Raw genomic sequence first — 144,179 nt, forward strand, 5'->3', positions numbered from 1 at the left:
TTTAGTGCCTTCCAAGGTTCTGCGTAGATAGCTAGGGTCTGGAGTAAAGGTTTTGTGGGTACACCTCTGGTAAACCCTCTGGAGACAACACTCCGCCGCTAGGGCTAACTAGCGGTTTAACGGATTGCTGCACGTGCTAAGTGTAGTCATTTTATTTTCTAGATTAGATTTGCTCGAGGACTAGAAAATAATAAGTTTGAGGGTATTTGATAAACACATTTACGTGGCTAATTTGTCCTCAATGTTATGTATTGTTAGTACTCGATTTCGTACTTATTATGGTGTTTTGTGTATTTGTAGGTATTTTTTAGAAATAAATATTGTTGGAAAATTCGGCTCGAAAAGTTGCTCGGAGCACCTCCGGAGGACAATTGCTATACGGACCCCACTTTTGCTAAGGAGCACCCACGGCTATGTATAGCCCAAATTCATTCTTAGCACCCACTGGTTATTCGGCATCCACGGATTTGGATAAGGGGCACCTTATTCTTCTTTTCAAATAATCAGTTTTGGCGGGAATTCTTTGCAGTCAACTGAAGATTTCTGGTTCGAGATTTGGGGATGATTCACCGAGACTAAATAGCCCGAATTGCGTGGAATCATTGATTGAGATAATACAGGGCTGGTAACGTGTTTAGTTTCGATAAAAATGGAAGGGAACGTGCAATTACACGGAATGAAAGTATGGAAGATACTCGGGATTGTGTCGATGCTGTTATGGAAAGTTTGCATGCGTTTTCAGCGTGTTGAATCATTTCTTGATGATCTGGAAGAATTTTGGGAGCGTGTAAACACTGGATTACAGCGTAAGAAGAGAATAAAGGGAAGAAAATATTCCCAAGAATATATTATTTACTGTCTAGCAAAGGGGAGAATTATAGGCAGTTATTCCGTTAGATTTCGAGGTTGTTGGGTTATAAATAGTTGTTGGGATATCAGAAAGTGGGTACGGAGAGTTTGGGAGAGTTTAGAAGACCACGGTGCAAAGAAAAATCGAGTTGCAGAGCTACCATTTCTGCTGCTGCATAGCTGAAGAACACGAAGAACAGATCAACCAAGACAATCGTTTATCAACAGGGTTAACGACACGGAGGTGTGGATCTTAGAAGCTACAGTAACAGCGACAGTTTCCTTTTATCGTTCTCTGTAACAGTGTTTTGCAACAATTAAAAACGTTGCAAACACCCGATTTTCATCATTTTCTCTCCATTTCATCTTTGTAAACAATTTTTGAAGCAATGAACAAATATTTCGAGCGTTTTTACACAATGATGAGCTAAACCCATCCTCTGGGGCGAAGGAGGAAGCTATTTCACCAATGAAAAGTGGTAATCTCTAACTTATGCAATTATTATATGATTATTTGCCTAGATAAATAAATTGATAAAATGGTTTTTGTTAAACAATTGTCATTTCAATTGATGGAGCATGCTAGCCTAGGGTTTTGATGTCCCATACTTTCGATCTACAATTGTTATTTCTAAAAAAATCAACTATTGCAATATTAAGAATCAATTTGAATGCATGATTTACATGATTATAATTAGAGAATATAAATCACTTTGATATTGGTAAATAGTGGATTCCATAGCCCCAATTTTCTCCATATTTTTCATATCATTTTTATTTAAATTTGCTATATTTTTAGTCTTAAAATTAAATATATAATCTTTTGCTTTCACAGGTCTCGACGAACCTATTTCTATAACAATTCAATTGAAAATCACATCATGCTGTTGTGTATGTTCAACGGACCTTTATTTGGGAGTATTATTTTTTGATCGTGAAAGTGAATACAACCGATAAAAATACCCAATGGCCTGTTATGCACGAATGGATTTTTCTAAAAGCATTGATATCAGTGCCCGACAACTTTAATAAATCAAATTGTTTTTCAGGCTACAACTGCACATTAGGCTCTATTGATAATTGTAATAAGGAATTTGGAGTGTTGCGTGTTTTTGAATACTAAACTAAAATTAATGGTGCAATTACTCTTGATATCTTCTGGAACGATAATGTACCAGTGGATACAACAAAGAATTTCACTCTCTATTCCGTCAGTTTTCCTCATATGAAGAAGTTGTTTAGAAAACAAGTTTTGATGCATGCAGAGATTGCTATTCAAGGTGTTATTGTGTTGACCTCTTGGATTTTTCTATCCAGTCCGTTAAAGAAGTTAGTGCAATATACTTCCGAAGGATTTATATTAATTCTCTAAGATGTGATGACATTCTTATGGAATTGTACCCAAAAGAAGCTTATGCAGTAATATATGTGGGTATTTTGCATTCTTATCTTATGTCTACTGATAGTTGTGGAGCAATTTGTTCGGTATACAGAGAGGTTTTAATTATTAATCCAGGGTGCGAGTACGAATGCCGTACAAAATTTAAGAAAATTCCCACCATGTTGCCGTCGAAGTTTCTGGTTTTTAATAATTTTCCTATGATTCTTTTCATGGTCTCGCAATTGTTCCAAAATACAGTTCACGTGCTACACTTATAGCACATGAAAACACCATGCATTGTAATAGAGAAGATCATTGGTCTTTTGGTTATACAACAATGGCAAAAACTAAAATGATTTGAATCAATCGTGAACGGTTAAATGTCATTTTCCCTCCAGGAGATAACAGTGGTCATATGAATTTGTTTCATTTTAAAACAAATTCACTGTTTGTGGGAAATTGTTGCTTTGGTCAAGGAAGTGCAGTTATTCAATCTGTTGGAAGCATGAAGCATTACTATGACACAGTTTACAAGTTTTTGGAACTCTCGTCTCATGATGTAATTCCAATGCACGGTAAACTCAACATCTTTCCAAAATACATGCTTTATGGAAATCTCAAAAATCTTTGTCCGCATATGGTAGCATTTCGGTTATTGACACCAAGTGAAAAATACATCGTCATTACCAAGTTGGATATGGAAAACTTTAGCTACGAGAAACTTGTTTTTCTTAATGAATGTGAGGAAATAAACCCGGTGGAAGTACTCAAATTTCCAAGGAAGCATACAAAAGTAGTTTATCCATGGACAACTAGTTTTGTTGATCTCTTGGATTTTCTTATCCAGTCTGTTAATGAAGTTAACACATTATACACCCGAAGGGTTAAACTTAGTGCTCTAAGAAGTGATGAAATTGTGATGATTTTTGTTGGAAAACCAATTTTTCCCGTCCTGCTTCATCATGTGAAAGTCATTTCTTTTCTCCACGAACGTATAATAGGTTCGAGAATCTTGGATAGTCTATCAGGTAAAGGTTCGTTGTATACACAAGAACGGTAGTTGCTGCACATTGTAAGGAATGCAAAAACCAAAGGATGTTTATAGATCCTTTAAGCGTAGTCTATCCTACACATGATAAAGGTGTTAATAAGGTCACTTGGGAGAATTACTGCGAAAGGGGCAAATAAATCTCAACGGAATAACTAATTCGTCTTTCCAAGTACAAAGACAACTCACAGTTGCTTCAAGAGGACATAATGATATGTGTTTGGGAACACATATGGGTCGAAGCATTGAAACTCGTATAGTTTCGAAAATTACTGTTGGGATACTGGATAACAAAATTAATCCTAGACGTTACGTCGAAGTTAGAAGACTTGGTTGGTGGATTCCGTTAGAAAGCAGAAATATAGATACTGAACTCAAGGGGATACTCTAATTAGAACAACGAAGGAATGAAACAACTGAATGCGCTTTTGAAGGTGTAGCTCAGAACTTGGAAGATACACGTGATGTACTCGTGGTGGACGTTTCTGGCATGGTTTTGATTACCAACATTAGTGCCGTGATTTTTGTCTTTGATCATGGGAAATTTAAGCACAACTCTTATAATGCTTTGAGACACATTTCTTGGATACTTCATTTTATGAACTATAGAGCTATGACTTTTGTGTTCGATCGTGGAAAGTCGTTGGGAGTGAATTTAGAATTTCATGGAGGAAATGAACTTATACTCTATGATGACAACTCGAGGTCGAGTTTTTGCAATTCAAAAAATGGTTCATATGCAGGTACTAAATGGTTAGTCAAATGGATGACTCGCCAAAAGAAGAGGCGACTTGGAAGATGCGGATGAGTTACTTTTTCGTTTTCAAAAATTTGAGGCTTGAGGACAAGCCATTTTTCAAGCAGTGTGGGATGTTGCGACATCAACCCAATATCTCTTATTTCCTTAAGTATATTTACCTTGTTTAGTTTGCATGGTTTCCTAGTTTACGTAAAATTCTTATTATTAGCATTGCTTGCGTAACAAGCAATTCAGTTAGCTTTAAATACTCAGCTTGAGATTGTATCGAGACAACTTAATCAATACAACCCAGTTTATTTATTTCTTCTTATCTTAATCTTCTAAGTAGAAGTGGCTAACCCCCAACTCAATGGGTTTATCTAGGGTTCTTTACCTATTTAACGTTTTATAACTAGTGTTTTGGTCAAGGACCCTAACATTGAGGTTTATGTTCCTCAATGCTTCAATTTCTTCTTCTACATCTACTTCTTCGCCTTCCTTTGGTTACAGAAATTAAACCTAAACGCAAAAAAGGAGAAATCGATATCCATGTTTTTTAGACAGAAGAAGTGTAGAGAGAGAGTGTTTTGAGAGTTCTAGTTCTGTACTGAGAAGTTTAATCTTTGTACGACAAAACATTAACCGATGGCCACACGACACCCCCGAGCACCAGCCTCCCTTATTTCATTCACCCACATACCGACCACGTAACATTACTGAAATTTCCTGGCCATCTAATCACAAAACATGATCCGGATGAAAGGGACCGCCGGATGACCCTCCGTGATAGATCCTGACCGTTTAATGACTCTTAAATTTCAAAGTCAAAGTGCATCTCTTTTTATAACATTGATTTTTTAAAGCTATTTTAGATTTTTTTGTTGTTATAAATGACGTCATCAACCCCAATTATTCCAAAATCCTGAATAATAGCTAGGCTCAAAATAAATTCTGACTTCTCAAGTTCATGGCCATGAGAGTAAGAGAGAGGGCCAAACACTCCTTAAGGTCTTTCAAGAATGTCCCATTTGGATCGGCTATACAGGTTATATATAAGACCCATTCCGGTAGGGGTGTGCAACGGACGGACGGTTGCGGATTAGGGGTCACCCGCAACCAAACCGTCAAAGTTGTGGATTTGGAAAATTGAACCATAACCAACCCAATCACCCGCGGATTTGACATTCACAATTAGCGGGTGATGCGGACCGGATGCGGATTAACCGCGGATTTAGAATTTTTTTTTTAAAAAAAAGTCTGCCTATATGTGAAAATCCCTTTGTATGGGTAATTGATCTCTCTATTTATGTTAACTCACTGTCTCACTCCCATGATAATAAATTAATAACAATGAAGCAAATGCCAAAATTTTGTTGCACAACATTATGAGTACAATATATACTTACTAGGTAGTAATCTTAATTAACACTGCAACTGATAAGTGTAATGATCTTTAATCATTTGATGTAGCACCTTGTTTTTGAAAACGAATTTAATTTCCTCTATGAATTGATAAACAACAGGATAAATTTCCTGGATTAGTACTTTAGCAGGATTCTTGTCCACATTAGACCACATTTAGCGATAATTAACTGCTACCTTGTTTTGTGTTTATATTCAGTATCAAGAGGAGGGCACAACTTATTTTTCCAGCAGTGCTCACAACGCACAGAGTGGATCACATGCAAGCATCGAGAAGTTTCAAAACCTTCAGTTTCTTCAAGAAGATTATGCAGATCTTGAAATGTTCTCTGAAGAGGACGAACCTCTTATTCCCAGTAAATTAAATTAGAGATATCTAATCTAATCTAAAATCTAAAACTCAATTTTTGCGGGTGCGGGGTGAATCCGCGGATTTCAAAGTTTAACCGCAACCAAACCGCTAAACCTTACGGATTTGAAAACCCAACCGTATCCGATCCATTGACTATTGCGGATTGGTTTTCACCCGCAATTTTGCGGAGGGTAGCGGGTGAAAACCGCGGTTTCCGTTTTTCTTCACGCCCCTGCATTCCGGACATTACTTCCAGTTTTCCACTTGTGTTTTAAAATACTATCAAGATTCAACAGCCTGAGAAAGGTAAAGTCGCGTCCTACCGCGTCGTAGAAAATTCAGTGCTGTCGTAACATTTCTTTCATCTCTCTCTCTTCGGTTCTCTCCCATCTCAACTGAACATTAATTGAGATCTCACTTCCTTTTCAAATTCACCTCCCACTCATACAACAACTCTTCACATTTCTTTGTATCAAGGAGCCAAGTACTGGCGCGGGAACTGCGAATTCGTAAATCGATATACAACAACTCTACTCGTAAGATAAATCTCTACCTGCTTTGATTTCTTCTCAGATGATTTATTAATAAGTTTTATCTTTTTCACTCATGAAAATCAGTATCGGGTTTTCATTTCCTTCCAGTTTTTGTTATTTCTAGGGTTTTACAGTTCGGTCTACAATTCAAATCGCTTAACTTCATCGTTAAGTTTTTGAATTCATTTCTTCGTCTAAGATGACTTTTAGCTGGCTAATTGACTTATTCCTTCAATTTCAGACTTTTGCTAAGGCTTGTTTCTAGCCATTGAGTTGTTAAAATTTAGTCAAAACCTAGGTTTTCATTTTCTACTTTCCTTTTTCTTTTCCTGCTTTTTTTAGGAGATGTCTCGAGTAGAAGAAAACTGGGAGAGATTGGTGCGTGCTGCATTACGGAGGGAACGTACAGGTGGTGATGCATTTGGTCGACCGGTTACTGGAATTGCTGGTAACGTACCGTCTTCTTTGGAGAACAATAGGGATATAGATGCAATTCTGAGGGCTGCTGATGAAATACAAGATCAAGACCCAAATATCTCAAGAATTCGTAAGCTTATGTTGTAATTTGATGTCATTTACTTTATAGTAATTTTATCTGAACATTTGTACTGTTGCTACTTTTGTGCTAGCACGATTTTACCAATAGTTAGCTTTTTGCATTTTTGCATTTCACTATACAAGCGGTTTGAAATAACAGATCAACCTGTCATGGATAGTTAACGATTTAGTATCTCATTCTCAGAGTCTCATTAACATAGTTTACATTGCAATGGGGGTTCAAATACTAAGAAATGCAATAATATGCTGCATAGGTCGAAATAGCCTGTTCGGATTGGTATAAGGAGCAATGAGAGACCTTCTAAAGTCCATTAGGGTTGAGGGATTCAATCTTGCTATTGATTTCAGTATTATGGCCCCTTCCAAGACTTGGTTCTTGAATGGAAGAAATCTTGAAAGGGTACATTATATATGGCAGACAAGTCACACCTATCTTCGAAGAGTTACTGATTGTTCTTGGAATAAAAATACTCTTGAAAAATAATTTACAACAGCCATGGAAGTTCTCTGTAGTAAGGTTGTAGTGGATAAGGATAAGGAAACTACATACTAGTGAAGTACGTGTGTACTTGGAATGACTTTTTACTTACCAATTAAATGGTCTCTACTATAAACTTGACAAATGTTAATGTTCCTGGTTTCTGTGTACTACATTTAGATAAATATTGTAGTCAAAAACACGTTGGTAAAGTGTTGTGAGTAGTCAAGTCTTTAAGCTGGGATTCACTTTGAAGAAAATCATGATTCTTCACTGGATCTATACTCCCATTTTTAATTGAATGAGTTCAGGGCTCTAAGTGGGCCTTTTTTTCCTTAAAGGGCTTTAACGGATTTTAGTCTGTCCTTGTTAAAATCCCTTTTGTTTGCTCAGTCTTACTTCGGGACCGAACCAAAGGCTTGTTGCTTCATGCTCAGGGTTGGCACAGAATGAAGCCTATAATTCTTCCTGGTTATAACTAGTAACTTATTCCTTCTTTTGATTATGAGGGGAAAGAAACTGATATCTGAATTATTGTTTGGTTAATGAGTGGGATTTCAACAATAAACAAGATGCATTATTTATGGTATCTGGTCAATTTCCAGGGAATCATCTTTTGTGCATTTATCTTTTTACTGGCACAAGGTTGTAGGTAGGCTGTGGATGCTAACCACTTGGAATGACCAACCTAGGGGTCTCACATCACCACACCTAAAATGTTAGGGCCTACTGATATATGGTGTGCTTGCTCATTGCATTTTCAAATACTGGATCTTTCAGTTTTTTGACATGATATATGGTCCTGTGTTGCAGTTTGTGAGCATGCTTACGCATTGGCACAAAACTTGGACCCCAACAGTGAAGGTAGAGGTGTGCTACAATTCAAGACCGGTTTGAATTCTGTGATCAAGGTATATTATTGCTTGTGAAATGTTGAGTGGTAAATTTTTAATATTTGCAATTTATAGAAAAAGCCAGAACCAAAAGAAGTGAATTATGGAATTTGTGGCAGCTACATATGTTCTGTGTTTTAACCTAATGTTTTGTTTCCGAAGAAAATAGCATAAATCAGATGACAAATAGTTTCGAAACTCGAAAGGAGTTGTTACAAGTTCACTAGTTCAGTAGTGATAATATTTTAAACCTTGTTGCATTCTTTGTGCTAATTTTCAGCAAAAACTTCTTAAGAGGGAAGGTCTAAGCATAGACAGAAGCCAGGACATTGCTCGCTTACGGGAATTTTACAAGCTTTACAGAGAAAATAACAAAGTAGATGAGCTACGTGAAGATGAAATGAAATTAAGGGAGTCTGGTGCTTTCAGTGGTAACCTTGGAGAGTACGTGCTATACGACTATATATTGTTATATTTTTGTATGGCTAGAGTATGGAACTTTGTGTCTTTTTTCTTGCTTGATCGGAGAGTACATGCTTTTATAAAGTTTTTGTTTTGTTGTTCCCTTTCTTGTATATGTGGTATCTGTTTGTGGATCATGATAAGGGGTTGGAGAGTTAGGTATCCAATCGTAAGAATATTTATAGTTACTGAAACTACGTTACGAACTCATTCCTATATTTCATTAGCTTTCTGATTGAATGCATACTGTTTCTTTGTTCCCTTTCGTGCGATGTCTTACTCTTCCTCATGCCTGTTGCCACTTCAGTATCTTTAAATGATTTGTTTCTTGATAGTAAATTGATTTTTATTCTTAGTTTCAATATTATAGTTATTGAAAAATCTGTTAATAAAAATAAGGTTGGAGCGGAAAACTGTCAAAAGGAAAAGGGTGTTTGCAACTCTGAAGGTTTTAGGTGCAGTGCTGGAGAAGCTAAGTGAAGAGGATACAGATGGATTGATCTCTGAAGAGGTTAGATTTCTGGTCCTTGTTATTTACTTTAATGGAGAAAGTGGAAAGTGCACATGTATAGATGTATTATGGCGTGCATCCATTTGTTCTTTCCCATATATATAAAGTAATCCTGTGATATCTTACTCAGTTAATTTTGCTTAATTGTTCAGCTGAAGCGAGTGATAGAATCTGATGCAGCGATGACAGAGGATTTAATCGCTTTCAATATAGTTCCACTGGATGCAGCCCTGACTACAACAAATGCAATTGTGTCTTTACCTGAGGTAAATTGATTTTCCTAGATAGGTCTCATGTTTCTGATTGTATTGACTTACTTGTGGACTTACTGTTGGTTACTGCAGGTACGGGCTGCAGTTTCAGCTCTAGGGTACTTTAGAGGTTTGCCCAAGTTGCCAGAAGATTATTCTACTCCTGAGACGAGGAATGCAGATATGCTTGATTTTCTGAATTACGTTTTTGGATTCCAGGTTTGTTAAATGATTGATTCTTGAAGTATTACTGTTAAAGGATATTTTCATTGCTTGAGTCAAGGTACAAAATGTTGAGGTATTCGATCAAAATTATTCAAACATGTTGTTCTTGGTCAAGTCCGGTAGCTACAATTTGGCGCTATGGTAACGACCAAAATTCTAAATATGTCTGCAATTTCGAAATTATTTAATAGTAACTTAAAATTTCGTCTGAAGTTTTTACTATTCAGTTTTATAAAATCAGCTATGGGTCTCATAGTAGGGGGTATATAGATAATGTTCCCTTCTTATAAAGATCAATTTTGTATGTGTATAAATCTTAATTTAGACAAACCCCTAAATTGTATGCTACAATTGTTTGGGACTTTTGTTCACAACCTTTTGACACATCACATATGCTTACACCTTATTTTAAGAGATCAAGTCCCTATTGACGCACATGTGCTAACACCAAGTTATTAGCTTGTTATGGAGAAATACACTACAGAACTCTCATGTCTAACATCAGCTTGTCATGAAAAAGATACCAGTTTTCAGTTTTGTACCAAAGAAATTGGTTAGAACGCAGGGCAAGTGCTTTTTCGGGTTCTTTAGTTTATACGTTCAACTAGTGAATGTGATATTGAACTATAAGTTATAGTTTTCCAACCATGGTCTTAAAGGAACAGGTATACAGATTGAATATGCTCTAACATCATTACATTTTAAATTTTTGCAGAAGGACAATGCTGGTAACCAGAGGGAACATATTGTTCTCCTCCTTGCCAATGAGCAATCTCGACTTGGCATTACAGAGGAAATTGATCCAGTATGTGTCTTCAGTCTAAGTCTTTTCCTTTACTCATAAACTTGTTTACACTGGCACAACAGTTTCTTATCTCTTGTTCTTTCTAGGTAAATTATTTAGCTTATTAGCTTCTTGCTTTTAGTACGCAAGTTAATATGGACCTAAACAGATAACAGCCTTAGAGGATTGCCTATTTCCATGTTCTCTTTTTCTTTTGATCGGTCAGTAGTTTTACTTGCTTATCTAATAGATCAATCCTCTGTTTTTGTATATTCACAAGCTCGGTTGCTATTTTTACGTGTCATCAGATATGCTTTTATCTTATGTTGTTCTTTTCTTTTCTTTTTCCCTGATTGGTCAGTACGAGAAAGCTGTTGTAAAAACTACTGTGCTATTGTCAGTGTAGATCGTGTTAGACAAAGAGCAGGCGGGGTTTCAGTAGTCACTCACCAATCTTAAGTTTACTAATTCCATCCCTGCAAAGTATTAAATGATGTTTTTGGTAGACCATTAGTCTTATTCTGAATAGACACTTATATAATCTAACTTATAGCATATCACATGTTACTGATTATGTTTTTTTTTTTAATCAACAATGTAATGTAATCATGATTTGAAGTTCTTACCAGTTAATTGTCTATTATCCTTCTATCATTACCTTGTGCATTTTCCTGCTTCAGAAATTGGATGAAGCTGCTGTACAGAAAGTGTTTTTGAAGTCACTTGATAACTACATCAAGTGGTGCAATTACTTGGGTATTCAGCCAGCTTGGGGCAGGTATGTTTTATCTTGTTTAAGGAAGATGTATCTTAGTACTATCCCGGAGTAGTGTTTATTGTTTGACAATCTTTATTTTATATTTTTTGGATATATCCTTTTCCAATATTTTGTTTTGTGCAGCTTGGACACTGTGAATAAGGAAAAGAAATTACTGTTTGTTTCTTTGTACTTTCTCATATGGGGAGAAGCTGCCAACATTCGGTTTCTTCCAGAGTGTCTGTGCTACATATTTCATCATGTAAGTAGACCCTTCAATACATATCTTAACTTCATGATGTTTTCTTATTTACTTGTTCATTAGCAGTTCATGTCAATGGCAGCATTTAATTATTTTCACTAGTAACATGTGCGATGCACATGCTTGAATTTTACTTATCCAATTCCAAAATAAAATTTTTGGATTTGAAAGTCATGAAATTTTTTTCCTAAAATAAAAATTTACTATTCTAATTTGTACTCGCTACGTAGATAATTGAAAGAGCTTTTCAAATGTATAAATTTTACAAAAATCCGGTATATATTTTGAAAGATATTAAGTTTCTAAAATTTTTGATCTATTTTTAAAACAATGGTATTTATGTAAATATGTAAAAAATGGGGACAACTAAGTAATTTAGGGGGTCTCCTACCAAAAAGAGCTCTTTTCTTTATATTAGTAAGATTAGAAATTCACTCTTCATGGAATTCAGTAAAAACCCTTTAAAGTGTCATTTGGTGTGTGGAATTATGCAATTCGTTGTAGGAATGTAGCTAGCAGTACAAAGTTCAACTTTGCTCTATGTTGTCGTTATTAGTTACTTATCGAGTCATGTGCCTTTTTTTGGGCATCAGTGGTTGCTTTCTTGCTGTCTCCGTTCACTTTGTTTGAAGAAGATCTGTTCTAAAGATCAGCTGAAGACACAAAAACTTGCAATAAAAGCTTAACACATGTCATGGGATCGTGTACCTAATTATACAAACCGAGTAACTTTGGAAGAGGGCTTAGTTCTTTCACAAACTAATATGCACCTGAAGTACAATTGTTTATAGCCTTGTAGGTGTTCAAATTATTTGATTTAATTAGGTGGGAAATCATATTGGATGCCCATGTTTTCTATTTTTATGGTCTTAATATATTTGTTTTCGTTTTTTTTTCGTTAATATAGTGTCCCGTGAGAGTTATCTATAAATATTAAAGTACACTTAATTTTGAAAATACGCACCGTAAGCATACTGTAGCTTCAATTCACAACATAACGTATATGCATATTTAAGGTTGGTGATTGCTTCCTTTTCTCGGTTGCTTTTCTTACTGGTGCTTTTTCTCTAATTGGACATTCAGATGGTTAGAGAAATGGATGTGATTTTACGGCAGTCAAGTGCAGTGCAAGCTGATAGTTGCAAGTTACAGACTGGTGGCCGTGCATCATTTCTTGATCAAGTTATTTCTCCTTTGTATGATGTCGTGGCTGCGGTAAGTTTTGTGTGGTCTTAGTAACTCGAGGTTCTAAATTCTAATATTCATATAGCTTACATTCTTTAAAGCTTACATTCTTTAAACTTGCAGGAATCTAAAAACAATAATAATGGCAAAGCAGCTCATTCAGCATGGAGGAATTATGACGATTTCAATGAGTACTTTTGGTAAGGGTATATGCTCAGAGTTCTTCTTTCACGAATACAAGCGTTTGCTAATTGTTCATTATTTTTTTCTTTTTCTCGCCTCCTCTTTTTTCTTCCAGGTCACTACATTGTTTCGAACTTAGTTGGCCGTGGCGCATAAATTCACCCTTTTTTATGAAGCCCGTACCGAAGTCTAAGGTTTGTGGTTACATAGGCTGATCAGTTTACTAAAATTTTCTTGACCTTTCACTCTTTCAGGTTGTTTTTTATCTATGAATTTTCCTGTGTTTCTTAGCTATGACCCATATTTTATCTTGATTTTCTTACTTTCTTATTGGTCTTCGAGTTATGCAATTTCACTCCTGTTATTTGTTTATCTGCAGGATTTTCTGGCATGTACTGGAGGTCAGCACCAAGGGAAGACTTCTTTTGTAGAGCACCGGACATTTCTCCATCTTTATCATAGTTTCCACCGATTGTGGATATTTCTATTTATGATGTTTCAGGTTTGACAAAATAGTTTCTGTTTATTATTTACACTAGTAGATTAGTATGTCTGAGTGGGACTAATTGATAACATGGTAAGTTCATATCTTATATTAGTAGGTACTGGCTAAATTTTGCTAGCATTCTTTGTTAGCAATGCGAGGCAGCGCCTTCAGGGGCAAGGCAATGCCTTCCCTGAAATTGGGTGAGCTGGTGCGCAGTTCATGTCTTGCCATGACAACGGGGCTTTTTTGTCCATGTAAACCTGTCCCATCAATGGCTTGCCCTGCTAACTATATCAATATAACGTTGAATTAAGAATCTTTGTATATTTCTGGATGCGTAAATTTTGTTTGTGGTGTGATCAATAAATGCAGGATAGCCTGAAATCATGATAAATATTGTTTACTCAATATTTGCATAGATCTTGTCGGCTTTTTGCTTCTATTAATTTCCCTATAGTTCAAAACCTCATGTCTCTGTTGGCATTCACTCAGATAATTTAAATGTTTGCTAGTACATTTGGAATTATTGCTAGTATCAGTGGCATAGCATTCATATATTGCTAGATTATTTGTGAAGAAGATGCATTATATAATTGATGCTGTATCTTGTAACAAGTTACAGTATATCTGGAATTCAAGGAAATGCATAACATAATTTACTTCTTGGATACATTTTTCTTGAGTGGAAACTCTTAATTTTATTTCTGATTTCTATCTTTTCCTATCCTTAACACAGTTTTGGTGCTTTTGATCAACGATGCTGTTGTTGTTTGTTGTCTTTTGCTTGTTACTTAATCTCCAGTTACTCGTCATCATCGCTTTCAACCAAGGGAAGTTTAACGATAAGACGATAAGAGAGGTTCTTAGTCTTGGCCCGACGTTTGTCATCTTGAAGTTTTTTGAGAGTACGTTTCTACTACCCTGCAATTCAGTCTTGGCACTATATAAAATCTGCTATACACCTTATTGTGTTGTTTTTTTCCCCCTTAAAATTATTTTTTTTGGAAACTTTGTTTCTTGTTGACACCCACTTGTGCATGCCGCTTCTCGTACTTCACTGTAGACACTGTGTAAGAGAAAGAATGTTTCACCTCTTATGTATGTTGAGGAGTGTAATGTGGTGGGGGTATATTTTAGAAGGAAACGCATAGCAAGGAATGGAAGCTTGATTGAATGACCTCTTCACCTCCTATTCTTCTCTGTCCATCAGTGTGCTAATCCTAATGTGGTACAGGTGTGCTGGACATTCTCATGATGTATGGAGCCTATACTACATCACGACACATAGCAGTTTCTCGAATTTTTCTTAGGTTTCTATGGTTTACCGGTGCTTCAGTCGTCATATCCTATCTTTACGTGTAAGTTACTTTCAGTATTCACCAAATGGTTCCGGATTTCATGGTTGGTTTCAAGCTTCTATTTGCTCGACTCAAACCGTGGACCAAGAGATGAGGATGCAATGTTTCTGTCAATTTCAGGAAAGCTCTTCAGGAGCAAAGAAAACCAAATTCAAGTTCTGTTATATTTCGGATGTACGTCTTTGTCATAGGAATATACGCTGGTGTCCAACTGCTTTTTAGTCTCCTCATGCGTATACCTGCATGCCATAGCTTGACTAATTCATGTGATCGCTGGGCTGTAATTCGCTTCTTTAAGTGGATGCACCAGGTTTGTTTCTTATGTTGCACATTGCTTTATAATCTGCGCATACCTTTACTTAGCGGCATGCAATTTTGATATTTTTGTATCGTTGCTGTGTGAAGGAGCGCTACTACCTTGGGCGTGGGATGTATGAGAGGACTAGTGACTATATCAAGTAATCTTTTTACTTTTGCTTCATAAAATTTCTTGTAGTTATTACTACTGTGTGCCTTGTGTCTTAATGAATTGTCGGCCACTTTTTGATGGCTATTGTCTGTAATGTAATTATGTATGCTGAACATTTGCAGAGTGTCAGTTACTGATGTTATTTGCAGGTTGTGCCCTCACTTGTAAATTGCATTTATCACCGTGCTAGACAGTAGATAAATGCATGTTTTATTATTCATGATGCTATTTGGAGTGTCAGAATGTTTCTAATTTATATATGACCTTGGTTAATGCCTTAACCCACATGACTACTGAAGTGTGTTTTTAATGTGTTTTTTATCATCCCGCAGGTATATGCTTTTTTGGGTAGTCGTTCTAGGCTGCAAATTTGCATTTGCTTATTTTCTCCAGGCAAGTTGCATTTTGACATATTTCTTCGCATTGGACCTTAGACACGTACTTCCTTACGAATATGTGTATTATTCCTTCCTGGATGATTTATGCAGATTGAGCCCCTCGTAGAACCCACAAGAATTATTGCAAATCTTCCCGTTTTAGAATATTCGTGGCATGATTTCGTATCTAAAAGTAAGTCAGAAGTTTTTGATTTCACTTACTTTTAGAGTCTAATTTGTTATGTCGCAACCTGCACCCAGGTGTTATTGCCTTTCTAAGTACGTCTATGTTCTGATGTGTGTTTCCTAATGCTCATTTGGAGACGTTATATGATAAATCTGCTGTGTGTCTACAGATAACCACAATGCTTTGGCAATTGGGAGCTTATGGGCACCAGTGATTGCTGTAAGTTTTACTCTCAAATATTGTTTTTATATGCAGCATATGCATTATGCAGTGATCTTTAGTTTAAAACAGGGTTAGATGGTCATTTCATATGTTGGGAATTCTCTGTTCATGGGAACATAAAGTTGTTTCTCTGATACATGGTGGATCAATATACCTTCATGAATAACAAAATTTTCAAACACTGCTTTTTAGTTCTCATTCTGAAGAAAAGTCAGACATCACGTCAAATCCAATTGATTGATAAATTTGATGTTTTCTAGCAAATTAATATGCTAGAAATCTACTTTCAAGGGATAGTTTAAAAGGTGGAGTGGAAAGACCATTGTGTCTGTTATTATGTTTGCTGATTTCTTGATTACCTTTCCTGAGTTCTTTTAAATTGTTTGCGCTTTCTGCAGATCTATCTCTTAGATATCTATGTGTTTTACACAATTATATCGGCCATTGTTGGGTTTCTTCTTGGGGCTAGGGATCGTCTTGGGGAGGTGAGTCGTTGTTTGATTCTGAGTTCGAACATTGCATGCATTGTAAACTGGAAGAAATAGTTTGGTTGAAAAGTAAAATGTTCAATTGAGTTGCGCTAAGTTCCTGTCCTTGGGCGTACTTGTCACTATGCTCTTGTAGCATGTTATTTAGGTTCTTTAAGAGAAGCAAGTACTTCCCATTTAACACTGCAGAACACTTTACCGATATAGTTAGCTTTTCTTCTCTATTTCAGATTAGATCATTGGAAGCTGTCCATAAACTTTTTGAAAAGTTTCCTGGGGCTTTTATGGAGACTCTTCATGTTCCTCTTTCTAGAAGGTTGTTGTTTTCGCCGCTGTATTTTTTGTTATTATATGTGTTTTCTGTTTTGCTTCTCCTCTCCCTTCCATTATCTTATATATATAGGCATCTGAATGCAATGTGTGTGTTGCAGGTCCTTCCTCCAAACCTCCAATCAGGTGAGACCGAAGTTTGCTTCGTAGAGGGATGCGCCCATTATTTTCTGATTAAGAATAAGAAATTTCTTGATATAACTTAATCTAAAGCTTCCCAAGAACCTTTAACCTAAGAAGATAAAGTAAACAGGGTTCAAAAAGAACTTGTTTTTACTATGTTTATTTCGGAAACAATTACTAGGGAGCTTCCCAAGCCTGCAATGCCACGATTTTCCTGACGACTATATTGCCGATTGAATGGTCCGCTGTGCTTTTTGTATGGTAATGGAAATTACATTAAGAACAAAATACTTATATAAAAAAACAGTAGGTAGCCGTGAATCACATTACTTTAGAACTTGGGATGAAATATTCATGGTGTCATACATATACATGCACGAGGGTGCTGAAGAATGAAATAACTTGTTTTCCACAAATATTCATGTTATCGACCGTTAGCCGTCCAAGGATGATAGCAGTCTCCCTATTAAGATAAGTATTATTAATCTTCAAGCCTTTTCATATTTAAACTCATATATCCTGTGGTATACCCAGTTACATCCAAAAATATATTCCCAGTTACATCCAAAAATATATTCCCAATTCAAGAGAATGTCGTCTAGTACAACATGGTTCAAGAGATGTCAGAGAGGAAGTTGAAATAAGCGTAGTTCTCCAGAACTGAAGTGTCAAATTAAATTTAGGCGCTGGTGTGTTCCCTGTGAATTTATTTGCTGCTTTATTATTGTGCAAGCATTTCCTTGAGACCCAATGTGTCTGTCAGATACAATTTGATTTCTGTTATCTGGTAATGAAAAACCAATTCGAGGGATATCTCACACAAGGACCCAATTAATTCAGACTTAGTATTGGATTGTACCCGGGTTCAACTCTTAACTGACTGTTGATATTTTTGATAGCGGGGAATATTAATTCAGTTATTTGTTTAGCCTGCTTTCTAGCCACTATATGAACTTCTTGTAATGCTATTTATCTGTGCAAGTCAAGGTTTTTGAGAAGAACAAAGCAGATGCTGCTCAGTTTTCCCCCTTTTGGAATGAGATTATAAAGAACTTGCGAGAAGAAGATTATCTTACTAGCTTGTGAGTATCATCAGTTTTCTGCCTTTTGTCCTTTTGTTGGTTTCAAGCTTCAACTTCTGTAAATCTCTTTCACATTCCTACTCTTCATAAATATTGTGTGCTTTTCATATGCAGAGAGATGGAGTTACTTCTCATGCCCCAAAATTCTGGAAATATGCCCTTAGTTCAGTGGCCCCTATTTCTTCTTGCTAGCAAGGTACGGTATATTTATGTTTGCTGCCAGATCAGTCTTGTTTTTTTTAGCAGGAAAATATTTTTCAATGAAAATACAAAGGAAAAAGAGGAGGAGGGGGTTGGGGGGGTATGACAACCTTAGCCTTCATGGTAGAAACAACATCGTTTAAAACTATAGATAGGTAAACCTACATAATCGTGGCAACTAGGCTTAAAAGACCTGAACCAGAATCAGAGACCATATTTTCCATACAATGTGATTAGTGTCTTCATAGTCGTTGATTTTTTCCTTTCTTTCCTCTTCTGCAGTTATTTATGGCTAAGGATATTGCTGGTGAGGTCAAGGACTCGCAAGATGAACTATGGGAAAGGATTTCAAGAGATGACTACATGAAGTATGCAGTCGAGGAGTGCTATCACACTATTAGATATATTTTGACAGAGATACTTGATGATGAAGGAAAGATGTGGTACGTACACTTCATCTGGTTATTAATGCTTTCTTGTGTGGAAGTTTTGTCTACATGTTTCTTCTTTAAACTCTGACAGTATGGCAGTAGTATGGAAGCTAGCTTCGAGACTGTTCCAACAGCTTTTCAAAAATGATTTGTTTTGAAGAACTGCACTGTTTGTTCCGTCTTTAATATATTCCTTCGGTGGACTCGTTAGCCATTCAAGTCACAATTTGATTATCTCCAACCCACCACCAATACCCTGAACCCTGCAACCAATTCTAAAACTTCATTACGGGAAAACCACTCCCGTTATACCACGGCACAACCAGTTAGCCATCATACCTATTGCAACTGACATCCCGGTCATGGCTCCCTCTCGATGTTTATGCTCACACCACTTCTACTTCCATAAACTTCTCTCCCGCCAGTAACTCGATTACTGTTATCTGCTACCATTGCATGTCACAAATCCACCCCACATTGGTGCCGTATCCAGTAACCAATTGGTAAATACTTACTTTGTCCCACCATGTTGCACTACCGTTGCTATACAACCTCTGTTACTTTACTGCATCACCAAATCAGCCATCACATTTTCGCTATGTCTCTACGGTCGCTACAGTTTCTTCATTTTTTTATTTTTATCTTTTGTTTTTGAGTTCATCTTCTCCGCGGATATTTTTTGCCTTCGAAATGCTTCTTTAAGAAGCATACTGCTACTTTCAGTTCCTGGACACCCTCTTTTTCATGACTTGTAACTAATAACTCATCTTTTTAATCTTATGGTACTGGGTAGGGTGGAGAGGATTTATGAAGATATTCATGGGAGTATAATGAAGAAGGAGATCCATTTTGACCTTCAGCTAGTTAAACTGCCTCTCGTCATATCCAGAATTACTGCTCTGACTGGAATTCTGGTAGGTTCTCGTTCTATTCTTCCTGTTAGTGGTCTTCATAGGTCCTCCAAGTTATACTATTGAACATGGTTTCTTGTCTTCCTCTCATTAAATCAACGGAATGATTATTGAGATAACTACTCTATCGTTTAAAAAAACACAAGTGTAGGACCGCACATTCTACTCATGTTTAGATTGTCAATAATGAAGTTTCTTTACATCCACAGAAGGGAACAGAATCACCTGAATTGCAAAAGGGTGCTGTGAAAGCAGTGCAAGATCTATACGATGTGATCCAGCATGATATTCTTTCTGTTAATATGAGGTATCATAATCTACAGTGGTGATTATAGTGGAATGTTTTTTTTTTTTTTCTTTATAGATATTTTGTGCCTTTGTGGTTCTTACTTATCAATTTCATTGTAGAGGAAACTATGAAACATGGAGTATTTTAATAAATGCAAGGAGTGAAGGTCGCCTTTTCTCTGATTTGAAGTGGCCCAAGGATGCTGAGTTGGTATATCTTTAAACTTTATTCCTTTTCCTTCCAGGCTAGCTTGCTTTGTAGCTCTTTTTTGTTTCTACCTTTTGAAACTATGTAATTTATAACAAACCCAGAGAGCACAAATTAAGAGATTGCACGCACTCTTAACCATCAAAGACTCAGCTGCAAACATTCCAAAAAATCTGGAAGCCAGGAGGAGGCTGCAGTTCTTCACGAATTCCCTTTTCATGGAGATGCCTGCTGCTATGCCAGTCCGCAAAATGGTGCCTTTCAGGTTTTGCTTTTCCCGATGCATTTTTTGCTTCATTGGTTTCTATTTATGAGTTCTGTATTGCTATAGTTGTATATATATAATGCTGATGGACATTAATCTTGTTTGCATGTGTATATAAATTGCAGTGTGTTCACTCCGTATTATTCTGAGATTGTACTTTATAATATGGCTGATTTGCGAAAGAGAAATGAGGATGGGATATCTCTATTGTTTTATCTGCAAAAGATATTTCCAGGTTTATTTTCTTCTCAAAACAAAATGCTGCATATCTCCTTTTATCTTTACAGACTCGTTGCAGTTTTCTCCTTTGTTTTCTGTCTACATCCATCTACTTTTTCGAGCTGGACATTTGGATGCTCATAATCTGTATGCTTTACAATCCTCATAATATGGAATCGGTTTTATGGGCAAAGGAAAGCAATTCAACTTATGTATTGCTTCTGAGTTGGCATACCTTCGTAAATGCTTGTGCCAAGTTTCAGTCGAATAAGTCCACCAGCTCCAGCTGGCACTATAAAACATATTCTTTCATTTTTCTATGCTGTGATATGTCCACAGTTCTAAATTTCTAATGGCCGTTGTCATTATGAAGTACTGTACGCGACCTTACTAATTGATATACAAGTGGCTGGCTGGTACAGGCAGTTGATTGTAGATCGAATAGAAATTTCATTTCTCTTTTGGACATCTACTGTTTTCATACTTCTTTATATACTCAAGAATCTAATCATACTTAATTATCTGTTTGGTATGATACATATGGTCCTGTTATTTTAACTCATAATTTTGAATTAACCTGTTGATTGCAGATGAGTGGAAGAACTTTCTGGCTCGAATAGGTCGAGACGAGAATACTTTAGACTCTGAACTTTTTGAAAATCCTAGCGATGTCCTGGAGCTTAGGTTTTGGGCTTCTTACCGCGGACAAACATTAGCTAGGACTGGTAATTTCTTAAAAGTTTTCACTAGGTCTCCTATATCTTGATCTTTTTATGTTAGTTGAGAAAGCTCCATAATTTTGATATTTTTTAGTACTTGGTGTTGGTTGCATTGATTTCTGAATGAAGATTTTCCGTCGTACTCCTGATGTTTAAATTGATTGTCTAATATTTTCTTACAAATTTTACGACACCTTTCAAGATAGTGACAGCATAATTTTTGGGGTTTCTTTTGTATCCTCGATGTTTAAATTGATTGCTTAAATATAAAGTGACAGCATGTAGTTGAAGTAATAGATTCTTTGAGGGTTTACAATTTTTTGTGTTTGCTTTTTTTTCTTTCTCATTCTCGTACTGTTTGTTTCTTTATCAAATTAAATTAACCATATGAAGGACTAAGCAACATCATTATTAAAGTTGAGTTAGTACAAGAATTTTAGTTTCTTGAAGAAACAGTTATAAATTTCTTCCTGGTAATTCTGTGTGATCTTTTCGATATTGCTAAGATCTACGCAAGATTGGTCCTCATTTTTTACTGAAATTGTTGTCCCTTTTATAACTAAACTTGCTGTATGTCTTCTCTTAGCCTTTTAGCTCTTGTAGTTTGTAGTTTTTATGCCTTCTTTAACTTGCTGGAGTTGATGCAGTACGGGGGATGATGTACTACAGGAAGGCAATTATGCTCCAGAGCTATTTGGAAAGGATTTCTCCCGGAGGTTTGCATTTTTGATTCCATATATTATATTCTTGTTTGCGTCATATTAGGAGATGCTCTAACATTGGAAATTACAGATACGGAAGCCATACTCTCAGCAAAGGAGGCCTTTGACACTCAAGGTTTTGAGCTGTCTCCTGAAGCTCGAGCGCAGGCAGATCTTAAGTTTACGTATGTTGTAACATGCCAAATCTATGGGAAACAGAAAGAACAACAAAAGCCAGAGGCTGCGGACATTGCAATGCTGATGCAACGGTATTATGGAACTCACTCCGATCTCGTGTTTGTGCATGGATGTTTTATAAACTGTTTTATTTGTTTCTTAACTATTGATGATTGCTTTTGCTAATAGACACGAGGCTCTTAGAGTTGCTTTCATTGATGTTGTTGAAACTCTGAAGGAGGGTAGAGTTCATACAGAGTACTACTCAAAGCTTGTTAAGGCTGACGACAATGGGAAAGATAAGGTTTGAATCTAACCGACCCTCTTATTTTAGGTCCTCCTATCGTTACATATTATGACATCTTTCTCTCATTACATGTTATGTATCTTTTTTCAATTATTCCCGTTAACTTTACTATGACATCATTTAGCAAATTAGGTTGAAACGTATATAATTTGAATGATACGTCATGTGTGGCTTTTTCAAATTTTAAATGTTTGGATAAGAATGTCTTGCCTCCATGTTTCTATCTCTTCATTTGCTATATTCGAGTGAAAAGAGTCTACTCATAGGGAGCCTAAGATTTCTGACTTCACGAGAACACAAGATGTCTATCTTAATCAATCCACTAATGCTACTCCTTGATCAATTCACAGAGTTGAAGCAATTATTCACTACCGTATGCGGTTAATTCTTCCTATAAATGATTAGTCATGAAAACTTGCTATATTGGGACTGAAAACTGTAATAGAGTATCTACATTGTCTACTGATCACCGTCATGTGCCATTGCACATGAACCCGAAACCAGTGCTATAGATTTTGAAACATATCAGCAGAACAAGACTTTATGTGTAACTTTCTTAAATTTCCAAAATTCTGGAATCCCTTCTCTTCCCCACGGTTCTTGCTCTTGTGAAGGCTCTTGTGAGTGCCATAAGACCTAGTCTTAGGGAGCCTAAGATTTTCCATTCCACAAGAATACATGCTGTTTATGCTAATCGATCCACGGTTGCACTATTCTTTGATCCATCCAGAGTTGGAACAATGATCCACCGCCGTAGTGCTAAATTTTTCTAAAACTCATTAGTCAGTAAAGCTAGCTAGCTAGCAGAAAACAAAAACAGTAATGGAGTGTCAACATCGTGTAGTAATCAGCTAATGTCATTGCTAAAGATTGCGACCTGAGGCAATTCTTGAAGCTGTAGCTACAGACTTTGAAACATATCATTTGATAATACATTATGTGAGCTTTCCAAAACATTAGTGTTTGAATAAGAACGCCTTGCCTTAGTTTCTATTTTGTCATCTTAAATTAGTGCGAAAAGATTTTACTTGTAGTGAGCCTAGGATTTTCCACTTCCCTTTCAAAAAATAGATAAAAGAAAGTCATCTTTATCTTCTCATCCTATATTAGTGCAAAAGGATTCTACTCAGAGAGCATAGGACTTTTCACTTCACAAGAACACAAGCTATCTACCTTAATCACTCTCTTCTAAAACTCGTTGGTCATTAAAACTAGCTACACAAAAGAAACAAAAACCCGTAATTGGAGTATCAACATTTAGTAATCAGCCATTTATGTGCCATTGTTAAGATTGCAATCAGAGGCAATGCTTGAATGCGAAACTGGTGCGATGGACTACCGGCTGACTAACTGCTATAATAAAGATGACATTTGTGCATACACAAGCATGTATAGGCCTAACACAATTTTTTTTGCTTCATATTCAAAGTTCCTCTCATGCTAATCCAGTTTGCATGGCCGACTCTTCTTGTGTTGCAGGAAATATACTCCATAAAATTACCAGGAGATCCAAAACTTGGTGAAGGGAAGCCTGAAAACCAGAACCATGCTATCATTTTTACACGTGGTAGTGCAGTTCAGACAATTGATATGAATCAGGTTACCATGACTCTTACTTTTACTGGATAAACATTATGTGAAGTATCTATAGCCCGTCTTTCTCTTTGAATATCTCGCCTTTTTTGTTTACATCAGATTCGTATATCTGAGATTTTCTTAGAGTCAATTCTACAAAATCTAGTGCATAAGAAGTGTGTGGTTTTCCTGTGCCTGGTTTACAGTTTGTAGAATGATTTGCTTTCTAAACTATTGTTTGTATACGGAAAATCACTGTCCTTTCTTGGATACAGTTCTTTAGTGTAAAGATAGCAAGAGCTGGTTGTGATATTGGCATAATTATCTGGAGAAAATATGTAGTTGTACTTTTGTTTCCTCTCTTGTTGGCAAAATAGTGTGATGGTTTGCTTTCATTAAATCTCTCTTTAAAAGAGATAAAGAGATAAATACTCTCTTTTAAATCTGTAGTTTGCTGATTACATGTCCCTATCACTTCTTTTCGGGCAACCTTATTCTTCTGAGGAATTCTTTTTGTTAGGATAATTACTTCGAGGAAGCCTTGAAGATGAGAAATCTGCTGGAGGAGTTCTATCATGATCATGGTATTCGTCCTCCAACTATTCTTGGTGTAAGAGAGCATGTCTTCACAGGGAGGTATACCTCTTCTTTCTTTCCTTCATTTGAAAATGGTGTATGTACTATAACTGCTTCACTGTTTTCTTTTGTATCTATAATTATGAAGATCGCTTCTCTGTAATGATTCACAGTGTCTCATCCTTGGCGTCATTCATGTCCAACCAAGAGACAAGTTTTGTTACTTTAGGCCAACGTGTTTTAGCGAATCCTCTAAAGTAAGTCTACCTATCATATGCATAATGTTTGTTTTAAATTTTTCCACACATGTTCAGAGGTAACACATTTTACATCTTTTCGAATTATATAGGGTGCGCATGCATTATGGACATCCAGATGTGTTTGATCGGGTTTTCCACATAACAAGAGGCGGTATCAGCAAAGCGTCACGCGTTATTAACATTAGCGAAGATATATATGCTGGTAACTCCAATTTATTGCTGTTAGGCAACTATTCATAGTTTCTCTTAGTAAACGAATTTTCTGCTGAGGAAACAGCCAATAAAGAATATCAGTGTGCTTAGTGTCTCAAAATAATGCTTTCAAAAAAACAAAAAAAAAAAGGTGTCTCAAGATTATTAGTTTTTGTGCAGGGTTCAATTCAACATTGCGTCAAGGCAATATTACTCACCATGAGTACATTCAGGTATGACTGCACGGTTGCTCAAAGAACGTCTCGTATTTGACATTATATTAGGTTATTGCAGTTCTCTTATTATGTACCTACAGGTTGGAAAAGGTCGAGATGTTGGTCTGAATCAGATTGCAGTATTTGAAGGGAAAGTGGCTAGTGGTAATGGTGAACAGGTTCTTAGTAGGGACATTTACAGACTCGGTCAACTCTTTGATTTCTTCCGCATGCTGTCGTTCTACTTCACCACCGTTGGATTTTATTTTTGTACTATGGTATGCTACTTAACTGCTGCTATTATGCCATTCCCAGTCCTGTAATTTTTTTTTTTGAACTTTAGACAAGATTTAGGGCCTGGCTTCACTTTCATATACACATTAGGATTAGGTGAATATGTTCTGAATTTCGTTTTCTCATGTTGAGTAGATTAACTTGCAGTTTAAAGTTCTCCGGTGATTGAGTATAACATCTTTCGTGTTTATGCAGTTAACAGTGCTGACTGTGTATATTTTTCTGTACGGGAAGATATATTTGGTGAGTTGGCATCTCTGCTTCTATATGTATGCAATCATATGATACTGATAGATTCTTAAAACTCTTATGTTGGAGTTCTATATAGAACTCTGAAGGGGTGAAAAATACGTGTTTCATTTATCCTGTTTTGCTTTTGAAGTTGGATATTTCTCTTGAGTTACTTGAATAGCTGCTCCACTTGCCATCTTGAAAAACTTATTCTGAGATTTGATCTAGGCACTCTCTGGAGCCGGTGAATCTATTATGGAAAAAGCCAATGTGTTGCAGAACACTGCATTGACTGCTGCTCTCAATACACAGTTTCTTTTCCAGATCGGTGTTTTTACTGCTATACCGATGATTTTGGGATTCATTTTGGAGCAAGGTTTTTTGAGGGTATGTAGTCTCTAAAACTTATGTCCTTTGCTATCTTTTACTTAAACCTTCTTTGGGTGATTGCTTAATGAATAGTCCTACAGCTACTTGCCATGTCACGCTAATTATTAAATCTTGTTTTTTAATGACATTTTCTTTGTGGTCATTGATGTGAAGCACATACTGCTTCAGATAAGGGGGATGGATAATCTTTTACTTTACCTGGAGATACATATATCTAATGTCCCATAGCCTTGGGAGGTTGGTTTTTCCCTATGTTAAGCTTGCACTCATGTCAAGGCCATTTAAGAGAGTTAGTCTTGGTCCTGGGCACTAGCCAAAAACAAAAATGACTAAACTATATGAGGACCCTATGTTGCTCCTTTCTGCATTCTCGTAGAGAGTCATATCTCATGGCTTCCTTATGAAGATGTTATCTCATGTTAGTGTTGCTATTTACTCTTTTGATTTTGTTGGCAAGTTGGCACCTTCCATATGGTGTGATCTGGCTAGATCTATTTGTTGTCTTCGCCATTCACTTTATTCACCTGTATAGACATTTTTACCCCTTCAAAAGTGAAAGATTTTTGATCTCGAGGAAACTTCTTTATCTCTGCATATATCTTCTGGATTCCTGTAGGCAGTTGTCAGTTTTATCACAATGCAAATCCAGCTTTGTTCTGTCTTCTTCACATTTTCTCTTGGCACAAGAACGCATTATTTTGGTAGGACAATTCTCCATGGGGGTGCAAAGGTATATTTTTGCTGATCTTTCTTGGTATCTTTATTCTTTCATTTTCTTTTAGAAAATATCTAAAATTAGTTTCTCTCAACAGTATCAAGCAACAGGCAGGGGGTTTGTGGTGCAACATATAAAATTTTCAGCAAATTATAGACTATACTCGCGAAGCCACTTTGTTAAAGGGTATGTGATCTGTTCTTTTGGATTTGGTGACTGTTTCTAATTAAGTTGGAGCTGTTTTTAATTTCTTGTCATCCAAAACTGTATAGATTAGAAGTTGCACTTCTGCTGGTGGTGTACGCTGCTTATAGATATGATGATGGTGGTGCTTTAGGCTATATTCTTCTTTCTGTTAGCAGTTGGTTCATGGCACTCTCTTGGCTATTCGCACCCTATGTGTTCAATCCTTCTGGGTTTGAATGGCAGAAGTAAGTAACTTTCTCATTTTTGATTCATTAGACGGGGACAAGTAGAATGACAAGTGTGTTCTGCTTCTCTTCAGGACTGTAGAGGACTTCAGAGACTGGACAAATTGGCTCCTGTATAGAGGTGGTATCGGAGTAAAGGGAGAGGAGAGTTGGGAAGCTTGGTGGGATGGGGAATTGGTATTTTGTCTTGCTACCTTGGCTTGACGCTTTCTTTTTTGACAAACTCCCAGAGGAAGATTTTATTGACAATTGAAATAGGAGGCGAATGTTAGTCTCAAACCTCTAAATAAAAGAAAATATCACAAATATGTAGGTAGTCAACAGAGATCCTTCACTGTGACATCCATTACTCCCCATAGCACGTTATGGAACATCAGGTGGTTAATGCCACCACTAGGATTTTCCCTGTAAATGTGAAAGAGCGCCTAAACTGAGTCGTCTTTTAGTGTGCCAAACAATTTTCCCAATGTACGTGGAACCTCTGTGGTACAATAGGTTTGACACTATAAAAGAAACAACACAAAAGAGACTCTAAATCCACAGTTGATAATTCAGTAGCAATCAGTTATGGTGTGATGGCCAGAAAGCATCTTGTCCATTAACTACTAAGTTGCTGTGGCAGATGTTTTTGGTAAGAAATATGGTACTACTGTCTCATGTATGGAAAGCTCTATAGAAGTATTACATGTCACAGTTGTTTTAGATAGAAGAACAGATGTGTTATTTTTTCAGATGCGAAGAGCACACTTGTTAGCTTAGATTATCCCAAGTGTGCAGTTATATACAATACATAGCACAAGTGTCTTAAACCTACTGGCAACTGCCAAATTCATTCTTAGAATATAAAAAAACTCAGCTTTAACCTTCGGAGGCACGATCCATACCACCAAGTTTGAGATTTTGAGTGATCCTTTCTGCTGTTAGATCGGGATTGACCTCAGAAACAAATTATTTGTATGGAGCCATTTGGTGATGGACAAAACCTTGCACATATTACGGATGCAACTTATTATGTGTGACCACACTTTTTCTTAAAGTCTGGTTTCTGTTAACACATAGTGTCTCATAACATTTTTATTTTATCACTAGCTTGTGTTTTTGCTAGCTTATTTTTAATGCCAAATCTTGTCTTGTAATATCTGTAGGAACATATTCGAACATTTGGAGGGAGGTTAATGGAGATCTTACTGAGCTTTAGATTTTTCATTTTCCAGTACGGCATTGTTTACAAGCTGCATGCATCAGGGGATGATACCTCTTTGACGGTAGACACTCTTGAGAAACAATTTCTTTTGGTTACCTTCTTAAGCATGTATTATTATTTGTCAAATTTTGTAGGTTTTTTTTTTTGGTATGGGCCCTTTTAATTTCATCTGAAACATTTTTCCTTGGAAGAAATATGCATGACGCAAGTACTTTCCGGTAGGAAAACGTAACTATCTCTAATCACAAGCTAGTGTTTTTTATTGCCAATTGTGGTTATGCTTTACCCAGTCTCCATATTCACCTTCTCGCTAAACTTTCTACACATGCCTATATGGTCTTTCAGTTCTTGATTCGGTTACCTAGATTTGCGTACTCATTGGAGGATTCCAAAGATAGAGAACCTCTGCACTCTTCTTTTTCAATGCTGATCCAATTATAGATTAAGACAAGGATGATGATGACTAAACTAGGCGTGTATTAGCAAAATGTAGCGTTGTCAAGAGGTTTTATATATACTCATTTATAGATATGAACCATGGATGCCTGTCATACCTTAATCACCGATGACGAATTTGAAAATTCTGACCGATGCCCCACTCAAATGTAATCTCACTCTCGTTTGATTGATTTTACTGTTCGGTTACTATATCATTTTTTAGTTTATTTGTTTTGTTTAAAGAGAACACCAAGATGGTCACCTCTATGTTGCTAATCTGTTATGCACCCATTTACTTATCCGTGGCATCTGTGGATCAATTTATATATCGAGCATTTGAGTTTCAGAGTACATTTATTATACAAGAACTCTGCAACCTGTTGGATAGACCCTTAGTATGGTTCTCTCCGGATAATATCTTAGATGTATGAAGGCGACTCGTTGGATGATGCACCTTTACTTACTGGTTTTTGTGCAAGAAGAAAATTGTCTAAGTGTTAATTTTAATGTAATGACGTGTTGTAAATTTCAACAGTGTATGTCCTTAAGTTTTGAGCTATATAGGCTCCAGTAGATGTCAATTCTTGAGCATCCAAACATTCATCTTGGTCAAACTAGTTTATGATAGGGCAATGAATTTGTTTAGGCCATTCTTATTATTAGTATGGCTGGTGATAATATTTTAATAACTCAGTTTGCACAACTGGTATTACGGTATGTCATAGGGAAAGTGTATTTGCGTATCAAAAGAATTTCATTGCTACTAAAGAAATATTTCTATTGTTGCATATGCTTGAACTCAAGTTTTTATTTATTTTGCAGGTCTACGGGTTATCGTGGATCGTACTTGCTGTTCTCATTATTCTTTTCAAGGTAAAAACTACCTGAATCAAATAGTATCCCGTTTTTTGGAAGAAAACTTTTAGTATCATGTTATGAACATTCATTCATCCTCACATGGTGGGTTTTTCAGGTGTTTACCTTTAGCCAGAAGATATCTGTTAATTTCCAGCTGGTGCTGCGCTTTGTCCAAGGCGTGTCATTCATGCTAGCAATGGCTGGTTTAGCTGTTGCAGTGGTACTGACTAATCTATCCGTGCCAGATATCTTTGCCTGCATCTTGGCATTTGTACCCACTGGATGGGGTATTATTTCGGTAATACTCCTGGCCTGCTAGTGGTTCTTTTTCACACTTGCTGTTTTTCTTTTTCCCTTCTCTATATTGAGCTGACTGAATGAAGTGGCATTTTGATGCCGTAGAGGAAAATTTCGGGTTGTTATATTTATGAATGTTAACTTCAGACTCAAGTGTAGGTATTTAAGAGATGCTACTATAGCTTTTTTGAGGTGAACTTGAGGTGCTCTACTGTGGTACAACTGGTATATGTATACACATAAAGTAACATTGATGGTGAGTGGTACTGTTATAGGAAGTTGCCTTGTCACTTATGTTCTTCCCAGGATGTCATCACATTCAGAATAGCCTTTTGTATGTATATATATATACATAAACATTGATGATGAATGGTACTGGTATAGGAAGCCAGCTTATCACTTATGTTCTCCTCAGCATTCAAGGTAGATTTATTGTAAATCACCAGTCAGCGAGCCTAGAACCTTATATTTAGTTGTTTATTTTGGGGGATTAGAAGTATTACATACTTAACAATGATTATATGTTGTCATGAGATCTCATCACTTAAAGTCGGCACTCTTTTGGCAGTTATTTGTAACATATGTGACAGCGAGTTGAAAATTATGTTGTTTAATGAAATTACAGATAGCTATTGCGTGCAAGCCGTTGATGAAGAAGCTTGGGTTGTGGAAGTCGATACGCTCCATTGCTCGTCTATATGATGCTGGAATGGGAATGATTATTTTCATTCCCATTGCCATTTTCTCCTGGTTCCCCTTTGTTTCGACATTTCAGACACGACTGATGTTCAACCAAGCATTTAGCCGGGGGTTGGAGATTTCTCTCATCCTTGCTGGAAACAACCCGAACTCTGATCTATGATGGCTGTGTTTCATTTTGAACTTTGTATTGTAAAATGTAGGAATGAAATGTTTTTAGGCTTTACTCCATTTTTCAGTCTCAGGATAGCAGGATGTGTAATGACATTTGTATCTCATGAGAAGTTAGAAATACTTTCTGTATAAAGAACGGTGTAATGATATTCTGTATAAAATTATGTTTGCATTTTTATCAGACTTGGGTTACTTTCAGAAGTTGCCAGGAAAGTAGACTTAAGGGTGATAGATACTTTCCAGGAGTCTATGTTTCTCAAACCTGCAAGTGTAATTTTCATATCGATGAAACTAGGGTAATCCAGCAGATGCATAGATTTTAAAAGCATTAATGAGCATATGGCCAGCTGTAAGAAATGTACAACTACGGGCAGGAGCATATATTTTGATTTTCCCTTGCTTGATTTCTTGATAGTTCATTAGTACAACTAGGAGCTATCTTTAACTTTCTCCATTATTTTAGAGATTCCTTCTTTCGTAGTTCATCATAATAAAATGATAAGTTAGCAACTTGTATCATTTAATGATTCTATAACAAATCAAGTGATGCAAAAATGTTACGAAGCACAAGATATATTTATGCAGTTATATAGAAATGAGTGATTCTATAGATGATTCCCTGTGTCTCAACCAAAACCGACAATGGCATGCATTTAATACACATTTTCAAATTAGGAAATTATGACAAAACTATGTCTGGACACTGAAATAGTGAAATGATAAAGTAAAACTGAAGTTTCTTTCTTCTGGACAAGGAACAATATTTCTCTCTTCTTCACCTGCACAACCTGCTTCAAACTTCTAAAAAAATAAAATAAAAATCAGAAGCATTTCCTGTGAACAATAGATGGCCCAGACTCGTCGTACTCCGCCTTCGCAATCCACATCTGCAATCATATCCAAAATTACAGTCAAGTAAGCAATCACTTATCTAACCTATCCCGTTAAAGAAAGTCCACCAAAATCACGATTTGTGTTACTATTCTCATTTTATTTGTGCTTGGCAGAGCAGGTGGAGTATGGGTTCGTTTCACCTCTTTTTCTCATTGGTGGCAAACCCCTATCATGCCCCTTACTAGCCATTTAATTCCCAACCATAAATTCTTAGTTGGTTCTGTTTGCCAATGTCAAACAAAGAGTTGGGACAAGTATGAAAAAAGAAAAGCAGCAAATACCTGCTGGAAAGTACTTAGGGATGCCAAGATGGATCCACCAATCCAGACACTGTATTTCCTCTCGGGAGGAGCCACGACCTTTATCTTCATGCTGCTTGGAGCTAGAGCGGTTATCTCCTTGCTCATCCTGTCAGCAATCCCGGGGAACATAGTGGACCCACCACTGAGGACAATGTTGCCATACAAATCTTTCCTGATATCAACATCACACTTCATGATGGAGTTGTACGTGGTCTCATGAATACCAGCAGCTTCCATACCAATCATTGATGGCTGGAAAAGGACTTCTGGGCATCGGAAACGCTCAGCTCCAATGGTGATCACCTGTCCATCGGGAAGCTCATAGCTCTTCTCCACAGATGAGCTTGTCTTGGCCGTTTCCATCTCCTGCTCATAATCCAGAGCAATGTAAGCAAGCTTTTCCTTCATATCCCTCACAATTTCACGCTCAGCCGTGGTGGTGAATGAGTAACCTCGTTCAGTAAGGATTTTCATCAAAGCATCTGTAAGATCACGTCCAGCCAAGTCAAGACGCAGGATGGCATGAGGGAGTGCATAACCTTCGTAGATGGGAACTGTGTGGCTGACTCCATCACCAGAATCAAGAACAATACCTACACAGTAACAACATAGTTGGTATAACTTCAGTAAGGGTACACTAGAAATATACAAAAAAGACCTGTGCAGAATGTGCTTTTGTTAGCATAAACAACAAGAATCACCATCATTATACCATATTCCTCTTAGAAACCCAGAGAATGTAGAGATGCTTACCAGTTGTTCGACCACTGGCATAAAGGGAGAGAACAGCCTGGATAGCAACATACATAGCAGGAGCATTGAAAGTCTCAAACATAATCTGAGTCATCTTCTCTCGATTAGCTTTAGGGTTCAGGGGTGCTTCAGTAAGCAGAACAGGATGCTCTTCGGGAGCTACACGAAGCTCATTATAGAAGGTATGATGCCAAATCTTCTCCATATCATCCCAGTTGCTCACAATCCCGTGTTCGATTGGATATTTTAGAGTTAAAATACCACGCTTGGACTGAGCCTCATCTCCTACGTAAGCATCTTTCTGACCCATACCAACCATCACACCAGTGTGACGAGGACGTCCTACAATGCTAGGGAACACGGCCCTAGGGGCATCATCTCCAGCGAAACCAGCCTAAAATGGGAAATTTAAATCAGGAAAAAAAACACACAAAAGATTGTAAAAGACACAGGAGAAGTCATCATCAGGAGTGTGTAAATGGTTAATTAAGAAGAATCGTCAAATTTGAGAGCTTCCCATCAATTACCTTAACCATTCCTGTCCCATTGTCACAAACAAGGGGCTGAATATCATCAACGTCAGCCATGATGCACTACCTGCTGGAGAGAGAAAACCAAGCTTCAGATTGCAACTATAATACACAGACACAAAAGAAAGTGCATTCAATCCCACCAGCTTCATTTTCTGAAATAAAACAAGTTCTTTCGTGGTTCATAGATAGCTAACACCAAATATCTTTCAGAGGTAAACAGTCAGCCCTGGCAATTGGTTAAACAAATACACAATACAACCCACTTTACTCAAAGTGCTTGCAATGTACAGTAAAAAGACAATAGCAGGTCTATTTCGAGGTTTGAGTGTTTAATATCATGTCAAGAGGACTGAAAACAAATATCAAAGATACTAAGTTAGGTTCTTGACAAAATGGTATCATGATGTCAGTGAAAAGAAAAATCCATTACATTCATAATTACACAGAAGATTAATGAGTTAAAATATGAAATGCTAATACGTTACTGTGCGCTGAATCTTTTAATATCTTAAAAAGGTCCTTGCAGATTCCAATCATAATCTTCAAAGTAGAACTAGTAGCCTAAACAAAAAAAACCTTTCCTTCCCATTCCCACAAACTCAGTAACTAGTGAGATGAATTTCGCCACATTATAATCTCTATCTAGTATAACAACCCTTGAACTAAAATGTTGAAACTGGTCCAAGATCCTGGTTTAAAATCCCGACATCGAAATCCATATGCAAGAGTTTCAGACCAATTGTGTTTGCGAAATTCAATTTGCCTCATACATCTAATGCTTTCGACAAAATATATTCCTATATCAAAACTGAGAAATACAAATCTAGGAACATCAAAATTCCGCCAAAAATAAAGAGAAGAAACAACAAACCCACGAAACTGAGGTTTAGGATATAGATGCTTCACACATATAAAGCAGATCAATGGATAACAAAATTCAGATCTGATTAATCGATCACCAAATGCAATTATAAAAGAAGAAATGTAGATCAAATATGATTCTTAAATTCAAAACCGATTACCTTATACCCTCCTTAGGATCAGAATTCAAAAATCCTTTCTTCTGGATATCTATCTCCTCGATTAAATGGTTCCTTCCGTCTATCTCCTCGATTAAATGGTTCCTTCCGTCAATTTTTCTTGTTGACGAAAAGACAGATTATTGTTTTTTAGATGGAAAAGTTTCAACCAAATATTAAAATTTTAGTTAAGGTTACCAAAAACAAATCAAATCTCAAACTTAAAAAACTAACTACAAAAATCCAAAGATCCAAACTACAAACTCGGTCCTCAAGGAAATAAATATTTTTAAAGAAAATATCTTGATTGCCCCTCAAAACAAACCGTTTCCAAATAAGTACAAGGCCTATTCCAATGCACATGTCAAATAACATAGTTTGTCATTTTTGCACCAAGTGGGTACGGTAAAGCGGCAAACGTGACAAAATCTCTAGCGAGCGATAGGGACTCCATCGTTCGATGGTCTGAACAACGCTAGTGCTAGTCTTTGTAAACTCGTCCTTTTGATTAACGCTCAGCAGTTTCTCATCCAACAACCAGAAATTCCCTCCTAAAAATACTCAATTTCAAATTCATTTCAACTCACGCCAATTTTTTTATATTTCTCTAGAATTTTTCAATCTCTCACTATTATTCTAATCTAAAACAAAATAAACTAATTTCTCTAGAACTTCTCAGTTTCTTGTAATATGGATTCTTAAGGAAAAAGGTAAAAGTAATAAACGTAATAGAGCCTAGGAGTCAAAATTCAAAGTCTCATAAGATGAATGTGTTAGAGCATTGCTCGGTCGAACTCGCATGCGTTGCTATCTCAAGCATGTTTGTCAATGTTAGTGATCAAAACTATAAGTCTTGATTTCTAGTCTATTATAGCTAAGTCTCGGACTAGGATAGAAAGTGTAGTTGAGCTCAAGGACTTCATGGCGATTCATTATACAAGAAGAAGAACTACTCAAGGAACTGGTGGAACTTCTCGACAAAAAGGCATGTGAAGACTTGAACTTATCTGTCACTCAAAAGTCCATCTACTCTATCTCCTACTCCTTGAGACAAGAAGTTGTATGCTATATATATAGACTTGGATTATACACATTTGGTATTTCGAGCCGAGTATACCTCGCCTATCTATATCTCGAAATATGTGCTGGTAAGCTTTTCGCTTCGATCAAGTTTATCTTTACCATGTGACGAAAGTCAAAATATGTTTCAATCATCTTGAAAATTGCTTTGACGAGAAATGGTGTAACAACTATATAACGTCCTCTAAGAATGTTTCAATGATTGAAATGAGAGTTTAGATTACATAACCAATGGTGGACATAAGCATTGTTGTGGAAACACATTTATGTATAAGTCATATTCCTTGAACCAAAGTTTGCGAACTTTGTTGATCAAGAGAACCGGAAGAATGGCGTAAGCCAAGTCCGTGAACCCAGTCCCCGAACTGCCAAAGTTCTCAAACCCGAGAATTTCAGCTGGAGTTGACAAACTACTTGTGTGAAGATAAGTTCGCGAACTCAGTCCGCGAACCAAGTCCGCGAACCGGCGAAGTTGTCAAACCCGAGAATTTCTACTGGAGTTTGTAAACTCTGCCTGGTAACTTAAGTCCGCGAACCTAGTCCGTGAACTTGAGAAAGTTATATATCTGAAGATGATTTCTGAACTTAAACTTAAAAATACTAAGGAATGCAGTTTGCAAACCGTGGCTATAAAAGTTCATGAACCGATTCAAGTAAATCAAATCATCTTTGCTTCAATTGTGTCTTATATAGTACATGAGATTTCCTTGCAATTGAACAACCCTCTAATAGTTCATTTGAAGTCATTTGAACTAGTTGTGGTGCAGAAGAACATGGTTGATATGAAATGCTTATATGACTAACCTTTTGGTTAACTATTGTTGAACCAACAAGTGCATATGTTTGGGTATGGTTAACAACCCTAGAAGCGTGCATTGTCAAGTGTGTATAACAAGTTAAGTTTTCGATCTAACGGTTGAGAAATATTTTCTTGAATATAAATCAGATTTTCATCTAACGATGAATATTGAATGCTTTGTTACTAAGCTAACATTGATTGCAAACCCTGATTTGAAAGACAATATAAAGGAGACATCTAGTATTGTGCAAAACTAATCCCCACACCTTACGTGTGATACTAGTTTGCGTGCTAGAGTCGATTCTCCTTTAACCTTTGGTTTTCTTCTTCTAAAACCAGGTTAACGACTTAAAGACTTCATTGGGATTGTGAAGCCAGGCCGATACTATTTTTATCGTAGTTGTGTGATCTGATCTTGCATCTTCTATCGTACGAGTACAATCAGATTGATTGGCTTGAGATTGATATCTCCGATAGGCAAGATATAAAAAGTAATCACAAACATCTTCGTCTCATTGTTTGTGATTCCGCAACATCTTGTTTAGCTACCATACAATTAAGATTGTTGTGAGGTGATTGATAACTCTAGGTTGTTTTTCGGGAATATAAGACCGGATTATCAATTGGTTCATGTTCACCTTGATTATTATCAAAAGACGGAACAAAATCTTTAGGGTTTATCTGTGGGAGACAGATTGATCCTTTGATAGACTTGTCTATGGGAGAAGAATTTGTTTATTGTCAAACCCTGCGATTTTGGGTCGTAGCAACTATTAGTTGTGGGTGAGATCAACTAAGGGAATCAAGTGCGCAGTATCCTGCTGGGATCAGAGGCATAGGAGCATAACTGTACCTTGGATCATTGGGATATTGATTGGGGTTCAACTACAGTCCATTCCGAAGTTATCTTGGAGTAGGCTAGTGTCTGTAGCGGCTTAATACAGTGTGTGTTCAATCTGGACTAGGTCCCGGAATTTTTCTGCATTTGCGGTTTCCTCGTTAACAAAATTTCTGGTGTCTGTGTTATTTCTATTTCCGCATTATATTGTTTATCATTATAATTGAAATAATACAGCTTGTGCGTTGTAGATCATCAATTATAATATCCAACCTTTAGTTGTTGATTTAAATTGATTGATCCTTGGATATTAGTCTTTGGTACCATCCAAGTTATTCCTTGTGTTTGATTAAAGACTCCTTGATTTCTATTAGCTCGAGTAAATCAAAACAAGAGAGAGATATTAACTCCTTGAGATACTTTTACCTAGATTGATTCTGACTGTCCAGTTGATTCTCTAGAAAGTATTTCGGAGTTAGTCCATACAGATTGCTAAGCGAAATATTGGGTGTTGTTGTTCGACCCCCGCTTTTCGAATTGGTATCAGAGCATGCAAACACGTTTAAGACCTTACAAGTCTGTGCTTGTAGCGATCTGACTCTATGGACAAGAGTACTATCTCTGATAAACGCGTCACCTGAAATAGAAAATATGTCATGTCTATTTTTATTAAAGAGAAAGATTCTTCAATCTCAAATATAGACGAACCTTGTGTTCAAACAAGACAGACATGCTACGGCATGTGTTACTCCGATTACCCTTCAAAAGAGCCTATCCCTCTAAATGAACGGGAAATAACTAAAGAATGTGAACTGATGTTAAATTATGTTAAAGTTCAAGCCGATCGATTGAAAAAACATGTCAAAATTCTTCTTGGGGAAATAAGAGACTACAATTCCAAAAACTCTGAAGCTTTGCCTTTATCTCTTCTTAAGGCGAGTCTTGAAAGGGATATCTTAGAAATTAAACATCGCTTGAACAAGCTCTCAATTCAAGGATGTTTCAGAAAGTTCTCTAGACCATCTTCATCAACTATTGTGACTGAGAAAGATCCAGAAGAAAAAAACAGTGTCCTTTTCTTGCGGAAAAGATGAGCCTATACCCTCTTGTCAAAAATGGTGCACATAACATGAAAGGAGGAAATCTCCACGGATTGTTAAGACAGTGTTTTCTAACGTTCAGGAGGTATGTCCGTTTTGTGATTCAAAAGGACCGGTCAGAAAAATGAGAGACTCTAGGAAAGTCAGTTCTATGAGTTCCTTAAATGTTCCGACTCAGAACAAATATCCTAACAATCTGAGAGAAGATCATATTCCTTCTATCGTAAAAAGGGGAGCTAATAATACATTTGATGAGAACAATGTATCAGGAAGAAGCCGAGGTCCTTCGGATAAGAATCAATTCTCTGAGTCATATTATTGTAAGGATGAATTGTATGATTATCTTTCTCATCATAATGGTCCTCCTCCAACATTTCGTAAGGAAAAGGATAACCAAAAACAATTTTCATTTAATGAGCTAATAGCTCATACTTGTGTTAAGTAATCACAAGGTTGAAATCTTACTCACAAAAATCCTAGTTGAGTGAGAAATGTTTAGGTATACTCTTTGCCAAAGTGACACTGATTATCTAGCTAATTTCTTATCGTTCTTAGATGGATTATCAGGTAACACTTTTACATGAGTATTTTTTTGATTCCTTCTTGTTTCTTGCTACAACTATGCTCAAAAGTGCTTTTTTGTGCTATAGAGTTTTTCAAAACTTGTTTTTGTAGCAAAAGTTTTGTTTGTGGGCCTTTCTTTTCTGGGTAATGTTGCACTTGAACGGGTATCCATGTTCTGGAACGAGTCAACTGTTTAAACCCTAAAATCCCTTCCTCAAGAAACCCTTATATACTTACCTATTGAGTTGCAAAAGTCACGTACGCATACTCTAGGTTGGTTTATGGGTTGTCAAGAATGTCTTCTTATTCATCTTGCTATGGGGGTTTTGCAAGAGGATTCCTTGACAAAGGTGTTATTGAGTCCAAGAAGTAAAGAACCCTTGTAGATGAAGATCATCCTAATGCTTCATGTTATTTTTGACTGTATTCATGAGGATGCTGAAAAGGATGATATGATTTCTGCTGAAGTTGTTCATGACTTTCTTAAGTACTTTGGGGAAGCAAAACAAGAGCTCATTGCTACTATTAAAAGTGTTGATGCGCTGAAAACTGAGTTGGAAAAGGTTACCTTTGACCTTGGTCTCATAAAATCTCACATCAATGATTTTCGTAAAGAGAATCACCTCTCCGATGATGTAATGGATGCTAATAATCACAAGCTCAAAGACCAGTTGTCTCATGAGGTTTATGAACCGTCCATATGATTTAGTTCGTGTTCAGAATAGCACCGGAGTCTGTTTTCCTTTAGCTTGTTTTATTTGTTTCCTAGTATGTCTTCTTTTTGGTTTAGTTGGAATAATAACTAGTACTTTGAACATCAATTATTGTGACTACACATAGCTATTATTTTTATCTTCTTGTTCTTTTTTAGGTTTATATTAAATTCTAAAAATATTTGGAGGATGATGGTTTTGCAGTATTAATCTTTATGATTTGATATATTGCAATTTGTTATGGGATTGGCGTTTACGTCCATGAATTATATTTGTCCCATACTTTGTCAAAATTAAAGTCGTTCGTGTTCGGTATTCACGTACTGGTAAAAGAGTCAATGGACTTTTAGCAAATACAAAAGTTCAGCCTATATTGTCAATTATTTGATGGAAGATAGGTTAAAATCTTTTGTTTTCAAGGATTATATCTATTATTGTCGTTATGAAAATAGTGATTGAAGATAGAATGAGTCTTGTGTATTCCGCAATATTGATCATCCCTGATCCATATTACTGTAAGGCTCCGAAATGTATCTTATGTTGAGCATTATACAACCAATTTGATTTCTTAGCTTAGTTGTTGTTCCGTGAGATATGTTATGTCGAGCATATTGAACTAAATTAATCATCTTATTTGGTTATTTAGTTATTGCTCCGTAAGTATTCTTATGTCGAGCAAAAAAATTGACAATTAAATTGATTACGTTTGTAATTAGTTTGGTTGTGTATTCCAATTAGATTAATTATGGGTTCTCTTGTAATTAATCTAGTTGAGTATTTTCGTAACTCCATAAGGTTTTCTTGTGTAGAGTATATGAAGGGTTAAGCTAACCATTCTCTTATGGTTAACTTAGTCGTAGCTCCTTAAGTTATCTTATGTTGAGCAATATCAATTGAATTGATCACTTTTTGTGTTTAATTTGGTTGCGTATTCCAATTAAATTAATCATGGGTTTACTTGTGATTAATTTGATTGAGTTTTTGGATATAGAAAATCATTCTCATGGTTTTTGGTGTCTAGTAAAATCCTTCTTTTCTTTTGAAATTAAGGTCGCTCTTGTTGTTCTTTCGGGAATGACATCAAATGGGGGAGAGTTCTTTTGAACTTGTGCTTGATGGTCATATATTGAGGGGTGTGCGGCTGTGGAATTTTAGAGGGGTTATATTGTATCTTTAAACTCCTTGATGAATGCATTTATCTTAGGCTTTATGATTGCATCTAAATTAGTTGGTATGTATTTTTTTTTTAGTCATGAAATGTCTCTTTCGGAAATTTCATTATGATCCCGTTCTTGTACCTTTGCCAATTTTATTGAAAAAAGAGGGAGAATTAATATGTAGTTCACACTATAAATACATATGGTTTTCGAATCATTGTATAAGGGGGAGTGGTTTCCATGTGAGATGGAGTATTGACTAAGGGGGAGTAATACATATCACCATAGTATTATTGTTGAAGTTGTGATACAATTGGACTTTCACACTGTGTAATAATACTATGACACTGTATAACAATGATCGAGACTGATGCTTTCTCATTGTTATAGCTACGGATCTTCAACTACAGTGATGCTAAACTTAGAACCTTTGGGATCATTGGATTACTTGGAAGTGACGAAGATTTCGAGGAATGTTGAAGATTAGACACGTGGAATAGGAGCTACTAAAGTTTCTTTATCTTTTTTGGTATTCCATATGTATTGATAGTTTTGTCACTAAAATTGACAAAGGGGGAGATTTTTAGAGCATTGCTCAGTCGAACTCGCATGATTTGCTATCTCAAGCATGTTTGTCAATGTTAGTGATCAAAACTATAAGTCTTGATTTATAGTCTATTATAGTCAAGTCTCGGACTAGGATAGAATGTGTAGTTGAGATCAAGGACTTCATGGCGATTCATTATACAAGAAGAAGAACTACTCAAGTAACCGGTGGAACTTCTCGACAAAAAGGTATGTGAAGACTTGAACTTATCTGTCACTCAAAAGTCCATCTACTCTATGTCCTACTCCTTGAGACAAGAAGTTGTATGTTATATATATAGACTTGGATTATACAAATTTGGTATTTTGAGCCGAGTATACCTCGCCTATCTATATCTCGAAATATGTGTTGGTAAGCTTTTCGCTTCGATCAAGTTTATCTTTACCATATGACGAAAGTCAAAATATGTTTCAATCATCTTGAAAATTGCTTTGACGAGAAATGGTGTAACAACTATATAACGTCCTCTAAGAATGTTTCAATGATTGAAATGAGAGTTTAGATTACATAACCAATGGTGGACATAAGCATTGTTGTGGAAACACATTTATGTATAAGTCCTATTCCTTGAACCAAAGTTTGCGAACTCTGTTGATCAAGAGAACCGGAAGAATGGCGTGAGCCAAGTCCGCGAACTGCCGAAGTTCTCAAACCCGAGAATTTCAGCTGGAGTTGACAAACTACTTGCGTGAAGCTAAGTTCGCGAACTCAGACCGCGAATCGACGAAGTTCTCAAACCCGAGAATTTCTGTTGGAGTTTGTAAACTCTTCCCGGTAACTTAAGTCTGCGAACCTAGTCTGCGAACTTGAGAAGGTTATATATCTGAAGATGATTTCTGAACTTAAACTTAAAAAGACTAAGGAATACAGTTTGCAAACCGTGGATATAAAAGTTCATGAATCGATTCAAGTGAATCAAATCATCTTTGCTTCAACTGTGTCTTGTGTAGTACATGATATTTCCTTGCAATTGAACAACTCTCTAACTAGTTCATTTGAAGTCATTTGAACTAGTTGTGGTGAAGAAGAACATGGTTGATATGAAATGCTCACATGGATAACCTTTTGGTTAACTATTGTTGAACCAACAAGTGCATACGTTTAGGTACGGTTAACAAACCTAGAAGCGTGCATTGTCAAGTATGTATAACAAGCTAAGTTTTCGATCTAACGGTTGAGAAATATTAGCTTGAATCTCAATCAGGTTTTCATCTAACGGTGAATATTTAATGTTTTTTTACTAAGCTAACATTGATTGCAAACCCTGATTTGAAAGACTATATAAAGGAGACATCTAGTATTGTGCAAAACTAATCCCCACACCTTACGTGTGATACTAGTTTGCATGCTAGAGTCGATTCTCCTTTAACCTTTGGTTTTATTCTTCTAAAACCAGTTTAACGACTTAAAGACTTCATTGGGATTGTGATGCCAGGCCGATACTATTTTTATCGTAGTTGTGTGATCTGATCTTGCATCTTCTATCGTACGAGTACAATCAGATTTATTGGCTTGAGATTCATATCTCCGATAGGCAAGATATAAAAAGTAATCACAAACATCTTCGTCTCATTGTTTGTGATTCCAAAACATCTTGTTTCGCTACCATACGATTAAGATTGTTGTGAGGTGATTGATAACTCTAGGCCGTTCTTCGGGAATATAAGACCAGATTATCAATTGGTTTCTGTTCACCTTGATTATTATCAAAAGACGGAACAAAAACTTTAGGGTTTATTTGTGGGAGACAGATATATCCTTCGATAGACTTGTCTGTGGGAGACAGATTTATTTATTGTCAAAGCCTACGATTTTGGGTCATAGCAACTCTTAGTTGTGGGTGAGATCATTTAAGGGAATCAAATGCGCAGTATCCTGCTGGGATCAGAGGTGTAGGAACATAACTGTACCTTGGATCAGCAGGAGATTGATTGGGTTCAACAACAGTCCAGTCCGAAGTTAGCTTGGAGTACGCTAGTGTCTGTAGCGGCTTAATATAGTGTGTGTTCGATCTGGACTAGGTCCCGGGGTTTTTCTGCATTTGCGGTTTCCTCGTTAACAAAATTTCTGGTGTCTGTGTTATTTATATTTCCGCATTATATTGTTTATCATTATAATTGAAATAATACAGCTTGTGCGTTGGAGATCATCAATTAGATTATCCAACCTTTGGTTGTTGATTTAAATTGATTGATCCTTGGATATTGGTCTTTGGTACCATCAAAGTTATTCCTTGTGTTTGATTAAAGACTCGCTGATTTCTGTTAGCTCGAGTAAATCAAAACAAGAGAGAGATATTAACTCCTTGAGATACTTTTACCTAGATTGATTCTGACTGTCCAGTTGATTCTCTAGAAAGTATTTCGGAGTTAGTCCATACAAATTTCTAAGCGAAATATTGGGTGGTGTTGTTAGACCCCCGCTTTTTCAATTGGTATCAAAGCATCCAAACACGTTTAAGACCTTACAAGTTGTGTTTTTAGCGATCTTACTCTATGGACAAGAGTACTATCTCTGATAAACGCGTCACCAGAAATAGAAAATATGTCTTGTCTATTTCTATTAAAGAGAAAGATTCTTCAATCTCAAATATAGACGAACCTTGTGTTCAAACAAGACAGACAGGCTACGACATGTGTTATTCCGATTACCATTCAAAAGAGCCTATCCCTCTAAATGAACGGGAAACAACTAAAGAATGTGAATTGATGTTAAATTATGTTAAAGTTCAAGCTGATCGATTGAAACAACATGTCAAAATTCTTCTTGAGGAAATAAGAGACTACAATTCCAAAAACTCTGAAGCTTTGCCTTTATCTCTTCTTAAGGCGAGTCTTGAAAGGGATATCTTGGAAATTAAACATCGCTTGAACAAGCTCTCAATTCAAGGATGTTTCAGAAAGTTCTCTAGATCATCTTCATCAACTATTGTGACTGAGAAAGATCCAGAAGAAAAAACAGTGTCCTTTTCTTCCAGACAAGATGAGCCTATACCCTCTTGTAAAAAATGGTGCACATCACATAAAAGGAGGAAACCTCCACGGATTTTTAAGACAGTGTTTTCTAACGTTCAGGAGGTATGTCCGTTTTGCGATTCAAAAGGACCGGTCAGACAAATGAGAGACTCTAGAAAAGTCAGTTCTATGAGTTCCTTAAATGTTCTGACTCAGAACAAATATCCTAACAATCTGAGAGAAGATCATATTCCTTTTATCGTAAAAAGGGGACCTAATAATATATTTGATGAGAACAAGGTACGAGGAAGAAGCCGAGGTCCTTCAGGTAAGAATCAATTCTCTGAGTCATATTATTGTAAGGATGAATTGTATGATTATCTTTCTCATCATAATGGTCCTCCTCCAACATTTCGTAAGGAAAAGGATAACCAAAAACAATTTTCATTTAATGAGCTAATAGCTCATACTTGTGTTAAGTAATCACAAGGTTGAAATCTTACTCACAAAAATCCTAGATGAGTGAGAAATGTTTAGGTATGTTCTTTTCCAAAGTGACACTGATTATCTAGCTAATTTCTTATTGTTCTTAGATGGATTATCAGGTAACACTTTTACATGAGTATTTTTTTGATTCATTCTTGTTTCTTGCTACAACTATGCTCAAAAGTGCTTTTCTGTGCTATAGAGTTTTTCAAACCTTGTTTTTGTAGCGAAAGTTTTGTTTGTGGGCCTTTCTTTTCTGGGTAATGTTGCACTTGAACGGGTATCCATGTTCTGGAACGAGTCAACTGTTTAAACCCTAAAATCCCTTCCTCAGGAAACCCTTATATACTTACCTATTGAGTTGCAAAAGTCACGTACCCATACTCTAGGTTGGTTTCTGGGTTGTCAAGAATGCCTTCTTCTTCATCTTGCTATGGGGGTTTTCCAAGAGGATTCCTTGACAAAGGTGTTGTTGAGTCCAAGAAGAAAAGAACCCTTGTAGATGAAGATCATCCTAATGCTTCATGTTATTTTGCCTATATTCATGAGGATGCTGAAAAGGATGATATGATTTCTGCTGAAGTTGTTCATGACTTTCTTAAGTACTTTGGGGAAGCAAAACAAGAGCTCATTGCTACTATTAAAAGTGTTGATGCGCTGAAAACTGAGTTGTAAAAGGTTACCTTTGACCTTGGTCTCATAAAATCTCACATCAATGATTTTCGTAAAGAGAATCACCTCTCCGATGATGTAATGGATGCTAACAATCACAAGCTCAAAGACCAGTTGTCTCATGAGGTTTCTGAACCGTCCATATGATTTAGTTCGTGTTCAGAATAGCACTGGAGTCTGTTTTCCTTTAGCTTGTTTTATTTGTTGCCTAGTATGTCTTCTTTTTGGTTTAGTTGGAATAATAACTAGTGCTTTGAACAACAATTATTGTGACTACACATAGCTATTATTTTCATCTTCCTGTTCTTTTTTAGGTTTATTGGTATTAAATTCTAAAAATATTTGGAGGATGATGGTTTTGCAGTATTAATCTTTATGATTTGATATATTGCAATTTGTTATGGGATTGGCGTTTACGTCCATGAATTATATTTGTCCCATACTTTGTCAAAAGTAAAGTCGTTCGTGTTCGGTATTCACGTACTGGTAAAAGAGTCAATGGACTTTTAGCAAATACAAAAGTTCAGCCTATATTGTCAATTATTTGATGTAAGATAGGTTAAAATCTTTTGTTTTCAAGGATTATGTCTATTATTGTCGTTATGAAAATAGTGATTGAAGATAGAATGAGTCTTGTGTATTCCGCAATATTGATCATCCCTGATCCATATTACTGTAAGGCTCCGAAATGTATCTTATGTTGAGCATTATACAACCAAGTTGATTTCTTAGCTTAGTTGTTGTTCCGTGAGACATGTTATGTCGAGCATATTGAACTAAATTAATCATCTTGTTTGGTTATTTAGTTATTGCTCCGTAAGTATTCTTATGTCGAGCAAAACAAATGACAATTAAATTGATTACGTTTGTAATTAGTTTGGTTGTGTATTCCAATTAGATTAATTATGGGTTCTCTTGTAATTAATCTAGTTAAGTATTTTCGTAACTCCATAAGGTTTTCTTGTGTAGAGTATATGAACGGTTAAGCTAACCATTATCTTATGGTTAACTTAGTCGTAGCTCCTTAAGTTATCTTATGTTGAGCCCAATCAATTGAATTGATCACTTTTTGTGTTTAATTTGGTTGCGTATTCCGATTAAATTAATCATGGGTTTACTTGTGATTAATTTGATTGAGTTTTTGGATATAGAAAATCATTCTCATGGTTTTTGGTGTCTAATAAAATCCTTCTTTTCTTTTGAAATTAAGGTCGCTCTTGTTGTTCTTTAGGGAATGACATCAAATGAGGGAGAGTTCTTTTGAACTTGTGCTTGATGGTCATATATTGAGGGGTGTGCGGTTGTGGAATTTTAGAGGGTTTATCTTGTATCTTTAAACTCCTTGATGAATGCATTTAGCTTAGGCTTTATGATTTCATCTAAATTAGTTGGTATGTATTTTTTTTAGCCATGAAATGTCTCTTTCGGAAATTTCATTATGATCCCGTTCTTGTACCTTTGCCAATTTTATTGACAAAAAGGGGGAGAATTAATATGTAGTTCACACTACAAATACATATGGTTTTCGGATCATTGTGTAAGGGGGAGTGGTTTCCATGTGAGATGGAGTATTGATTAAGGGGGAGTGATACATATCACCATAGTATAGAAAGTGTCGTTGAGCTCAAGGACTTCATGGCGATTCATTATACAAGAAGAAGAACTACTCAAGGAACCGGTGGAACTTCTTGACAAAAAGGTATGTGAAGACTTGAACTTATTTGTCACTCAAAAGTCCATCTACTCTATCTCCTACTCCTTGAGACAAGAAGTTCTATGATATATTTATATAGACTTGGATTATACACATTTGGTAACACCATGGGAAATATCAACATGATAACACCAACATGATTGCATTTGTCGTAATTATATTATTTTCTTTACCCAAGATTGCATCGATGGTGCACAACAATATGATAACACCATGGGAAATATCAAGAACAGACCATGAACATCAATTATCATGATGCGACTGGGTTGGCACAACGCTTCATTATGATCAATAAGGAAGTTACCTCTTGCGTTGCTGCAATAATGCAAGCCAAGAGAGGTCGGGAGAGTGGTGTTGTGGATGTTACATGGAAAGACTGTATCGTACAAATTAGCAATGTAAGAAATCTAATTCGAAAGTTTTTATCATATTTTGAAAGTGTTGAACAAATATAATCCAAATGTGTTAGCAGCTAATCAACGAGTACCTAAAAGATCACCCTACAATTCTTCTGCCTCAACAACATTTTCACCAAGTGTATCAAATCCAACTTCTTCACCAGATACCACAAGAAACCCAAATGCCAATTTAGTTCTCCATGATGATGCTAATAAAAAAGTTCTAGGAAGAAACTGAGAAAGACTGGCTAATAAATTAGCTCAAGAAGGGGGAGTTCCTATGGTTATAACATGGAGGAGTTTATGGAACATTAGAAAACCGTCGAGAAGCAAAGAGAGGTTGGCCGGAAATACCAAAAACGGGAGACGGAAAATAACCGGCTTTCTCAAAATCTTTTTGTTAATGGCTATGATAAGCATAATATTCTTGGTACGGACACTTCAATTATGAACCCCTAACAAAAACATGTGGGGCAACAAGTCGATTTAATAACAATACAACTGATGATGAGGAGGAGGATGATGAATTCGATGCAGTAGTACCTTTAGATAATTGATGTATTGATTTTAATTTGAAATGTTGTTGCTTTTTAACGAATATTAAATTGAAACGAAAAGTTGCTTATTTTGGAATGTTGTTGCATTCTATTTAATAACTTTTACTTAATTGTAACACCACATTAACATCATTACATCGTATAAAAATCCCGTATGAATAATGAGAAACCGGTGTGGCTATGATGTGGTCGGGCCACATACTTGGAGTATGTGGCCCATCTTTATATATTGATATGTATTGTAAAGTAGAAAATAAAGTCTCATAATGATTTTATTACCAACTGTTTAACTTCCTAATTTTCTCAAAAAGTAATCTTTTTACGGGGAATTAGAGGGGGGCAGGTTTTTAAATTAAATTCTTATGTGTCCTGACCACATCTTAGGAGAAAGAATGAGAAACTCATTGAGGAAGTGAAAATGAGCTTTGTATTCAAAATTCTTTATTTTCCATCTTCGCCATTCATCTCGAAATCGCACAACAATTTCATCATCTCGAGATCGCACAAAAATTTCATCATATCGACTTACAATCCGAACTAAAACAATAAATTCTTTTACTTGTTTTCTTTAAAAAAAATTGACAGAACAGTTGTGCACGATCCCGATTGTGAGGGTTACCTATGTCATTGCAGAAGATATCATGAACTTTTCCCCAATAACTCTGACTGACTAAACCAGCTTGATACTGTTCTTTACTCCTTCTCGAATAGTGTATTACATAATTTTTGCAAAGAGATAAATCTTCGTCTAGAGTTAAGTTAGGATTAGGCATATTGATTGAGATTGGATAGTGAGAATATAATATTTTGTAGAAGTTCTGATTTTGAAATGGGATGAGTGGATAAATATATGTGATATATTGAAAGTCGTTGGCGATAAAGTTTTTATCACTTGATCAACTGAAAACCTCCAAGTGACAATTGAATAACTACAAGTAAATTAACAATTAAATGTTTAAACTAATACATTAAATAAAACTTACTATAATTATGTCTGACGTCTCTTCCATAATCTTCCCAGAGATTCACTCTCAGATCTTCTCTTAAGCTGTCATAAAGATTTTGATTTTGAATGTAATTAGTCATCTGCGCATAGTTTCTTGTAGACAATCCTTTTTCTAGTTGAATCTCAGGCCTCAAATCTTCATCTTAATAGTTAGTCTACTTCTTATCATGACGACTTTCCTGAATTACCAATTATATAGAATTATGAAAGTGGGTATAGTTTTGTGCATTTCACGAGGACTTAAACCACGATATGGGACACAAATGATAGTGAACTTCCTCTTCAAAATTCCAAAAGCCCGTTCCACATCCTTCCTCAACGCCATTTGGTGTTGGTTAAATTTCCGGTATGAGTGACCCAATTGTCGGCAGGGGCCCGACGGTAATATTGAACCAATGTTGACCATTTTGGATAAATCCCATCCGCAAGATAATAATGTGTATAAGACCTGCTTTTAAAAGCTACTTTGCACTAGCTTTTAAAAGCTGGAAATGAAGAAGCTATGGACCCACGTAATTTGATTTAATTGCTTCTCTATTATAACTTTATTATTTTATTATAACAACATATTTTATCCTAGAATATTGTACACTTGACATTATATTTCTAACTTCTATCTAGTTCCTCTATTCTTCATTTTTTTTCTTTTAAAATAATAAATAAAGATTGCAATATTAATATTTTTTCGAGGAAAAGTATAATCATAAAATTCTTTATTTCTTTTGAAATGATAAATAAAGATTGCAATAATAATATTTTTTTTCGAGGCAAACCATAATCATAAAATTCTTTATTAAATGATAAAAATAATTATAAAAAATAAACGAGTAGCTAGCTCAGCTAGTCAACCCATTTCCACAAAGATTTGGTGCGCTCCAGGAGGTCCCAGGTTCGAGTCTCCGATGGCGCAATATTGCAGAGTTTGACTTGGAAGGTAGAGTTAGCTTGCCCCCCCTTGCAACACAATTAGCCCCCCTATCCGCTTCGGCTCCCTTGTCCGGTTCCTCATGAGGCTCGCTGGTAGGCTAGCGCGGCAACCTGTTAAAGTAATGTAGTAGTATGCTGTTGGATCTTAGCTTGTTAGGTTTCAAACTAGTTTTTTTTATGAATAGTCTTTATCCGATAATAAAATATGTGTATGGTTAAAAATAAATAAAATAATAAAATAAATATTACTTATATTTTGTTAAATATATTAGAATTAAAAATATAATATATTATAATTACAGTTATTTTTAAAACATGTCTATTCTCGTCATTAACTACATCATCAACACTTTCAAATACGAATTTACCAAATAAAATTTACAATTTGTTAATTTCACAACGCTTTTTAAATTATAGTTTACTAAATGTCACGTGCCGCTTTATTTTCACAACACAATACAACAACACGCAACAAAAAAGTTTCTAAAACTCACAACAACGCCAAACTGGATAATAGATGGAGACTGTCCTTAACACGCCAGTAGTAGCCATGAGATTTTGGGCAATATCTATGGTGCCAAATAAAAAAGTTCGGACATGGGATAGCTTTTGGTTTAAGAGCAAATTTTGATTTATAAAATATTTTTTGGTCACGGTATCAAGTTATATATTGTTTATAAAATTGCTAGTTGGTCCACAAACTCGTATACCACTTATCCTATAGTCCAGCGGGAGATATTTTTTAACCGCTGGTCCAAAAACCATTTTTTTTACCAATCTACCTATAACCAAAAACACGTGTGCCAGAGTAACATGTGAACACGTAGGTTGCAGTTTCTCTTTTTCAATTTATGTTCTTCAGTTTACGTATTGATATGTCCTGAGTCTCCGAATGGATATGCGTTGTACATATTTATATGTATTGACATGTACTACAGGATAAAAAAGAGTCTCTGACGGGATATGTACTATACATTGATACGTATTGACATGTTGTATGCAGACATGTACCGAGTCTTCGAATGGATATGTGCTATACATTTTTATATGTATTGCCATGTACTGCAGGATGAAAAGGAGCATGATATATGCAATACGTATTGGTATGAAATGTCAGATAAATAACAAAACATTGTAATATATATCAATATGTACTGTGTCTATGAATAAGTATGTTCCATATATTTTGAGAAATATGAACATATCAAAAAAAAGAAAAAGGGATGCTAATGAACTGCAGCTATATAAAAGCAAAAACAAAATTACTACATGATATGTTTAATGAACAACATATCTCAAAAGTACAAAAATCACAATTACTTAAAATCAAACGAAAACTGAGTTGAACAATGTGAATCATAGTAAAAACGATTAGTTGCTAATTGAAGAAATTGAACAATGTACATCATATACAATTATTCTGATCATCATGATTAAAAAAAAAGCAACAAAGAAGAAAGAATGATGATTATAGTAAAGTACCTTGTTAGAATCTGAGATAAATCTAATTCGAAATTGAGATAAACCTAACTGAAAGACACCAGCAGTAGCAGAGAGCGAGAGACAAAAAACGCAGCAGCAGAGAAACGAGAGACTCAGATCTGAAATGAAGAAAATAAAAAAGGAAAGAAATATATCTCGAATTTGATTTCCTCGTTATATATATTTGCAGAAGGGTACGTTTGGTATATGTAAAAAATAGATTCAAATCACTCGCATGTGTGATGGACATCGATTAAATGTTTTTTAGTGCTGGACTACACACTAACAGTTCTCATATACCGGATTAACCAGTAATTTCTAGTATTGTTTTACATGACTTTTTTTGGCCACAAATTACAGATTTGTACAATGGTACAAGATTTTCCTCCTAGACAAGGCTCAAGGGAACTAAGGGAGGATGAGTTGGGAGGGGGAGATCACATAATCCAAAGTGAAAACTACAGCGAAACCCGTATTACATATTTTTTCCACTGTGAAACCCACGCTCAGAAAAGTTCAGGCGCGCACCCATTTTCTGGGAAATTTTTTCTCCCACACCCAGAATTTCTATAATTGTTTCTTCGCTTATTCTTCCTCGTTTTTCTTTCGTTACTTCTTTTATTCTTCTTTCCTAGTATTTTTTTTTTGATTCGAAATCAATTAGAGAAGAAATGGGTTTTGGCTAGGTTTTTGCTATGGTAATCGAATTGAGAAATTGGAGTTCAAGAAGGAATCTGAGAAGGGGATCTGAACCGAGAGAAGTTTTGGCTCGAATACGAGATGGGTTTCCGGTGGTTACTGGTACTATAGAAGAGAAATCTGAGATAGAGAAGTTGGTGTTGTTGTACGTCAGAATTAGGGTTGGATTGAAGGTTAGATCGAGGATTGGAGACAAAATTGCTGCAGTGAAGAAAGTCGATTGAATTGAAATGGGTTCGATTGATTCATGGCTGTGAACGTGTAAGTTTTGCAGCGGATTGGTTTCGAAGCCGAAGGGAAGAAGAAGAGAGAAAGGAGGTACTTTTGTTCCCATGGATTAAATGGGTTTCTGGTTGAATTACTGTTGTTCCCATGGATTAAATGGGTTTCTGGTTGAATCTGCAATGGCAAAGACGACAATAAATTGAAGGGGTTTCTACTGATTGTGAGATTGTGAAGCAGATGCTGGTGGTGCTGCAATTCAAAAGAGATGAATGAGATATTGAATCTGATGTTGTTAATGTGTTGGTGGTTGAAATGGGATTTGTTGCTGGTAGATTTGAGGTGGATTTCGAATTGGTGGATTTGACAGAATAGGCAGAGGAAGCTGTTGTCGTTCGAATTGAGGATGAATGTTAAACTGGGTAAGAAATTATAGATGGGTTTGTGATGATGTGAACCAGGGAAGATGATTGTGATGCTGTTGAGAAAATGGGTTGTCAAATTGAGTACCAGAAGTTGAGTTTGGATGGTGGTCGTTGTTATAAAAATAGGGAAAGAGAAGCACGGATTACTGTTGTGCAATACAGGGAAAGAAAAACACATAATATGTTATGCATTTATAAAAATGGATGCATAACCTATTATGCATCTACAAAATTTTCTTTATAACTTGTTATGCAGTCCAGAAAACGGTTGCATAACACGTTATGCATCAACTTTTTTGTCACTATTAAAACCAACAAAAACAAAGACTGCATAACTTGTCATGCACTTACAAAAAATACGGTTGCATAATGCATTATGCATCGAGAAAATTGTTGCACAATCTTTTATGCATCGGTAAAATTGTTGCACAATCTTTTATGCATCGATAAAATTGTTGCATAATGCATTATGCATCTATCTTTTATGTACGCATTAATACAATGGCTACATAACTTGTTATAGATGCATAACTTTGTTATGCAGTGGAGAAAATGGTTGCATAATTCGTTATGCATCTGCATAATGCGTTATGCATCCTTTTTGGTGGCTGCATAATGGTTATGTATCAAGTTTTCAAAAAATTTGCCTAAAATGATAATCACCTCCAATTTTTTCGTGAAAAACAAAAATTTGATATTGTTGTTTGTACTCGTTGTGTAGCTCTCTTAAAAAGATTTCCAACAATATAGAATTTGTAAAATTCCAAGGCGCAGTTTTTTAAATATGTTATATCCAAGTTACGTTATCAATTATACCCCTGATGCATAACCTATTATGTCAAAATTTCATATAATTATGGATGTCACGAAAATAATTATGGATGTCACGGTACCTAAAATTAATTGTAGACCCGATAATGAGAATATTTTTTTTTTTGGACATGCGCCAAACGTAGCAAACACAAAGTTCTATTAAATTATATTCACAGACTTCAAGAGCACTAAATAAATTATAATCCGGAATGACTTGAAATGTTCCCGGCCAAATATCACGCTATATGAATTTAAATAAGCAATTTTATAGGTTTTTACTTTTTAACAATTAGTTGAACTCAAGTGGAGTCGAATATCACGCAATACCACTTTTCAGATCTGTCAATGCACAGCTGGTAGGGAGAGGACACCCACGTCAAGTAACCTGGGTAGAATCTGGAGAAACAAATAAAGAAACAAAAAGATATTACCAACAGATGTAAGAAAACAGAAACGAAAAGCCTCATGATGCAATTAAGTAGAGATTTATTGTACCTCTCCACATCTTGCAATTATTTTTAAGGGCACAAAGTCATCAGCACGTGTGGGACCAATGTTCACAATCCCAACACTTGCACCAGCCTCATGAGCAGCTCTGCGAAGGATTGAGAGTGAGAAATTAAAATACGCAAGGAACTACTCATTCTGACTTGAAGATACGAAGGCTCCAGTACAGGGAGCTCAGTTAGATTAGTGAAAGGTTATATTGGAGCAATCACGGCATCCAAATAATGAATTTGCTTTGGATTTGAATCTGAAACCCCGTCACATGATTCAGATCACATGGCTTACTGAACTAGAACTCGGATCATTTCTCTTCTCTTACCACAGGTAATAAAGACAAAACCCATGTTAATGGCGCTCTGTACCATACAGGCGGCTTTGCTCAAAAAGTATAATCATAATAACAAAAACAAGTTGCTGACTCTTTTAACTACAGTAGACTTTTCATTCCTCGATGCATCAGATTGCAAGATTATGAAAAATATACTGCAACTTAATCTCAGACCCATCCCTGCAATGGAGCACATAGGTCCCACCAGTTAAAGAGTCTATACTTTGATGCTCCAAAGAAATCTATGGACCTGACAGTACAGATTTAGATACTTCTCAAATTGCAAGTTTTTATTCTTCTTAACAGGACTTTGGTGACTCACCGCTCACTAGAGTGCTTCATTGGCCAACTGCAGACCTTACCTAGATACAGAAAGAAAGATGTTGCACCTCTTAGGGAGCACACTGGAATAAGCATTGTTTCTTTTCACTTTTATCTCTGAGAGGAAAATATAATGGACTGAGTTCTTGCCGGAACATCAGCTGATGTTGCAGATATGGCGAAGTACAAATAGGCAATGAAAAAACTACTATTAACTATTAAGGCAATTCTTATGAATGGACCACTTATAACTACATGGCAGTTCCTCATATAAAGATCACCAGTTTTAATACCTGACAAGTCGGAATGCAGACATGGTCATGAGGGAAGATCCTAGCACAAGAAAGGCATCACACCCTTTTGAAGCTTCCATTGCTTTATTAGCTCTGTCCTTAGGAACGTTGTCACCAAAAAAGACAACCTACAGAGATTCCAATGCACACAAAGACGAACACAATTAGAATTGTAAATAGGTTTACCGTGGCAACGCTCAAATCATGATGGCCGTATTATAACTACAGATGCATGATGTTAATGCCCGCAGACTTGACCAGCTTTTGAAAACTTGCTTACAAGTGAAGGATTACCCAGGGATTCCATTATGGTCTGTCCAAAATCGATTCTGGTCTTTTACCTTGATAGCAATTCTAATATCACCTTGCATGTGGTTCTCCCAAGAAATACTTAGTCTCTCTGCTTTTAGCACCCAAATCATGGTATAGTGCTACTACAAAGATAAAAATATTCTAAGTATTTCTTGAATTCACTTCTCCAATTTTCCCTGGCATTCATTGGAGAAGCTCATCATGAAGTTTAACTCAGATCCAAGGAGACATAAGGGATTTTTTCCTGCTATTTCAACTTATCTGGTTAGATTTTGTATCGAACTTGAAAATGGTTATTTATTTTGCTGGGTGTGAGTAAGAACCCAAGGAAATGCTTCAGTTGATTAAACGGGAGCAAGGTCAGTATGTCTTACATCAGGTTTCAGAATTCCATTGCATTTCTGGCAGTTGGGGATGTCAAAATCTTCCTCCCAAAATTTCTCATCAATCTCAACATCACCATCAGGCCTCTGCTGAATGCCAAAACTCTTTTCTGACCCTGCTGAGGTACTTCCCAAGTTCAAATTTTCAATTGCTGTTGCCCACTGCAGAAGAATAATCAAATACACTTCTTGAGTAGCAAAACTAGGGCATGAAATGTCACAACACACACTCAATTCTATCTCTGTACAAACAGAAAGGGCTAAAACTACGGCAACGATACACAATAGGAATGGACCATGCACAACACGAGGACAAAGTAAAAATATTTAGGTCTGGAAGTAGGAATACGCTCATGGAAAACTAAATTGTTGAATGAGCACAATTTGCCAACTTAAGGGTTCACTGCCTCAACCCTAACTCCACGTACCAACAGACACCCACCACCAATTTTACAAAATTGGTGTCGTCTACCTATTACTGGTCCCATGAGAGATAGATACTCGAAAATCAGGGTATAAGGTTCTGGAAATGGAAACACTTTTCACAAATCCATAGAAAACTGAACCACCGAATAAATAAATCTCGACTCTCACCCACAAAGTTAACCAAAGAAATAAGCCACCACATGCATCATAGTATGTACATCCATTTCCTAAGCTTTAATAAGATTAGTAGTTCACATATAAAATATTTCATACTACTGCTTGGTTTAGATAACAAAATTACCTAGCTAGAATTTTAGATTAGATGGATGCTATGAATAAAACGAACCTTCGGATTCAGAGCCTGGACTTGGTCCTGAAATGAGTTCCGGCAAAATGAGAACCCACAATCCAAGCATGCTACAGTGTACACAGTCCCGTGCAACTCAAGTGGATTACTCCCAGCACGGTGATGCAGCCTTAGACAAGATAATGATAAATAATCAGTAAAGAGATTATATATATATATATATACACGAGCAAGGGAGGGAGAGATTACCTGTCAACATTCTGTGTAATCATAAAGTTTACTCGGCCAACTTTTTCCAAGGATGCAAGAGCTTTATGACCTGGACCAGGTTGTGCCGCATTAAACCTTCTCCATCCAGCATAGCTCCTTGCCCAATACCTCCTGCGAGCTCGGCTTGAACGGACAAATTGCTACCCATGGAAGAAGTTCACCCTGATTAGCACATGTGAGTTTACAGGAAAAAGGTACGAGCTTGCAAAAGGTCAACAAAGAAGGAGAAAAATGATGATTATAAATATTAAGCTACTTCCCACTGAAAGAGTATCTTGCTGCCAGTTGGGAACACATATAATGAGGTCAATAATAAAGAGAATCTAGAATGCACCAGAAGTTTGAATAAGTGTGGCCATTTAAGGGAATACTATCAGTCTAGCACGATGGGACAAGCTGTGAAGCCATGTGTTAAATTAGGATCCATTTTCTACAATTCCTTTACCACCTGGACATAACCCACCTAACTACCACATGTCTTCTTCATTTTTTCATCTCTCCGCGATCCAGGATTGTCGTGCTGACTGATGTTTAAGAGTCCATCATATGTCCTGGTCCCTCACTTCCCCCTCTTTGCACCCTGTAGATCGAGGGTTTCATTGAAATTTCAGATAAGTAAAAACCTCAAACTATCAAATGCCTGTCAAACCGTGCTTACTGTTATCAGGAGGTGCTGGTCCAAGAATGCCCATTACCAACAAAATGGGGTTGCTTGTTGAAGTTTTTAAAATTTTGAAATAGACAATTAGTCTTGATTGACTATCTATGCCGCTGCATATAAATTCAATCAACCCCTCATTTTTCGTGTGGTACCCTGCGACATCATGTATATGTCATGAAGTCTATCAGATCTGTACCTCCCAACTCTTCATTGGACTCCTACATCTAGTAAAATCGTGGCCGAGTGAGATCATTATTTCTCCAATCCTGTAATTAACTAACACTTCCCATCTTCCAATTATCTTCAGTAAGTAGAAGAAATAATTATGTCAACTGCCAACTTGACTAATGGAGATAATTTGGTTCACATAAAAGCAATCTAGGTATTTATACTCTATGCCTAGGCCCCTCCCTAGATTTCCTAATTTACTTCACCATAAGTCCATCACTCGGGGCTCCATTCTGGAACTGCGCTGCTAACAAGATATCAAACTAAAGCTCTCCTCAGGATATTCACCCGAGTTATCAGCCACTGCTACTGAAGAGTTTCCCCACATCAAAACGAGACTGAAGCTCCTAAGTACATACTGAGATAGTTTCAAGATTAGTTTTTGGTTCTACTTCTCAGTCCCGGTCCATTAAAGCCCTAAACAAGGAAAGCAGCAGCGACCAAATTGGGCTTCTCCTATTTGTCCTGCTTAAATTTGTTTATTCCCCACTTCATCTACTAATGTTGCCCAACTAAGAGGACAAAGGTGGCGGCAATAGTAATTGAAGAGTTTTATGAGCTAAGATATTAATACTGTCGATTTGCTCGTTATGTGGAATTATCAGCCAAAGTTCACCTCTGGGCATCAAAATAATGTACGAGCAACAGTAGCTCACCAAATGTCCTCAAATCACCTGATGTGTAATCGGTTTGAAGCCAGTACTATAAGCTCCGTTTGGACTGCACAGGAACAGGAGAAATATCAGTTTTGAATGGAGAAAAGATGTATTGTATCAATTTACAAGAGAATCCAAATTGTTTCAATTTCATCAAAAATATTAATATCCTGAACACACTGCAAATGCAATTGAACATTTACAGTTCTAAATTTACATCTGCCCATACCCCCTCTCTATTTGTATCAAAAAAGTAAAAGGTGTTTACAATGATAACGGAGAAAGAAGGAATAAACAATAGAAGGGATATTTGCATCCAACATCATAAAAACGGTCGTAAGTTACGGCAAAAAATTGAGTACAATATGCTGTTCAGAACATAGGCTAAGATAGTTGCAAAACTGAACACACATTCATCCACAAAACTACAGTAATACACGTCTAAGGATAAATCCTATGGAGAGGAAGATCATCCACACTGTGTGGATATCCTTCTCATTTGGTCCAAAAAGTAACTACTTTGCCAATTTTTAATATCCACATGTGAGAGAAGTCCACATGTGGAGAAATCCATATGAGTCTCCTTAAGGACTCCTCAAGTGGACTTGTCCAGATAGACCTCCAATGTCCGTTCACACTCAAACGGACTTCCTAGGAAAATTAGATTAGATTTTTTTTTTTCCTTTTCGTTTGTTTTTAGTAGAAAGACGTGGATGTTCTTGTGGACTACCCCTAGCAGCACAGTCCATACAAACCTCTCATCCCCTATTGTAAAAGGAGACTCCGTACGTGTGGATAATTTGGAACCACACCTTAGGAGTTCCCCTTAATGGTCGTTTAAGTGGTTCAAAAGATATAATGTTTTGTCAGAGCACAGCATCCACATATCATTTTAAGGAAACCAATTGGAAAGTGATGCAAAAACATAACCTTCTATAATCAGGAATACCACATTCTGTGCTTATTCCTGCTCCAGTTAAAACAATGAGATTGCTACTGCATCATAACCAGCAATGATAAACTGAATCAGTTATCCCCAAGAGAAATTTAATATCCTCATCCATGATTTACTTGCTAAAGCCGCAAACTGATTAAAAGTGAAAACTACGTAACCAAACATAGATAATAATAATAATACTATCTGAAAACATACCTCTTATCGACAAACTCGTATAAAAGGTCAATATCTTTAATGCTCGGAGGCTCTGAATTTGGCACCATTTTCTTATCCCTTAAAAACTCAAGAGAAACTTTATCTTCACTTTTTGATGTCATCCCAGGAACTGAAATGCGGCATGTTGTTCGAATATGCCTAAGACTACCTTGTAAAGATAGGGTATGTCCTCCATTGCGAGGCAATAGACCATGTCTCATATTTAACAGAACCACATCTAGAAAAACACAAGTCTGTAAAACGTCAAAGTGTTTTCATCAAGCAGGTGTGACACACTACTAAACAAGAAAAAGAAATCAACAGAACAATGAGGACAGACCACGTGGTACAATATAATCAATGAAAAAGTAGTAGTTTACCTATGGTTTTGGTCCCTAACACTTGTTTGGCACTAAGAATTAACTGCATAAGTAAAATCAAGAAGATTAGAGCCCCACATTACTCACATACAAATCAAACATTTTCCAAAACATCAGATGGTTTGCGTATCATTTAATTAAAACACACAGAATGTAGATTCAAGTATATAAAGAAACTTATATTAACTTCATCTCATATACAGAAGACTGTCAGTATCAAACAACTACTAAAACCTCAAATTATCAAACTAAATTCAAGAAAAAAAAAAAAAAACAGCTAAAAAGAAGAAGAAATAGTAATGTGCTACAGTATAACAAAAATCAACATCATTCTTACTCCATGAATAGAAAACAATATGATACCGCTAATTAAACTGAAAAAGGAGAATTCAAATACAAATTCAATTTTAATAAATGACATTTTCATCAATCAATTCAATAGCAAAAGTTAGCATAATTAATTATATAAGATGAAATCTAAGTATTGGTTTATTGAATTCCAAACAGGTTAAATGAATTAGGAGAGATGATAGAGGCTTACGGTTTTAAGAGGTTGTGACGACATCATTGTTTCAATCTGTAATCTCTCCTCCGTAAGTCTAATTCTTCTTCAGTTTCTTCGTTTTCTCACTCTCAACGTTAATTTTCTCGGTCCTGTTATTTTGTTAACCACCACAAAAAAAAAATAATAAAAAAATAAATAATTGTGTTTGATGTGTGGGATGTTAATTATACCCACGTTGTTTAACTGCAAGCGGTCTAACTTGCCTTGATCTATTTTCAGCAGCACTTCTACATTATTAGGCCGGTTCCAATGGCAAATGGCTAAACCCTTCATTTGCCATGCCAGCTGGCCGAGCCACTATAGGAAAAAAGATAAACGGTCGAGTCTATACCGGTAGCGGTGTAGTCTCAACCGTTCGGTGGATTTGAAACCCCCAACGGTTTTTTCTGCATCGCTATTAAAAGGGTACAAATTCACACAAACATTACACCAATTTTTTCACGCAAAAATTTTCCATCTTTCTATTTTATTATCTTTCAAAATGGCAAAGTTTGAATCCTAACTTGATTTGGCTACCCAACTTGATTTTTTTGGAGTGGTGCTTGAATCCGCCCTTAATAAGATATGTGAAGGTTATAAAGAAATAGGTAAAAATCAAAGAAGTCTACAAGTTTTGGATATTAACCAAATCAAACCTCCAACTAAGAGAAGACCAAGAAAAATTCAAGGGAAGGAAAATTTGAAGGCAAAAAAGAAGATAAACAAAGGAGACTTCGTTCATGAGCGCATTGATTGGAAGTTTGGTGAAATGAAGAAGATAAACAAGATGAAGAACATTGTCCCAAATTTGTACTTTTAAAGTCTTTATTGTAAGTTATGTCATTATCTAGATGAATGAAAGAGGTACTAATGTAAATTAAAATTCTAAACTTTTAATGAAAGATGCACTAATTTTATATTAATATCTTAAAATTAAAATTTGATACAAATGAAGTTGCATCATACAAACGAAAGATGCATCATATTCAGGCATTTACTCTAAATTGATCATATTTGGGCAACACCCTCAAGATAAGATAACAACCCTCGGAGTGAAAATTTGTTCCAACTCTGTTGCGCCATTCGAGCCGACACATTTGCTCCACATCATTTACGTTTTGGCCATTTTGTCGGTTTCGATAGCCTTCAACAAGTACAACATCCCACAACTTCACATCCTTGTCCACCATCGGCCATATCTTGCATAACAAAAACATAATGCCCGCAAATGGATTCATCTTCAGATATGCTAAATTTGCGAGGTCGAACTCAAACTGACATATTGGATTTGTGGAGTGAAAGAATTGAGATGGAAGAAATGGTGTGAGTTGAAATGAAATTTGATATTGTATTTATAGGCAGATGAAATGATGACCGTTGGATGAGATGATACGAGTGGTCTAGTCTACACCGCTGGCGGTGTACACCTAATGGTGTAAACTAAACCGAGCGGTCGAGACTCTATCGCTCGGTGGAAACTTGACCTGTCTTGGCTAAGTGGAAAATTTTCCACTTAGCCAGACCGGTTTGCCAGTTTGCCACCTCCATAGTGTGTGCATAAATGGAAAACATGAATGTTTTCCACACCCATAGAAAGTGTCCTTAGTATATACCCTACTTAGTAATGCGGGATACGACAAACGTACGGAACAACATACGTACGAGTATTATTCGGATTTGTAAAAATTAAATTCGGTCAAAAATCCGGTCAACGATTCGTCATTTGACAATAATACGGAACGACATACGTACGTGTATAATTCGTTTTAGAGATATGAATTCGGCATACAAAATTCGGCGCGATATAGTAGGCATTTTAAAAGTAATAAGATGGAAAATAACGTATTTAGTTATGGTTTAAACTATATAAATCGCGTGTGCAAATTAAACACCAATCGGCTTGTAGCTCAGTGGCTTGGCTCTTGTTTAGTGAGCACATGAACATTGGTTCGAGTCATACCTCTTACATTTTTTGAGGGAAAAGAAAAAAGAAAAAATGTCACTTGAGTTGGATCAGGCCAAATCAATACTGCTAGGGTGTACCAAAATGCATATAGGACAAAAAAACATTTTTCTTGGGATTATGGTACACCCATTAGCAACCTTGCCAAATAAGGCCACCGAATAATCCGTGAATTATTCGCGCGAATAATTCACGGATTATTCGGTGAGTCCAGAATATTCGCGTATTAGGGTCGGTCTTTCAATGATACGTCAAAAGGTCGTGAATTGGTACGTTCCCGAATAATACACGAATGATTCACGTATTATTCAGCGAATTGCTAATTAGGGTACATACTATCCTGATCCTAGATAGCAATTCGGCATACGGAAAGAAGTTCGGCACGGAGAGTATTATTCGCATAACTCAAATTCGGTCAACAATTCGTGCCTTTTTTTTTTTTTTTGAGAAAGGGCAAAGTTTTATTAAAAGTAAAACTTCATCAAAGTGATGGAGACACCAAAGCAGAAGAGATAGCTAAAGCTACCTCTGAATTACAACATTCCAATTACAGATTAAGGTACTCAAAAAGAAACCATGAAACAAATTTGAATTTAAAAGACCAACTAAACAAAGAGCATTTTGAGGAAACAATCATCTGGTCTAGATTCCTTCTCTGATTTCTGTAAATTCTTTCATTTCGTTCATTCCATGTTGTGCGCTAGATTGCAAATGGCATTAAACTCCAAAGTTGTCGCATAAAAGTTTTGCTTTTATATCTTTTCCATGCCCACACATTGCTTTTGACAGTATCGGAGAAGACCCAGGTTACCTGAAAGCTATCCAAGTAATAATGCCACAACTCCCTAGTTTCCACACAATGCAGGAATAGATGCTCCTGAGTTTCTGGCTCCGCTCCACATAGAACACAAAGATTAGACTGCACTCTCCCAGCCCTGTAAAGCATATTAAGAGTTGGTGCACCCCCATGACACAGAGTCCACACTACAAAAGAGACTTTTAGAGGGACATTAGGATTCCAAACTTGCTTATGTGGGAAAACAAGTAAACCATCTACATCAAGAGCCACATAACAATTTTTAACAGTAAAATCTCCACCAAAACCCCATTTTATGCCATTCTCATCATCGGCATTGTGTACAAAATCTCCTAAAACGTGTAACATATCCGCTATTTGTCCTATTTATTGTTCATTCAGACTTCTTTTGAAATTAAAATTCCAAGCTCCATTTGCAGACGTCATATCATTTACAGTTGTAGTTTTTGTGGAAGAAATTTTGAAGAGTGATTGAAATCTTTCTTTCAATGTGACCTGACCCACCAATGTATAACACCAGAAACTAATTCTCTTACCATTTTTGAGAACAGAATTGGTATTATCTTTGAAAAATTGTCTGCATCTTAGATCGCCAGACCGGAGACTCATCCCCATACACTTTTTAGAAACATTTGGAGAAAAGGAACCTCCATAATTTTCCAGCACTATTTGCCTCCAGAGCCTCCTTTTCTTCACCATACCTCCATATCCATTTACAATGTAAAGTCCTATTTACAAGTTTTAATTTCTTTATACCAATACCACCTCTCGCTTTTGGCACCATAGCTTTTGACCATGCAACCAGCTCCTTTTTCTGTTAGTTTCCGAAGATCCCCATAAAAAATTATGCATAAGCTTTTCCAACTCCTTCACAACACTAGCAGGTATCTCAAACATGGTCATGTAATAAATTGGCAAACTGGCCATTACACTGTTTATGAGAATCAATCTCTGCCCTTTTGACAAATATCTCCTTCTCCAAGTGCTCAGCCTTTGTTGACATCTCTGAATAATAATCTCCCAAATCACCTTATTCTTGACATTAGTTATTCTTTGGAAAATCCGTTGTTCAATAGTTATTCGAAATGGCATACGTACGTGTATTATTTGTTTTAGAGATACGAATTTGGTACTCAAAATTCGGCACATATTTAATAATAAATAAATTTTCAAATAATCTTATGATTTTACGATCAAAATGAACAATATTTATTATATACGCAATTTAATCAACAAACGCTTTGAGCAGTAGCGTGGTACTCCTTGTAGGAAGCACGAGACATGAACACACAGTAGGTTCGATTCCAAGCTATCAAATAAGCATTAGACTAAACTTGTGGGTTATAAGGCTTGAAACTAATGCATTAGACTTTACCTGTGGGTTATAAGCCTTAAAACTAATGCATAAATCATTTTGTTAAAATACTGTAAACATGAGGCATGAGCATGAGACCGTAGGTTCGATTCCAAGCTCGCAAATGAGCATTAGACTTTATCGTGGGTTACAACTTATAAGGCTTGAAACTAATGCATAATCATTTTGCTAAAATATTGTCAAATCTCGTCAAAAGCTAGCAAATGAACATTAGATTTTACTTGTGGGTTATAAGATTTGAAACTAATAGGCTCAGTGGTTGAAAGCAGTAGTAAATCGGCTGAGTAAGATCGGATTTCAAAGAGTTATTTTATTAGATAGTATAAACGAAATAAGCGAATGAATTGTTCAAGAAACCGTATAATTCACGAATAATTCGTGAGGGCCAAATAACACGCGACTTTCAGTTGGGAGTTGGAATAGTTCGTGCGTATTGTTCGGGAACAAGTAATTCGTGCCGGTTTGCGAAGTTGACGACAAAAATTCGTCGAATTACTGACTAGGATTATTACTATTTATTTTTATTTATTTTTAAACCGGAGAAAACATATATTAAACATCTTCTTTTTTTTTGAAATAAATTAACAAGCTAGATTGACTAAACCACCATTCCCTACATAAGGTTTTTTCTTCTTTTTTTTTTGAAAGAAAATTAAATTCACTAAAGCCAAGGGAAAAATCCCAAAGTACCAACAATACACATAAACAAGCACACACAAACAAAATTAAACAGTAGATTGCTCAGCATTCATAGGATTTGAGCTAACACCGTGGAGGGATATTATTCCCTACGACTCTAGAACTTCTACTTATTCTTGCAAATTTGGCAAGCTTGTCATCAACTTGCATAATCATTTTGCTAAAATATTGTCAAATCTCGTCAAAAGCTAGCAAATGAACATTAGATTTTACTTGTGGGTTATAAGGTTTGAAACTAATAGGCTCAGTGGTTGAAAGCAGTAGTAAATCAGCTGAGTAAAATCGGGTTTCAAAGAGTTATTTTATTGGATAGTATAAACGAAATAAGCAAATGAATTGTTCACGAAACCGTATAATTCACGAATAATTCGTGAGGGCCAAATAACACGCGACTTTCAGTTGGGAGTTGGAATAGTTCGTGTGTATTGTTCGGGAACGAGTAATTCGTGCCGATTTGCGAAGTTTACGATAAAAAATCGTCGAGTTACTGACTAGGGTTATTACTATTTATTTTTATTTTTTTGAAACCGGAGAAAACATATATTAAACATCTTTTTTTTTTTGAAATAAATTAACAAGCTAGATTGACTAAACCATCATTCCCTACATAAGGTTTTTTTTTTTGAAGAAAATTAAATTCACTAAAGCCAAGGAGAAAATCCCAAAGTACCAACAATACACATAAACAAGCACACACAAACAAAATTAAACAGTAGACTGCTCAGCATTCATAGGATTTGAGCTAACACCGCTGGAGGGATATTATTCCCTACGACTCTAGAACTTCTACTTATTCTTGCAAATTTGGCAAGCTTGTCATCAACTTCATTTGCACTCCTAGTAATAAAACTAACAACAACACCATCCAAAGTTTTCATTATATCTCTAATTTCCTTTACGATAGCTTGATCTTCCCATTTTACAAACATATTGTTTCCTTTGATACGTTTCACCACATTTTTGTTGTCTCCTTCAATTATAATATTGAATTGATGCGATTGGGGATGAGTTGCTTTTTTGATAGCCTCCAACATTATTAAAGCTTCAGCTTGCTCAACATCTTTGGATCTTTGAGCTAATACTCTTTCCTCCACCAGTTCTTCTGAAACATCTCTAATAATTAGAGCAAGACCTGCAATATGATAATTTTTATAAAAGAAGCATCGATATTAATTTTCAAACCACAAAAAGGTCTAGTACAAGCTCAAGTTTTATTGCTATTTATGTCCTGATTATAGTTCGTGGCTTGTCTATTATTAGTACTATGGGTAATTTCTATGTTAGAGTTGCTACAAAAGGGCCTTATTCTGAATTACGTGTCCCTAGCACTTCTATTTTGATCTTCAAAAACCAGTTCACATCTGCCTTTCCAAAAGAACCACATAGTGATTGCAATAATTTTGATGAGATGTTGTTGTTGAAATAATATTTCCATTCCCACTTGAGTCCGGGATCTTATCCATTGTTGCACATTTTGCACTTGGTTAATGCTATGAAGGATGTCAGTATTTCAAATGCAATTTTGAACTTGAATATGTCTACTTAGTCTTTTCATGACTGGAAGAATATCATGAGAGAGTTCCACATGAACAATCGACATTTATAAGGAATTTTAAGGCGCTACAGCTTTAACCAATATTTGCAGTCTTCTTCATTTTGATGAGGGCCTGGATTTTGATCTTGAAGAATATAGTTGTATGTTGATTTAACTATAAAGTGACCGTTCCTAGTAAGAGGTCATTTTATCTCATCTGCACCTGCATGATACCTTAAATCCTGAATCTGTCGAACCTGTGTTGGACTAAAATATTGACTTCCCCACATAAGTTTAAACATGCGTGAAACTTTAGCTTAAGCATCGACATCCTTATTACCATCTATATAAACAAACACACAGGACCAAGCATTACTACTATTACACAATTTTAGACATTGCCTAAGTAAAGGAACACTCTAACAAGGTGGTAAAGAATAATTTTGATGTACATAAGAACTGATACTAATATTATTAGTTTCAAAAATCACATGAGACTAACCATTTAAAACTGCCAATTTCGTAGCTTCTAAAAAAGCCCATGCTTCTGTTTGATGTACATTATGAGCTCTTTTTAAGTATCATTTTCCCACCGATTCTTGCATTATTTCTTATTATAATTCCAATACCATCAAATAAAGTATGATGATTAAAGGAAGCACATTAATGTTTACTCTCAAAAATCCTGGTGGAGAAGGTTTCTAAGTTAGATTCAAGATAGATATAGTTCTAGTAATGTACATAACATTGTCACTGAAACTACCGAGGTGATGATATGCAACATAAGAATTAACATGATGAATGACAATATAAGATCGGGAGTAGTGTTACTAAAAATAAGTCTACACCTAAGTTTACAGATATGATATATGATGCAAACTATGACATGATTGGAATATGATATGATGAGTATGTTGACGAGGGAATCCTTTAACTGCCAATTCGGAACCCATAACAAAGCAGAAGATTGCTGCACATTATAAAAATAATGATCTACATCTTCAATTTGTTGAGCATTGCAAAGAATACAATGTTGATTGTTAGTTGCAGAATGATGAAATATTCTAGCTTTAACAAGGATGACATTGTGTAAAGCCTTCTACGTAAGAAGCTGTAGCTTATAATGTATTTTTAATTTCCAAAACCGTAACCAAACTGAAAATATAAATCCAGAGAAGATTTTTTGGTTAGTTGTTGTTCATAAAGGAGCTTATAAGTGGATGAAGTAGTCAGCAGCAATAAAATGACATACCAGCTTATCAGGTTGATCTAATTGAATTGGTACAGTAAGTATCGAATGTAACTGATTTGAGTGAAAACCTGTCAAAGAAGGATGATATTTCATTCAACAAAGTTGAAATCAATTAATTAAGACACCTGTTGGTAGTTGATAAGATGAATATCATCCTAGTCTTGTAAATGAGTTGACATAAAGGGAATCCAATTAGTAATCCAAACATTAATCTGAGTTCCATTACCACTTTCCATTTAGCATGCTTAAGAATGATTTGAAGACCATAACTCATGCTTTACCATATCCAACTAGAATTAACATCATCTCGAGGAGGATGAAACTATAAACCATGGAGCGGAAAGTATTTACCCTTTAATACCTTATCCCACAACTCATCTTGGTTATGAAGTAACCGTCAAGCTAGTTTAACTAAAAATGCTAAGTTGTAATGATTTAACTATTTAAGTCCCAACCCACCAAGACTTTTAAGTAAGCACTGTTTGCTCCAGAAAATCATGTTGAAACCTTTGATTTAATTAATTATTCCATTAATATTATCTTTGTATCTTATCCATTTGAAGAAAAGTTGAGTATGAAAGCTTGAAAACTTGCATATGTTACATACCCATACAACATAAAACAAAATTATCCTGACTTGTCTTGTCTGCTTGATTAATTAATTTTACTTTCCCAACCTTGCATCTTTCTTGACATATTATCAAGAATTCTTTGACAGTTATGTGTAATGATCTACACTACAAGGAGAAGGTTAGGGTTTCTGAGAAGAGATCAAGAAGAGAAATAGAGAGAAATAAATGAAGATAAGAAGGAAGATAACATAAGGGGAGGTAGAGCCGGAGTAAGATAGAGAAATAGAAATTTTATCCAAAAAATATATGATAAGGAATCCAATGATAGGCCGGCTACAAATACCAGTCATTGGTCCCTTCTTACAACCCAACTGTTAAAGGCACACTAATAAATAAATAGGGCACTCAGTACTAAGGGCACCCTCAGAAGACTATGACAAATACCCCCTACTCCAAATGATTCTTGTCCTCAAGAATTAACTTAGGGAACTGCTTTTTGATGACATCCTTTTTATCCCAAGTAGCATCAGCTTCTGTAGAATAACTCCAGTGTATTAAGACTTGATCCACTGCTTGTTGATGTTTCTTGACAATCCTGGAGTTGAGTATCTGAAATGGAGTAACCTTCATGCACCATTTGAGTCCAAAGATGGTAAGGTGGTCTTGGAAGTAACCCTGCTCCCAGTTTTGGTTTCAGTTGAGATACATGGAATACATGGTGGATTCTAGAAGTAGCAGGGAGTTGGATCTTGTATGCTACCTTCCCCAACCTATCAAGGACCTGATAAGGGCCAAAAAACTTTGCAGACAACTTCAAATTCTTCCTCCACTGCACTGATGTTTGCCTGTAAGGCTAAAGTCTCAGATAAACCCAATCCCCAACTTGAAATTCTCTATCAGTTCTGTGCTTATCATCTTGTTGTTTCATCCTCTGTTGTGCCTCTTCAAGTGTTGATTTGAGGATAATGCCCATTGCCTGTCTTTTCTGTAGATAGTCTTCCACAGCCCCATTGGTGGAAGGATCATGAGAGAAAAGGCCAAATTGTTGAGGACTGTACCCATACAGAGCTTGAAAGGGAGTGAGCTTGAGACTAGAATGATAAGTTGAGTTAAACCACCATTCAGCCAGGGATAACCAGCCGACCCATTTAGTAGGCCTATAGCTAGTCATGCACCTCAAATAGGATTCTAGGCATGCATTGACTCTCTCAGTCTGCCCATCAGTTTGTAGGTGGTATGCAGAACTCATGTGTAATGTTGTTCCCATCTTTGCAAATAGCTCTTGCCAGAAATTACTCAAGAATATATTATCTCTGTCAAATATTATGGTAGCAGGCAATCCATGAAGTTTAAAAATGTTGTCAAGAAATACCTTAGCTGCCGAGGAAGCTGTGAAGGGGTGACTGAGTGGCAAAAAAAATGATTGTATTTGGTGAATCTATCCACCACCACCATAATGACCTCCCTGCCCTCTGACTTTGGTAGTCCAGTGATAAAATCCATGGAAATGTGTTTCCATGCTTGGTAAGGAACCTGTAAAGGCTGCAGCAATCTATTTGGGGAAGTATGTGGCACATTTTGCTATTGGCAGATGTCACACTTCTTAATATATTGGACTAGGTCCTTCTTCATTCCCTCCCAGTGAAAGGAAGCCTTTGCTCTCTGATAGCTAGCTTGAGTGCCTGAATGACCACCCACAGAGGAATAATGGATAACAACCATCACTTGTTGCCTTAGATTCCCAGTTGAACCAATATATACTCTGTTCTTGTATCTCAACACACCTTGCAAGAGTGTGTAGGGGTCTCTGCTTGAAGGTGACACTGTCAGTTGAGGGATTAATTCAAAAGCTAATTTATATGATCTATAGCTTTCATGTACTTCCCCTAGCCAGGTAGGCTGTAGCTGAGTGATGAGCTGGCATTTAGAAGAATCAGAATGTGAGAATCTTGATAAGGCATCAACCACCTTATTTTCCACTCCCTTCTTGTAGCACACTGCATAATCATATCCTAGTAGTTTAGATAACCACTTTTGTTGCACCATGGTATGAAGCTTTTGCTCCATGAAGTACTTCAGACTTTGATGGTCTGTGAAAATGGTAAAAAGATTCCCTATCAAGTAGGGTATCCATTTTGCTACTGCCATAACTATAGCTAGTAGTTTTATTTCATAAGTGGACATGGATAAAAATCTGGACTTCATGCCTTTGCTGAAAAAAACAATTGGTTTCCTATTCTGCATCAAAACTGCTCCCACTCCTGTGTCACATGCATCAGTTTCTACCTCAAATGGTTGAGAGAAATCAGGTAGAGCTAGTACTGGAGTTGTGGTTACAACCTTCTTGAGGGACTCAGAAGCAGCCTGAGCTTCAGCACTCCACTTGAAATTGTCTTTCTTTAATAAATCTGTCAATGGCCTGCAAATGACTCCATACCCCCTCACAAACTTTATGTAATAACCAGTAAGGCCTAAGAAACCCTTGAGTTCTCTTAAAGTGATGGGTGTAGGCCAATTGAGCATACAATCAATCTTAGCTGGGTCAGCAGCTACACCATCACCTGTGATGATGTGTCCTAAATATTCCACTTTGGATTGGCCAAAAGTACACTTGCTGAGCTTGGCAAATAAAGTATGTTGTTATAGAGTTTTGAGAGTAACTTCAAAATGCTCCAAGTGAGTCTTCATGTCAGGGATGTAGGCTAAGATGTCATCAAAGAACACCAAGATAAACTTCCTTAAATATGGCCCAAAGACATCATTCATGAGTGCCTGAAAAATTGATGAACTGAATTCAGCTCAAGCAGATTTCACTAAGAAGATGGACGAACTTACCAGATCGCAAACATTTAAGTATGATACAATGATATAATCAATTTCAGAGATTAAAGAATCTCAGGGTAAACCAAATCCTGAACTAATGACGACCATCACTGCAGTTCTATCTAAGCAGGTAGATCGATACATCAAGCTCACAAATAATAATCAATCCAATAGCGACATTCCCACCAGTGGAGCTGGAAGTATATTGGGTCAGATTCCACCTCGTAACCACATTCCTTCTCCTTCAGGTGAAAATATTCCTCACCAACCTCGTTATTTGTTTGGAGATCAAGATCATAATCAGTTTCAACCGAAACCAATGGTTGAGTTTCCAGAATTTGATGGTACAAACCCTCGTTCATGGATACGTAAGTGTACGAAATTCTTTGTGATGCATAATATGACAGATTCACAAATGGTGAACATGGCTTCCATGTATTTAGAAGGTAAATCTGATGTGTTGTTTCAAGACTATCAAATTGGTAAACAAGTCATTTTGTGGGAAGATTTACTCCGAGATATATGCCTTCGTTTCCAAGAGCTAGGGCATGATGATGTAGTAGGTGAGTTTAATAAGTTACAATAACTAGGGTAAGTTTTGGATTATCAAGAAATTTTCGAAGAATTAAAAGCTTTAATACTGACCAAATATCCTCACCTGACAGAGGAGTATTTCACTTAAAGCTTCATCAGTGGTCTTAAGGAAGAACTGAGGCTACATGTTCAAATGTTTTCACCCAAAACTTTGAACAATACAGTCTATCTGGCTAGAATGCAGGAGGCACTCATTGAGAATGCAGCAAAAAAAATCAAGAATCTCTTTTATACCCTCCCCACTATATGTCCCCAACCATTACCCTCAAAGAACCATTCCATCTCTAGCTACTAATCCTAGAAACTTCACTAAAAATACACAATTGCCCACCCCAATTTCCCCTCCTCAAATCAAAAGATTGTCTTATGCTAAGATGAGGAAAAGAAGAGAGAAGGGGCTTTGTTACAATTGTGATGAAGTGTTTCAAGCAGGACATAAATGCATCAAACAACAAATCTATATGCTAGCTGCTGATGAGGATGACACTACTCAATCCGGAGAAGAGTCACCTTGTGATTCTCTCACGTCACCTGGTATTGATGAATAAGTGAAAATCTCTATGCATGCCTTGGATGGGAATGTGTCACAGAACACCATCGGGATTGAGGGTATCTACAGGAAGCAAGGCTTAACCATCTTAATAGATAGTGGGAGCACCCACGGTTTCTTGGATCCTTAAGCTGCTGCAAGATGTGGAGTCCAAATCAATCCTGCAACTCCCCTACTAGTACCTGTAGCTAATGGCACCAAATTGGTAAGTGATGTTAAGTGTTCTTATTTCTCCTGGCAAATGCAGGGACATGAATTCCAATGGGACATGAGACTGTTACAGTTAGGTGGTTGTGATATGGTGCTAGGAGTGGGCTGGATGAAAAATATGAGTCCCATGTCATTTTATTTCAAGCAGTTAACTGTGACATTCAACAAGGATAGAGAAAGTATCCAGTTATAAGGTAACACTCCATCATCTCAAATCTCTATGATGACATGAACTCAGTTGCATAAATGGTTAAGGAAGAACAAACATGGGTTGGTGGGTAGCCTTTTTTCCATTACTGCTTATGAACAACAAACTGAGATACCTGAACCCATTAAATCCATACTGCACAAATATGATTCTATTTTTCAAGAGCCAACATCACTACCACCTTCTAGAACTCATGACCACCACATACCCTTAAAACCTCTCACTACACCTCCAAATCAAGAGGCCCTACAGGATTCCTTACATACAAAAAGAAGTAGTGGAGCAATTGGTACAAGAAATGTTGAAGGCTGGTGTAATTCAGCCCAGTCATATCCCATTCTCTTCACCCATTCTTTTGTTCAAAAAAAAGATGGCAGTTGGAGGTTCTGTGTTGATTATAGAAGGCTGAATGAAGCTACAGTCAAGGACAAGTATCATATACCAATAATTGAGGAATTGCTGGATTTTTTATTTGGTGCCTAGGTATTCACTAAGATTGATTTGAGGGCTGGATATCACCAGATTAGAGTGTATCCTCCAGATACTTACAAGACTGCTTTTAAGACTCATGAAGGCCATTATGAGTTCATGGTAATGCCTGTTGGGATGACTAATGCACCAACATCCTAATAGGGCACTCAGTACTAAGGGCACCCCCGGAAGACTATGACATTATGTTGTCTCGATATGTGTAATAATATAGATATTCCTAAATACTTCTCACCCAACCCCATATGTTTTATACCAAGAATTCAAGTAATGTGTTACTACTCTTTACAACAACGTTAGAGTTGGTTTTTGGTTTGTCAGTGTAAACCAGAAGATTATTTTCTCTTTTTCTTTTGAGACCAAAAGAAGAAAAAAACTACTTAGACTAGGAAGATTGGAACAAATTCTACCCATCATATTGGGTACGCCTGAACTAATTGGGACTAAGGATTTTAATCCAACCAAGACATTATAATAAGGGGTGCCTTAAAAGTGCAGAGTTACTTCATTGCGCCTCTTTCTTAAAACTTCTTCAATGGTCGTTGTGTGTGTTTCCTACGTGGCAACACAAACAAGACATCCTCTTCCTACTTTTCCTTAAAATTAAGGAGAAAAAAAAAAACTCATCTCCAACAGTGTTGTATTGACCTCTTTTTTTGATTAATATTGATTTTGTTTTCAATAATTTAATATTTAATTAAATTTGATTAGAGTTAAAAATGTTTACTTAATATGTTAATGTCAATTTGATTAAGTAACAACTGACTAGGATGAGTTGACATTCTCAAGATGAACGTCTAAAACTAGACATTCACCTTGAGGATGTCAATCCAAAATTAAGACACATCATTTATACATTGATTAAAGAAGTTAGAGTTCGAGAAGGATTTTCGAGAAAATAGACGTACATCCTATGTGAACTTAGACATTTATCCCCGCACACAATTCATATGAGAAGCTTTTAGGAGGTGACATGTGTTTTTATTTTTCTTATTATGTTTTATGTTTTATTTAATTTTTTTCTAGCATTTTTTTTAATTCCTTTTTTCTTTTTTAATGAAAAGTCAGTCATGGTATGTTTGTTGACCATGACTTTTTTTGGAGTGCGCAATTGGGGGATAGTTAAACTAATTGGGGAATATAAATTACTATCCCCATCCATTAGTATTTGTTAAGGGGTGTTTTTAGGGTGCGGAAATACTAAAATACCCTTTGGTTAATTAAAAACATTATGAAAAGACTATAATACCCTTCCCTCAAAATAAAAATCAAAAACCAAATTATATCCCCCATTCATTTCATCTGTTCCAGCACACTCTTAGTTTAGGGTTTCGAAAGAAAAAAAATTTCTTCATCGTTCTTCATTGTCGATTTTCAAAAATTTCTCCGTCAATTACCCGAATCTATAACCATGCCTCCACGAAAGAAATCCAATCTCAATCAGCAATCAAAATTAAAATCAGTAGCTCAACAAAAACAAGAAGAAATGATCAATTGGATTTCTCTTGGAGAAGAAGAAGAGGATTCAAACCATCAAACTCTCGAACAAATGACTTCTGCGAGAAGGTAAGTGATTCTGAACTGTTCTATGAGTATTTAATCGATTTAAGGCAGTGGGTTTTGGTTAGAATCGTGAACCCTAACTCAAATAGTTGATCTACAAACGATTTCGACATTGATTCTTGTATGAATACCATGCCGATACAAGGTACCGACATTGATTTTAGTATGAATACCATGCCGGTATAGGTTTCTTACATTGGATTTAGTATGAATACCACGCCAGCTAATATCTCAATATTCACCTGAAACTGCATGTTAGGTTCCGGCATTAATTTCAGGTTGAATATCATGCCGGTAGTTGTTATCATGTTAGGAGGAAGATAATGAGGTTGATCAAAGTCAATTAGCAATCCAAACCGAAGTTTTATAGGAAGACGGTGGGCCAAGTCAACAACCGACACAAGGTGAAGGTGAAGGGGAACAACCGGTAGAAGGATATCAACAGAATAATAAAGTATTCAAAGTAAAAGGTTCGCACCTTCCTCATTCTGATGACATGTTACCTGACCTTGGTCGTGGTAAATTTTGGGGTGAAGCTGACGATCCGATACCACTATTTGGCAACAAGGACACGTGGACTCATACTATCTATCAAACATATGTAAGAATTTTTATCTTGTGTATATGTATTGTTTTGTATTTATGTAAAATCTTCTAATTGTATTGTCTCCTAATTGTAGGATCATAATAAAGTTGTGTGTTTGCCGACACCAAGCAGCGAGTGATTGGCCTTTGGATAAGGAATGTAAAGAGGTCCAGTAATTAATAAAGGACTCTGGGCTATATCCTTTGGTTGAAAATTATGTAAAGTATGATTCTATGACAGTCAATTGCTTCGTCAAGACGTATCATGGTGAAACTGATACCATGCACTTCCCATTTTGGGAGATGACCTTGATCCATGATGATGCTCAGAACATTCTAGGTTTATGGGTTACTGGAAAATCAGTTGCAGAAGGAGATAAGTGTCCGGACCTAGAATGGTCGAAGTTACACGCTCTGACTAACAAGTTGTTTGGCTGGGACTACGAAACTTCTTTGGAAAGCTTTTATGTATCTAAGAAAAGTAGGACAAAGACCATCAAACTGAAGATGCTTAAGGAGGGGTTTGAAAATACGGAGGAGAGAAGAAAGAAGGATAGCTGGGACCCCGTACACATTCGTTATACAGCCGCTGCGTACATGTTATTCATCTTGGGCACTAAGGTATTCCCTGACGCTAGTGGGAACAGGGTGAGTGCAAATCACCTACAATACTTGGATCCATTGAAAGAGTTCTGGTCTTATGAACACTTCCCAACATTGCTCACGGACTACAAATCCTTGACGATAAAAAAAAGTTCCGAACCCGATCAGCGTAGAGCTCGGAGATACGAGTTCAACAATACTCTGAATCCCGGTAACAATTATCGATGGACATATATGAGATTGGCTCTAGACGCGATGACTACCAAAGAGGTTGTGTTAGACCCTTACAAGGAGGCTAGAGAAAACCACCACTTTTTAAGGTATGCTAACGTTGGATTTTACAATGGACCGTTGTTCCACCCAAAGGGATACGTTATGGCTGATCCCCGACGTGTGATGCGAAAACTTGGATATAAACAACAAACTAGTTTGTAGACACTTACGTTTGAAAGGTATAATGTTAACTATCCTCAGAGTATTTCATCTTCCTTAAGGTTGAGGGTAGAGTATACGCCAAATCCAGAACCAATACATTGGAGGGATAGGGAACCACATTGTTTAGTAGATATTAGTAATTGGGAGATTGCGGAAAATGGTGATGAAGCCCATATCAACTACATGTGGTATTACCTGCAATGGTCACATTCTTTTGTTGTGCGTCCGGATAACGTCAAAGTTCCACCCCAGAAAAACCTCCTGTTCCAACTCCTACAGAGACACCACCTACAATTGCCGGACTTGAGAAGACCGTTGGATTGCTAGTAAGTATTGTTAATTGCTTAGTCGTTTAATGTATACATAATCTTATATTAGCATATATATATATATATATAAATACGCACACACACACACACACACACATATATATATATACTGATTATGCGTTGGATGTATGAAACTAGCGACGTTGGCTTAGAAAGTTGAGAAAGATGTTTGGTTGCAAGAACGAGAAATGAGAAGTGATATCCCCTGAAGAAATGAAGGAAGTTGAGTAAAAGCTTGATAAAATGGAAGATCCTAATGCAAAAGCTCTGTTCGGGGAAACAAGGAAGGTGGTCTCCAAGAAGCAAAAGACCAAGTGATATAAGATTTGTATTTGTGTTTCTTCATTTGGATGGTGGTTGTTACATTTTGAATAATTTGGAACTTGTTTTTGTTTGTAACTCATGATGAACTCTTTAGTTGTTTGGTTTACTTTTGGTTTATGGTAGCTGGATTAAGAACATTTAAGCAAAATTCAGTGGTTTGGTTTATGTTGAACATGTTTAGATTTTTAGAAAAACATTATTTTTTAAGTTTTCTTTACATAATTGGATATGTTCCGGCGTTGTAAATTCACTACATTTCAATGTCGGCAACAGTGCCAGCATAAAGGTATTTTCTATTACTATACCGTTGAATAAAGATGAAAGTCACCACATTTTTTGTATAAAATTTGGACACTGGTAGGCTAGGAAACAATACCTACAATATTAACTGCAATTGCACAGTGTCGATATGCAACACAGGGCAAGTACAGGTCGATCCACAGGGACTTGGTGGGTGTAGAGTTGAAGCTAAAACAAAACTAGAACTGATTCAGATCAAGTAGTAACACAAAAGGGGGTTGTTTTTGTCGATGCGACTAAATGCTTGTAATGAGAAGTAAACTAAAGAACAAAAATCTAAATGGGATTAAAGTTTGAACACTTGAGTAAAGGGGCACTAGGGCTATCAATTCAACCATATAACCTACACTAGAGAATTCGGCTAATGAAACTCTTCTTGTCCTTATAGTAGAAAGCGGTGAAGATTCAAGTCTGTCGCATATCCAAGGTGTCCTAAAAGTGGATAGTTTAATGTCAACTAAGGTATTAACTCCTAGAATCAGATGTATTATTACGACACAAATTATCACAGATTAATCTAATCGATAAAGCATGAGTTGATGCACAACAGATAATTGTTTTAACTACCTAGGATGCTTGACATACAAGGTGAGAGTTATCAGTTGTAGCACTAAGATTAAACCTTTCTAATCAATTAAGCTCAACAACAATAATAAAAATAGCATGAATAAATTAGTAGTATATTAGGGTCTTTATATAAACCCTATTTTTTGAAACTAGAACATGGAGAAAACTGAATTTAAACCTAAACCTACATAACAAATTGCATCGGCTACCCCGGGCTTGCTTTCAAAATACATCTGCAACCATATTTATATAAGTTTCCCCAAAATCCAAATCCCCATAATCAACAATTATACTGTATAAAATTTAGGGATTTGACATCTCTAAACTCACCACTGAAGCAGACTTCAAAATACAAAATTCTCTCACAACTTCTTCTGATTTTATCAATGTCTTCTGATTTTATCTCCACCTCTCTTCAAATCATGCTTCTAACGATAACTTGATGTGAAATGGTACCAATTGAAGAGAAAGCTAGGGAAATAGGGTTAGATTAGGGTTGATAGAGATGGGATTGTTTTTCTTTTTAATTGACAGAGAAGGTAATGTTGTCGGGGTGGAGAAAGAAAGATAATGATTTTTTTAGTTTTGATGTGAATTTGGTAAAGTGATGAAAGGTTTCTTTGGGTATTAAGCACTAAGACCAGGCTTGGGTAAAAGAGAGAATAAAATTTTGACCTGGTATCTTCGTTTTCCAACCGTGAATGACTCGTTTGGCATGACCATCTTTGACGTGTGCACAAAATTATTTATCTGCCATTTTAACCAAAGTCACATGTCTTCTTTTGAGCTTCTATTTATCATGTGAACACCAAGTCCTCTCTGATATTTCCCTTTGTATCAGCCTACTTCTTTCTTGCTCACCATTTACTCAACCACCTACAACACAGTACAAAATGAGAAAACTCCGACAAAAATACCCATTAAAGGAGATATGCGCAAAATACAAGATTTGTCATAAAACTAAACATTAAGACACTAGAGATGCGATAAAAGACAACAAAATGATCTAGAAATCTGTATTACTAGGCACCGATCAGACACTGCCAGCATAGAAATGTTTATTGATTCCATGCCGGCAGTCTGATCTTTTTTAAACTTGGGGAATTTTTTCAGAATACCGGCATGGTAAATAAGATATACGTCAATACAGGCATTCTTTGCATCCTTCAGAAATTTAAGTTTTCAGAATGCCAACATTGGCTTGGATAAAACTACAATGCCGGCTTTCTATGATTATACATGAGTTACGAATGCTCTTTTTATTTCATTCCTAGATAATCTATTTCATTAGATTTGATATAATAACTTTAAATTAAAACATATTAAAAAATATGGTAACGAAGTACTTTTTGTTTTTAAGATGATCTCCTATTTAGTATCCATTTTCAACAATTATGGCACCTTTGAGCCTTTCGCGAATATCTTCGAAGACAACGTCTGGAAGCCCCGTGTCATGGATCATCTTTATTGGTTCATATTCTCTTTCAACATATTATTTTCCCTTAATATAACACCCATCACACCCATCAATAGGCTTGCATTGGTCCTTGTGTTTTTCTCTTGATTTCGATAGTGCAACAACTTTGTCTAACCATTGAAACTCTTCGCGTTTTGGGAGATTCAAACACCTTAGAAACATTCTTCCACTTTCAGCATTATCAGTTTTTGCAATCCAAAACCGGCGTGTCCCATCACAATTTCTACACTTCGAATAAATATAAGGAGAGTCCATGGCTAAACGAGAAGGTGATTTGCAAATTTGACAGCTGCAATGATGACTCTGTAAGAGAAGATTTTATTAGTGATACGTCCTAATAGAGAAGATTTTAACTGTCGATATAGTATTAGTAATGGTGAGTCTACTTACTTTGCAAGTAGAGATTGATGGTGGTTTGCAAATAGATCTTGTTGATGAATCGTCCATCACTTGTGAAGCTTGAACTGTGCTTGCTTGATCTATTTTTTGACTCTTGCGTTCTTGAGAGAAGAATTTTTGTTATTTGGTAGGGGTATTATACAGAATGAAGCTCCAACAGTCATATTTTTCAAAAAACTAGCCGTCATTTTTTAAATTTCCCGTATGCCGTCATAGTCGTATTTATATTACCCATGCCAGTTCAGCTGCCGGCATTGTATGTTGGTATAACAACGACACCGGCATTTTCTACAGAATGGGCATAATTTTTGTATAAAATAAATCAGGTACCGGCATAGATATTGAATACTAATCAATACCAGAAACTGTTTTTGGCATTCGAACTACATTAGTACGGTTTCTGTGATTTAAAAAAAAACTAGACGTTGAGGTATTTATCTATATAAAGAGAGCTCATACTTGGACCCAATCGCCCCAAAACCGTGTGTTATCTATATCCTAAAGACTAGGAACTTATTAGCTAAGTTATGAAACCCTAAACCCTACCTATAAATAGCCTAGTAGAGAACCTACTCATCTCCTACTTCCACATAAAACAAATGGCATCGTTTGACTCCGAGGAAGATTTAGCAATCACCAAAACATGGTACGCCGAAACTCGATTTCTAGATGACTCTTCGTCCCAGACCTTATGGACGGAGATTTATAACAAGTTTAGGCACGATTATGGGAACTAGAAAAGAAGAAGTGTTCAAAAAATCGAGGATAGGCACGCAATCATTCTAGATGCGGTAGTTGATTTTTTAAAAATCAAACACCGATCTCGCACGCTAGCCGCATTAGCTTGTCCCCTCAACAACCCGTAAGTATCTTTTGGCATTTTATCCAACACAATCCACTTTTTTCAAATTATATTTAATAAAATAATTTTATGTTTTTTTTTGTAGCATGAAGCTATGAAAACGCGCTACTTAGAGGAAAAGGGTGAAGCATTCACGTTTGATGAAAACGTGAACTTCATGGTATTCAAATTTACGTAGTACCACCAGCTGGGTGAATTAGAGACTGATTCTTTGTAAGAAGATTGATAGGTTTAGTAGTTTTTGGTTAGGTTTTGTGGGTAAATCTCTATGTGAACCCTCACGAAACTATAACTCGTCCATTTGGGTCACCAAGTGGTTTAAAGGCTTGATGCACGTGCTAAGTGCATCCGTGATTCCTACGAAAAGGATTAGATTTGAAATAAATTAAAATTCTGGCATAATATCTTAATATCTTTGTCTGCCGTTACTGTGCCGACTTTGTAATTATATAAAAATCTATGTCGGGAAAGGTTGACAAAATGTAATGGTTTATATATACAATAAACCCACTTCCGGCGTGGATATCAAATAATAAACAACTACTGCATATTAATGCCAGAATTTTTTATATCTTTCGCCCAATGTCGGTGATAAGTGCATAATTTACATGATTTTAATATTGATTCCATGCTTGTTTTAGTTGGATTTCTTGCATATTATCCTTGTATTACTCTTGTTTTCTATTTCATTTATTTCTCTGGGTGAATCATCCAAAGTCAATGAAATCAAGGTTGAAAGAGCTAAAAAGAAGAAAGGACCAAGTTGCATAAGTATATACGGTGGGGAAACCCAACCGTACTCAAAGTCAGGGACACTTACGATGGAGAAGTGCCATAAAATCACACCGTACTCATAGGAATAAGAGCGCGATTTCTATCAGAGATACGGTTGTGTTAGATGAACCAGGTTCACGAGGAATTATCAGATTCAGAGTTACGACGAGGAAAACAATCTATATGCAAATCCAGGGAAGCTTATAGTATGAAAACCAATCCGTAGGTACAAACGAGAAGACGTGAAGGATTTTAAGACACCATCTTGTAAAGGACGATGATACGAAGAGAACACAAAAAGAATGAGCTTAATCGGACGTCAAATGAAGAAGTTATAGCCAAAATGGTGAAGGAAGACAAAAGAAGAACCTACGGTTGGGAAACCCAACCGTAGGCAAACTCATGGGGACTTTAGGTTGGGAAACCCCATCGTACGTAATCTCAGGTGATCTTTCGGTTGGGAACTCAGAAAAACCCAACCGTAGACAGTGCGAGGTGTGCGAATTTTGGACTTCTAAAACATGAGAAACCCGGTCTCAGAAGGATTCTAAGACCTAGATTTCGTGGGTACTATATAAAAACACCTCCTAAACATTAGAAAGATTATCTTTACATTATTTTGCAAGTCTTGGAGGAGAGGAACAACATAACGGAGGAAAAGCTAGGGTTTCAGAGCGGTTCTCATCAATCGTAACGATTTCTTATCTAGCTTATCAATTGTATAACATGGATGCTCCTACATCCATGAGTAGTTAAACCCATACTTGATTGAGGATGAATTCTAGGTTCTAGACTTGATTTGGTTTAATATATGCATCTATTTTGATTTCTTCATATGATTATCGTTTGCTTCTACTTTGATTAAAGTTTATGATTGATAAATTGATTGCTCTAGGTGGACAACTATAGTAGTTTATTGATTGATCTATTGCTGGTAAAGGATTAGGATATCCGTGTAGTTGTTGAATAATCCATACACAAGTAGAAAACGTGAGACTTTGCAGAGGGATTTTATGGAGCAATCACGTGTAGAACAACATTAGAAAGTGGACCTTGCGCTAAGAGTATAACTAATAAAATTGACCTAAGTTATAAAACATAAAGCATTCGACCAAGTTACACCTTGAGTGCGCTACTACTTGGTGGCTTGGACGAAGAGAATCTGATATTCGAGCGCTCGATATCCAGTGATGAAAGGACTTTAGGGGGTAGCACTGTGCTAGTTGGTATCCCACGGTTGATGATAATCTATGATTAATGATGAATGGATGGATATATTAACTCATTGACGGTTTAGTAACGAAGAAGGATTCCTCGATCATCTCTCTCCCTATTGCTTACAACTTAATCTTTTAATTGTTTTGTTTATTAATTACTTTGAAATCTAAAACCAAAACCCCCCTTGCGACCTTTTGAACAACTAAATCTCCCTGCTATTCGTGGGAACGAACTTGACTTCCATTATATTATTTATAATTGAGTGGAAATAAGATATTAATTTGATTGCATCCACAACACACATCAGTCAGCATTGAAAATTTTGAAAAATCCACAGATTTTATGCGACTTAACGACCTTGAACGTTTATCCGAATTTCATAAAACTAATTCATTAAACCGAAAACTCATACATCTACTGAGAAATAAATTCGAAGAAAAATTGAATAACATATAGAATAAAGGGAAAATAACATTGGTATTCAACCCTTAGTTGTAACCCATGAAATTTTCTTTCAAGATCTTGTAGCATTCAATGTGCTCAAGGTTTCTATGAAAATACCGGTGAAGACCAAGGTTTCTATGAAAATAAAGAATGAAAAATAAGTTAACTTTAATCATTGTTGATTTGCGTGAAAGTTGGGGAGGCATACTCGTCATTCGATCTTCCACTAAGGAAAAGCTCTCTTAGCAAAGGCTTCTTCTTCCCGTAATTTCTGACACTCTTCGTCGATCTCATGTTGTCTTATCCTAATGTCATTGGCTGATCTTCCAATACGATTACCATCTAACTCCACGAATACAGTATACAGTTCCACATTTGATCTTCGGATTTCCTCCTGTGCAGCGAGTGAGTGATATCGTGTATTGTTATCACAACCCACACTCTAAAAATACCAGTATCTTCTTTTTTAACCCAAACAATAACCATTTCGAAAGGATTTAAAAGTGATGGGTTAATAGTATTTAAGGGTTACGGGTGAGAATGAGAAAGAAATTGAAAGGGATAGGTCTCCGTTTATAGACTTCAATGCCCAACGACTATTTTTTTCAAACAAAAAAACAGTAAATTGAACTGCCGGTGTGGATTTTAGGTTTATGACAACGCCAGGAATGATCGTAAAATGAGATGGTTTTATGTATAAAATGAATAGGATACCGGCATAGTCGTCGACAAATAATTAATGTCGGCACCGGTGCTAGCATTTAATTTGAATTGTTAGCGATGCTGGATGCAGCATACTGAAATATAACAATCATTTTATTTAAGCCGGCAGAGTAACAACAATGCCGACTTGATAAATTGGAAAAAGAGCCGTTGGGTCCTCATCTATTTATAGTAATAGAGTTACCTAGTGCACTTGTTACCTCAAAAATAATAATTTTTAAGCTCCATCACATATATCCAATGGAAAATCCATCACTAACTACCGAGTTCTTTGTTGCCATGGAAAAAGAAAAACTTAAGGGGAACAAATTAGACACTCTAATAGAAAATCCATTATCATCCACCACCAACTCAGTTGCCCATATACAAGAAAAACTTCGAAGGAAGGAAGAAACCACCAAGTCAGTTGCCGCAATAGAAGAAGAGATACTCAAAAGGAAAAGAGAAGAAGAAGAGGCAGCAAAATAAGAACAATATCGCAAAGAAACTAAAGAAAATACGAACGTGCAAGACAAGCGAAGATATAAGCGAATGTTGAGTAAGAAACCGTATGGATTTAAAATTTGTACATAGTATCGGATCTCCCGTAAGATGACCGCCCTTTAAGACTTCTTTGGAATCTTGTTACTACTGGTTATTATATGTCGAAGTTTGTGGACGGTAAGTGCAAGAAACGCAAAATGGAATACAGTGATGTGTATGTAGCGAATCGAACAACTGCCTTCAGAAAATTATGTTACAAATACAACGAGTTTCTCGCAAAATACAGAGGGAATAGGTATCAAGCTCAGGCCGCAAATACCAAGTGGAGGAGAGCCTTTTAGGCATTTCGAAGCTGCTTTATTTATTGAATCTCGTTTCAAGAAATGATGTTAGTTGCAGTTAGCTTAAGGGCTTTCATTTTATGTGTTTAATCTTTTAAAGTTTCTTTCCTTATGCGATTAATATGAAAGTTAAGAATATGATTGTCGACATTGTTTGAAATTACAGTTTGGTCAGTTTCCGGCTAGTTCTTTTGGGAAAAACAACGTTTGGTGGTGTTTATGCCAGCATGAATTGTTAACCTAAGACAATACCGATACAATTCTCGGCATTGTAGTGTGATCAACATACAATGCCGGAATTCTGGACTCAAATTAAACTGAATCGTCAGTATTACGACATTGAATTTTTTCATCTATCAATGCCGGCATTATGACGGTTTGTTTATTTAAAACGGATAAAACCATTAAAATAACGGTTACACCTCTTGAAACCGAATTAGAAACTGGTCCATCTTTCCATCTCCCTTATTCTCTTTATCCTCTATTTATTTTTGCTTCTCATCTCTTCCAAAACCACTGAACTCCCTTATTTTGTTTCTTCTTCTATACCAACTCCATTCAATTCTTCAAACCCAAAGAAGAATGGGTCATCGCAAACCTCCTGAAAAACTTATACCTAATCCTTAAGGGGCTGTTGATGATCATGGAAAATCAAAATCAAAAGGACAATAAGTGCACGAGGATATGATAAATCAAGCCGCGCTTGAGCAAGATGAAGAGGAAATAAAAAATTTGATACGGTTAGTGATATCTATGTTGAATTGAAGCATGTTTAGGGTTTATCCCATACTTGAAAACACAAATTCATAGTTGCATGTTTAGGATTTCTACTACACTAAAAGAAAAATTTGAAATTGCAATATAGTCAATTGAAATTCAGTTACAATTTAGTTTCGGCATGGAACTCAATTTGAATACCATGTCGGATTATATGTATTATATTCCCCTTTTATTGCATGGAAATACCAGCATGGAAATCGAATTGCATCCAATGCTGAATAATACGCCGATATTTAATTTAACTTTCATTCAACACCGGAACGCAATGTCGGCCTTGTAGTTTTAATAAATTCCATGCCGATTTTGATTTCATTGTTTTGTTAAATATCTGTACAAAATTCCCATAGTTCTGGCATTGTCGATCACTAAATTACTACGCCGAGACCATTGCCGACATTGTTTTTAGGTTTACAATCCATACCGACTTACTATATATAACTCATCCCCCATATTGTATTTTAATTTCGTGTCTTGGGACATAGGTCTAAAGCAAAACAAAGCAAGAAAGGAAAGAAGGTAGTTGTGGAAGAAGGAAAAACTAAGTCTGCTCATCCTTGACGTAGTCGATATGATAAGGACCGTGGTAAGAACATGATTCGGGACCGTACGGGGGATACAAGTAGTGATGAAGAAGGGTATGAACGATTTGTATATGTTGAATCATCCCGAGCAGGTGGATCATCCTCATAAGGATTAGGAAAAGTTGAAGTTAAATCCGGTGATAAAAAGGAAAAGGAGCTCCCATCCCACCTTCCTAATAACTATGACATGCTTCCAGAACGCACAGACGTCAAACAGTGGGGTCAGCCGCCGAGAGATCCGCAACTCTTATTTGACTACAAGGACTCTTGGGATCGTTGGATCTATTCAACTTATGTAAGACGTTTGAGTCTTGTTATTATATTATTTATCTATGATCAAGTGAATTTAAGTTAATTTGGTGCGTTTTCGTAGGACCACAACAAAGCCTTCCGTGTTTCCCGCTATCAATCAATTGATATATGGGTTTTGGAAGATGAGTGTGAAGGTGTTCAAGCATTAGTAAAAGCATCTGGGTTGTATCCTGTGGTATAAAATAATGTGGAAACTGATCAAGCCACGACAAATGCTTCTTGGAGAGGTTTTATGGTGAAATTGATACCATGCATTTTCCTTTTGGTGGGATGACCATTATCCCTGAAGATGTTCATAGAATAGTAGGTATAGAAGTTCTTGGGAAAGCCATTAATGAAGGAAATAACTATCGGGACCTAGAATAAGACAAAATATATGAGCTGACTAAAAAGTTATTTGGGTGGGACCAAGAAACGAGTATAGCAAATATGTACAAGGAAAATCATTCCCGGACAAAGACTATCAAACTCCTCACTCTCAAACAATTGTTTTGGGGTACGAAGGCCAAAAAAGGGGGAGAAGACTGGAAGCCCGAACAAATTCAGCACACTGCCGCTGCTTATCTGTTATTCACCTTGGGCACTTTGGTATTACCCGACGCTAGTGGTAACAGGGTGCATATGAACAACCTACAATACTTGGATCCCTTGGATAAGGTTCATGAGTATTCATAGGGCACTGCTTTCTTGGCACATTATTTGGCAGAGATGCATAGAGCTTCTAAGGCGAACGCCTGTCAATTTATTGGGAATTTTACTGTAATTCAGGTATTTTTCTCTAGTTATTTTGTAATCATTGTCATTAATTTTGTTAGTTTCCAATTATTTTGTTTCTTATACATTTCATTGGAACGATCTTTCATTGTAAAGATGTGGGCTTATGAATACTTCCCAACACTGTTCACGCGCCACAAAGCGTTGAAGTTAATAAAAGAATGTCAACCGCAACAGCCTCTAGCTCAGAAATACTTTTTCAATAATGCTCCGATACCCGATAACAAACCTCGGATGACCGCCATGAGAGTGGCTTTGGACAAGGTCGTTCCCCAAGATGTTGTGTTTGACCCATATAGGAATTCCAGAGGAGTTCACTTTGCAAGGTGACAACGTTTCATTTTACAACGGGTCATTGTTCATCCAAAAGGATTTGTTATGCACAACCCTCGCCATGTAATGCGCCAACTTGGGTACAAGTAGAAATTTTTTACAGATACATCTTATCAGAAATTCTCTCATAACTTTCCTCAATGCCTAGCAAATGACAAGCATACTCTGGTAATTTACATCCCAAATCCCCTTGCTGTACATTGGAGGGAAAGAGAACAACGTGAACTTGTGTTGGATAGGGTTGGTTGGGAATTGGCGGAAAACGGTTATGAGTCCGAACCAGACTTCCTCATAGGTCATTTGAAGTACTCGCATCCTTATGTTGTACGCGCTGCTTCCATTGAAGTCCCTCCACAAGCAAAACCTCCCTACACAACTCTGACTGAACCTACTATACGCGAACTTCAAAATACGTTGTTGATACGTATTTCTTATTCATTTCTTATTATTTTAATATATATCTATGAACTTATATAAGTGTATATACTAAGTAAATGTTAAAAAATATGACAACAACGTCAGCGGCTAGGCAAATTGGGAAAGTTGTTTAAGGGCAACAACAAGAAAGGAGATGTTCTTACCTCGGAAGAAATGAAGATAGTTGAGCAAAGAATAGACAAAATTGAAGATCCAGAGGCAAAAGACTTGTGGGGAGAAAGGAAGAAGAGGGCACACAAGAAACCAAGGAACGAGTGATCAAAGATGTTTGTTAATGTTTCTTATATGGTATTAGTTAGGTATTTTACAATCTAGTATTGATTTATGTTTGTTTGTGTGTCTTGAACAATGTGGAACATGTGTTTGTTTGTATGTCTTGCTAAACTCTTTGCTTGTTTTAGTTTATGCTTGAACATCTTTGATTTGTTTTCGGTTTGGACATATTAACTTTGTAGATGGTTCGTTAAACAATCTAGTATTGTTATTTGATTTATTATGTTGGTAAACCAGTGTCAAATTACCCCTTTGTCAGCATACATTTAGAATGCCAGTAATGTCTTAAAATGTAGAATTAATGTTTTTATGATTGTACCGGCATGGTCGAAATTTTAAAAACAGTGCCAGTACTCTGAATTTTTAAAATCACAGTAATTTTATAGTTTCAAGATTGAAACTTTTTCAGTAACCATTCCGGTAGTCTGCATTTTCCAGACACAGAATCTTTTTGGCAGAGTTCCGGTACGGTTGGTAATTTAATTCCAATGCCGGCATATTTACTAATTTATATGTATATGTTTTCTGCATTTCCAACAATGTTACAAAAGTTTAGTTCTACGCCGGGATCTGTTCCCGTCATTGTAATCTTGAAACTTTATCATGCCGGCATTGGCATGTCCATAGAAATGTCAAAGTATCATTCAATGATTACAATTCAAACTTCCAATAAAATAAAATGTTGCGTATTAGTGAACCACGTATATCCAAATTACTCATCATCGCTTCCACACATATGAACTTGTATCTTTTCTCGGTTAATTGATAGGGCCAATGCATACTAAAGTTGGTGATTCTCTTCATACAATTTCATCCATTCATCCGAGTGATTGGGATCTATATCCTTGTTTTTAGTCAACGCACAAACCTTTGGCAATGGATAATTTTCCTTGAGTTTCAGAATAATGAAATGATTCTCGTTCACGAACGCCAAAACAATTCTTCTCTTCTTAAGAGATCCTTCGCACTTTTTCCAATTTGGTGTATATGTTATGCTTGGAAGGCGGGGGTAAAATAATGAACGAAAAAATTAAATGTATCCGCCACTAGATGCCCACAAACCGGCATTCTCATCCAATATTGAGTAGGAATGAACTTCATCTCGTTCTCGGGCCCTAACACCCGAGCATACAAACTATAAAACCCTTCTTCATCACCAAGCAATTGCTCATAAAATCTCATTTTATTAATAAGTTGAGCGTCCATCCTCGTTTTAGCATATCGGCATGGTGTCATCCTTTAGTAACCGCCGTCTCAAAGATTCCTAATTGTTCGGTCACGGCATGATAACCACAATTTCCATCTCCATCCACACCGTCCGTATATACAAATATACTCGCAAATAATACCGGAAAGTTGCAACATGTATGACTCTATTTTGGTATGGTAACTTCTAGTGGGCCTACCTGTTGTGGGATCCTTATACATCTTCGTATTATTAATTTGTAGCTTTATTATCTCCAATCCATACTCTGCAAACTCTAGACTTTAAATTGGTTGACTATGTGAAGGGAGTGCGTACTTTCTTGGCCTATCCCTTCGCTTTGTAAACGAAACTACATTAAATTTGGTCGTGCCTATGAAGTTGTCACCATCTTGTTGTTATTGACTAGATACGAGTCGCTTACCTTTGCTATCACTTATCTTTGGTACGACTTAGGAATTTTCACCTTGTTGTGCCTGACTTGATGTAGGTTCCTTATCCGGACTTCCCTTTTTATTTCCACCACCGCTCCATCAACTATGGGTATGCCTTCGAAATGCTCGCCTTGGTGTTCTTTGTCACTTGATGTTGGTACCTTCATCGACCTACTCTTTTTTTTTGCAACCGCCGCTCCATCAACTATGTTTGTGGCTTCCGAATGCTCACCTTGTTGTTCTTGTTCACTCGATGTGGGTACCTTCTTCGGCCAACCCCTTTTCTTTGGAACCTCCGCTCCATCGACTCTAGGTATGGCATCCGCATCCTCGACTTGTTTTTCTTGTTCACTCGATGTGGGTACCTTCTTCGGCCAACCCCTTTTCTCTGGAACCTCCGCTCCATCGACTTTTGGTGTGGATATGGAATCCGCCGTTTGTTGTTGACTTGATAGCGCTTACTTCCTCGGCCTACCCCTTTTGTTTTGAACCGGCGCTTCCGCGAATCTTGCTTCCGAAATATCACATGCAGTTAAATCTCCTTTCTTACTTGCCTCAGGTTCACATTCACGTTTAATCATTTCTTTCAATTCTTTTCTTTGTCTTCTCCTTGCCATTTTGGTTTGTGGTCTACCGGGAGGATCTCCCTTTGTTGGTTCTTCACTTTGTGTTAGTTGGCTCAACAAGACTTTTCGGCTAGACGAGTTTCCACGTGAGTAAGCGTCGAAGAATTCCTTTGCTTCGTTCGTATCTCGTGGTGATTGTACGGGAGCTTCCGTAGGGGGAGGGGTGAAAGATAGTTGCTTCCAAAACGGATCGATAACCTCAACAAGTATCACTTCTTCATACTTCACAAGCATATGATGACACAGAAGCCCTAATGAAGACATGTCGGGACAAATACACACATCAGCCGGGTTGCCGTAGTTTATCTCCTTTAGCATTTCTCTCATCATATGTTTTATTACCCGCTGAGACACATTGAATTCTATTCCTCGGAGAAACTTACCATATTGAAGATATTAAGTCATCCTTTCCATTGAGATTTTATCAAAAGCCTTCGTGATCCTATCGATATCACTCTTGAAGTATTGCTCCATTTCCACGGTGACCGTAACCACGTCTCCTTGGTTAGACTCGATGAGATTTATAAATCTCCCATGAGTGGACTCCGCTATACTAGTTGCTTCATTCCCGTAGTGTCTATAATGGTTTGTCCATGCATGCACAAATTTTTCCTTGTACTTATCCAACCATTGCTTCCGACAATACGAGAAGGAACTTGGATACCCTTCTTTCCAATTGGCAATAAAGTTGTTCAAATTTTTTTCGTACGTATCCTCGGTAAGAGACCAATAAACTTTCTCTCAATCTATTTGAAATTCCAACCACTTTTTATGATTTTCATTGTATTCCTTGTCCAATTCCTATTTGATCCTTCATCTTTCTTCTTCTTCTTCTTCTTCTTCTTCTTCTTCTTCTTCTTCCGGTGACAGTTTCTTCGTCCGAACTTCTTACTCAAGTTGAGAAATCATTATCTTCTGAATATCCCCCTTTGTGGGTTCAAACAAAGCATGACAAGTTTTTATTACATTTTGACGTATATGATATGTACATAGGAAATCTTGTGCATCCGGGAAGACGTCGGATATTGCATTCATTAATGAGTCATCGTTATCGGTTATGATGACCCTCGGAAGATGATTTTCCCGGAAGAGTAAATTCAATTGTCGTAATGACCAATTATAATTAACAATCCTTCTCGTTTTTCATTGAACAACAAGCCAATGTGAATGATACCTTGTCCGATGTTTGCCCCAAGATGTTGAACAAGACATATTGTATTTGTTTGTCTTGTAGGTGCAATCCATCATAAGAACATCACAACATGTATGAGCCAATTGTGCAATCAAAGGGTGCGAAATGAATATTTGAAGGGGCTTGTTTTCCGACCCTCTTTTAATGATACGCGTGTAGTTGTGATCCCATGCTATCTTCTCAAATTATTGCATAACCGTCCTAGCTTCCCATTCCACCTTTCTAATAGTTGCTTGTGTGCTATAAATTGTACTCAGAGAAGAAACGTTCGTCGAATCCTTTTCCTTGAAGCCTCTGAGAATTTGTCTTGGTTTACTACATGCTTTGGTCAATCTCTGCACATCCTCCATTTCATGAGGTTTTAGCTTCGCAACTAATGAGTGGCCAACAAAACTTTTCGGGTCCTCGTGGTTATAGCGGCCAAACCACACCGCACATTCTCATCCTTGTCCTTGTATCTTAAATTGAATAAAATCTTAAAGGGGGAATTATCCTTCCTCGTGTGAGTCTTGTATACCTTATTAGTCTTCTTTGGATATACATAACCGTTTCTCTTGTGGCTATTATTCTCCTTGTATGATCCACTTCTCTCACAAACCATCTCGAACCGAAAATCTGAACCTTGGGTATTCCTCACCAGCGCACACATGTTCTTATTAGCCGTCTTTTGAGCCCAATCAATTGCTTCCTGTTTAGATGTTATTCCCTACATAAGGACAATCACGAGAGATTATAAGGTTCATTATAAGCAATCCCTAAGTAAAGTTCAAAATACTAGGTGAAAAGTATTCTTTGGTAACATACCAGAGGAATTTTATAGTATTCCGACGTATCCCGACCAAGCGGTCTTGCATTTGTTGGATAAATATACGTCACAATCTAAGGAACAAATGAAAATAAAATTAAATTAGTTCCAAATAAAATAAAGTACAATGCCGGACCATAGTTCTGGCATGGTCGAACTGAACCGAAACTGAAGACCAAATTTGAAACGCTTCCGGCATAATAATTTCATTGGAAATCAACGCCGGAAGCTGGTGTGCCGGCATGCTCATTACCTAAGATTCCACGCCGGTACACAATGCCGGCGTAGTCCATAATTAATGAACCACGCCGATATTTAACTTTCGATGTCACTAATTCCTGTATGTTTTTTTGAGGTGCTGGCATGGTAACTTTAATATTGAACCATGCCGGTAGTATATTAAGTAGAATATTATGTGGTTGAATACAATGCCGGCATGCATTTCAAAATGGGGGATATTATAGGCCGACATGGATGTAGTATGAATACCATGCCAGTATGGGTGCTGCCGGCGTTGTATTCATATTACGTCCATGCCGGCACCGAGCTTTTTCAGCAGCAAAAATGGTGAATTCAAAAAAAAATAATCAAATTTCGACACATTAGCACTTGTACTTGAGTATTGGGAGTGATTGCATGTTGAACTCGTTTACTTTTTTTGGGTTGGTTCTTCATGAAACACCTCATGCTCATAAAAATCATGACCTAAGGCTGTTGGTTCCACAAATAACATCATTAGCTGAAGATTCAAGATATACTCCTTGTTGTAGTTGAGCTAAAGATTCAACAATATTTCTCTCTTCACTATCATCCACATTTTCACCAAAAAAATATTTCTCTCAATTTTTTTCCCTCCTTCTACTCTCACCTCACTCAAATAATAATCTTATAAATTTCCTGATTAGTAAGGGATAAATCAGGAATTAGTTAAAATACATATATAAAAGGAGTGACCCTGATTTGATATTTAAATCCCGGTTTTATACTTTTCCTCTATTCCCAATTAATTTAACTATTTCCCAACCGCGCGTTCTTTTTTTGACACATTATTTTTATGACAATTTTTTATTTCAACTATGACCATGACGATTCGTTCCATATTTCAACTAGACTGGGTGAAATTTTTTCCTTGACAATCATGGTCTTCAATTTCAACCCTGACAACTTTTTAATTTTTTTCCAAAAAATTTGATGCTTGTAAAATCGCCGTGATCTGTTATTTGAACCACGGCGACTTTTGCAGCATTCGCTATGGTTAACGACAACAAGACACCAGTATGATACCCAAACAACATGTGGTTAACGTAGTCAAAGGCGCTTCCCAAAACCACGCAGGCTGATACAAGAAAAACCGGGTGTAAACTCCTGCAGATCAATTAAATTGCTAGGTACGCATCTCACTCAGGACTCCCAAATTTGGACCCTATACCTATTATGCAAAGTCAATCATATGAATGATATTCCTTCCATAATGCCGTATCAGTGGACATTCCCATGCGCTGTACAAAAGATAAGCAAGAGTTTCTTTCATGATGTCGCATTAGTGGGCATTCCATGCGCTGTACTTGAACTTTTCCGTGACTTGTGCTTGGATTTCTTCTCCCGTTTCTTACTGCTGCAAGCAATGAACAACAACCAGACATGATCAAACATCTGAGAGCAAGAAGGGAACGGAAGTAAGAAAATTGTTCAGAAAGCGTACTCTTCCTGTGAGCTTGGATCCAAACAGGATTTGAGTTTCCGGTCAGTATGCCTCATATCCTTCGCCGTAGGTATCTTAAGTTTCATCACCTGATCAACAAATGAGAAAACCCAGAACAAGATAGTTAGTACCTCAAATCAGCAACTAAAGTGTAGTTTAAACATCCCTAGAAATCTTAGGATGCTTAAACCATAAAAGATCTGGGGCTGAGCTAGGGATGGACCCTACTCCAAGCGATGATTGGTTGTGTCAAGATGAATGTATGGATTATTATTTTCATGGTTATAGCAAATGGTCAAGACAAAATACGCCACCTTAAATACAAGAGTGTAATGTAAAATATACCGAATAATCTATAGCGTTCAGACACTCGATCAACTCTGAGATGTTATGATTGGAATGCTGACGAGAATACATGTTTTCCAAGTACCTGCAAAGATTTATACAATTGCGGTTGACTAAAAACATAAATTTAAAAACGATAGGAACATTCTAATGAAAGACAACGCAGACACTAATTTGAAGGTTAATTTACAGAACAATTCAGAACCTTGGGAAATCGACTACTGTATGCACATCATTTGCCTTGCGCAAGGCAGCTAATGCTAACTGCATATAAACAACAAAAGTGGACAGAGCTTTAAGCATCAACTTTTTTACAATTTAAGAAACCAGCATAACAAATGATCTGAATACCTGCCCAGGAGGAAAAAGGAGGGGTGCATCCGTAAGCATTGTTTTATCTACTTCCAACTTGGCTCTTTCTTGTAAATCCTACCAAAATACCAACAACAGCCAAGTAAAATTGCATAGAAAGGGCAAGTTGGACTCAGATTGAGCAGTTATGAAAATCTAGAGCATGATCCTATGTCACCATTTTTTTTCCTGTGTCAGTAGAACGCTGTTTTCTGTTTTAACTGAAAGATATTAGCATAACACTGACATGTAATGCTAAAGAGTAAAGAATAGCAAAACTATATAAGGAAGACCACTATGCATGACTTGTTCCTTTGAATAATACCCATGAAACAATATCAGTTACAATTAGATGATAGTATACTGCTCTTTAGATAAATCATCTTGATGTAGATCACAAACCCAAAAAGAAACAACCTCAAACAAGGAATAACCGAATAAAGTATACAGAAGAAAATCACCAATTACCTTCAATATTTGTAGCGTATCATCCTTTGCTCGGCAGAAATCCTACATAACCAACAGTATGTTAACCGATGTACAGATTATAGATGAAAGGGAAGTACTCCTGCTTAATGAGAATCAATAGTTTGCCGCGAACATACAGAAACATAGTGGTTCAAAAAACAGTAAAAATGCTCAATTCACCTCCATATCATCAATAAAACCTTCAATGGAACGATATGGTGCATACACAATAAGATCGAATCCTAGACTCTGCAAAAGCCATTGAAACAGTAAAGAAATTGATATCCTCGTAAATCAACAAAATAGATATGTTAGATGTGTCCATGCCTGAAGAACTATCATCTCATTATTGAGAATCACTTGATGATCCTGTTGAATCCCTTTGCCGAGCTCTTCTGCTGAGACATGGTTTTCCTCTACTTTGCATGACGTATATACACATGTTAACCTGTACATATGGAAGAGGTAGCTGGACTAAATGACTAAAAGATCACAAATAAAGAGGCCATCCTGGTTAAGGGAAAACAAAAGAGATGTGAAAAATTAAAACATGCGGATAGCCTATGCTGCAACTTATCGCTTACAAAACATCTTACATTATGTGCTTTGGGTGATGCTCCATAACAGACCATTGTAGATAAAACCTTTTGAAGTATGTGATGGCTGTTGCCTGCAAACAGTAGAAAATTCACATTTTCAATAAAAGAAGATGGTCGTGCGGTTTGTGCCTGATATACAACGTACTTGTATAACTTTTCGACTGAAAATCACAGACCTGAATTTTATGTGGGAATCCAAATGCTCCACAAACTTCCTGGATTTTATGCTCATAGAATACCCGCATAAGTTGCTCTTCTTCAGTACTTAGTGGCTTAGGAAAAGAGTGTTTTTCAGCTTGTGTTATGTCAAATTGAGGCTCGGGGTAAGACAACGACCCATCAATGTCTACTTCCATACGTGTGGACCCATACTTCAACACACAAAAAAGATTACACAATTTAGATCAACCAGGATTAGGTTATTTCCTTCTTATACCAAGTACAATCACCATTTTAGCCTTTCTAAGAAAATAGCAATACCACCCGCCCACTTAGAGAGTGGACACTGAAAGTTTGCAGTTTCGGACAAACAGACTTTACAAATAAACACTGAAGTAAAGCAAAAGTTTCAAATGGAATCAGAAAATGTGAATCTTTTTACCTGATGTAGTGTTCTCACAGCTCTTTGATTACTGACCTGGTATTTTTCCAACTACTCATAAAGAAAGTGGACAATTAAAATAATTGCATTAGTTACTCTAACCATAATTGCATAGAACTAGGAATAAGAAAATACGATGTGTGTGTGTGTGTGTGTGTGTGAGAGAGAGAGAGAGAGAGAGAGAGAGAGAGAGAGAGAGGGGTGCTGGGGTGGGGGTGGGGGTGGACGTAGTCGAGTTTTACCAGATCATGCGGGGTGAAAATCCACTTAGATCGATGAGTCGAGGTCTGAAAATCTGACATTGTAAACTGGGATTTTCACAGCTTGTCCTTCCAGAGAAAGAGAAAGGGAGAGTGAATGTGGTAACTGAAAAGAGCAAAAATTTGATCCAAATGGATTACAAGAGGGAAATGTAAAATGAGATACTTTTAGTGAATAATTTATTTATACACGATGTCAAAGAAACTTATACATAATGCCAACAGAAAATCTTTAAGACTTCTGCTACAAGCTACGGTGTTTGATCCACATACGAAAAGTTGAACTTATCCAGGAATTAGAAAGGATGCTAACTGTAACTTTCTTATGTATATGTCGTAAAAGGAGACCGCATGCAGCCCAGGGATTCAGAGAGTGGAAGCATTGTAGCAGCCCCAATTTCTCGGCTAAACAAAAGGTGCTTAGGCCCTTGCCAAGGAGCATCCTAGGGAATTAGGGCAAGAATAATGCAATGCAAAGGATAAAACTTCATGGTGAAATTTATTGGAGTCCCTAAGAAAAGTCACTGTAACCTTGTTATTAAGTTTCAATGGAAGTTGCTGTTGTTTGCCACAAAAAGAAAAGGGTAAAACTTCACCAAATTGTTTAATGTCTTGCTTTTTGTTTTCTTATTGTGATATGACTTCATTATATCTCATATTGGTTACATATAAATATGCAGGTAAATCTCTATAGTACATGTATCCTGAGCGTGCATAGTGTGTCGTCTATGCGCTGATGCATGGGGCACATGGCTTGGCACCTCGCCTCCAGCCTCAGACAACATAGTTGAAGTAAAATCTAGAAACACTTAGGCCACTAAAGTTCGGGATTTCGAAAGACAAACCCCAGAGACAGCACTAGAAAAATGTCACACAGAGTGAAATTGAGAAAATATACGTAGCTTATAAAGTACCAGTTTCAACGCTGTGAAAGAAACCAAAGAAATTTTAAGTGAAGAAAAGAAGTAAGATCACAGAAACACAAAAGTTCTAACTTTTTTTACTGCTTTGACTCTTCAATTACAATATTCTCACCAAGTGCTATTAAGTAGGTTATTACAGAGACACAGACATCAGATTTTCTTCTGTCTCTCAGTAATAACCCTTAAACATTTATATCTTCTTTATTTATCTTCTCTGATGAGACACAATAGGATCTGAGTTTTTAGGACCACTATCACTATACGAATCGATAGCATAGAGTAGTCATACAATCCAAGTATAGAATTCATCAATAAGACTGTACAGTAGCTCATGACACTGTTGTATCCACTAGGCCTGAAGTACATTGTTCCTTCTTCAAATCTAAGTACACGAATTTCATACGAGTGGCTTAAAGTCTAACTTCGATAAAAAATTTCAATTGCCCATCTAAAACTTAAGTCATTCTAAAACTATTATTCAATTAAATCTTTAGTGTACACAAAGTGTAATGGGTATGCATAGACTGGCGGGGAGACAAGGTTGTATTTGGTAAAAAAAACTAAAAAGGGACGGAGGGAATAATAATTATAATGATACTCAAATCAAGATGCAGTGTGACTAAAAGAACAAGTAACAAAGGAAACCACATTTTTATCTAAATTACCTTTGAATTCTGGATGTCTCTCTTGTTACTTTTCCCAATTAAAACGAGCGCCTTTATAACAATGTAGAATACCCGTCCCTGTTAAGCAGAGAGCAACAAGTCTGTCAGAAATTTCGTCGAACAACTCACATTCAACCACAGGACAGCAGCTTCGATGGTTGTGAAATACCTAAAGGAACTCCAAATCCCAGCAGGAAGTTACAAAATTCAGTGTCTTCCTAACCGAACTACCCACAAAGAAATTTGATTACGATGCAATATCTAATGTGTTCTGAAAACTAGGATTATAAAGAAGAGATAATTAGGGCAGCAGTGCGGATTGTTTTTAAATTGGGATGGGGAGGGGGTTAATATCTCGACTGTACCTGAAACTCCCAAAAGAATCCACAACCAATATGCCTCTTGTTTTCGATTTTGGTATTGCTACTGTCCCTCGTCGTTCAAAACAAGGAGAAAGAAACAGAAGTTCAGGGTAAAGAGAAGTAGTTTCCTGTGGAGGATACACTGGGGTGGGGGAGGATTTTCACCTTGTTCCAGCCGTGCACAAACTGAGCCATTCGGGTTTGTGAAGTGTGTTGGACCTGTACAGAGTAATGACGGATACCCAGCAAATTCGTACCCAGCCAGGAAATTCTTCAGCGGGATTTCAGGGTTTTGGCCTCAAGTAAGTATCCTAGGTGGGTACGATGTAAACATTTGCTAGTCAAACGTTTGCAGTGGTACCAAACACAGATGCAACAAGGTCTTGTCTTCTTCTTTGTTAGAAAGCCTGGGTTTCCACTAGTTGCTTCCGCAAAATGACCACCGCCATGAAAGCCGGCTCGTTCCAGATCAGTAGCATCTCTTACGCAACCTCCACAATATTAAGCAGCATTTTTCCATTCTACTCCTGTTTCTAATCGAAAAAGACGCACCTCTCGGGGTTTTGTGAGTTTTTCTTCTTTACTGTACAAGTATATAAAATTTGTTCGGAAATTGTTTCTGATTGAGTAGATCAGAATCATCAACCTAAATGATGAGTCTTTTTTCTTCTTTAGTAAAAAAAAAAGAATGATCTTTTGTATTATTAATCAAGAAAAAGTATTTTCATATTTCCTCCTCTCCAGTAGGCTTCTTTCATTTACAATGTAATTGTGTAGAACACTGAAAAGATTAACCACTGTGGGGATGGTGAGGAGAGATGTAATTTACATCCCAGAGGAGCTTTAATTGGAGATACCATTGTTTCTGGTACACAAGTTCCTATCTCAATGGGAAATGTCCTACCTTTGAGTGAGGTTTGAACCACTGATTCACGTAACTGGAAGTAACCAATCAGGTTTATGTAGAAACTTAGAAATCAATCTCTAATCGAATTTGAGTTGTTGAGCTAATTAATTAATTAAGGGAGAAAAGAAGATGAAAAGGCTTGATAAAATAACACAAAATATCATCCCTAAAGACCTTTTCCAATTAACCAAGAGGAAATGTTGCACATTTATAGCATGTCTTCAGTGATTGAATACAAGGGATATTGTTTGGTATATGACTCTTATCCATGATGATTCACTTACGAGTTTGTTTCCTGATTCCGCTATAATATTTGATGTGGTGGCAAGAGTTGAGAATATAAGTTTCTTTATTTTTGTTTCAGTCATGAAAGCTGCCCAAGTATATTTATGTGCTCATCATTTTAATGGAAGATTGAAAGTAATAACCTTTTCTTTATGCAGGGCGGAGGAGGTGGTTCTAAGGGTTCCCGAAAGGTAAGAACTTGTGGAATGTTTTATGAAAAAAACACATAGTTGTTTATCCCTTGTTGATTAGCTTATATAAAATGGTTTTTGAAATCTCATGTGTGTCTTAGACTGAAGCATTTTAGCTATATGATTCATGCTCAAAATAAATAAGGTATGTGAACATGAAACTGGGGGTAGACGACAAACTAAAAACCCATGTAACTGAGACTCAACACACTTGGAGATTGCTCACAGGGACAAGTATCATATTGGCCCAAATTCATCTAGTAAAACTCAGGCTCAGGCACTGTTAGCAGTTAGAACTTGTCGTCTTTGACGGAGGTTGCAGTGTCAATATGGCGATTCTTGCTTAATCCTGTGCCAACTACAAAAGTGGTGAGCCGTGGGTCCTTGATCATACTCTTGCTTTGGCTTTGTCTCAAGCTATAGCAAGGTTACTGATTTGGTTAAAAAAAAATTACATAGAAAAATCTAACGTAGGTAGTTTGACAAAGTATTATGCTAGAAATGGTTAATGATGTATCTACTGACAAATTTGAATTAAGCTCGAGTGTAGTTGATTACTAAGGAAATAATTAAATAAGCTCTATTGAGAAACTGGTAGACGTCGTAAGTGAAAATGCTGTAAAGTGAGTACAAGGAAACCAAGTTAATAACCTCTAACAAAAGTTAAAATGAAAACAGGAACGTGTCCTAGTAGGAAGTAACATTCGTGTTCTGCAATCTGCATCTTAAATATGTTTCCATCACTTCTTAATTGATAGTCTGTTAACTAACTAGTTTCATTGCCTACATTGTGCTCTCTCCAGAGGCCTAAGAATTATACAAAAAGATTCGGAAAAATGCATGCGAAGGAGACATTATTACGCAATGCTAGTGCTTTTGCAGAGTGCCTATTCCAGGTTCTCATCTACTACCATCATTGTGGTGTTCGCTCTTTTTTTTTTGTTGTTGTTGTTTAATTAAGCGTAGCTTCTATTTACATGGTATAATCATCTTAATTCTCTTCGATATCGACCTAACTGACATTGAACATACATCGTTATTTGTCTTAAGGAATAAGGATGAATTTTGTAATGGAATGTACTCTCGCTCTCTCTGTTCCCCTGACACATACAATAGGTTCCCATGTCCAATCTAAGATCTATTTTTGATCTTTAATTTTTCCTTTTCTGCCCTTTCTAAATAAGGGTGCTCAAGTCTTTATTTTTTGCAGGTATAATCGTACTTGATTCCAATAATATGTTTCAAAAGCCTTTTATTAATGAACCACAAGAAGATGAGAATTTTTTTCTGTTCTTTGGATTTGTTACTTTGGTTTTTTGTTGTATCAACCAAATTCAGTATCAAAACAATTTCTAACTTTGTAGGCTATTTGCTTTCGATGATTCCAGAGTTGGCGAGATGATGATGATAGCCAACCATCTTCCAGTGAAGGCAACTCATGGTTCAAAAGATACTGGCCTAAGGAACCTAAGAAGAACTCAACTGGTTCCCAGGGATCTCGATGGGAAACTTATAGGGGTAGAAGAGGTAAATATGTATTTTCTCTTTATTCAATGATGATAACTACATGCCTATCCTGTTCGGCATTCACTAGAAACAATCTAGAGAGCAGTTTCTATGTTTGTGTCCTATATTGAGATTAAACCTGCTTAGAGCAATTGTAGTGGTATATGTATCTATATTTATATCTACCCTTGAATTTGGAGGAGAGAGGGTGTATGAAAAACACCTCCTTTAAATTTACTATGAAATTGTTTACTCACCAGGAACTTTGCATAATCCTCAGCTTTACCACATAATTACAATTGTTTGTCACTCACTCTTTTGATAAATAACCAAAATATTCACGCTATTTACCGCTCAGTGCCTTATCATTACTTTTCTATTAACAATATGTACTTGGAATGCTTAACTCATTTTTGTTTATGTCTAAATTTTAAATAGAAATAGATATGCAAATCACCATTGAGGAGAAAAACTTTTCCACGCATTCCCATAAAATTTCCATTGTGGCCATCCAAAAAAGAAAAACAAATGATTTTGATTTTCTCCATGGTCCATATATATGCTACACTTGGTTTGCATCACATGAGCCAAAGTTGAATATTGTTATAAAGTATCTTTGGAATGGTCAGGATCATCTTATTGGTTAGTTGTCAATGTGCTGATTATCCAATTACCCTTTGAGTGGTAGGTCCTACTCTATGAACTGCAGAAGACGTTTTAAAGTTCTTATTGTTTGTGATACCAAAAATTGTAACCTGGTGCAATTTTTTATCTCGAGTTTGTTATTCAGAATTTCTTAAGTCCACCAAGCAAGCAAGCAAGCAAGCATTGTATTATATTTCAATGCTCGCATACTTATGCTTTCTAATCTTGTCGAGGGAAGGAGTCTTTCAATTCTGCGACGCCAGCGATGAAGAAGTTGAGACCAAATTTGGATCTGCTTTTCACAGGTAGAGATTTACCTCCTTTTTAAATGACGATTATTTTCAGTGGTGGAACTCATCAGGCTATTCATATAACAGTAGGAGCTCTCAGAATACGAGATACAGATTTGAAGATGACTATGAAACCTATGAAGATTTCAGTGATAGTTCCAACTCTTCCGCTTCTGATTTAGCATCCGACCGGCTAGCCCTTGGGTTGAGTGCATTTGGTCCCCTAAAACTCAACGATGTCAAAAACGCGTAACATTTCTTATTGAGTTTTTTTTGTCAATGCTGCAATGGGTGCATTAGCCAGCACCAGGGATGTAACAAGAAAGTATGTGGGTTTTTCAGATATAGATCGTGTGCCCTTAGGTGGCATCCAGATCGTCATCAAGGTTGCTCAAAGGTATCTTTCCTTACCATCTGATTGTTATTTATTTGTATCATTTTTCCTACCCATTTACGAGGGTTATAGTTCATATTGTTAAGTATTTTATTCGATTTCTCTGTTGTTCTGCAAAACTAACTACCTGTTACAATCGACCAGGATCTTGCAGAGGAAAAGTTTAAGCTCTGTAGTGCGGCATACCAATCTTTATGTGATAAATTGAATTAGAAATAATACAATTTCTGATCCTATCAACTAAGCATGAGTGCCTCCTTAAAAGAATAGTTCTCTGTTCATGGCCAACCACACCAACCATATACTGAAGTGACGCTGCATAAAATTGTTCTTGGCGGTTGTGATCTTATAAGGTCATGCATGGTGTAACACTTCGGTCAAAGGAGAAGGTGCCATCTTCCATCCCATGCCAGTGAAAGCCATTTTCAATATCTGAATATAAGAAAACAAGGTATTTGATTTTTCTTGTAAGGCTATTCTGTTGGCATTGTTAATCTAGATACACTGGTTTTAGTGGGAACTAGTAGATCGCCCTTGCCAATTGACCTGCCATTTCGATGTTTAAGTTTTAGCCTCAAATCTGTGCTACCTTGATATTTGAGAAGCAACTCCCCCAAAACCTTGCCATTCCAAGTTGCTAAAGAAAAATTGATGCCCTGGTAATGTATGTAACATCAATTTTCGAGTGTGTGCCATTGTATCTTGACATGGCTACTAAATTGGATTTGCATAGGGTCTAACAGTTTGCCTCTTAGGGTAGGATCAGTCATTCATTCAGAACAAGTCATGCGGAAGAATTCATATCTGTTCTTGCCTTTTTGAAGACTGGGTATTCCGGGGAGCTCAGTACCTTGGTTATTTGAATTTGTTTTTTTTAATAAGGATAAGTTATTAGTGTTGGATTTCTTGTCGAGTTGTTTCCATTTTGTGAGGAAATTTGCTCTGAATTGTATTAAAACTGACAGTTGTCCTCATAGTTTACGAAAGAGATGAGAATTGTATTAAAACTGCTTTTATGCTCCTCTGATGGCTTTGCCTCATGGGCAACTGCTCCTTTGGTCTCTCTAGAGACTTTACCCCATATAACTGAAGGGCGGTATTGTTCCGACCTGTAGTTTTTTTTTTTTTTTTCTAGAGACTTTAATATCCTTACACTAAAATAAATTCTTGATTCTTCTTCCGGACAATCTATAGCCGGCCACATAAAAGCAGGCTTGTCATTTGGTAGAATTGGTGGGGCAGTTTCGCCTTTAAAAATTCTCAATGCAACATTCATGGAGGGTCTCTTGTTGGGATTTGGATGGCAACATGCTAACCCTAACATAAGTACTCTCCTGCTTGATCCTTGCTGAAATTAAGTTCTAATCGAGGATCCATGGCTTCAAGGATGTGTTGTTTGCCGTGTAAATCCAATACCCAGTCAATAATGCAGTTTCCTACGTACTGATGGTTTTTGTCCTGTTGGAGTTTATTTCCAGGCCTCCTTCCGCACGAGACTTCCATTACAAAGACGCCAAAGCCGTAAACATCTGTTTCAACAGTTGCTCTATTGGTAAGGAAACATTCTGGAGCCCTATACCCATATGTTCCAGCAATTACCTTCGTGGAGTAATGAGTTTCCCCATCTTGTTGAACAGTACGAGCCAATCCGAAATCTCCCAGCTTAGCGTTGAATTCTGCATCCAACATAACACTGCTTGCTTTTACGTCCCTGTGCAAGACTCTCTTCTCGCATCCATCGTGAAGATAATCCAAAGCCGAAGCCACCCCACAAATTATGTTAAATCTTCTTTCCCAACTAAGTATTATTTCAGGTGCTTTCCTGCTGTCATGATCAGGATACATGAACTTGTCTAGACTTCCATTTGGCATGAGCTTGTAAATTAGTAGGAGTTCATCATTTTCATAGCACCACCCATACAGTTTTACGAGATTCCTGTGTTCAAGGTGGCTAATTATTGTTGCCTCAGATATGAATTCTTCCTTCCCTTGACGTGAATCCTCTGACACTCGTTTTATGGCAACCTCCATATTGATCTGCTTCAAAAATCCCTTGTACACTGTCCCAAAGCCTTCTTTCCCAAGCTTGTTTATGGGATCATAATTTCTGGTCGCTGATTTGAGCTCCTTCAGCGGGAAACTGCATGGTGATGCTGTACTGCTTTCAAGTCTATATATTATATATGGATCCCGACGTTTCTTTTTGTTTTCTTCCCGTTTCCATACTAAGTAGCCTGCAAGACCACATAAAACAACAATAACCAATGTGGGTATCATGATCCATAACCATAAGAGTTGTTTTTGTAATGAAATTCCATTTTCCACATTTGTAGAATTGAAACTCCAAGATTTAACACAGTTAAGTTCAACTTGGCTCCCTGTTGAAGCAGAGAATCCTACATAAACATCCTCAGGAAGATGCTTTGTAAGGTCAATATCTACTGAAAGTGTTGGATTTGTTGTGTTAACTTCGGTTCCATTGCTCATAGAAACAAATATATTCATCCTTTTTTAATTTCCATCATATTCGACAATGACCTTCACGTTAGTTCCACTTAAAACCTCAACACCATAGCTTCTTAACGGGACCTGAGAAATCGATTTGATGCTGTTTATGTTCAGCCCTAGGTGGTTGCTGTCAGCATCCTCCATGTAGCTTTTCTTGGTGTCAAATTCAACTGCGACTATCTCTGCTTCTTTAGTCCCATTGGTAGTTGCATTTACGATACCAAGCCATTGTCCTTCACTATTAACCGGAACTGCATCATCTGCTGTCACCTCCAGGATCAGGTTTGCCCATTATATTGAGCTCAAAAGTCGTGTTGAAGGAAGCTACTGACTTGTTTATTTTTCTCCAAAGCTTCAATTTTTCTGCATAACACACACGTCCAGACAGATTCGACATATTGGCGTTACTAGAGTCATATGTCACTTGTAAAGCATCCACGGCTATACTTGAGTTTGCTGTAAATAAAAAATCTGGAAAGTACCTGATTGGTATGATTGGGTAGCTGAAGTTCAAGCTATGAACAACAGCAACATTACCCATGACCAGCAAGAAACAGAAAAACGGATTGGTGTAAAACATAATATATCAATCACACAGACGCTCATAGGCTAAGTATTTGAATTCTACTTGCCTTGCTATACCCTATTAGGAGAGTTTATCGATGAAGATTCGGATTTTCGATTAGAGTTCTTTCAAGAAAATGGAAGTCATCGACATTTTAGATAGGTTAGAAGAAGAACTGTAGTCATTGACAATTAGAGTTGTTGTCATGGTTGCTTCTCGGAAACCTTCCAATGCTGATTTGTTTTATTTATGATATACTTATATATTATCTGTTGTCAACCTGATGACAACAAGAACTAGTTGAGGGATTTACCCCGTGGGTTTACTACATCGTGCGGAGCTGTTGTTCCGCCACTCAATGGCTTTGAATGAATAATATCTACCATTTAATATTAACATAGTTACGAAAACTTCACTCAGGTTCAGGGACATTTTGACGGTTGTTCTGGTTGCATTTGCAACAGGTTTGAGTAGCTACTAAACTTGTGTTTTTCTAGGCTGGTTATCCGACTCAGAAACGCTCCAAGGATACATAGGGGGCGTTATATACTTTGCGGCTGGACATGTGATCTTTTCTTTTTCTTTCTTGAAAAGGCAAATGATTGATTGGTCAGCCAGCAGATACATTATTGTGAGTTCTTTTGTAAAGCCTATGCATGGTAAAAACTGCACGGTCAGCCGCTCAGAATTGATGTTGTTTTCTTTTCTTTTGAAGAGCAAGAAAGATTTCAGAAATATACCAAACTGATGAAGTGTAGAGAACCAAAAAATACAAAGAGAACATGAAGAAATCACACTTAAGAGTATAACCGACAAAACAGAAAAAAAAACAGAGCAATTTGATTATCTACTTATTTATAGGCATCCATTCGAATCAGCCTAATCATCTTTGATAGAAAAACTATCAGGCCCTGCAATAACAGTTACCAACTGCAGGCACACACTTATAAAACACATGTATAATTGGCATATCTTACTGAGGCAGTGTAAGCAAGTATACGTAGATGCCTTGCAGCATAATCTCGAACCAACGGAAATGCCAAACTACTGACAATTGTAGCTTTCTAAATGTTAAAAAAAATAAAATATTTTCTTACATCTTATACACCAGAATACTTGCCTGACATACCCTTTTCTTGATTATCATCTCCTGAATCAATGTCATCGTTCCCATTAATCTGCTTAGAAACAGCAGAATCGTGTTGCACTGGGACGATACTAACTCCGGTAACAGATTGCTGATAAAGAACTCCGCCCACAATTGTGAAAAGCAAGCAAACCAAACCAAGAGGACTAGCATGTTTATCCCAAATCAACACATTAATTGCAACTGTAAGAAATTTATTCACCACACCAGTAACTGTAAAAGCAGTTGCAGAAACTGCCTTTCTTGCCGCAAATCCAAAGAAACTAATGAGCAATCCAAACAAGCACGACAACAATACAGCGAAAAATGCACCAGATCCAACCCAATTATCGGTATTAGATTCCCACGCAGCATAGACATCAACATACTCTCCCGTTAAGATCCACAATATCGGGGCCATCATCAAAGATAACAAATTGTTATAGAATACAAAACCCCAAGTGTTCAATCCAAGATTTGTGACCATATGTTTGATGTAAACCATCTCGGTAGTGATTGTTACCAAATAAGCAAATGCCCATGAATAAGCGGTTAAACTAAAACCGGAATCAGTTGAAACGTATCCAATAGCACCACCCAAGATAACCAACAAAGATACGAAAGTGAGTTTTGAAGGACAAGGTTGTTTTCTAAAAGCAGTATCAGCCAATGCAACCAAAAGAGGCGTCAAAGATCTGAACACAATAAAAGTATCAACATTGGCATGACGAAGTAGATTGGTATTCGTAAAGATGGCTAGAAAGAAAACAGTAGCAGCAGGTAAGAATTTCTTAGCTGTTTCAAATGTGAATGGATCGTGATACAGAAACCCTAATTTTCCAAGAATCCAAACTCCTAAACAAGATGTTAAGTATTGTAAAGCTGTTAGAAGACCAGGGAAATTGAACTGTGTAATTGCATACTTGTTAATGACTGCAAGTAAGCTAGAACAAAGTGCATAACCAATAACTAAACTACTTGTTGCATAGTATTGCTTCGAAGAATCAAATTTAACTGAAGCCATTACTGTAAATCTAATAGATCTAGTAGCATAAGATTAAATCAAATCAAAATACTTGAGATAAGAAATTGAATTTGATACTTTTAATGTATGAAATGAAAATGGAATTTATAAACTCACTGGGGTAAATTCTCTTGAATTAACGGGTAAAGGAGGAGATGAAAACCCTTAAACCCATTGGAGGAAGAAGAGTATTTTAGCACCGACAATAATTGTTTGAATCTCGATCTAACAAATTAATTGAGAGAAAGATAAAAAGAAAAGGAACCAAAACCCTAAAATAATGTGAGATCTGACAACTTCGAGATTCAACAAATATCTTGTTTATATGCCTTGTTCACAATAGAAAAGAAAATATTTTTCTCTCTTTTGCAAAATGTACTACGAAGAAAAATAGAATTGCCACTATGTTTCGCCGTATTTTAAGGACTTCTGCTCAACATCGGTTAATATCGGATATGGGTTTATCTCGGTTAGCACCGATACACTGGTACGACTTTATATCGGGGATATTATCGTTCAAATATCGGTATAATATCGGTTCAAATTTAAAGACTATAATTTTATAACTACCATCAATTTTATCAAAAACACAAGAATAAGTTCAATAACTTTAAAGTTTACTACCTAAAATGATAAATAAACAAGATCAAAATAGAAATAGGAGAATAACAACTTTAAAGTTTACTGCGTAAAATGGTAATTAAACAAGTACAAAGTTCAAACTAGAAACAAAAGAGTAACTTCAACAACTTTAAAGTTTACTACCTAAAATGGTAATTAAACAAGGATATTACAATCTTATTCAAAATCATACGATCCCCTATAGATATCATCATCTTCAGTAACTCCATTAGCTCCATCAAGTAGTCCATAATCAGTTTCTAGCATCAATTGATCAGTATCATATCCATCATACTCATAGTCGGTTGGGTAAGTAGACTTACTTCAAGAGCTACATGCACTTATAATACCAACTGGTCTACTTTCTTCACCAAGAATATCTTGCAAATCATCCAAAGTTCCATCAAGAATATCTTGAAATATCCCCGATATATCGGCCGATACGGCCGATATTGACTACATTGGACGATATTATCGCCAAAATATCATATCGCCGATACAATGCTTATCCTACCTCTCCAAGGCCGATATCCTAAATATCCCCGATATATCGGCCGATACTGACTACATTGGCCAAGACATACGGTAATCTTCCAAGAAAAATCCTTCTTTTCTTGTAAAAGTAAGGTCGCTCATGTTGATTCCTCGGGAATGACATCAAAATGGTAATTATAGTTTTTTTTATAGAAAAATCTTAGACAAAAAGATTAAGGACCATGCAAGGTGTTAGCAGCGTTTGTGCTAAGCCTTCTTTCATTGTTCTTACATAATATAGATATATTAAGAGTTTCCAAATTTTGAAGTCTATGGATAATTTTTTGACTACTTAACGCAAAAAAGATAGGCTTGATTCTTAAGCTATTGTCTTCAGCATTGCTTATTGAGATATCATAGTGTCTGAGGTTGAACCTTCCTTTGATTGCCTGATGGTATAGATAGTGAAACCTTAACAGGATTTCCTTTGATTCAGCTTGTACTTCAATATTCATGTGTTGCTTTTCCTTGGCCCAACTGAAAGCTAGATCTGCACCTCATGTTGCTCCCCATTCTCCAAAGTGGCCTGAGTATCCTCTGGTATCAATGTTGCTTCCTGCAACATCCAGTATTGTTATTGCAGAGAAATATTTGAAATTCTCAGGATCCTGTACAGTACATATCCTTATAATGAAGCCAAAGTCCTGTGGAGTGTGGTTTAGATCATAAGGAATTATGGTGTCTGTCTCAGTGTCAGACACACCATTATTTGGGGAAAGATCATTCAGTGCATGAGTTGGTAAATTGTGCACTCTGTTATAATCACATAAATATTGTTGGATACACTAAGATGTGTGTTTAGCATTAGGTTTTATGTGATTAAGAATCAGATCACACCTAGCCTTCCAAATATGCCAGCAAGTAGTAGCATATAGGATAGTTTTTCCAGTTGTAGCTCTAGGATCAAACCAGGAGTTAAACCAATCCATAAAGTTTGTGGTGTTATCAAAATTTCCATGAGTAGTTCCAATAATTTCATTCCAAACCTCAGTTGCAGCAGAGCAATTTAAAAAGAGATGTGTCATGGTTTCCTCCCCACTGCTGCATACTTGACAGATAGTGCCAATGTAGTGCATAATGTTTGCAGTCTTTGCATTGGTAGGTAGAATTTCATGGGCACATTTCCAGATAAAAATCTTGATAGCTGGAGCAGTGTTCAATCTCCAGATAGCCTCCCAATTTCTTGTCAGGGTATCATCTTTGTACAGATAGTCTATCTTTGCCTTGTATAAGGCTTTGACAGAGAACTTTCCAGTTTCATTTAAGTTCTATTGTACCATGTCTTCTTCCCATGGGTGAGTATTGAGGGCCAGAATGGCTTGAGCAATGTTTTGATTGAAAATATGAAGGATGAGTTGAGAGTTCCAGCTTCCATCAGGATGCATGAGGTGTGTCAGCATCTCTATTTGTTGTGGACAGTGAATGGGTTTCGGAAGCTTAGCTGTAGAGTTAGGTAACCAGTAGTCCTCCCAAATGTTGATTCTCATTCCATTGCCTATCTTCCATTCACAGTGTTGTTGTATGTTTTGTATTCCTTCCAGGATTCCTTTCCAGATCCAGGAGTCTCCAGTTTTTGCTTTTGTATCCATATTTAGAACATTTCTTCCCAGAAGATACTTGGCATCCATAAGTTGATACCAGAGTGAGTCTTTGTTTTGTTCAAGTCTCCAACCAATTTTTGTGATCATAGAATTGTTGAAGAGTTCCATATTCATAAAACCTAATCCACCCATATCCTTTGGTTTACATATTCCAGACAAGCCTTTGGATAATAGCCTCTTGGATTTTCCAGATTTTTGCTCCAGAAGAAATCTCTTTGAAGCTTGTTTAAATTCTGACAAGTTTGTTTAGGAATTCTGAAGCAGTTCATTTAGTAGATACTAGCTGTTGAGGTAACAGTTTTGATAAGAACTTACCTGCCAGCAGGGTTTAGAGGCACATTTTTCCAACTGGATAGTCTCAGTTTTAGTTTATCCACCCCTGATTTGAAAGACTTGATTTTTCTTCTGTGAGTGAACAGAGGAGAACCTATATATTTATCATCCAATTGCAGAACTTGAACTCCTATGATGTTGCTAATGATAGGAATGAGATTAGGATCAATATTTTTGCTGAAGAACACTCCTGATTTGTTGAAATTGATAAGTTGTCCAAAGGTTTCACCAAAAATATTGAGGATGTCAATGAGATTCTGAGCTTCTACTTTGTTGGCTTTGCAGAAAACCATGCAATCATCAGCAAAGAGGAGATGATTTATGGAGGGAGCACCTCCACATATTTTTATACCAGTAATGATACCCAAATCCTCAGCATGAATAAGAGTTCTAAAAAGAGCTTCCATGCAAAAAAGAAAGAGATAAGGGGATAGAGGATCTCCCTGTCTTAATCCTCTTGAGGGGTTGAAGAAGGAGTCTGGTGAGCCATTTATGAGAACAACAAAAGTAGTGGTGGTGATGCATTGCATAGTTTTGTTGCACCATTGATCATTGAAACCCATATTTGCCATAATAATGTTGAGGAAATTCCAATCAAATCTTTCAAAATCTTTTGCCATGTCAATCTTTATACCCATACTCCCATTATCACCTTTGACACCTCTTTTGGTTCTCATAGAGTGTATAAGTTCATGAGCGATAACAATATTGTCAGAAATTTGTCTTCCAGGTATGAATGCAGATTGGTAAGGGGATATTATTTTGTTGAGATAGGATTTCATTCTCTGGGCTATGAGTTTGGAAATTATTTTATAAGTAGTATTACAGAGGCTGATATGTCTGAATTGAGTTGGGGAAGTAGGGTTTTCCACTTTGGGAATGAGAGATATGAAGATTGCATTCATTTCTTTTAGCATATGTCCAGACATGAAAAAATGTTGCACCATTTTGACAGTGTCTTCTCCAATTATATCCCAGTTAGCTTGGAAGAAATTTGGAGGGAAACCATCTGGTCCTGGGGCTTTATCCTTCGCCATGCTGAAAAGTACGCTTTTAACTTCATTGTGGTCTGGAATTCTATTTAGCATACTGTTGTCAGTAGAGGTGATAATGGTGGGGATTAGGTTAATAATTTATGGGTTGATGAGAGGGCTTTCTGCAGTAGCCATTTTGGAAAAGTGTTGGGTGAAACAGTGTTTTAGCTCTTGGTAATCAGTAATCCATTTTCCTTGACTGTCTTGAATAACATCAATCTTGTTTCTTCTTGTTTTGCACTTAGTAGCTATGTGGAAGTAGCTTGTGTTTTGGTCTCCAAGCTTTATGAATTGATCCCTACTTTTTGTCTTCCAAATTTTTTCTTCAGTATCCTGCCAATCCTTGAGATGAAGTCTGGCTAATTTAACAACTTGATTTCTATCAGCTCTGAAGTAGTTTGTTTGTAGCCAGAGGAGGTGTTGCTTGTATTCTTCGATGTTAGTTTTAATGTTACCATAGACCTCCTTGTTCCACTTTCTGAGGTGAAGCATGATGTCTTTAAGCTTTCTGGCTATAAGAAAAGCACTAGAGCCAGTAAGATTCTTCCTCCAGCACTCAGATATAATTTCCTTGTAGTCCTTGTGATCTAACCATGGACCAAAGAACTTGAAGGGAATTTTACCAGTTTGCAAGGAGGGGTTAGAATTGATAAGAATAGGATGGTGATCGGAACCAATAGCAAGCATATTGGAGATGGTAGTATTGGGGTATAGAATAATCCAACTATCAGTAGCCAGCCCTCTATCCAATCTTTGTTCAGTAATATTATGGCCATATCTTTTATTTGACCAAGTGAATGGGCAGCCAGTAGAGCCCAAATCCACTAGATCCAACTCAAGAATTTTGTTGCTAAATATAACAACTTCGTTAGTATCAATAGGGTGTACACTAAATTTTTCAGTATCATGAAGGATGTTGTTTAGGTCTCTAGTAACCAACCAAGGTAAGTTGTTTATGGCAGCAGTATTTTTCACCATTTTCCAAAAGTTGAGTTTACTGTCTGTATCATAAGGGCTACCATAGTATCCAGTGTATAACCAAGGAGAGCCACTGACAGGCCTTACAATAACATTGATATGGTTGAGAGAGAAGTAAAGAATCTCAATGTTAAGATTACTCTTCCATATCAAGGCTAATCCTCCAGCAGTGCCACTAGCACCTCCTGGGTTAACAAACTATTAATTTTGGGCATTAAGCTCATTCATAGTTCTCTTGAGCTTTTATTGTTTTTATTTTGTCTTAGAGATAAAAATGATGTCAGGATTTAGCTTATTCAACATGTCATTAAGATATCTTTTAGCATCCTTTGTTCCCAGGCCTTGACAATTCCATGCCAGGGTGGTAAAGAATTTCCAAAAGTAGGACACAAGAGGATATTTTGAAGATAGTCTTCTAGTGATGGTGTCATAGATTTCAAGCAAAATCAAATAGAGAGACAACCTGTGCATAGTTAAAGATAGATGCAGGTGATGTAAGGTATAGAAATGTACCATATTAGCAGCTTAGGAAGTTCCCAAGTCAACATTAGCCACCAAATTGTTGTTGGAGTCCAGAGATATAACAGAGTTGTTATCCTGTTTTTTGAATCTTTGAGGCAGTCAGAATCAAAGGAGTTGGTGTCAATACCATCCTCAGCTTGAAGATGTTTCTTTCCTTTGGTTTCCATCATAGAGTCCAGAGAATTTGGTGAAGTAGGTTGTTCAAACACATGTGTTTTCTTCTTTCCCTTCCATGCTTCCTTTTTATTTTTTTCCTGTTCATCCTCCATTCTTGCCTTGATTTGAGCTAGAGTTGGCAAGGAGTTGAAAGGGAAGGGTTTTGGTGGAGGGGAGGTTGGGAAGATACTATCAGGATCAACTATATGATGATTGACAGTGTTTGAGGTGCTAGAATTTTTGTCTCTTGCAGCAGCTTTCATCTTTGGAGAGTTTTTCCTGTAGTTTCCAGCAATTTTCTTGGCTAGCTCAAGTTTTTTGTTCTTGATTTGTCATGCTAAAACATCTGGGTGAGGTGGAAAAGTTTCCAAGGGTGTTTCTGGTTGAGCACTAAATACAATTGGCTCCTTTGAAGATGAGGCAAGTTTTGCATTAGCTGTTTCAAGCTCCAACTTTTTTGCTAATTTCATTTTTATCTCAAATTCAGCTGTAGCTGCAGCATCAGCATCAACATCAGAGTAAGGCCTGTGGATAATGTCTTTTCCATCTTGCACAATTTTTTGTTGTTGAGTTCTTGATGTGGGATCTGGTTGGGGAGTTGGGAAGTTGTTGTAATTGGATTGAGAGTGGTTTGGTGGTATGGGACAAGGGGTACTTGGATGATCTAAGATTCTGCAGACTTTACAAAATTTTATTCCATTGAGAGTATAAGCAAATTCAAGCCAATGTGAAGTAGTGGTGGTTTCAAAAGCTTCAATACCAAATTTAAGAGCTCTGGTAACATCAATTGTAAGCTTTACCTCCCAATTCTTTTCAAATATGTCCACTCCATAGGATTTCTTAGCAGTTTGGTAGACTCCAATTGGTCTGAGGATTCCTTGAATGTCTGTATGATATGAGATGGTATTATTTTAGTGAGAAACCAGATCATCACCTATTTGAATTTTCTTCATCTATCAAATCAGGTCCTCCTGCACGAACACCAACTAAGACCATAAGCTTATCAAAAACTCCTCTTGTTCCACCATTTCTCAGTGTGGAGTAGTCTTCTTCATGAGTAAGTCTGAGAATGTAGTAGTTTCTTCTCCTGTTCCAATTTTCCACTTCTACTCTACTTTGCAGCTCCCAGTAAGTATTGATGAATGAGCTGACCTTTGAAGTTTGGAAACAGATATTGCTACAGAGCTTTCCAATGAAACACCATTTGCAGTCAAGGGGTTGTTTGGTTTTGATGTTTTCAGAATTAATGAAAACTTTAGGGAAAAGATCCCCAGGATAGTAAAAGAAGTGTTCATTTTGTTTACTAGGTTATCAATGCTAGGTGAAGGAGTGTTGTAGGAAGATGCCATAGGTAGATAGTAATCAGTTTTGCAGAGAAGAATGTAGTTTGAGTAATGTTCACTAATTTATGAGGGGTGAGTATGGGAGTTGATAAAGTGAGGGAAAAGAGTGCATGCTTTATTTTGAAAATGATTCACGGGTTCCTATTTTTGTTTCCTAACAAATTTTGTTTGATTTAGGAGTTCATAGGATCCTGTGTAGTTTTGTTTTGACTTGATAGTTCTGATGTTGAGATAACATATATCATTCCTGATAGTTGATTGGTGCCGTACATCTTTCCTTTGTGGAAATGGGGACTCACGTTGGGTGGATAATGGCGCTTGGTGGCTAGCCCTGTGATAAAAACAAAGGTTATCAGAGGGGGGAAAAGTTTGTACATTACCTGTGTCAGGATTGGTGTTGTTGATGTGTAGTGCGACTTTCGTTTGACTAGGAGTGTAACAATGCCTTAAGAGATGTTGGTATTCTATTTAGCATTGATTGTTTCCTTGAGTCAGATGGTAAGCTTTGTAGCACTGTGTGTGGTTTTTGTTAAACCATAGATTCTGATAGCAGCTGAAACCTCTAATCCAGTCTATGCCTGTGAACCAATTTGTCGCGCGTCTTGGGCTTGCATAAATTTGGTAGTGGTCCAAAGCATAATGGCTATAGTTTGAAGAAAGTGGTGTGTAATTCAGATAGTTGTGGTGATGCACGGTCTTTCTGTGTAGATATGGATCTTTATAAGGGTAATGGATCGAATTCTAGTATTTTGTGTCATACCCGATAACCGACCCAAAATAATTTGTGTCTTACTCGAGACCCGACCCGAAGTAGTAAAAAGATTGCAACTGCCAAATGTTAACTGCCACTCCGCATGAGACAATAAGATGTTATTGTAGGTGCAAAACCAATTCAAGTAGAATGTAGGCTTGCCAATACGCAATTGCAACTGACCCAAATCTCTATGACCGATTTTCTTAGAGATCAGAAGAGTGAATGAAACGGTTAACGGCTGCGATGTGAAGTATGTTTCTCTTCCCAGCCATGTTATAAACAAGAGAATGAGAAAGCCTTTCAGTTTCTTATTCAGTTTATTTCGATCAGAGCCACAGAGAGGAGCAGTTTTTAGAATCAAAGAAAAACTCAAAGGATGCTGCGAGTGTTGTATAGCGAGGGAGATATAGTGGAGGAGACCCCGGAGATATTGATGGAGCATATGCTGGACTGGTATAATCCTCATATACCCATTTCGAGTCTGCCATATGGAATTTCTTTCCCCAACCGAAGAGAGGCTATGAACTACACCCGCAACTTCAACTGGCACTAGAAAAATTTGCGTTATAATCGAAGAGTAAAATTGGAACAAATATATGATCAAATTCCTCCTGGCCATGGCCAAATTGTGAAAAGGCCTAGATTTAATCTGCCTTCTTGTCAAGTGACTTTCTGCGACATGCAAGTTCAGTATAAATTTTAATCTCTTCTCATAGTAAGGATTGCTAAAAATGTTTGGTTCCAGTATGATTTGAAATATGATGATGGGTTTTGTTTTCCACCAATTTTTTAGGATGTTGCTGGAGGTGAAGAGGGGTCTACTCCAGGGGGGAGACATGTGTTTCTTAACAGTGTTAATGAAGTTGGTGGTGGTAGTGGTAGTGGTGTTGTAGATGACAATAGCAGCGGTAACAATGGTGGAAGTGGAGGAGGCGAAGCAACATCTACTGGAGGAAATCAAGATCAGCAGGGGGTTCCTCCTCTTCCAGTTGGTGATCGAACTTGGGGGGTAAGAGATGGGTGGGTGGTTTTTGCCACTCATCCTCGCGATAGTGATTTGTGATCAATGAAGGGTGGTACTTGTGGGAGATCGGTTTATAGTTTGTGGAGGGGCGCGCCAGGTTTTCTATGCAGCAACCATGCCTGAGACTGTCAGAGCTGCAATTCAAGAAAATGCCTCCATTCCCATACCTATTGATGCTGTGATTTTCCAGAATTTGGATATGCCGACCCCTGTAATTGGTCGGATGGATACATATATTGTTTCCATTGATAATGCAGGAAATGGTGAAGCAAATCCTCCTCAGAATGTGCCAGCACCAGAACCTGAGCCAGAGCCTACCCATCCCAGAACCAATGCTGGTGTAAACCATCCTGCTGCTCCAGTTCCTACAAGTGAAGCTACAGAAGCATATGGGGATGCTAGTACTAACTAAACTGGTAAAATATATCCATTCTCAGAGGGATATGAGTTGTTTTCAAGTAACAGAACAAGATAGTCACTTTCTGTTGTTTTTTTTGGTTGACATCACAAACTTATTTTTTTGGGGTTTAAAGTTTGAAAGGTTGAATTGAATGTTGTGGAAGTTGGGTATTTTTTGTTCAATTATTCTGAGAATGGTATTATGATTTGGCCAGTAATTGCTTTATTTGTGATGTGCAGTCTAGGCTTAGCTTGAAAACTTTTGCAGTAGATACTTAAGATAAATAGAGCTTTTTGAGTAGAGATATTAGGATTGTTGTGCAGACATTGGGTAAAGAGGAACAAAACATAGGTATAATGAGGTACAACAGAAAGACTTATCAGCTCAAACCTGTTAAGGATCTTCCTTATGTGGAGAATTTGATAGGAAGATATGTAGATAATCCATCTCCCTGGGGTTGTGTAGGAAGTTGTGGTGTTATTCAGAGAGAATAACCAGATGTGCTTGTAGTACTTGATATTGCTTCTTAGAACTTTCTCCCAGAATAGGTGGAAAAATTGTTTGCAATCTTCAGGAAATGCAGTGTAAGATGTGTTGTAATTATTGCAAAGATGAATCTGAAATTGCGGGGGTATTGTTTCCTTGTAATTCTGATGTTGTAAGTATGTCACGGAAGGGGAATTTCCAGCTTCCATAATTGTTGCATCTGTTGATTTGAGCTCTGTTTGTGACTTTAGTGATTGTAGTGATTGAGTTTATGCTTGAGACTTTCGGATTATAGTTGAGATGATAGCTTCCACCGTGATTTGGGTTACAGGTATTCAGAAAAGTAGTGATTTTTATTGATAGCGGCATTGAGAAACCAGAGAAGAAGCCGAGAAAAGGAAAAAAAAATTATGATTCAGTTACAGAGGAACAATGAAAGAACTGATAGCTTGGATTTGACATGAAATTTGGGGGTTGACATTAATTCCGGCCGAACATTCCGGCAGAAAAGAGCCGTTGGGCTGTCGACAAAATGCTGCCGGGAAGAAAAGATAGATAATCAGGCGGGACTAAGAGAGAGAGAGTCGTACAAAGATCAAGATGAAAAAGTAGTAATTATATAAATGTCCCTTGTTTTGACGGGTTTCACAATTGCCCTTATGATACAATACGAACGATTTTTTGGGACCATCGTTCTATTTTTAGTAAGACATTTAGAAGTAAAGTGGAGGCACCCCTTATCCAAATATTTATATTAATACCAAAATTACCCTTCCTAAAATCATTAGTTAGTGTAATTAAATTCGGTTAATTAGTGATTAGTGTAAGATAAAATCAATATTTTTTTTCTTAAAATTAAGCTATTGAAAGGGGAGAAGAAGGAGATTATAAGAGTTGGAAAAACTCAAAAAAAATTTCATCTTTTGAATCCGAACCTTCAAACCACCCAAGCATACTTCAAATTTAGTTTTTTGTTGCTTGAATTGGCCAAAATTTTCTGAAAATAAGAATTTTTTTTACTTGAATTGGGTTAAGTCAAACAAGTTCGGCTACAAGATCTGAAGAACAGGTAGCCGAGCTTATATGAAAGTGTAGTTTCAACTACTTTTTCCTAAGACGCAGGTAGCCGAACTCGCTTTTAATGGATGTTTTGATGAGTTCGGCTGACAGGTTCCGGGACATGTAACCGAACTTTTATTCTAGAGTATACAGAGTAATGTTCGATTTCCAACATTAATTTTTGACTAAACCGAACTCAATATCAGAGTGAATTTCGGTTAGGAGAAAAAATTCTAAAATAAACCGAACTCAACATATGTGTTTGCATAGTAGAGTTCGGTTAGATTTTTTTTTTTTGCGAGCCAACCGAACTCAACAAAATGATTTTTAGAGAAGGATTCAGTTAACAATTTTTTTTTACGAACCAGCCGAACTCAACATTTGTTGTTCTAATACAAGTGTTCGGTTAAAGGACAAAATTTTCCAATTAACCGAACCAACTGAACACAATACACTGGTTTTCAAACAGGAGTTCGGTTAAAATTATTTTTTTGTTCGGTTACGAAAAATAAATTCGTGATAACCGAAGTGTTTTTCGTGTTCTTGGTTTCAGAATGCTCGGTTAGCGAACTACGTTTTTTTTTAAACAATTTCTAACCGAACATGCCACTGTAAGTTATATTTAAACCATATTTTGATGATTTCTGCTCAATTTTCTCGATCAAAAACGAATTAAAAATGATGGTTTTTTCAATTGAACAAGGAACTTTAAGGAAAGAGAGAAGAAGAAGAATAAGAGAAGAGTTTTTTTTTTCAAAAACTAAAAATTTCCAGTGTTTTTGTTTTTGATTTTGATTAATGATTCATTTATATAGTTATTAGGTTAGTTTTAATTTAAATTTAAATTAGAGTAAAGGGTAAATGTGTATTCTTCTATCTTTAGGACACCCCTTATAGGTATAGGGAAGTTTGCCTAATAAAATCATGGTCCCTTCAAAAAAACCCATGGTCCCCAAATAATCGTTCGTAAATATATCCCTTCCAATCTAAAGCCCATTAGGGATCCATTAACCATTTTTCTTCTTTCCACATATACCCTACCTCTTTTAACCTTCAATTCTGTCTCTTCAAAGATCCAGAGAAACACATTCAGAGAAAAAAAAATCGAAACGCTCCATCACCATCTCCACCGCTACCACCACCATCTCGATCGTCGTCATAACCAACAACACCAACACCAGTGCCATAACCACCACTACCATCTCCGTTCCCACCACCATCATCTTCTTCTTCACAATAAACAACAATTGATTTCACTAATATCCAACCTCCACCACCGCAACCACAGAATCATCAACAAACCAATCGAAAAATATATATTAGGTTTAACTTGGTTTAGATCGATGTAGCATGAAAACCCTAAATCGAAGATTTAATTTACTGTAAATCAAAGAGAAAAATTTATGAGATTCATAATTTGAAGAATTCATCTTCATAAACAATTGAATAGGTAAGTCAATCGAAAGTTTAATTGATTGATTTTCATATCTGAAATTTCTGAAACTAATTTTAGATTTTTAAAAACTTCTGATTGAATTAATATGGATAATAATGATGGTAGTTTGTGATTTGTCCTGAACTGGAGGTGGGTGGTGGTGTTGTTGCGGTTGTGGTGGTTGTTGGTGAATGTTATTCTTTGTTGTGGTGGTAAGATTCAATATTGTTCCAGATCTATTTTACAGGTACGGTTCTTAGGTATTAACTTCCATGGTTGAAAGGTCTCTGGACTTCATTTTTATGGCCCGTTTATGGAATCTGAAAAAGCGGGGGTACAACAACCACACCCAATATTTCGATTAGCAATCTGTGTGGACTAACTCCAATATACTTTCAAGAGAATCAACTAGACTCAACCTTAATAAAGTATATCAAAGAGTTGTATCTCTCTTTATCGATTCAATTCTTACTCAAGCAAATAGAAATATGCGAGTCTAATTGAATACAAGAGAAATCACTTGAACGGTACCAAAGACCAATGTTCAAGTATCAATCAATGTAAATTAACAACCAAAGGTTGGATATTCTAATTGATTGATTCAAACACATTACCTATGATATATCAATTATATAACAAAATATAATGCGGAAAAGAAATAACACAGACGCAAAAATTTTGTTAACGAGGAAACCACAAATGCAGAAAAACCCCAGGACCTAGTCCAGATTGAACACACACTGTATTAAGCCGCTACAGACACTAGTCTACTAAAAACTAACTTCGGTCTGGACTGTATTTGAACCCCAATCAATCTCACACTGATCCAAGGTACAGTTGCACTCCGTACGTCTCTGATCCTAGCATGATACTACGCACTTGATTCCCTTAGCTGATCTCACCCACAACTAAGAGTTGCTATGACCCAAAGTCGAAGACTTTAATAAACAAATATATATCACACAGAAAAGTATACGATAATAGATAAATTTGTCTCCCACATAAATACCTACAAGTTTTTGTTCCATCTTTTGATAAATTAAGGTAAACAGGAACCAATTGATAATCGGGACTTATATCCCCGAAGAACAGTCTAGAATTATCAATCACTTTACAATAATCTTAATCGACGCGGCGAAAGAAGATATTGTGGAATAAAAAACGATGAGACGAAGATGTTTGTGACTACTTTTATATCTTGCATATCGGAGATATTAATCTCAAGCCAATCGTTACGATTGTACTCAACACGATAGAATCATCAAGATCAGATCACACAACTACAAGAAAGTAGTATCGGTCTGGCTTCACAATCCCAATGAAGTCTTCAAGTCGTTAACCTACAAGATCTCGAGAAGAAACATAAGGTTAAAGGAGAATCGACTCTAGCTAATACAACTAGTATCACACAGAAGGTGTGGGGATTAGGTTTCCCAGTTACTAGAGTTCTCCCTTATATAGTCTTTTAAATCAGGGTTTGCAATCAATGTTAGCTTAGTAACAAAACATTAAATATTCACCGTTAGATGAAAACCTGATTAGATTCAAGCTAATATATTTTAACCGTTGGATCGAAAACTTAGCTTGTTACACACAAATGAAATGCACGATTTTAGGTTTGTGTAACCGTACCCAAACATGTACATTTTTTGGTTCAACAGTAGTTAACCAAATGGTTAGACATATGAGCACTTTCATATCAACCATATTCTTCTTCACCATAACTAGTTCAAATGACTCAAATGAACTAGTTAGAGAGTTGTTCAATTGTGTAAATATTATATAACTATACAAGACACAATCGAAGCAAAAACGATTTGATTCACTCGAATCGATTCATGAACTTTATAACCACGGTTTGAAAATTGCATTCCTTAGTTAATATAAATAATCGTCTTTAGATATAACCAACTCAAGTAAGCGGACTTAGTTCGCGAACTTAAGTTCCCAGAAGGAGTTCACAAACTACAGCAGATATTCTCGGGATGAGAACCTCCGCCAGTTTGCGGACTGGGTTCGCGGACTGAGTTTGCGAACTGAGTTCATAGCTCTTGTTCCGGTTTTCCTGATCAACAAAATTACGCATACTTTTGTTCAAGGAATAAGGACTTATACATATATGTGTTGCCACAAAATTCTTATATCCAACAATGGTTATATAATCTAAACTCTCATTTCAATCATTGAAACTTTCTTAGAGGACGTTATATAGTTGTTATTCACAAACCATTTTTCGTCAAAGCCATTTTCAAAGTGATTGAAACATAACATGACTTTCATCACTAGGTAAATATGAACTTGGACAAAGCGAAAGCTTACCAACACATATTTCGAGAAATAGATAAGCGAGATAAACTCGGCTCGAAATAGCAAATGTGTATAATCAAAGTCTATATAGCAAAAAAATTTTGTCTCAAGATAGGAGATAGAGTAGATAGACTTTTGAGTGATAGATAAGTTCAAGTCTCCACATACCTTTTAGTCAATGTTTTTAGGTTAGTTCAGATCCTCTACGAGGGTTTAGATTATTCAACAACAACCATGGTTGAGTCCTTATGCACAGGTGGGTTTGAGAATAAAACTGTTGATGAAGCGATGACATTTTTGAATGAAATTGCCGATAAGACCCAACAATGGGAAAATATTAGGAAACCCAGAAAACAATTCTTCTAAGTAGAGGAAATGTTAATAGGGTAGAAGGATCTCATGAGTCAGATGCCAAAATAGCAGCTATAGCCAAAAGGTTAGAAGCCTTAGAATTAGGTCATTCTAGTGGTAGTAGTGGAAGAAATGAGCCTTTTTGGGAAGGCCATGCTGTTGAAGAGCAAGCCAATGCTCTTTATAACAACACTAGGTTTGATAACCGACAAAAGTTTGACCCATATTCAGAAACCTATAACCCTGGCTGGAGAAACCATCCAAACCTTTCTTGGTCCAAGGGCCAGAATCAAGTTCAGTCTAGTAATGCTCAGGTTCCCCCAGGTTTTGGCTATACTAAGAATCCTTCAGCTCCGACACAGTTTCAGAACCCTTCGGATAAGAAGATTATGAGTTTAGAAGAGTCTCTTTCTTTGTTAACTCGTAACACTGTGCAGTTTCAGCAATCTGTTGCTCAAGGTTTAGAAGAAAATAAGAGGATAGGTCAGGCTAACTCTCAGGCTATTTCCGAGTTGAAAACCCAGGTTAGTCAGATAAATGAGTCTTTAAGAGAAAGAGGTAAGTTTCCTAGTCAGACTCAACCCAACCCTAGAGGAATTAATGAAATAGGTGAAAGACCATCTGATCATGTGAATGCTATTAAAACCCTTAGGAGTGGTAGAGAGATAGACAACAAGGTTTCCATGCCTGATAGTGAACATGCTGTAGTTCACCCTTCTGAACCAAAAACTGAGGAGACTGATAGAGTCTCTAAAGATACCAATGAGGGTCATATTGAGCTCGGCTTTGTCCCTAAAGCCCCATTCCCACAGCTGCTAGTTCCAACTAAGAGGGAGTCCAATTTTAATGACATATTGGAGGTTTTTAAGCAGGTAACTATCAACCTTCCACTACTAGATGTAATTAAGCAGATTCCCTCTTATGCCAAGTTTCTCAAGGATATGTGTACGCGAAAGCGAAAGCTTAATGTCCAGAAGAAAGACTTTCTAGCTAGTCAGGTGAGTTCTATTATTCAGAATACCACTACTCCTAAGTATAAAGACCCAGGGTCCCCTACCATTTATTGCACAATAGGTAAATACCGTGTTGAGAAACGTTGCTTGACTTAAGAGCTAGTGTGAACTTACTACCATATCATGTGTACCTTAAGCTAGGACTTGGTGAGATGAAACCTACCCAGATGACACTTCAGTTAGCTGATAGGTCCGTTAAAATTCCTCGTGGTGTGATCGAGGATGTTTTCATAGAGGTTGACAAGTTTATTTATCCAGTGGATTTTGTTATCCTAGATACCCAACCTGTCCCTGACCCAGAGAACCAGATACCGGTAATTTTAGGTCACCCATTTTTAGCTACATCCAATGCGATCATTAACTGTCGAAATGGTATTATGAAATTGTCTTTTGGTAATATGACTATTGAGCTGAACATTTTTAATATTAGTAAGCTACCCTCTGAACTAGATGACTCGAACATAGAAGAGGTGAACATGATAGGAACATTAGTCGAGGAGTCATTACCAAACACTTTGTTAGAATATCCATTAGAGAAATGCCTAGATCACTTTAGGATTTTTTTTGATGATGATAATGTGATTGATGAGGTGAATGCTTTGTTAGATTCAACCCCTTTGTTGGATACTAGTAATGGATGGAAACCTAAAGTCGAACCACTACCAGTTTCTAAGTCTATCCTAGTTCTTTCGTTAGAAGAGCCTCCTAAATTGGACCTAAAACCATTGCCATATTCCCTGAAATATAGGTTTTTAGGCCCGTCTGAGACTTTACCTGTGATTATTTCTTCCGTCTTGGATAGTGACCAGGAAAGTAGGCTAGTAACAGTCCTTCAAAACAACAAGGAAGCTTTAGGGTGGACCATAGCTGACATTAAGGGTATAAGTCCCACTGTTTGTATGCATCAGATCTATTTAGAGAGTGATACCAAACCTTCTAGGGAGATGCAACGTCGACTAAACCCTAATATGAAAGAGGTAGTTCGAAACGAGGTCCTTAAGTTGTTAGATGCAGGCATTATCTACCCCATTTCAGACAGTAAGTGGGTCAGCCCCGTTCAGGTTGTTCCCAAGAAATCCGGTATTACTATAGTCCAGAATGATAACAATGAGTTAATCCCTACTCGAGTGACCACGGGTTGGCGTGTTTGTATTGACTATAGGAAATTGAACAAGGTCACCAGGAAGGACCACTTTCCCCTTCCCTTCATCGACCAGATGCTAGAGAGATTAGTTGGACATAGTCACTACTGCTTTTTAGATGGCTACTATGGATATAATCAGATCGTTATTGCCCCAGAAGACCAGGAGAAAACCACCTTTACCTGTCCCTTTGGTACCTTTGGATATATACGCATGCCTTTCGGACTTTGTAATGCCCTTGCGACTTTTCAGCGTTGCATGATGAGCATATTTTCTGACATGGTAGAACGGTTCTTAGAGGTCTTTATGGATGATTTTTCAGTGTTTGGTTCGTCTTTCGATGAGTGCTTGCATCATTTGTCACTAGTGTTGACTAGGTGTAAGGAAAAGAATTTAGTGCTTAATTGGGAGAAATGTCACTTCATGGTTCGTTCAGGAATTGTTTTAGGGAATATCGTATCTTCTAAGGGTATAGAGGTAGGTAAAGCCAAAGTTAACCTTATTAAGACTTTACAGGTCCCAAAAACCGTAAGAGATATTAGGTCATTCTTAGGGCATGCAGGTTTTTATCGTCGATTCATTAAGGATTTTAGCTTAATTTCTAGACCTCTTTGCAATTTGCTTGCAAAAGATGTTAAGTTTGTCTTTGGTGATGCTTGTTTAGAGGCTTTTGAGGAGCTTAAGAATTTACTCACTATCGCCCCCATAGTCCAGGCACCCAACTGGAACCTACCCTTTGAGATCATGTGTGATGCTTCAGATTATGTTATTGATGTTGTGCTAGGTCAGCGAGAAAACAAATTATTTCATGTGATTTACTATGCTAGCAAAACTCTGAATGATGCCCAGTTGAACTATACCACTACTGAGAAGGAACTGTTAGCCATTGTGTTTGCCTTAGACAAGTTTAGACCCTATCTCTTAGGTTCTAAGATCATTATATATATTGATCATGCTGCTTTGAAATATCTTTTGTCTAAGAAGGATACAAAACCTAGATTGATTAGGTGGATCCTTTTGTTGCAAGAGTGTTCTCCAGATATTAGAGACAGAAAGGGTGCCGAAAATGTTGTAGCAGACCACTTGTCTAGGCTAGTTGTTAGTTCCCCTGATGATTCCCTTCCTATAAGGGATAGCTTTCCTGATGAACAATTGTTCTTTGTTACCCAATTACCTTGGTATGCGAATATAGTGAACTATCTTGTTACTGGTCGAATGCCCCAACAGTGGGGTAAACAAGATCGTTCTAGGTTTTTAGCTGAGGTTAAGCACTTCTTTTGGGATGATCCTTATTTGTTTAAGTATTGTCCAGACCAGATTATTAGGAGATGTATACCTGAGAGTGACTAGTCCAGTATTATTTCCTTTTGTCATGATCATGCTTGTGGGGGTCACTTTAGTGCTAAGAAAACTGCTGCTAAGATATTGCAGTGTGGATTCTATTTGCCTTTGTTGTTTAAAGACTCCCACAGTTACTGTGTGACTTGTGAACGTTGCCAGAAATTAGGAACCATATCCCGTAGGAACATGATGCCCTTGAACCCTATTTTAGTTGTTGAGGTCTTTGATGTGTGGGGTATTGACTTTATGGATCCGTTTCCTAATTCTTTTGGTAACTCATACATCCTTGTCGTTGTAGACTATGTCTCTAAGTGGATTGAGGCGGCTGCGTGTAAAACCAATGACCATGGGGTTGTGATTGAGTTCTTGAAAAATAATATACTTACACGTTTTGGTACACCGCGAGCTATAATTAGTGATGGAGGGTCGCACTTTTGTAATGGACCTTTTAGGATTTTGATGAAGAAATATGGTATTACACATAAGGTAGCTACCCCGTATCATCCACAGACTAGTGGTCAGGTAGAAGTTTCCAATAGGGAGATAAAACGTATATTAGAGAAAACAGTTAATCCTAATCGGAAAGACTGGTCGTCTAGGCTTACTGATGCCTTATGGGATTACCGTACTGCGTTTAAGATCCCCATTGGAATGTCGCCTTATCAGCTTGTTTATTGCAAGGCATGTCACTTACCTGTTGAGTTAGAACATAGAGGTTATTGGGCTGTTAAACAGCTAAATTTTTCACTCGACAAGGCAGGAGCCCATAGGAAACTCCATCTCAATGAGTTGGAAGAGATTCGTAGAGATGCATACGATAGTGCTAAGGAGTATAAGAACAAAATGAAACTTGTGCATGATAGAAATATCTTAAGAAAGTCATTTTCTCCAGGTCAAAAAGTTCTTCTGTATGATACCCGCTTGCATCTTTTCCCTGGGAAGTTACGTTCTCGGTGGACTGGTCTTTTTATTGTTCGAACTGTCTTTTCTCATGGAGCTGTTGAGATCGAGACACCGAATGGTAGTAGTTCTTCGAAGGTTAACGGTCAGAGATTGAAACCCTTTTTAGAGCCCTTTCATACATGTGATTAGATTCAAGCTAATATCTTTCAACCGTTGGATCGAAAACTTAGCTTGTTACACACAAATGAAATGCACGATTTTAGGTTTGTGTAACCGTACCCAAACATGTACATTTGTTGGTTCAACAGTAGTTAACCAAATGGTTAGACATATGAGCACTTTCATATCAACCATATTCTTCTTCACCATAACTAGTTCAAATGACTCAAATGAACTAGTTAGAGAGTTGTTCAATTGTATAAATATTATATAACTATACAAGACATAATCGAAGCAAAAACGATTAGATTCACTCGAATCGATTCATGAACTTTATAGCCACGGTTCGAAAATTGCATTCCTTAGTTAATATAAATATAAGTTCACAAATAATCGTCTTTAGATATAACCAACTCAAGTAAGCGGACTTAGTTCGCGGACTTAAGTTCCCAGAAGGAGTTCACAAACTCCAGCAGATATTCTCGGGATGAGAACCTCCGCCAGTTCGCGGACTGGGTTCGCGGACTGAGTTTGCGGACTGAGTTCATAGCTCTTGTTCCGGTTTTCCTGATCAACAAATTACGCATACTTTGGTTCAAGGAATAAGGACTTATACATATATGTGTTGCCACACAATTCTTATATCCAACAATAATTATATAATTTAAACTCTCATTTCAATCATTGAAACATTCTTAGAGGACGTTATATAGTTGTTATTCACAAACCATTTTTCGTCAAAACCATTTTCAGAGTGATTGAAACATAACATGAATTTCATCACTAGGTAAATATGAACTTGGACAAAGCGAAAGCTTACCAACACATATTTCGAGAAATAGATAAGCGAGATAAACTCGGCTCGAAATAGTAAATGTGTATAATCAAGGTCTATATAGCAAAAAACTTTTGTCTCAAGATAAGAGATAGAGTAGATAGACTTTTGAGTGATAGATAAGTTCAAGTCTCCACATACCTTTTAGTCGATGAAGTTCCTTCAATAGTTCTTCGTCTTGTATGATGATCGCCATGGAGTTCTTGTGCTCAACTACACTTTCTATCCTAGTCCAAAACTTAGCTATAGAAGACTAGAAATCAAGACTTATAGTTTTGATCACTAACATTGACAAACATGCTTGAGATAGCAACGCATGCGAGTTCGACCGAGCAGTGCTCTAACAGTCTCCCCCTCATTCAATTTTAGTGACAAAATTATAAATACATATGGAATACAAAAATAAATGAATAAACTTTTGTAGCTCCTATGTCACATGCCTAATCTTCAACATTACTCGAAATCTTCATCACTTCCAAGTACTCCAATGATCCCAAAGGTTGTAAGTTCAGCATCATAGTTGTTGAAAATCCTAAGCTATAACAATGAGATAACAAGTATTCTTTAATCATTGTTATACAGTGTCATAGTATCATTATGTAGCATCAAAGTTCAATTGTATCACAACTTCGACAACAATACTATGGTGATATGTATCACTCCCCCTTAGTCAATACTCCATCTCACATGGAAACCACTCCCCCTTACATAATGATCCTAAAACCATATGTATTTGTAGTGTGAACTACATATTAATTCTCCCCCTTTTTGTCAATAAAAATTGCAAAGGTACGAAAACGGGATCCTAATGAAATTTCCAAAAGAGACATTTCATGACCAAAAGAAAGCACATATCAACTTGTTTAGATGCAATCATAAAGCCAAGGCTAAATGCTTTCATAAAGGAGTTTATAAAGATACAAGATAACCCCTATAATATTCCACAACCGCACTCCCCACAAAGATTTGGCAATTAAGCACAAGTCAATTAAGAACTCTCCCCCATAATATGTCATTCCCGAAAGAACAACAAGAGCGACCTTAATTTCAAAAGAAAAGAAGGATTTCTTTGGACACAACAAATCACATACGAATATGAATTTGAATCCAAAAAATACTCAATTAGATTAATCACAATAGAACCCATAATTAATCTAATCGAAAATATACAACCAAATTAACTACAAAAAGTGATGAATTTAATTGATAATGCTTGACATAAGAGAATTTACGGAGCCTCACAGTATATACATACAATTATGGATTGTGAAAGATCAATACTATGGAATATACAAGGATTCATTCTATTTTCCATCACTATTCGCACAATGACATATAATAGACATAATCCTTGTCAACAAAAGATTTTAACCTATCTTCCATCAATAAAGGACATAATAGTCTTAACTTTTGTATATGTCAAAAGTTCATTCATTCTTTTACAATACATGCATAACGACATATGAAAGACTTAAATTTTGACAAGGTATGGGACAATCATAGTTCACGGACGCAAACACACATATCTCATATCAAATTGCAATATATAAAACCATAAAGATTAATACTGCAAAAATCATCTTCCAAACAATTTTAGAATTTAAATAAATAAACCTAAAAACATGAAAATGAAAACTTTGGACATAGCTATGTGTAATGGCTATTCCAAACTCTAGTTATTCTTCTAAATAAAACAATAAAAGAAGATTTACTAGGCAAAATATCTCTTAGAGAACTTGATTTGAAAAACACTAAACCCGGTCAGCAACTAGAGATTGAATACGGACGATCTCATCGGCTGCTTTCTTCAGTTTGTTTTTCAGAAAATCCAGATTCCTTGTTGCAATTCCGAGTTGTTCACGTACGACCTCAAAATCTCGAAGAAGATTTCCTACCAGTTGTGGTGACATCTGAACTGGTAGTTTGTTTTCATGATCAATAACATGATAGCATGTTATGAACACAGGATTTTTGTGAAACTCGATAGTCTTTCCCTTCTTGATTTCATCATATTTGTTGCTTCCATTCTTCCAAAAGTTATGTGGTAAAATTTATTTGAATTTATTGATGCAATTCTTTTATGATTATTTGCACCGAATGAAAATTGAGTAATGATTTTTATTAATTAGTTGTGTTTTCTCTTGATGAAGTATGCTTAGTTTAGGGCTTTTGATACTTCATTCTTGCGATTAACAATTGATGTTTTGAAAATCTAATTTAGGCAATGATTAGAACCACAATTTCTTTTGATTGGAGTTATATTGTCTAGAATTGCATGATAAAAATTAACATTAAATTACATGAATTTTGGTGAATGGTGAAATCTTGAACCCCGGTCTCTCTAATATAATAAGTTTTAATTTGCTTTATTTTCTTTAGTTTTAAAATTTAAATCTAAAAGCACAACCTTCACAAGTCTTGAACGAACTCTATTATTTATTACTACAACAACTTTGAAAATACATCATTCCGTGTGGGTCAGTTGAACGTGCATTAATAGTCACAACTTTATGTGACCAAACAGAATGAAGGACCAGAGCTGAACAAATGATGAACTTCTTAATTCCAAGAAAATACTTGCTGAGAAGCAACTACTTGGAGGAAGGACGATTAAACAGGGAATTTTTCTCAAAAGAGGATGATCAGAATTATCTTCAAGAAGGAAGAACTGGAGCAGGGCTCAACAGATTTTTAAGATCATCAACAACAAAACAACAAAACGAAGAAAGAAGGGAAAACCACACAACCTTGACAGCACTCTCAAGTCACACTTCTTGAGACTATGAGCATCCTTCTTAGACTACAAGATGAATGCTATATTGAGCAGTCATGTTGTATTCAGATGAGCAGTTTGCTCATCAATATTGACTTCTTTTTTTTCTCCTTCAAGAGGATTTATAGAACAATCACTTGACTTACTTGAAGGATTTTTATCAAGAGAGAAACAGGAAGTACCTGAGCCAACCGCTTTCCTTGCCTTTTTGATGCTCAGTTTGAGTCTGTTTATGCTGACCTTAAGCTCTGAGACTCGATTATTGATATGAACGAAATCTGGAGCAGAAGACTTGGATCCACAGTCTTTTTTAGAGAGATAAAAGGAACACAACTTTTCTTTCTTTCTCCTATGACTTTTTCTCTTTTCGGAGTTATTTAAGAAGTCAGTTCTTCTTCTACCATTGTCGGTATTCTTTGTTTCAAAAACACAATTAAGAAAAATATTATCACAGAATTTTTCTTGATTGTCGACAATGTCTTTTACTCCAACAATATGAGAAACAGGTTTAATAACTTCTTTTGACATCCAAGCAAGAATGTTGTGAAGTTTTTCATTCCTTAAACGAAAACGACATCTTCGCTCAGAATGTCCTTTATTTCCGCAGTAATAGCAGTTAAAAGAATTGTTCTTTACCGTTCTCGTGTGAGTAGATTTAGAAGGAGAAAAATCCTTGTTTCCAGAATCATTACAAGCTGCAAAAGTTTTCTCGCATGAAGAGTTATCATTAGCTTTAACAAAATTGATCTTACTAGTTTTTGGAGCATCTATTCCTTTATAGCCCAGACCACGTGTATCACGATGTTCTTTACATGTTCCAATCATAGAGGATAATTTTGTAGGGATATAATTGAATCTACTCAGACTCTCTTCCAGTGATTTCACTTTATCAAGAGCAGCAGCAAGATCAGTGTCCAAGGATTTTTATTTTGCGAGAAGACTGAGTTCTTTGTCATTATAATATTTTTGTTGAGAGTCATATCTTGCTTCAGATTCTACAAGTTTTTCTTTCAACACAAAGAGATTTCGTAGAAGATTGTCACATTCGGATCTTTTCGAGCGTACGTCTTCTTCAGGATCTTTAACAATAGATTGTAAGAGTTTATATCCACAATCATATCCCTTAAATAGTTTTCTCAATTTTCTGTTTTCTTGACAAAGAGGAGCCATGTATTTACTCAAGCAAGTTGTTGACTTCTTTTCTTTCAAGTCACGGTCAAACAACTTGATATACTGAGAGACTTCCTCATCAAGACTTTGTCCTTCTTCTGAATCACTGCCATCCGAAAGATCATCCAAATGATCATCAAGAGATTTCTCCTAGTTAAATGCAGATTCAGACAACGGACCAGAGACAAGGTCTTTTTTAAGAGCTTCAGGAATTTGAAACTCACAAGGGTGACTCTGAATTGATGTTGCGTTATTGGATATATTCATATTGTCCATAGAGTCAGTTCGCTACAAACACAGACTTGTAAGGTCTTTAACGTGTTTGTCTGCTCTGATACCAATTGAAAAAGCGGGGGTACAACAACCACACCCAATATTTGGATTAGCAATCTGTATGGACTAACTCTAATATACTTTCAAGAGAATCAACTAGACTCAATCTTAATAAAGTATATCAAAGAGTTATATCTCTCTTTCTCGATTCAATTCTTACTCAAGCAAATGGAAATCTGCGAGTTTAATTGAATACAAAAGAAACCACTTGAACGGTACCAAAGACCAATGTTAAAGTATCAATCAATGTAAATCAACAACCAAATGTTGGATAATCTAATTGATTGATTCAAACGCACAACCTGTGATATTTCAATTATATAACAAAATATAATGCGGAAAAGAAATAACACAGACACCAAAATTTTGTTAAGGAAGAAACCGCAAATGCAGAAAAACCCCGGAACCTAGTCCAGATTGAACACACACTGTATTAAGCCGCTATAGACACTAGCCTACTACAAACTAACTTCGGTCTGGACTGTAGTTGAACCCCAATCAATCTCACACTGATCCAAGGTACAGTTGCGCTCCTAACGTCTCTGATCCCAGTAGGATACTACACACTTGATTCCCTTAGTTGATCTCACCCACAACTAAGAGTTGTTACGACCCAAAGTATAATACTTTAATAAACAAATACGTAACACACAGAAAAGTCTACGATAATAGATAAATATGTCCCCACAAAAATACCTACAAGTTTTTGTTCCGTCTTTTGATAAATCAAGGTGAACATGAACCAATTGATAACCCGGACTTATATTCCCGAAGAACGGCCTAGAATTATCAATCACCTCACAATAATCTTAATCGACGCGGCGAAATAAGATATTGTGGAATCAAAAACGATGAGACGAAGATGTTTGTGACTACTTTTATATCTTGCCTATCGGAGATGTTAATCTCAAGCCAATCGTTACGATTGTACTCAACACGATAGAATCAGCAAGATCAGATCACACAACTACAAGAAAGTAGTATAGGCCTGGCTTCACAATCCGAATGAAGTCTCAAGTCGTTAACCTACAGGGTCTCGAGAGGAAACCTAATGTTAAAGGAGAATCGACTCTAGCTAGTACAACTAGTATCACACAGGAGGTGTATGGATTAGGTTTCCCAGTTGCTAGAGTTCTCCCTTATATAGTTTTTCAAATCAGGGTTTGCAATCAATGTTAGCTTAGTAACAAAGCATTCAACATTCACCGTTAGATGAAAACCTGATTGGATTCAAGCTAATATCTTTCAACCATTGGATCAAAAACTTAGCTTGTTACACACAAATGAAATGAACGATTTTAGGTTTGTGTAACCGTACCCAAACATGTACATTTGTTGGTTCAACAGTAGTTAACCAAATGGTTAGCCATATGAGCACTTTCATATCAACCATATTCTTCTTTACCATAACTAGTTCAAATGACTCAAATGAACTAGTAAGAGAGTTTTTCAATTGTATAAATCTTATATAACTATACAAGACACAATCGAAGCAAAAATGATTTGACTCACTCGAATAGATTAATGAACTTGATATCCACGGTTTGCAAATTGCATTCCTTAGTTAATATAAATATAATTTCACAAATAATCGTCTTTAGATATAACCAACTCAAGTAAGCGGACTTAGTTCGTGGACTTAAGTTCCTGGAAGGAGTTCACAAACTCCAACAGATATTCTTGGGATGAGAACCTCCGCCAGTTCGCGGACTGAGTTCACAGCTCTTGTTCTGGTTTTCCTGATTAACAAAGTACGCATACTTTGGTTCAAGGAATAAGTACTTATACATATATGTGTTGCCACACAATTCTTATATCCAACAATGGTTATATAATCTAAACTCTCATTTCAATCATTGAAACATTCTTAGAGGACGTTATATAGTTGTTATTCACAAACCATTTTCAAAGTGATTGAAACATAACATGACTTTCGTCACTAGGTAAAGATGAACTTGGCCAAAGCGAAAGCTTACCAACACATATTTCGAGAAATAGATAAGTGAGATAAACTCGGCTCAAAATAGCAAGTGCGTATAATCAAAGTCTATATAGAAAAACTAATTCTGTCTCAAGATAGGAGATAGAGTAGATGGAATTTTGAGTGATAGATAAGTTCAAGTCTCCACATACCTTTTAGTCGATGAAGTTCCACCAGTTCCTTGAATAGTTCTTCGTCTTGTATGATGATCGCCATGGAGTTCTTGAGCTCAACTACACTTTCTATCCTAGTCCGAGACTTAGATATAGAAGACTAGAAATCAAGACTTATAGTTTTGATCACTAACATTGACAAACATGCTTGAGATAGAAACACATGCGAGTTCAACCGAGCAGTGCTCTAACAGTCTCCCCTCATTCAATTTTAGTGACAAAACTATCAATACATATGGAATACAAAAATAAATGAATAAACTTTTGTATCTCCTATTCCACATGCCTAATCTTCAACATTACTCAAAATCTTCGTCACTTACAAGTACTCCAATGGTCCCAAAGGTTGTAAGTTCAACATCATCGTTGTTGAAAATCCGTAGCTATAACAAAGAGAAAACAAGTATTCTCAATCATTGTTATACAGTGTTATAGTATCATTATGCAGCATCAAAGTTCAATTGTGTCACAACTTCGACAACAATACTATGGTGATATGTGTCACCCCCCATTAGTTAATACTTCATCTCACATGAAAACCACTCCCCCTTACATAATGATCTGAAAACCATATGTATTTGTAGTGTGAACTACATATTAATTCTCCCCCTTTTTGTCAATAAAATTGGCAAAGGTACGAAAACGGGATCCTAATGAAATTTCCAAAAAAGACATTTCATAACCACAAGAAAGAACATATCAACTTGTTTAGATGCAATCATAAAGCCGAGGCTAAATGCTTTCATCAAGGAGTTTATAAAGATACAAGATAACCCCTATAATATTCCACAACCGCACTCCCCACAAAGAGTTGGCAATTAAGCACAAGTTCAATTAAGAACTCTCCCCCGTAATATGTCATTCCCGAAAGAACAACAAGAGCGACCTTAATTTAAAAAGAAAAGAAGGATTTCTTTGGACATAAAAAATCACATACGAATATGAATTTGAATCCAAAAATACTCAATTAGATTAATCACAAGAGAACCCATAATTAATCTAATCGTAAATATACAACCAAATTCACCACAAAAAGTGATGAATTTAATTGATAATTCTCGACATAAGAGAACTTACGGAGCCTCACAGTATATACATACAATTATGGATCGTGGAAGATCAATATTGCGGAATATACAAGGATTCATTATATTTTCCATCACTATTCGCACAATGACATACAATAGACATAATCCTTGTCAACAAAAGATTTTAACCTATCTTCCATCAATAAATGACATAATAGGCTTAACTTTTATATCTGTCAAAAGTTCATTCATTCTTTTAACAATACATGCATATCGACATATGAAAGACTTAACTTTTGACAAGGTACAGGACAATCACAGTTCACGGACGCAAACACACATATCCCATCACAAATTGCAATATATAAAACCATAAAGATTAATACTGCAAAAATCATCTTCCAAACACTTTTAAAATTTAAACAAATAAACCTAAAAACATGAAGATGAAAACGTTGGACATAGCTATGTGTAATCACAATAATGGCTATTCCAAACTCTAGTTTTTCTTCTAAATAAAACAATAAAAGAAGATTTATTAGGCAAAATATATCTTAGAGAACATGATTTGAAAAACACTAAACCCGGTCAGCAACTAGAGATTGAATATGGACAAGCTCATCAGTTGCTTTCTTCAGTTCGGTTTTCAGAAAATCAAGATTCCTTGTTGCAATTCCGAGTTGTTCACGTACGACCTCAAAATCTCGAAGAAGAGTTCCTACCAGTTGTGATGACATCTGAACTGGTAGTTTGTTTTCATGATCAATAGTATGATAGCATGTTATGAACACAGGATTTTTGTGAAACTCGATAGTCTTGCCCTTCTTGACTACATCATCTTTGTTGCTTCAATCTATTGTGCACACAAAAAATTCAGTAGAATCTTTTGACCTTATGGAACAATGTATCAATTGATGATACATATATACAAAAAGAAGTTCCATAAAAACCCTAGGAAACTTGTGTACGTCCGTGTGGGTCAGGTGAACGTGCACTCATGGTCACAACTTTACGTGACCAAACAGAATGGAGGACCAGAGCTGAACAAAGGATGAACTTCTTAATTCCAAGAAAATACTTGCTGAGAAGCAACTACTTGGAGGAAGGTCGATTAAACAGGAAATTTTTCTCAAAAGAGGATGATAAAAATTTTCTTCAAGAAGGAAGAACTGGAGCAGGGCTCAACATATTTTTAAGATCATCAACAACAAAACAAAAAAACGAAGAAAGAAGGGAAAAATACACAACCTTGATAGCACTCTCAAGTCATACTTCTTGAGACTATGAGCATCCTTCTTAGACTACAAGAAGAATGCTACATTGAGCAGTCATGTTGTATTTAGATGAGCAGTTTGCTCATCAGTATTGACTTCTTTTTTTTCTCCTTCAAGAGGATTTATAGAACAATCACTTGACTTACTTGAAGGATTTTTATCAAGAGAGAAACAGGAAGTACCTGAGCCAACCGCTTTCCTTGCCTTTTTGATGCTCAGTTTGAGTCTGTTTATGCTGACCTTAAGCTCTGAGACTCGATTATTGATATGAACGAAATCTGGAGCAGAAGACTTGGATCCACAGTCTTTTTTAGAGAGATAAAAGGAACACAACTTTTCTTTCTTTCTCCTATGACTTTTTCTCTTTTCGGAGTTATTTAAGAAGTCAGTTCTTCTTCTACCATTGTCGGTATTCTTTGTTTCAAAAACACAATTAAGAAAAATATTATCATAGAATTTTTCTTGATTGTCGACAATGTCTTTTACTCCAACAATATGAGAAACAGGTTTAATAACTTCTTTTGACATCCAAGCAAGAATGTTGTGAAGTTTTTCATTCCTTAAACGAAAACGACATCTTCGCTCAGAATGTCCTTTATTTCCGCAGTAATAGCAGTTAAAAGAATTTTTCTTTACCGTTCTCGTGTGAGTAGATTTAGAAGGAGAAAAATCCTTGTTTCCAGAATCATTACAACTTGCAAAAGTTTTCTCGCATGAAGAGTTATCATTAGCTTTAACAAAATTGATCTTACTAGTTTTTGGAGCATCTATTCCTTTATAGCCCAGACCACGTGTATCACGATGTTCTTTACATGTTCCAATCATAGAGGATAATTTTGTAGGGATATAATTGAATCTACTCAGACTCTCTTCCAGTGATTTCACTTTATCAAGAGCAGCAGCAAGATCAGTGTCCAAGGATTTTTATTTTGCGAGAAGACTGAGTTCTTTGTCATTATAACATTTTTGTTGAGAGTCATATCTTGCTTCAGATTCTACAAGTTTTTCTTTCAACACAAAGAGATTTCGTAGAAGATTGTCACATTCGGATCTTTTCGAGCGTACGTCTTCTTCAGGATCTTTAACAATAGATTGTAAGAGTTTATATCCACAATCATATCCCTTAAATAGTTTTCTCAATTTTCTGTTTTCTTGACAAAGAGGAGCCATGTATTTACTCAAGCAAGTTGTTGACTTCTTTTCTTTCAAGTCACGGTCAAACAACTTGATATACTGAGAGACTTCCTCATCAAGACTTTGTCCTTCTTCTGAATCACTGCCATCCGAAAGATCATCCAACTGATCATCAAGATATTTCTCCTAGTTAAATGCAGATTCAGACAACGGACCACAGACAAGGTCTTTTTTAAGAGCTTCAGGAATTTGAAACTCACAAGGGTGACTCTGAATTGATGTTGCGTTATTGGATATATTCATATTGTCCATAGAGTCAGTTCGCTACAAACACAGACTTGTAAGGTCTTTAACGTGTTTGTCTGCTCTGATACCAATTGAAAAAGCGGGGGTACAACAACCACACCCAATATTTGGATTAGCAATCTGTATGGACTAACTCTAATATACTTTCAAGAGAATCAACTAGACTCAATCTTAATAAAGTATATCAAAGAGTTATATCTCTCTTTCTCGATTCAATTCTTACTCAAGCAAATGGAAATCTGCGAGTTTAATTGAATACAAAAGAAACCACTTGAACGGTACCAAAGACCAATGTTAAAGTATCAATCAATGTAAATCAACAACCAAATGTTGGATAATCTAATTGATTGATTCAAACGCACAACCTGTGATATTTCAATTATATAACAAAATATAATGCGGAAAAGAAATAACACAGACACCAAAATTTTGTTAAGGAAGAAACCGCAAATGCAGAAAAACCCCGGAACCTAGTCCAGATTTAATATACACTCTATTAAGCCGCTACAGACACTAGCCTACTACAAACTAACTTCGGTATGGACTGTAGTTGAACCCAAATCAATCTCATACTGATCCAAGGTACAGTTGCGCTCCTTACGTCTATGATCCCAGCAAGATACTATGCACTTGATTCCCTGAGCTGATCTCACCCACAACTAAGAGTTTCTACGACCCAAAGTCGAAGACTTTAATAAAAAAATATGTATCACATAGAAAAGTCTACGATAATAGATAAATCTGTCTCCCACAGAAATACCTACAAGTTTTTGTTCCGTATTTTGATAAATCAAGGTGAACATGAACCAATTGATAACCGGAACTTATATTCCCGAAGAACAACCTAGAATTATCAATCACCACACAATAATCTTAATTGACGCGGCGAAAGAAGATATTTTGGAATCAAAAACGATGAGACGAAGATGTTTGTGACTACTTTTATATCTTGCCTATCGGAGATATTAATCTCAAGCCAATCGCTACGATTGTACTCAACACGATAGAATCAGCAAGATCAGATCACACAACTACAGGAATGTAGTATCAGTCTGGCTTCACAATCCCAATGAAGTCTTCAAGTCGTTAACCTACAGGGTCTAGAGAAGAAACCTAAGGTTAAAGGAGAATCGAATCTAGATAATACAACTAATATCACACAGGAGGTGTGGGGATTAAGTTTCCCAGTTGCTAGAGTTCTCTCTTATATAGTCTTTCAAATCAGGGTTTGCAATCAATGTTAGCTTAGTAACAAAGCATTCAATATTCACCGTTAGATGAAAACCTGATTGGATTCAAGCTAATATCTTTCAACCGTTGAATCTAAAACTTAGCTTGTTAAACACAAATGACCCAAACATGTACATTTGTTGGTTCAACAGTAGTCAACCAAATGGTTAGCCATATGAGTACTTTCATATCAAACATATTCTTCTTCATCATAACTAGTTCAAATGACTCAAATGAACTAGTTAGAGAGTTGTTCAATTGTATAAATCTTATATAACTATACAAGATACAATCGAAGCAAAAACGATTTGATTCACTCGAATCGATTCATGAACTTTATATCCACGGTTTGCAAATTTCATTCCTTAGTTAATATAAATATAAGTTCACAAATAATCGTCTTTAGATATAACCAACTCAAGTACGCGGACTTAAGTTCCCGGAAGGAGTTCACAAACTCCAGCAGATATTCTCGGGATGAGAACCTCCGCCAGTTCGCGGACTCAGTTCACAGCTCTTGTTCCGGTTTTCCTAATCAACAAAGTACGCATACTTTGGTTCAAGGAATAAGGACTTGTACATATATTTTTCGCCATACAATGCTTATATCCAACAATGGTTATATAATCTAAACTCTCATTTCAATCATTGAAACATTCTTAGAGGACGTTATATAGTTGTTATTCACAAACCATTTTTCGTTAAAGACATTTTCAAAGTGATTGAAACATAACATGACTTTCGTCACTAGGTAAAGATGAACTTGGCCAAAGCGAAAGCTTACCAACACATATTTCGAGAAATAGATAAGCAAGATAAACTCGGCTAGAAATAGCAAATGTGTATAATCAAAGTCTATATAGCAAAACGACTTTTGTCTTAGGATCGGAGATATAGTAGATAGATTTTTGAGTGATAGATAAGTTCAAGTCTCCACATACCTTTAAGTCGATGAAGTTCCACCAGTTTCTTGAATAGTTTTTCGTCTTGTATGATGATCGCCATGGAGTTCTTGAGCTCAACTACACTTTCTATCCTAGTCCGAGACTTAGCTATAGTCGACTAGAAATCAAGACTTATGGTTTTGATCACTAACATTGACAAACATGCTTGAGATAGCAACACATGCGAGTTCGAGCGAGCAGTGCTCTAACAGAATCAACTTCTGTTGTTGACTCCTATTGTTGACAACATTTTCTTGGATTAGTATAGTCATGTGTGTAGTTTAAATCATGTTTGCTTAAAAAATTAGCTTAATTTCCCGCTAGTTTTTGTTTGTGTATCGTTGTTCGACCAATGGTAGTGGTGGTGATGTTGGATTAGTATTTGTTAACAACATTTCCTTGGATTAACATAGTCATGTTTGTAGTTTAAATCATGTTTGTTAAAATAATTAGCTTAATTTCCTTGTGAAAATCTTCAAAATTTGAATTTTTGGTGCAATGGTAGCATGACTGACTCTACGTCAGATGATGCGTGTTCGACTCACGCCAAGTTTACTCGTTCCTACATGTCAACTCTAGCTGTTGATCCCATTTTTTGTGGATCAATTTCCATTGTTGATCCAACTTTATGGGATCAACTTAAATTGTTGATCCCACTTAAATGGATCAACTTTGGTTGTTGACACTATAATCTGGAAACATTGTTCCTGGATTCCACCTTTTTGTATCCACTTTGGTTGTTGACTCCATTCATTGGGATCAACTTCGATTGTTGACACATAAAAAAAACAGGAAAATGTATTAGTAAATTTATTTTTGAACTTTTATTTTTTGGATCAACTTCGGTTGTTGACGCCTAATTTTGATGGCGATGGCAGTGGCGGTGGTGGCGGCGACGTTGGAGGCGATAGCAACGGTGACAACATCGTCAATGATGGTGGTGGTGGTGGAATATCAATGGCGGTGGTAGAATATTAGTGGTGGTTGTAGTTGGTAGTGGTGGTGCCGGCGGTGCTGGTGGTGGTGGTGGTGGCTGTCAAGTAATAGAGAAAGAAATTTGTTAATAAATAAGGTTTTTAAATGAAAAATAATATTATAAGTGAGGGTATTAAGGTAACCTAGTTTTAAATGGACAAGGTTTTCAAATGATAGGGGTATATTTATTGTTGAATAAGAGTATAATTATTGGGTGTCAAAACTAAGGGTATTTAATTAATATACTCAACATCAAATGGGGGAGAGTTCTTAAATGAACTTGTGCTTAATTGCCATATCTTTATGGGGATAGCGGCCGTGGAATATTGTAGGAGTTATCATGTATCTTTATAAACTCCTTGATGAATACACTAAGTTTCGACTATGTGAAATCATCGAAACAAAGTTGATATGTTCTCTTTTAGTCATGAATTATCTCTTTGAGAATTTCACTATCATCTCGTAGTTTCCATACCTTTTCCAATTTATATTGACAAGAAAACTATTTGGTAGTTCACACTACATACATATGGTTTATAGATCATTATGTAAGGGGGAGTGGTTTTCATTGTAAGATGGAAGTATTGACTAAGGGGGAGTGATACATATCACCGTAGTATTATTTCAAAGTTGTGATGCAATTGGACTTTTATGTTGTATAATAATACTATGACACTGTATAACAATGATTTAGAACATCTGTTTTCTTATTGTTATGGCTACGGATCTTCAACAACAATGATGCTGAGTTGAACACATTCAGAATCGATGGAGTACTTGGAGTAGCGAAGAATTCAAGGAATGTTGAAGAGCCAAGGAAATCAAGCATGATGGATGGGAAGCTACAAAGTTTATTTCTTTTGTAATCCATATGTATTGATAGTTTTGTCACTAAAATTGACAAAGGGGGGGATTGTTAGAGCACTGCTCGGTCGAACTCGCAAGCGTTGGTATCTCAAGCTTGTTTGTCAAGTTTAGTTGATCGAAACTACATACTTGATTTCTGGTTTACTTATAGCTAAGTCTCGGATTAGGATAGAATGTGTAGTTGAGCTTTATACTTCACGGCGTTCACCAATTGAAGACGAAGATCTACTAAGGAGCTTAGAGGAAATTCATCAACAAAAGGTATGTGGATACTAAAGCTTATCTATCACTCAAAAGTATATTCTATTATATCTTCTAATGAGACTAAGTCGTATAGATATATAGACTTTTATATCATACACATTTGATATTTCGAGCTGAGTTTATCTCGCTTATCTATTTCTCGAAATATGTGTTGGAAGATTTTGCTTTAGCCATGTTCATCATATTCTTGACGAGTTTAGTTGGAGACAATTCATTTGTTGGAAACTAAATATTAAGTCAAAAGATGATCATGTGAAAATTACCTTGAACATCTTACATGATTTTTGTGAGTAAGTTATTTGATGTTAGCATGGTGTAGATGGTGGATTTTAAACAAAGGACAAAACCGTAAAATCATGATACATGTTTCTGACACAGCTTTCAGGCATGTGACGATTCATATTTTACGAAGCCATGATGAATATGCATTTCCGAAGGCCTCCACTAGCTGAGCGTTCGATACCTCGCATTTCATCATGCCCTCTATGTAGAATAACATAATTGGGGGGTTCTCCATAAGATTGAGAGACACAACGCCTTCACGATGTCGGTGACACTCATTGTTCCCTGACTACATGATAGAGACCCCCCTCTACATAGAAGAACGATTGGGCGGTTCTCCATAAGATTGAGCGCAATAACGCCTTCAAGACGTCGGTGACACTCACTGTTCCTTGACTATGTAGAGAGATCGTGTATAGACCAGGCGGTTCTCCGTAAGATGGAGAGCAATAACATCTTCAGGAATTCGCAACACTTGCTGTTTCACTGACTATACACAAGAGATAAAATTCTACCGTGACATTCACCACTGAATTCCTATAAGATAATCTATCTTATCTCGTTACTCCTATTTCATGATCGAAATGGTAATAGATAAATGTATTACTCCGATTTCATGATCGAATCCACAGCTGATCTCATGAAATGGTAATAGATATTACTCCAATTTCATGGTC

General features: G+C 36.5%; 6 protein-coding genes and 1 pseudogene across 12 annotated transcripts; 2 read left to right on the top strand and 5 right to left on the bottom strand.

Moving 5' to 3' along the window:
* The first annotated feature begins 6,069 nt into the window (after positions 1 to 6,069).
* LOC113287379 (callose synthase 9-like) lies at positions 6,070 to 31,153 on the top strand. The gene is made up of 52 exons (XM_026536113.1): positions 6,070 to 6,327; positions 6,667 to 6,871; positions 8,174 to 8,271; positions 8,534 to 8,697; positions 9,115 to 9,226; positions 9,379 to 9,492; positions 9,571 to 9,696; positions 10,418 to 10,507; positions 11,167 to 11,264; positions 11,388 to 11,505; positions 12,589 to 12,720; positions 12,814 to 12,890; positions 12,989 to 13,067; positions 13,253 to 13,375; positions 14,163 to 14,265; positions 14,595 to 14,718; positions 14,839 to 15,028; positions 15,124 to 15,176; positions 15,520 to 15,580; positions 15,676 to 15,757; positions 15,921 to 15,970; positions 16,372 to 16,458; positions 16,692 to 16,777; positions 16,893 to 16,917; positions 17,902 to 17,996; positions 18,111 to 18,192; positions 18,480 to 18,640; positions 19,422 to 19,542; positions 19,749 to 19,846; positions 19,948 to 20,038; positions 20,140 to 20,300; positions 20,426 to 20,535; positions 21,110 to 21,244; positions 21,886 to 21,954; positions 22,031 to 22,208; positions 22,306 to 22,420; positions 23,903 to 24,022; positions 24,519 to 24,634; positions 24,748 to 24,831; positions 24,924 to 25,036; positions 25,207 to 25,259; positions 25,343 to 25,519; positions 25,731 to 25,778; positions 25,995 to 26,153; positions 26,773 to 26,886; positions 26,969 to 27,057; positions 27,144 to 27,302; positions 27,377 to 27,479; positions 28,448 to 28,567; positions 29,767 to 29,817; positions 29,918 to 30,100; positions 30,725 to 31,153. The coding sequence occupies exons 2-52, from the start codon at positions 6,670 to 6,672 to the stop codon at positions 30,959 to 30,961; spliced, it is 5,736 nt and encodes a 1,911-aa protein (XP_026391898.1). The 5' UTR covers positions 6,070 to 6,327; positions 6,667 to 6,669; the 3' UTR covers positions 30,962 to 31,153.
* A 376-nt stretch (positions 31,154 to 31,529) lies between these two features.
* LOC113287380 (actin-like) lies at positions 31,530 to 34,742 on the bottom strand. 2 transcript variants are annotated; one of them, XM_026536114.1, is made up of 5 exons: positions 34,477 to 34,742; positions 33,449 to 33,521; positions 32,922 to 33,315; positions 32,148 to 32,761; positions 31,530 to 31,859 (listed from the first exon to the last, which is right to left on the bottom strand). In XM_026536114.1, exons 2-5 carry the CDS (start codon positions 33,506 to 33,508, stop codon positions 31,794 to 31,796), a joined length of 1,134 nt encoding a protein of 377 aa, XP_026391899.1. In that variant the 5' UTR covers positions 33,509 to 33,521; positions 34,477 to 34,742; the 3' UTR covers positions 31,530 to 31,793. The 2 variants fall into 2 exon arrangements, with proteins under 2 accessions (XP_026391899.1, XP_026391901.1); XM_026536116.1 differs by having other exon boundaries at positions 33,449 to 33,518; positions 34,477 to 34,722.
* A 19,057-nt stretch (positions 34,743 to 53,799) lies between these two features.
* On the bottom strand, positions 53,800 to 60,585 carry LOC113287381 (NAD-dependent protein deacylase SRT2-like). Of its 3 annotated transcripts, none has more exons than XM_026536118.1 (11): positions 60,453 to 60,585; positions 59,912 to 59,954; positions 59,532 to 59,769; positions 59,309 to 59,371; positions 58,397 to 58,442; positions 56,813 to 56,973; positions 56,603 to 56,732; positions 55,822 to 55,992; positions 55,136 to 55,263; positions 54,182 to 54,281; positions 53,800 to 54,082 (listed from the first exon to the last, which is right to left on the bottom strand). In XM_026536118.1, exons 1-11 carry the CDS (start codon positions 60,477 to 60,479, stop codon positions 54,029 to 54,031), a joined length of 1,161 nt encoding a protein of 386 aa, XP_026391903.1. In that variant the 5' UTR covers positions 60,480 to 60,585; the 3' UTR covers positions 53,800 to 54,028. The 3 variants fall into 3 exon arrangements, with proteins under 3 accessions (XP_026391903.1, XP_026391902.1, XP_026391904.1); XM_026536117.1 differs by having other exon boundaries at positions 59,309 to 59,374; XM_026536119.1 differs by lacking the exons at positions 53,800 to 54,082; positions 54,182 to 54,281 and adding an exon at positions 54,302 to 54,883 and having other exon boundaries at positions 59,309 to 59,374.
* Positions 60,586 to 93,859: 33,274 nt separating this feature from the next.
* On the bottom strand, positions 93,860 to 99,139 carry LOC113287384 (cyclin-H1-1-like). Of its 2 annotated transcripts, none has more exons than XM_026536122.1 (14): positions 98,804 to 99,139; positions 98,635 to 98,712; positions 97,029 to 97,152; positions 96,787 to 96,837; positions 96,362 to 96,556; positions 96,183 to 96,256; positions 95,914 to 96,034; positions 95,767 to 95,835; positions 95,587 to 95,628; positions 95,119 to 95,196; positions 94,973 to 95,031; positions 94,768 to 94,852; positions 94,423 to 94,511; positions 93,860 to 94,332 (listed from the first exon to the last, which is right to left on the bottom strand). In XM_026536122.1, the coding sequence occupies exons 3-14, from the start codon at positions 97,086 to 97,088 to the stop codon at positions 94,248 to 94,250; spliced, it is 1,008 nt and encodes a 335-aa protein (XP_026391907.1). In that variant the 5' UTR covers positions 97,089 to 97,152; positions 98,635 to 98,712; positions 98,804 to 99,139; the 3' UTR covers positions 93,860 to 94,247. The 2 variants fall into 2 exon arrangements, with proteins under 2 accessions (XP_026391907.1, XP_026391906.1); XM_026536121.1 differs by having other exon boundaries at positions 93,860 to 94,335; positions 98,804 to 99,134.
* A 190-nt stretch (positions 99,140 to 99,329) lies between these two features.
* LOC113287385 lies at positions 99,330 to 104,971 on the top strand. 3 transcript variants are annotated; one of them, XR_003330019.1, is made up of 10 exons: positions 99,330 to 99,561; positions 100,347 to 100,379; positions 101,183 to 101,275; positions 101,768 to 101,906; positions 102,676 to 102,835; positions 102,908 to 103,069; positions 103,163 to 103,217; positions 103,359 to 103,665; positions 104,693 to 104,766; positions 104,852 to 104,971. XR_003330019.1 is itself a non-coding variant. In XM_026536123.1 (8 exons), the coding sequence occupies exons 3-8, from the start codon at positions 101,216 to 101,218 to the stop codon at positions 103,425 to 103,427; spliced, it is 645 nt and encodes a 214-aa protein (XP_026391908.1). In that variant the 5' UTR covers positions 99,330 to 99,561; positions 100,347 to 100,379; positions 101,183 to 101,215; the 3' UTR covers positions 103,428 to 104,221. The 3 variants fall into 3 exon arrangements, 2 of the variants coding, with proteins under 2 accessions (XP_026391908.1, XP_026391909.1); XM_026536123.1 differs by lacking the exons at positions 104,693 to 104,766; positions 104,852 to 104,971 and having other exon boundaries at positions 103,359 to 104,221; XM_026536124.1 differs by lacking the exons at positions 104,693 to 104,766; positions 104,852 to 104,971 and having other exon boundaries at positions 99,333 to 99,561; positions 102,769 to 102,835; positions 103,359 to 104,221.
* Positions 104,152 to 106,263, bottom strand: LOC113290756 (annotated as a pseudogene).
* An 828-nt stretch (positions 106,264 to 107,091) lies between these two features.
* On the bottom strand, positions 107,092 to 108,807 carry LOC113287383 (GDP-fucose transporter 1-like). Its single transcript, XM_026536120.1, has one exon. It carries the CDS (start codon positions 108,435 to 108,437, stop codon positions 107,388 to 107,390), a length of 1,050 nt encoding a protein of 349 aa, XP_026391905.1. The 5' UTR covers positions 108,438 to 108,807; the 3' UTR covers positions 107,092 to 107,387.
* Between the last annotated feature and the right edge of the window lie 35,372 nt (positions 108,808 to 144,179).

Source organism: Papaver somniferum, chromosome 6 (assembly GCF_003573695.1).
Source record: "Papaver somniferum cultivar HN1 chromosome 6, ASM357369v1, whole genome shotgun sequence".
Lineage (NCBI taxonomy): Eukaryota > Viridiplantae > Streptophyta > Magnoliopsida > Ranunculales > Papaveraceae > Papaver > Papaver somniferum.

Bases quoted from the DNA above. Each gene is read 5' to 3' on its own strand.
- LOC113287379 (XM_026536113.1), top strand. From the start codon at position 6,670: ATGTCTCGAGTAGAAGAAAACTGGGAGAGATTGGTGCGTGCTGCATTA. The intron at 22,421-23,902 runs GTTTGAATCTAA...CTTGTGTTGCAG, and splicing joins ACGACAATGGGAAAGATAAG to GAAATATACTCCATAAAATT. The intron at 24,635-24,747 runs GTATACCTCTTC...AATGATTCACAG, and splicing joins GAGCATGTCTTCACAGGGAG to TGTCTCATCCTTGGCGTCAT.
- LOC113287380 (XM_026536114.1), bottom strand. From the start codon at position 33,508: ATGGCTGACGTTGATGATATTCAGCCCCTTGTTTGTGACAATGGGACA. The intron at 32,762-32,921 runs GTAAGCATCTCT...GTTACTGTGTAG, and splicing joins TGCCAGTGGTCGAACAACTG to GTATTGTTCTTGATTCTGGT. The intron at 31,860-32,147 runs GTATTTGCTGCT...ATATGATTGCAG, and splicing joins CCCTAAGTACTTTCCAGCAG to ATGTGGATTGCGAAGGCGGA.
- LOC113287381 (XM_026536117.1), bottom strand. From the start codon at position 60,479: ATGATGTCGTCACAACCTCTTAAAACC. The intron at 58,443-59,308 runs GTTATGTTTTTG...GTTCCTGTGCAG, and splicing joins GGTATTCCTGATTATAGAAG to TCCAAACGGAGCTTATAGTA. The intron at 55,264-55,821 runs GTAAGACATACT...GAATCTCTGTAG, and splicing joins ATGGAATTCTGAAACCTGAT to GTTGTCTTTTTTGGTGACAA.
- LOC113287384 (XM_026536121.1), bottom strand. From the start codon at position 97,088: ATGTCAGATTTTCAGACCTCGACTCATCGATCTAAGTGGATTTTCACC. The intron at 96,557-96,786 runs GTAAAAAGATTC...TGTGTGTTGAAG, and splicing joins CTGTGAGAACACTACATCAG to TATGGGTCCACACGTATGGA. The intron at 94,512-94,767 runs GTATATTTTACA...TTTGTTGATCAG, and splicing joins TGAACGCTATAGATTATTCG to GTGATGAAACTTAAGATACC.
- LOC113287385 (XM_026536123.1), top strand. From the start codon at position 101,216: ATGCATGCGAAGGAGACATTATTACGCAATGCTAGTGCTTTTGCAGAG. The intron at 101,276-101,767 runs GTTCTCATCTAC...CGATGATTCCAG, and splicing joins TTGCAGAGTGCCTATTCCAG to AGTTGGCGAGATGATGATGA. The intron at 103,070-103,162 runs GTAACATTTCTT...TGGGTTTTTCAG, and splicing joins CTCAACGATGTCAAAAACGC to ATATAGATCGTGTGCCCTTA.
- LOC113287383 (XM_026536120.1), bottom strand. From the start codon at position 108,437: ATGGCTTCAGTTAAATTTGATTCTTCGAAGCAATACTATGCAACAAGT.